This window comes from Lycorma delicatula, chromosome 9 (assembly GCF_047948215.1).
Source record: "Lycorma delicatula isolate Av1 chromosome 9, ASM4794821v1, whole genome shotgun sequence".
Classification (NCBI taxonomy): domain Eukaryota; kingdom Metazoa; phylum Arthropoda; class Insecta; order Hemiptera; family Fulgoridae; genus Lycorma; species Lycorma delicatula.
In genome coordinates, this window is record NC_134463.1 from 17858635 (window position 1) to 17989522 (window position 130888).

The 130888-nt window shown below is 31.9% G+C and overlaps 2 long non-coding RNA genes across 6 annotated transcripts; both read right to left on the bottom strand.

Annotated features, from left to right (window-relative positions):
• Positions 1-7910: 7910 nt before the first annotated feature.
• On the bottom strand, positions 7911-105574 carry LOC142329730 (uncharacterized). Of its 5 annotated transcripts, none has more exons than XR_012757576.1 (6): positions 105340-105574; positions 91210-91901; positions 67208-67318; positions 36861-37552; positions 12722-12832; positions 7912-8363 (listed from the first exon to the last, which is right to left on the bottom strand). It is a non-coding gene; the product is annotated as an uncharacterized LOC142329730 (long non-coding RNA). The 5 variants fall into 5 exon arrangements; XR_012757577.1 differs by having other exon boundaries at positions 7913-8363; positions 105426-105574; XR_012757579.1 differs by lacking the exons at positions 67208-67318; positions 91210-91901; positions 105340-105574 and adding an exon at positions 50468-50704 and having other exon boundaries at positions 7911-8363.
• A 12537-nt stretch (positions 105575-118111) lies between these two features.
• Positions 118112-125824, bottom strand: LOC142330344 (uncharacterized). Its single transcript, XR_012757767.1, has 3 exons — positions 125595-125824; positions 123180-123290; positions 118112-118595 (listed from the first exon to the last, which is right to left on the bottom strand). It is a non-coding gene; the product is annotated as an uncharacterized LOC142330344 (long non-coding RNA).
• Between the last annotated feature and the right edge of the window lie 5064 nt (positions 125825-130888).

Genomic DNA, 130888 nt, shown 5'->3' on the forward strand with positions numbered 1-130888 from the left:
TCCTTGACTAATTTACCTGGAACCAAATCTGGTCCTGGACTCTTGTTGGGGTGTAATGTCACCGCAGCATTCTTGAGCTCCCCGATCGTGAACCTCGCGTTGTATTAAATTGTCATCTCTCTCCATTCTGACTCAACTACTGGGAAGACTTCCTCTACAACTCGCAACGCCACCTCACTAGAAAGAGGGAGGCTGATCTTCCAAATCGGTCCATGACCAGTTTGTAATCATCCCTCAGGGGTTTACTTCAAGGTCTTCCAGCAGATCATGCCATGCTCTGACGTTGGCGTCCTTTATTGCCTTTGTTAATGCCTTCCTGACACGGCAGTAATCTTCTCTTAGCCCCTCGTCAACCCTACCGTTCCTTTTAGTATCTTGCTGCAGCCTCCTCCTCGAGGCAAGAATTGCAGCTCTGCTTTCGGCTATGACAGAGGACCACCAATAGACTCTACGCTTACTCGGACCTTCCCTTAGCCTAACATGTCTGCATACATTTTCTACGTATTTAGACAATCTTTCTGGCGTGATCAGAACATACTCGATACCTCGTCTACGACATCTGTTGTCACTGTCTGTAGGTTTCTAAAGTGAAACTAACTAGTCCAGGCCGGACGTGCCCAACGGTAAAGATGATGCGTGGTGGTCCGTGACAAATTCTTCTTGTCACACTAGTCAACCACACATCTCAGAAATGGTCGACCTGAGACTGTACTTCACTTAAAACTCGTATATATCATCCTCTGAAGTAATACCTGACGGTAATTCCCCGATGATAAACAGGAAAAAAGTGTTCAATATTGAAGCATACTCCAGCGCCGCGGAATGAGCTGCTGGGAAATAAATAAAACCATTGTAGGCATACGCGACTATAATAGTGATGGTAGGATGCGTACTTTACTTAAGTCAGATAACCAAAAGAACGGTCATTTTTGCAACACAAGCAGAAATTTACGGACAGTTATAGAAAATTTATATAGAGATCAGTGTTCAAAATACAAAATCAGAACACTTCTACTGCATCGGTTGAAAAGTGGTTTTATACGTATATTACATCTGCGCAAGCAACAATTCATTTTAGTTAGTTCTACCACTCATTTAGTGTTCAAATTTTACCAATTCCAATACACGAGATCCCCTATCCAATTTTATAGAGATCAGTGCGAGTGGTTTACAGTAGTGATCATATACGGGGGTTTGGCTGGGGAAGAATATCACCGGACCAAGAGAAGCCTCAGGGAGGAAATCCGGAAGGCCTGGGATCGCTTGATATAGGATCTGATTGACAAACCGTGGGGGAGGGCTTATCTAATCGTCATGAAAAGGTTTGGTAAGCGACTCCCTCTCCTTTCCAAGGATCAAACGACGAGAGCGGTATCAACCCTCTTCCCAGTCATGGATCTGGATTGGGTGAAGCGCGATTTTCAGACCTTCGGAAGAGGATCTGTGGACTGCGGCCCTGGTAATTACAGGACAGAAGAGCCCCGGGACCGGACGAAGTTCCTGGCATTACCGTTAACAACCTGGTGAGTCACCACGCCTGGGTAGTATTAGAGCTCATGAACAAGGCGTTGACGAATCGGACTTTCCCTCAAAATTTTAAGGAGGCTAGACTGGTTCTGCTCCCGAAACCGGTTACTGAACATCAGTAAGAAAGGTACAGACCAGTTTGTCTTCTAAACGAGCTGGCGAAGCTTTACGAGAGGCTGACTGTGAACCGAATATGGGAAGAAATTGGCTAGAGGAGGACTCTCAAAGGAAAGCGACCGTTGACTCTATTCGTTACGTTGTGGACTGGGCCAAGACTTTGGGGCAGGCACCTGGCGAAACGCATTTTATAGTGTTCCCTGGAAGGGATCAGGAGCAGGGGCCTGAGTGAATATCTGGTGGCGATAGCTAACAACTATCTCCACGATCGGAGTATCATCGCCTATACAGAAGAGGTGATGCGTTTCGTCACTAAGTGTGGGGTTCCACAAGGGTCGGTGCTAGGTCCACTCTTGTGTTATATGATATACGACGACCTCCTGAAGATGGAGCTTCAAGACTGGGCAGAGGTGGTCACGTATGCCAACGATCTGGCACTACTACTTGCTAGCCGCACGGAAAGGCAGGTGGAAAACACCGCCAATATTGCAATAACATGAATCAGTGTCTGGCTACGGAGGAAAGGAATGAAACTTGCTCCAAGGAAGACGGTAGCTATTGTGGGACGCGTGGACTTCAAACTATAGCAATCGAGGTTGACGGGGTTAGGGTGGTGGAGTGCAAGGTATCTAGGTAGATAGATCAGGGCTCTTCACCACCCATCTCCGGGAGATGAAAACTAAATGTGAAGCAGTTATTGCCACATTAGGTCGACTGATGGCAGTGCGGGCAGGCCCTTAGCCCAGCAAAACAAGACTGATTACGACAGCTGCGCGGTCAACACTTACGTATGCAGTTCCGGTCTGGGTGGACGCACAAGATTTTAAATGAAATGTGGACTGGGCAGCGATTAAGGTGACTGCTGCATATCGGGGGATGCGGTGCAAGTGATTGCGGGCATCCCTCCGATCTCGAGGTGCAGCAAGGTGGAAGACAGCGGCACGAATCGCAGGGTCTTTGGGATGCCTCGCGAAAAGGTGCTTGGACTCAACGGTTGATCCCCCTGGATTCAGAGGAAGCATGGAGAGGTTTCCCACTTACTCAGTTTCTTTCGTGGCACGGGAAGTATGAGACCTATCTTTTCAAGTTCAAGCGGCGAACTCTTCATATTGTGTTAACTTTGGATAGCTGGACACCCCAGAGCACAAGATTTACCGTTTTGAAAAGTGGGCGAGTAGCCGACTACAAGGACTGGATTGGCTGATGCCAGAGAACACGGTCGGCCATATGCTTTAGGAACAACACCATGGGAGGAAGAGGTGTCCAGACTGGTCACGTGCATCCTAAAGACCAAGCTGGAATGGGGCCGACTGAAAGAACAAGCGGACAATATTGGCGGTGAGGCTCCGGTGACGGAATCATTGTTACAGTTACTACCATTTCGTGTTTAATGTTTATTTTATGTTAGTTTAAGATATAATTGTGTGTTTTCAAGATATGTCAAGTGGCCGTTGTGGTTATGACTGTTGTTTTGTACAGTTAATTAAACCCATCGTGGTAACTTCGTGCTGGGCCAAACCACGGATATTTTTGTTCTTTTCTTTTTAAACGTACTACATTGCTGTAATTGTGTATTTTTTCATATGCGTTTCCTTATCAATCAATTTTTTTTTGTATCTATGTATCTCACCTTACCGTAGTTACCTTACCTTAGTTTTCATACACGGTTCTCCTTTTTTCTGCCTGGATCTAATGGATAGAAAGGCTGTTAGTGTTCTCCTTGTATATATTTTTCGTTGTCGTGTCCTCCATTCGAGATCGGTCTTTCTATGAACAATAGATTACCCAAGCAAGAGTCCTTTTGGGGTTCGCAATTAAGTAGTGATAGATTTTTGATTTTTTTTGTACATGATGATTTTTGTATATGTGTATTTTATTTTGTTCTATATGTCAGGTTAGATATGTATATAGAGGTGTTGAACACGGGCCGTGTTTTATTTACCTCCAAATTAATTAACGTTTTAGTATATAAACTGTTTATAAGGGACTTGTTGGCCTTTCTGTCTGTTTTTCATTTAGTATATCAATGACGCAAGTCGTTCTGATTCTTTGATATGTGAGCATTTGTTGCTCAGGGATCTTTATTAAAAAATATATCTAGTCGTAGGTCCTGTTACTTTTTTGTTCAATTTTTATATGCCTGTTCTTACCTTTTAGGATGTAAGGTCCATAATGACGAGTTAGCATTCCAGTAAGGTGACACCTAACAATACTGGGAGTACGTCACGGGGTTATTGCATAGAAAATAAGTATATTTTAAAAAAAAAGACTGGCGAAATAAACGAGATCGCCAGGCATCGAATCGTGGACTAGAGAGGTAGCCTCAATGCTGAGGCCGTTTTAGTCACCCACACGCAAGAGTGGTTGGATTGGGGCTCCGATGAAGCATTGAGGACCCTCAAGGTATGCGAGGTGGGCGCGTGATTCAGAGGGGGTATGCGTGGGGTGCATACCCGGACCCTGATTAGGATATAAGGACGGGAAAAGTAGCGTTCCTGGGGAGAGGTGTCGTGGCGACCAGACGTGGTGGTCATGATGTCTCAATGAACCAGGAGGGACCCCCACCTACAGTACAGCGTTTTTAGCTGCAAGCACAGGGTGGGTTATCTACAACCACATCACTCAGGGCTGACCGAGGCAGCGTCTTCTAGGCAATTACCGGTTGCCCCTGAGTATTTAAAAATGGCCTGAAAAATATAAAAAAAGGTACGATTCAGGACACCAAAATGAGAAAAAAGTTCATATCTGGGATCAAGTATTCAACCGTGATTTAAGATCTGATCAGTGCTAAAAAAACAACTGATTAGTAATGGTGGTGACATTTATTGTTATGTTAATCTACTAAACAATCTACTAAAAAGATTGTTGTGTATTTTAGATTACACTAATGGTTAAATCATTGATAGACATTGGCAATATAATTTGTAAAAATGTTTAAGCAAGGAGTTTATTATATTGTCACCACCATGCTAAAGTAACGAATGTGAAAAATTGCATTTTCTAGATTTGTCAGTTTATGACTAATCTAAACGTCCTGCATGTTGTGCTAAATTATCCATTCTCTTTTAGGAAGCCTAGTTTAAACCTTTTCACTTTTATGAATATGCATTCTTATTCAAAATTTAACATTGAAGTTGTTTAACTCTCCTGAAAAGTTAAGTTTTTCACATTTGTTACTTTAGCATGGTGGGGACAATATATTATTTGATAATGTATATTTATTGTGTTCTCACAGCTTTTTGCAAAACACAAATCAAATTTTGTCATCAAATATTAATATTTTGTCAGTGTTATGTTAATGTACCAAATCTAAACTAACATTTGTTGTGCGTTTGATATTACAATAATTGTTAAATCGTTTATAGACATTGCCAATAAAATTTGCAAAAATGTTTGACTTAACAAGCAGTGTAATATTATATATTATTTGATACTGTAAAATTATTTTATGTGCCCTCGTCGCTTTTTAAGTCCACAAATTAAATTTTGTCATCAAATATTAAATGTAAATTATTTGTCAGTGTTATGTTAATGTTCTAAATAATCTACCCTAATATTTGTTGTGTATTTGAGATTACAATTATGGTCGATAGACATTGGCAATATAATTTGTAAAAGTTTTTAAGCAAGCAGTATCAGTATATTACATATAATTTGATAATTTAAATTTATTTTGTGTGCTTTTGCCACGTTTTAGGTCAGAAATTCAAATTTTGTCTTCAAATATTAAATGTAATCTTATAGCAAGCCTTTCCCAAAACCAATTTGATATAGTAATGGATAATATGACCAGGAATTTGTGTGTATACTACATTGGTCATACTACATATTACATGAGGTGTACCCTAATTATTTTAACAAGATGTGTAACCCATTTTGATAACTGTTATATTATTGATGATGATGATTATGATCGCTGAACAATGACTCTGACCTGACCCAATCGGTACTCATTGAAACGTGATCTGTGATCTAATCGGTGTTCATTGAATGGGGATCAAGCATTCAATGAACGGTGATTTATGACCTGATATCGGTGCTCAATGAATAATGGTGATTGTGATCAGATCGTTGTCAATGACAGCTGATTAATGATGGTGGTGATTATTTGTCAGTGTTATGTTAATGTACTAAATAATCTACCCCAATATTTGAGATTACAATTACGGTTAAATCGTCGATAGACATTGGCAATATAATTTGTAAAAATTTTAAGCAACCAGTATATTACATATTATTTGATAATTTAAATTTATTTTGTGTGCTCTCGCTGCGTTTTAGGTCAGAAATTCTGTCTTCAAATATTAAATGTAATCTTATAGCAAGTCTTTCCCAAAACCAATTTGATATAGTAATGGATAATATGACCAGGAATTTGTGTGTGGACTACATTGGTCATACTACATATTACATGAGGTATACCTAATTACTTTAACAAGATATGTAACCCATTTTGATAACTGTTATATTATTGATGATGATGATTATGATCGCTGAACAATGAACTCTGACCTGACCCAATCGGTACCCATTGAAACGTGATCTTTGATCTAATCGGTGCTCATTGAATGGGGATCAAGCATTCAATGAACGGTGATTTATGACCTGATCGGTGCTCAATGAATAATGGTGATCGTGATCAGATCGTTGCTCAATGACAGCTGATAAGTGATGGTGGTGATTATTTGTCAGTGTTATGTACCCTAATACCCTATCCTGTGTTATGTACCCTAATACCCTATCCAGTGTTATCTACCCTAATATTTGTTGTGTATTTGAGATTACAATAATGGTTAAATTGTCGATAGATATTGCCAATAAAATTTGTAAAAGTAAGCAGTCAGTGTATTATATATTAGTTGATAATGTAAAATTATTTTGTGCTCTCGCCGCTTATTAGGTCTGCATATCAAATTTCGTCATCATATATTAAATGTAATATAGCAAGTCTTTCCCAAAACCAATTTGATATAGTAATGGATAATATGACCAGGAATTTGTGTGTATACTACATTGGTCATACTACATATTACATGAGGTGTACCCTAATTATTTTAACAAGATGTGTAACCCATTTTGATAACTGTTATATTATTGATGATGATGATTATGATCGCTGAACAATGACTCTGACCTGACCCAATCGGTACTCATTGAAACTTGATCTGTGATCTAATCGGTGCTCATTAAATGGGGATCAAGCATTCAATGAACGGTGATTTATGACCTGATATTAGTGCTCAATGAATAATGGTGATCGTGATCAGATCGTTGTCAATGACAGCTGATTAGTGATGGTGGTGATTATTTGTCAGTGTTATGTTAATGTACTAAATAATTTACCCCAATATTTGAGATTACAATTACGGTTAAATCGTCGATAGACATTGGCAATATAATTTGTAAAAAATTTTAAGCAAGCAGTATATTACATATTATTTGATAATTTAAATTTATTTTGTGTGCTCTCGCTGCGTTTTAGGTCAGAAATTCTGTCTTCAAATATTAAATGTAATCTTATAGCAAGTCTTTCCCAAAACCAATTTGATATAGTAATGGATAATATGACCAGGAATTTGTGTGTGGACTACATTGGTCATACTACATATTACATGAGGTATACCTAATTACTTTAACAAGATATGTAACCCATTTTGATAACTGTTATATTATTGATGATGATGATTATGATCGCTGAACAATGAACTCTGACCTGACCCAATCGGTACCCATTGAAACGTGATCTTTGATCTAATCGGTGCTCATTGAATGGGGATCAAGCATTCAATGAACGGTGATTTATGACCTGATCGGTGCTCAATGAATAATGGTGATCGTGATCCGATCGTTGTTCAATGACAGCTGATAAGTGATGGTGGTGATTATTTGTCAATGTTAAGTTAATGAACTAAATAATGTACCCTAATATTTGTTGTGTATTTGAGATTACAATAATGGTTAAATTGTCGATAGAAATTGCCAATAAAATTTGTAAATTAGTTGATGATAAAAAATTATTTTACATGCTCTCGTCGCTTTTTAGGTCTGCATATCAAATTTGTCATCCAATTTTAAATGTAATCTTATAGCAAGTCTTTCCCAAAACCCATTTGATATAATAATGGATAATTTGACCAGGAATTTGCATGTGGACTATATTGGTCATACTGCTATTTTAAATGAGGGGTACCTAATTATTTTAACAAAATTTGTTTCCGATTTAAATAACTGTTGTATAATGTTTGACTTTTTAGTAAGCGGTATGTTATATATTTGATAATTTAAATTAATTCTATGAATAAATTTACTTCAAACAACTGTTCAAATACACATACAATTGGGAGTGAACAGATGCTATAAGTATGCAAGATATATGACTAACACTGTAGTAGTGGTAAGAATAATATTCTGCTTTTTATAGATTTTCTTTAAACTTTAAGGGACTTTCAAATGTAAACTAAACAATATGACTTCGTGCCCAACTTTCTCATCTCGACTCTTAGTGAACCAAAAGTAATCAAAGAATTTTATTGAGAAAATCTATTAATTCTCTGTGAAATTTTAAAAAATCTTAGGGAATTTCACGTATGGAATTAATAATAACTGTTCTTAACTTTATCTTTTTCCAGATATTGATTTTTATAAAAATTTACTAATTAATTAAATTTTTTATGTACCTGGGCATTTTATTTTAATCTCTGTTGGTGCATCACTTCTGTCTGAAAAATATACAAATAAAAACTTACTATAATTAAAAAACAATAGAACAATGTTAAAGCCTGACTGAAAATTATGATGTTAATTGTATTTTAATCCTAGCAATTTTCAAGAAAATTAGAATTTATGACTAAAGTATATATTTTATAAAGAATAATAATCTGCCGATTGGTGTGTTCTCAATCCAATATTTATAGGCACCCAATATGGTACAAAGCTAAAATTGATGTTTACGTTGCCACTGATTGTAATAATTACAAAAATTAAAAAAATATTAAGTTTTTTCAATAGGAAAAGAGCAGTAAACATTTTTCCAAAATTCTTACTTTAAATTTATGACTAGTGAAACGATAATACCTTCAAATGTAAAGGGTATACCCACACTCAACAGGTAGAAATAAAGTGGGAGGAGAGGTTTCAATGAAGTGTTGCACCTAAAATATTCACAAACAAAAGTTTCCTCGGGTATCTTTACCCGCAGCAGTAGAGTAAAGCAGTTCAGACAATTTTGATGCAATAAATTAAATATTAATTTATTGCATAGATATTATATTTATTAATAATATAAAATATAGTATATTTCCTCCTCTATGAATCATGAGACCTTGCCGTTGGTGAGGGGGCTTGAGTGCTCAGGGATACAGAGTAGCTGGACCGAAGGTGCAACCATATCGGAGAGGTATCTGTTGAGAGCCAGACTAAGGAATGATTCCTGAAAGAAGGCAGCAGCTCTTTCAGTAGTTGTTAGGGACGTGAGTCAGGACGACTTAAACGGCCGTATATACATCACTCAGTCTTCTGAGTACTGCGCAGCTGAAAGCAATGGAAAACTACAGCTGCTTTTTTTCCAAGAAAATGTGGCTCTCTGCATTTTCACATAGCAATAATGGAGGCGCCTTCCTTGGTAAAATATTCCGGAGGTAAAATAGTCCCCCGTTCGGATCTCCGGGTGGGGACTACTAAGGAAGGGGTCATCAGAAAATTAAAAAATAACACTCTACGAGTCGGAGCGTGGAATGTTAGAAGCTTGAAAAAGGTTGGTAGGCTAGAAAATTTAAAAAGGGAAATGGGTAGGACAAATGTGGATATAGTAGGAATTAGTGAGGTTCGGTGGGAAGAGGAAGGCGACTTTTGGTCAGGTGATTTTAGAGTAATTAACTCAGCGTCAAATAATGGGCAGGCAGGAGTAGGTTTCGTGATGAACAAGAAGATAGGGAGGAGAGTGGAGTATTTCAAAACGCATAGCGATAGAATCATTGTAATAAGGATAAAATCAAAACCTAAACCGATAACGATTGTTAACGTCTATATGCCTACAAGCGCCCATGATGATGATGAGGTAGAGTGTGTATACGAAGAGATTGATGAAGCAATTAAACACGTAAAAGGAGATGAAAATTTAATAATAGTTGGAGATTGGAATGCAACCATTGGAAAAGGCAAGGAAGGAAATATAGTGGGTGAATACGGGCTGGGCAAAAGGAATGAAAGAGGGGACCGACTTATAGAATTTTGCACGAAGTATAAATTAGTGATTGCCAACACCCAATTTAAAAATCATAATAGAAGAATATATTCTTGGAAAAAGCCAGGCAATACTGGAAGGTATCAGATAGATTATATCATGGTTAAGCAAAGATTTAGAAATCAACTCGTTGACTGCAAAACTTACCCTGGAGCAGACATTGATAGCGACCATAATTTGGTAATAATGAAATGTAGATTGGGGTTTAAAAACCTGAAGAAAAGGTGTCAGATGAATCGGTGGAATTTAGAGAAGCTTGAGGAAGAGGAGGTAAAGAAGATTTTTGAGGAGGACATCGCAAGAGGTCTGAGTAAAAAAGATAAGGTAGAAAATGTAGAAGAAGAATGGGAAAATGTTAAAAAGGAAATTCTTAAATCAGCAGAAGCAAACTTAGGCGGAATAAAGAGAACCGGTAGAAAACCTTGGGTTTCTGACGATATATTGCAGCTGATGGATGAACGTAGAAAATATAAGAATGCTAGTGATGAAGAAAGTAAAATGAACTATTGGAAATTAAGAAATGCTATAAACAGGAAGTGCAAACTGGTGAAAGAAGAGTGGATTAAAGAAAAGTGTTCAGAAGTGGAAAGAGAAATGAACATTGGTAAAATAGACGGAGCATACAGGAAAGTTAAGGAAAATTTTGGGGTACATAAATTAAAATCTAATAATGTGTTAAACAAAGATGGTACACCTATATATAATACGAAAGGTAAAGTCGATAGATGGGTGGAATATATTGAAGAGTTATACGGAGGAAATGAATTAGAAAATGGTGTTATAGAGGAAGAAGAGAAAGTTGAGGAGGATGAAATGGGAGAAACAATACTGAGATCTGAATTTAAGAGAGCATTAAAAGATTTAAATGGCAGAAAGGCTCCTGGAATAGACGGAATACCTGTAGAATTACTGCGCAGTGCAGGTGAGGAAGCGATTGATAGATTATACAAACTGGTGTGTAATATTTATGATAATGGGGAATTTCCATCAGACTTCAAAAAAAGTGTTATAGTTATGATACCAAAGAAAGCAGGGGCAGATAAATGTGAAGAATACAGAACAATTAGTTTAACTAGTCATGCATCAAAAATCTTAACTAGAATTTTATACAGAAGAATTGAGAGGAGAGTGGAAGAAGTGTTAGGAGAAGACCAATTTGGAAGGACCAAGGGAGTCCGACAAGGATGTTCCCTATCTCCGTTACTTTTTAATCTTTACATGGAACTAGCAGTTAATGATGTTAAAGAACAATTTAGATTCGGAGTAACAGTACAAGGTGAAAAGATAAAGATGCTACGATTTGCTGATGATATAGTAATTCTAGCCGAGAGTAAAAAGGATTTAGAAGAAACAATGAACGGCATAGATGAAGTCCTACGCAAAAACTATCGCATGAAAATAAACAAGAACAAAACAAAAGTAATGAAATGTAGTAGAAATAACAAAGATGGACCGCTGAATGTGAAAATAGGAGGAAAAAAGATTATGGAGGTAGAAGAATTTTGTTATTTGGGAAGTAAAATTACTAAAGATGGACGAAGCAGGAGCGATATAAAATGCCGAATAGCACAAGCTAAACGAGCCTTCAGTAAGAAATATAATTTGTTTACATCAAAAATTAATTTAAATGTCAGGAAAAGATTTTTGAAAGTGTATGTTTGGAGTGTCGCTTTATATGGAAGTGAAACTTGGACGATCGGAGTATATGAGAAGAAAAGATTAGAAGCTTTTGAAATGTGGTGCTATAGGAGAATGTTAAAAATCAGATGGGTGGATAAAGTGACAAATGAAGAGGTATTGCGGCAAATAGATGAAGAAAGAAGCATTTGGAAAAATATAGTTAAAAGAAGAGGCAGACTTATAGGCCACATACTAAGGCATCCTGGAATAGTCGCTTTAATATTGGAAGGACAGGTAGAAGGGAAAAATTGTGTAGGCAGGCCACGTTTGGAGTATGTAAAACAAATTGTTGGGGATGTAGGATGTAGAGGGTATACTGAAATGAAACGACTAGCACTAGATAGGGAATCTTGGAGAGCTGCATCAAACCAGTCAAATGACTGAAGACAAAAAAAAAAAAAATAGTATATTTATTAATACGCCAATAAAAAATAATTCCACATCAGTAATAACAACTGGTCTTATCTATAAATAAAAAAAAAGCTGACTTTCCCAAGGGAGAAAAAATACCTTGAATTATTCTCAGCAGGGCCTTGTTGTGATCACTACAACCCAAAATTAAATTTAAATACAATTGGACCCCACAAAAATTCATAGTCTCACGCAACTGGTAATTTTACCCTTCCTAAAACTAATAAAATGATGGTGAAAATTATAATGAAACGGGAAATATTGGCAATGCTTTATCCTGATTATTTCTAAAATCAAATGAATGCATCTCCAACAATATTCATGCGCATACTCAATTAGTATAAATATTAAAACCATTATAAGTATGTCATCATTAAATCATGTAAAAAATTAGCAATTACAAAAGCAAAATTAATTTAACAAAATCTCAAGGATAAGCAAAATTGAAAAAAAATATATATATAACAAATAAATTGGACTAATATGTGTTTAAAGTGTATCAGTGGTGATTCATTCCACTGATAACTTAACAATTTTTTTTTGCCCACACACTCACACACACAATGCAGTCTATGAAACCATGCCTTAAGAAGGAAAAATCTTTTTCTGGTTTCCACCGTTGCTGACAGAACACAAAATTATATAATTGTTGACGGTAAAATCTACCTTCTATCATAAATATGGAATTGATTTTTCAAAGCTGTTATTCTGAAATGTTATTAAATAAATAATAAGAGTTCTTACCTTTAACGTTATTCCAGATGTTGATTCTTTTTTATGATCATTTACTAATTACTTAAATTCTTTATATACCTGGGCATGTTATTTTAATCTCTGTTGGTGCATCACTTCTGTCTGGAAAATATAAAAATAAAAATTTACTATAATTAAAAAACAATAGAACAATGTTAAAGCATGAAGGAAAATTATGATGTTAATTATATTTTAAACTTAACAATTTTCAATAAAATTAGAGTTTACAACTAAAGTATGTACTAATAAACAATAATAATCTGCCGATTGGTGTGTTCTCAATCCACTATTTATAGGCACCCAATATGATATAAAATATGAATATGATATAAAATTGATGTTTACATTCCACCTGATCGTAATGGTTACAAAAAAAAAAAAAAAAAATATTGAGTTTTTTCAATAGGAAAAGAGTTGTATACGTTTTTCCAAAACTCTTTATTTATCAATTAGTCTGAATAATTCAAAATTAATTTTTATTTATTTATTATAATTGAAATACTAATTGCAATATAGTTAATCAGAATGTATTTGCTTTAAAAAATTAGTCTAAAAAAAATTCTTGAAAATTACATAGCCATTTATTTACAAAAATGATTGTTTACATCAGATTGTAAAAATTTGAAAAACTTAATCTTTTCCTTGCATTTAAAAAAAAAAAAGTAATTCACTTGTTATTCAAGTTGAATTAATTTAAAAATATCAGCTGGTTTGAGAGAGTTGAGCTTAGAAAAGATTCACATATTTCCACCATAGATGGTTTGAAAATAATGATAATATAAAAATCACAAACAATTGGTATTGATAAAAAAAACAGTAATTATATAATTATAAAAGTACAAAAAGATTACAAATCTGGAATTAATAGTTTATTTTTGTAAACTTTCCTAAAGGCGATAAAACTTCCTAACTGTCAATAATAGACACTAAACATACTCAAAATTTTAATTTTTGAGAGGAATTTCCGAACCCTTTGAAACAAAATCTATAGTGAGGCAACGTGATGGTCTCTTCACTAATATTGTTCAACTGCACTCTGGAAAAGTTTACTGAGAAATAGAATAGGATAATACAAATACTTAATAAAAATGGGGCACAACATCTATATGTTTAAATGTAAACATTTTAGCATCTGCTGATGATTTGGTAACGTTGGCAATAGACATTAAAGAATTCAAGAATTAGAAAAATGTGCAAACAAAATCAAGCTGCAAATTTCATATAATTGATTCCAATAATAAAAGTAGAATCCAAACCATGAAAATTTCAGAATAAGAATCAATCAAATAGGTACAAAAATTTAAACATTTAGGTGAAATAATTACGCTGAATGTTTTTAAAAAGAAGAAGTAAAAGCCAGACACAAAAAATGAAAGTGGCTTTCAAAAAAATAAAAAATTCTTATTCAAAAACCCATAATTAAGACACTAAGAAACATAGTTTTAGAGAAGTATTGTGTGGTATGTAAGGTCTACAAAATTTTTAAGGAAAAATCTAGTACAGTTAAAAAAATAATTTTAAGAAAACTCTACGGTCTAAACTCAAGGATAATTCTTATAAATTAAGCAAATTAGAAGAAATTTACAGAAATTTTGAAATGTTATAATTTAGAAAAAGAACTCAAACTTTATAGTTACTTAAATTGAATGGATGATACTAAATTAACAATTTTTTTTATAAAAGGAAATCCTAAATAATTATGTTTAATGTTTTTAAACTAGTCTGTTTCAGATTAATAAAAATCTTTCTTCCAAATGTCTTATGCAGCTAATTAATTAATTTATTAACAGCACATAACAATTCACAAAAATACAATATATATATATTTTACCTCATTCCTACAAGAAGAAACAGATTTAAAATGGAGCTTCAAAAGTCTTTTGCAAGAAAAATTTTATCAATTTGAATATAATTTAATAACATATGTATTATTTCTTTTTTTTTTGTTATGCTGTTAAATGAATAAATATATACTGTACTATGCTTTTCACATTTGTATAACAAATTTGAGTTTATTAATAAAAAATTTTGAAGGTGTAATTTAAATCATTTGTCTCAGGTAGTAAATGTTTACGTGTTTCTTTATGTACAAATGTTAAACACTTTAAGCAAACCATTAAAATAGACAGCTAGAATGGAGAAATCATTAATTAGCTACTTAATATTCAGCAGGAATAACCAATATGCAACTGATCATTTTGAATAAAATCTTTAATTTTGTGATTAGAACTGATAACAAGAAAATAATGCAAAGTAACTTAGTTGATGAACACAAAAAAAATAATATTAAAACAGTAAAAAAAGTTTCCAAAAATTTAGGTCTAAATTACAGTTTGGTTCAAATTAACTATAAATGTTAACGTCATAATCACTTATATTTTTAATTTACCTAGTATACCTCTTTATTTATCACAATTTATCAAGTACACCTCTACAAATACTTAATGTGTAAAGCCGCCTTCAAAAACTCACTTTAATATTATATACAGTAATTCAACAAAATTAATTAAATGCCATTACTTACATTTTTCATCCACTTATTTAGAACAGATTAAATATGTATAAATCATTACACACTTTTAGTACGTGGAGCAAGGGTAAAAAATGTTATTTCACTATTCACAGAAACCAATCAGTAGATCTATAAAATAATTTGTCGTAGTAAGCATTGGCGACCTAAACCAACAGACAAACCGACGCCACTAAATTACTTAAATAACAGCTACTAACGTAACGTTTGAAAGGACGCTATCTTTGCATCAATATTAAACCAATCCTTTACTGCCGACATTTTGATTTTTAAAGTCTACGCGGGAAACAAGTCAATTGTAAATCTTTTGAATGTAACGTTAACTAAATGTATTAAAACCAATATTATTTTGTAACTTATAAAACACCAAATAAAAAATAAAAAATAAATTAAAATACTATCTATATTTATAATATATTATTAATTCACACGAATTCATAATTTTTTTTTTTAATACACTTCTTAATTTAAGTAAAGGAAGCAATGTGTTCGTGAAAAATTTCGGTTTTCAGATTTAAGCGGACATATCCATTTTAACCATCTTTGAATTCATTTTGACTACTTTCGGCGTGAAGTCAGTATGTACGTTTGTATCTCGCATAATTCAAAACTGATTAGCCGTATCATGATGAAAGTAACAAGGTGTAGCATTGCGCACAGTATTCGGCGCGCATGCGTATACGCTCGTCCCAAAATCTCATTTCTACCGGGTTATTTGAACATATAAGTAAGGGATTTTGGGACAAAAGTTTTTAGTTGTACAAAAATTTTGCAAAATTTTAAATACATGATAATGATTAAACGAGCTAACAATCGAATATTTATGAATGATTATTCACTTTCAATATGAATTAGTATTATTTGGTACTGATAAAGTTGTAATATTATTAAAAATAATAAAAAAATTTTTTTTTAATAATCCTTAATAAAAATAAATATTTTATACAAGTCTATTGATTCTTAAGAGTATTGAAATTGATTGTTAATTAAGATAAAATTCAAAATAATGAATGAAAAGTGCAACTGACACAGTGATCTTATGAAGTGCAACTGACACTTCGTGTCAGTGCAAACTGACATTCTTCGTGTAGCGTGTGTGGCTCTATGGTAACGACTCCTTTTTTTATTCGTGGGGTTCGGTATCGAATCACCGATAATTTTTTTTTATGCTCATAAAATATTTTTTTTACTAATATTATTTTTCATTTATTATGTGAAACTATTTAATGCTGTTAAAATGGAAAATCAACTAAATGGGAGATAACTTATTTCAAAATTTTATAACTAAAGATCTGATATTATTTATTTTGGTCAATCTTCGGAATTTATGATTTTTTATTTTAATTAAAAATATTATCGCAAAACAATTTTTAAAAGAAATTGCTTTTAATAATCTAATTTACACGGGAAAATGAGATATTACTTATTTTTTTTTACGGATACCAAAATGAATATTACTTTATAATACTGAAATAAAAATAAAATAAAAAGTTGTTGTTGAGTGAAAAATAATTTTATATTCAATAAACATATTTTTCTAATGAGTCAAATGAAATGCAAGGGATTTTCTAGGTAAACCATTTTAAACCACGTGCAATAAAGACAACAATTACAAAAGGGTCGGTTTTGGTTTTTATGTTAATAAAAACTATTTTATTTTCTGTTTCATATAAAATGTTTCCATTATATTTTCATTTTGAATTAAAATAATTAAAGTTAATTATTTTCTGAACCGCTTTGTATCTAATAGTACATTAATAATTAATTCAAGGTAAATTGTTTATTAAGAAAAATTATTAGAAATTATTATATTGTTAAGAAATAAACGAAATTAATCATTCAGATCATAATTCTCGACTCCAAATACAATCAATTAAATTTTATATAAAATAAACAAAAAAGCCTACACTCCACATTTATTTAGAAGTGCGTGCACACGCACACGTGAGTACGGCACTTCCTATTTATAAATATTAGAGTAAAAATCCACATTTCGACGCCAGTTTTCATATACGTCAATAAATTTTATTCTTTTATGTTTCAAAAGTTTGTTTATTTTTGATAATTCTGCCTTTAATCACATTGATGTCTTGCTTCTGTTAGTGCGCCAACCGCATAAACGAATTTAAACATCATGGCGGGAAAAGGATTTTGGGACGAGCCACTGCGCAACGCTGGATAGAATTTAAAATTCCTTAGTCTGGCTCTCAACAGATACCTCTCCAATATGGTTGCAGCTATTCTGTATCACTGAGCACTCAAGCCCCCTCACCAACGGCAAGGTCTCATAATTCAGAGAGTAGGAGGAGTAAACCAGTATCACAAAGTAAAAAATATTATTTGCTTACATCAGTAACCACTTAACAGCCATAATAAAAAAATAAATAAATGCATTGTCAGACGATCAGCTCTGTGAATCTGACAACGTTGATTTTGTTGTCCTTGGATGGGATTGCAAGAAAATAAACAGTAATATAAAATTCAACTAACATGTTTTCAAACACTTGCTGAAGATCACATATTGCTCGATGAAAACCGGCATACACACTACCTAAATTAGTTTCACGTACAAACTGCTGACACATCATAATTTGTAATAACAAATGATGTGATGTGAAATGGTATGCTGAAGATGGGTCATCTGAATGATGCTGAAGATGGCAGCTGAAGATGCTATGCTGATGGGTATGCGAGCACCTCTTACGAGGTGCTCGCATACCCATCTTCAGCATCAACTGGTAACAAACGAAGTGTCCCTGGGGCACTGTTTTTGGAGGTGCAATTGTGTGCTATTATATAATATCTCTCCAGACAATTTTATGATTTTTAAAATCCAAACTGGGTATTGTAACTATGTTGAAGGCTAACTTTTGCATACTACAGGTACAATCTCGATTTAAGAGCTCATGAATTTTTCGTCACCAATTGTGTATGCATCCACATTAGTTACTATTATTCTATCTTTTGTAATTTAGTTTCTTTTTCAGGATTCTGTAGAGCCTGAATACTATAATTTTTATTTACCGGTATTACTCTCACAACCATGAAGATAATGTACACTGTAGAATCCAGGGAGTGGAGCTCTCTGGGTAGATGGGAATAGCTACTGAAGCAAGCTTTGCGGCCACAGGGTAGGCCTCATAGCCCCAGGAAGCTCGAGGAGCCCCTGAGTTGGCTCTGGGATTTGCCTGGGCTGAACTGAGCCTCAAGGGTCCAGGTTCTGGCTAAATGGCTAGTTACTTTATACTTTACATACTCATATAATTAAATATAAGCTGTTTTTTCTTTTAATATGGACTCATTTTAAATTCTCTGGTTTTCTTTTTCAGTTGGATCGACTTATTTTTCCCTGAATTATAACTTCAAAAAGCTTTTTACTGTTCAGATATTATCTATTAAAGATTATGTTTATTAACAGAAATAACAGAAGAAGTAAAAGTAATACTGCTTATCAGTATTCTTTATGCCTGATTTAGTTAAAATGAATGAGTGTCAACTGCAGACCACAGTTATTTCAGCTGGAACTTGTCATTCGTACATTTTGAAAATCTATTCACAAAAAAAATGTCTCTAGAATAAACAAAATAACCTAGGAAAATGACTCTGAATATCCTAGGTAACATCCTAGGAAAATGGGCTGCAAAATTATGCAGTCTGACAATTTTGTGCTTGTTTTTTCTTCCTTTACTAATTGTGAATTTAAAATAATTAATTATTATTTCTATTTTTAGTAACACAAGTGCAAAATCTTAAGATTATATAATTTTACGATCCACTTACACAATTTCACCTGTTACAGATGAAATTGTTTAAGTGAATCTAAACAAATGTAAGTAAAAATGTTTGTCGATTAATCTGAACAAATAATTCTGTTCATAATAAGAGGCTTAATTTAAATTTAATAAAACAAATATCTATTATAGTATTAGGGGCTATTAATGATAAGAAGTTAGAAGGCTGTTCTTTTGGATTTTCAAAGTTAATTATTTAGTAGAAGGTGTTATTGAGTACACATATACCAAATTTTATTAAATTATTCCAATCATTCTTAAGATATAAATTTTTATTGAAAAAAAAAAAAAAATTGTAGAAAGAGGGAAAATTAAGTGATTTGGATTATTTTTCCACATGAACTTTTTTAAATTTTGATGTGAATCAGTCCCTTAAATTTTTCTGATACCACCCACAACACTCTTCATAAAAGAATAACTGTTTATACATGAAATAAAAGTAAGACAAATTTATGAAGATGCTAAATATATCAAATAAATACAGAATACCAATTTAGGTCCACAAAAATTCATCTGGTTTCAATAGTGAAGAACTAAAATGTTGGCTTGACTTTGCATATCAATCTAGGCAGATAATGTTTTAATTATATTATGACAATTTTATTATATTACATAGCAATATGATAATAATAATTAATAGTGTAATGATTACATATTTGAATAAATGCAACACAAAAAATATACTACTTTTCTTTTGCTTTTTACCATTCTGAATGGGAAGTTTTCTAAATAAAATAAGTGAAATTTGATTGCTTTCTTGTGCTGTGAGTAGATGTCAAAAATGTAAAGTTGAATGGGAGCATTTTTTTTGATTGGCCAACTTTACTTTTTTGACATCCACTCACAGAACAGTCAATCAAAAATTAACCAATCAATTCTCACTTTTTTTTCGGAAGCTGTTAGTTCGTGGAACTCATGGAAAATGTGGAACGTGGAAAAGGCAAGGAAGGAAATATAGTGGGTGAATACGGGCTGGGCAAAAGGAATGAAAGAGGAGATTAACTTATAGAGTCTATCAAAGACTCTATCTAAAATTATACTTTGTTGCCCCAAAATATAATTTAGTAATTGCAAACACCCAATTTAAAAATCATAATAGAAGAATATACACTTGGAAAAAGCCAGGCGATACTGCAAGGTATCAGAAAGATTATATCATGGTTAAGCAAAGATTAAGAAATCAACTCGTTAACTGCAAAACTTACCCTAGAGCAGACATTGATAGTGACCATAATTTGGTGATAATGAAATGTAGATTGGGGATTAAAAAACCTGTAGAAAAGGTGTCAGATGAATCGGTGGAATTTAGAGAAGCTTGAGGAAGAGGAGGTAAAGAAGATTTCAAGGATGACATCGCAAGAGGTCGTAGAGAAAAAAGTTAAAGTAGAAAATGTAGAAGAAGAATGGGAGAATGTTGAAAAGGAAATTCTTAAATCAGCAGAAGTGAACTTAGGCAGAACAAATAGAACTGGTAGAAAACCTTGGGTTTCAGACGATATATTGCAGCTGATGGATGAACATAGAAAATATAAGAATGCTAGTGATGAAGAAAGTAAAAGAAACTATCGGCAATTAAGAAATACTATAAACAGGAAGTGAAAACTAGCGAAAGAAGAGTGGATTAAAGAAAAGTGTTCAGAAGTGGAAAGAGAAATGAACATTGGTAAAATAGACAGAGCATACAGGAAATTTAAGGAAAATTTTGGGGTACATTAATTAAAATCTAATAATGTGTTAAACAAAAATGGTACACCGATTTATAATACGATAGGTAAGTCAATAGGTGGGTGGAATATATTGAAGAGTTATATGGAGGAAATGAATTAGAAAATGGTGTTATAGAGGAAGTTGATGATGAAATGGGAGAAACAATACTGAGACCTGAAGTTAAGAGAGCATCAAAAGATTTGAATGGCAGAAAGGCTCCTGGAATAGACGGAATAACTGTAGAATTACTGCGCAGTGCAGGTGAGGAAGTGACTAATAGATTATACAAACTGGTGTGTAATATTTATGAAAAAGGGGAAGTTGTGTCAGACTTCAAAAAAAGTGTTGTAGTCATGATACCAAAGAAAGCAGGGACAGATAAATGTGAATACAGAACAATTAATTTAACTAGTCATGCATAAAAAATCTTAACTAGAATTCTATACAGAAGAAGTGAGAGGAGAGTGGAAGAAGTATTAGGAGAACACCAATTTGGTTTTAGAAAAAGTATAGGGACAAGGGAAGCAATTTTAAGGCTCAGTTTAATAGTAGAAGGAAGATTAAAGAAAAACAAACCAACATACTTGGCATTTTAAAAAAATTAGGGTTCAAATACAGAGATAGAAGACAAATTGCTATCATTTACATGAACCAAACAGCAACAGTAATAACTGAAGAACATAAGAAAGAAGTCGTAATAAGAAAGGGAGTCCGACAAGGATGTTCCCTATCCCCATTACTTTTTAATCTTTACATGGAACTAGCAGTTAATGATGTTAAAGAACAATTTAGATTCGGAGTAACAGTAAAAGGTGAAAAGAAAAAGATGCTACGATTTGCTGTTTTTTAAACTATAACTTAAATTAAAACTTTTTTTTTAAACTATAACAGAAAGTGGCTTCTTCAAAACAAAAAAAAATATAGTACATTTAATAACTAATTCAGAGTTGTATCTTACTGTGACAATGTCTTATCTGTTCAAGCAGCGTCTTCACGAAAAGAATTCACATTAACTGAAGCCAATTAAGTAACAGAACCACCTATGACCTCACCCATTTATGTTCCATTTACTTCTGCTGGATTATGTAATTCTATGATAGTTTATGATAAAACCATCATGATGTATTATTTATAAATATTATATTCAATCAAAAAGCGAAATTAACACAATAAAAAACAGTAGTTTTGCCTGAAGTCTTATACTGTTCGAAAGGCCTACGGAATTTCTTAGGAAAAAATAATAAAAGTTGTAAATATACAAATATGTAAATAGAGCAAATAACACACTTTTAGGCAGTAAAATAAGATAAGAAATCCAGAAAGAAAAACAACAGAAAGTTTAGAAATTGAATTACAATGTTACAAATTAAAGTTGATGATTTTGTACCTAACTAAAAAAAATTGGTTTAAAATATTCGTTCTCAAAGTGGGTGATAATGCTCCCTTGTAAGCACTGGAGGCAATCTGGGGGCTTACAGAAAATTGGGGGTGTTCAGGCAGTCTACAAAGGCGATGACCGATTAAAAAAAAGGCAAAAATTATGTTTTCCTGATATTTCAAACTAAATACCTACCTACTACACTAGTAGAAAAATTTTTCAATTGAAGGCTTTGTTTAAATATTGTATTGTTATCACTATTTAATTATTGTTAATATGCTATCACTATTGTTATATAACTATACACAATTAAAATTTTTCTGAAAGCAATTTTAATAAAAATACTTCTAAATATGATTAAATATGTGTTTTCATTGCTCATTTAAAATGTTAAGTTTCAACTCAGAAATAAGATATGCCACATTTAAAAACTAATTGCAATTATTATTTTTAATAGATGGTAAGTTTAAAAATATTGGGGGCACTAGAAAAGTTTTGATTTTCAATATGGGCGGTGGGTGAAAATTTTGAGAATCAATGGTTTAAAAACACATTACTATAAGATTACTACACCATATAAAGGAAGAATCATGAATATTTTCACTGTACAAATGGGCTAGCCAGGGGTTTGTTAAGACCTTCATCATTTGGCCACTAGCATTTTACTTTATAATCTTCAATTTCCAGCATCTTACTCTGCACAATGTTGTGGAATAATCAAACTGTAAGGAGTTGTAGTAGGGTATCATCTTACCCAAACCTCCCACCCACTGCTGAGTTGGTTATAATTTAGTAACGAAAAGAATGATCTAGTATAAAAAATATGACAAGATATAATGTTAAGAATTAATTAACATGTAATACTAATTAAACACACTGAGATCAAAAGATAAGTAGAATTTTGGAGAAGTTTTTAAACATAACTTGAGCTTATTATCACAAATAAAAATACATTTTGAATTGTTTTGTAAAAGAGAAAAATTAAAATTTGTTTTAAATCAATTTAAGAAAATTATTTTCCTTGCAGAAAAACTGATTCATTAACTTCTTCCATTTTCCTTTAAAAATCTGAATTCTAGTTTTAATTCTCTAAATACATTTGTTTTTCATTTACTTTTAATTGAGTCCATGTTAGGTTTAAAGTTTGATTACCAGTATCAGATTAATGAAAGAAACTCTTTCTTCCAAAATGCCTTATGCAGCTAATTATTATGTCATTCCTATTTACTCCAGGAAGGTGCCAATAATTAGCTACACATGACTTGGGAGAAAAATTACATTAATCTGAAACTCAATTATTAATAATTTTAGTTTTATGTCATTTTTTGTCATGCTGTTCAATGAATAAATCCACTATGCATTTCGCAATAGCATTATTACAAATTTGAGTTTATAAACAAAAGTTTTTGAGGCTTACATTATCATTAGTGTGAGGAAGTAAATGTTTAATCAAACCATTGGAATAGATAGCTAGGATGGGTAAATCATTACTTTTTATTCAACAGCAATGTACCAGTATGCCTTAACAACATTGAAACTAATTAGCATGGAAATTAGAACTAACAAGCATGAATAATAAAATGTAACTTTGTTCACGAGCACAAAAAATATTATAACATTAAAAAAGTTTCAGATAAGATACACAAATGTTAGGTCTAAATTAACTATAACCATAACATCCTAAAAATTACTCATAGTTTTAAGACAATTAGTATAAAGTACAACTGTATATAATTAATGTAAAACGAGTTCAGAAACTCACATTCATATTATGTACAATTAAGAAAATTAACTATATGTCACTACTTACTTTTTTTAGTAGAGGACAAAGGTGCAAAATAGCATCATTTCATTATTCGCAGAAACCAATTGGTAGAACTATCAAAATAATTCTCTTAATAAGTATTCAAGTAAGATTATCTAGACTAAAAAATTAATCTACATCGTTAAATTGAATAATAATCGTTAAAGGTACCACTAGAAAAGACGCTACACAACCATGTCGGATGATGTATTAACGCGTTCTCACGTTGCTTACGAGATGTAAAAAACAACCTTAATCTGCCGACATTTTTGATGGGCATTTTAAAATCTACGCGGGAAACAGATCAGGTAAAAGTTATAAATGTATTATAAACAATATTATTCTGGAACTTATCAAAACCTAATAAAGAAGATAGATTAAATTAAAATACTATACTTACATTATTTATTCACACGAATATATTATTATTTTTTTTTTTTTATCCACTATCAGAGTTTAGATTACTATTACACTGATAAACATAATTTTTGTTTCCTAATGTTTGATACATGATTTTAAAAAGTTTTTTGATGCTGAAAACTAATATTAACTCAGAATCTATCAGCCACATTGTTTTTTAAATTTTAATTTTAATTAAAGGATTTTTTTTCATTTTTCAACAAATAGTTGTAAGCATATTACAACTAATACTGGACAAAGAATTAAATCATATCATAGTCACACATTACTACATATATATACCTATGGTTTGATGTGAACCAAAGGATCATGTAACCAACTATTACTTTTGTTTAACAAGTGTGGAATTTCTAAAAAATCTAAATATACTGTAAAATAAGCTTCATTGCAATCTGCAATCAGGCCTGTACCTCACAGTGAAATTATTCCAGTTACTGAGCCACCTGTGAATGTATGTTTCGAAAGCAGTGATGAAGAACCAGGTTACACTGCAGAAGACAACAATAATATTGATTTGAGTTATCTTCCAATAAGCCACATCTTGTATCACAAGGTAAATTAAATGATTTGATTAGGGATTTAAATTTATCAAAAGATCAAGCTGAACTGTTAGGGTCAAGACTGCAAGGTTGGAATTTACTTTAAAAAAATACAAAAATTTTAGGTTTTGACTTTAGGCTATACTAAAACTATACTACTAAAAAATTTTAGGCTATATTAAGTACATGTGTTTTCTTTGCGAATGGGATAACCGAGCTACAGATAAACAATATGTTACCAAAGAGTGGAAGAAATGAGACAACTAAACTCCAAATGGAAACAATATTATAACCTCCTCTTCATATCAAGCTAGGAGTCATGAAAAATTTTGTAAAAGCACTGAAGAAGGCTAGAACTGGATTTTTGTACATCAGGCAAAAATTTCCAAATGTAAGTGAAGGAAAATTTGTTGGTCCTCAAATAAGAGAGTCGGTTAAAGATGATGTATTTAAGTCTATATTAAATAATGTAGAAAGTGCAGCTTGGGCTTCATTTAAAGATATTTGCAAAAATTTTCTCGACAAACAAAAATTCAAGAATTACCACAATATTGTTAATCAACTTCTTACTTCATACAGAGCTATGGGATGTAATACGTCTTTGAAGATACATTTCCTCCATTCACATCTGGATTTTTCCTGGACAACCTCGGAGATGTAAGTGACGAACACAGTGAATGTTTTCACAAAGACATTTAGGTGAAGGAAAGTATAAAGGGAAATGGAATACTAACATGCTAGCTGATTACTATTGGACATTAATCCAGGATGTGTCTGAGGCTATTTATACAAGAAAAAGCATCAGCGAAATTATTCTAACACAGGTATGGCCATGCAAAATTATAAATTTTACACAGTTTAACAAAATGTATTTATAACAAAGGTATTCATTATGTAATTTCACAGCCGATGGTATCTAATGACATAATGCGCTAGCATTTCACATCTTTTTACGAAGTAAAGGAAGTAAAAAATTACGGTTTTCAGATTTCAACAGAAATATCCATTTCCACCATCCCTGAATTCATTTTGATTAGTTTCGGCATGACATCTGTATGTACATATGTATATATCTCGCATAACTCGAAAACAGACATAGAATGATGAAATTTTGGATTAAGGACTGTTGTAACATCTAGTTGTGCACCTTGCCTTTTGATTGCAATAGACTGAACCAAGTGTCCAAAAAAAATCCCAAATTCCAAAGAAATTTGGATTTTTTCTTAACTGCAGTAATAAGTCCTCATTGAGAGTTTTTCAATGATATATCATTGGTACTTATTTTCATTGGTTCCAGAGTTATACCTAAATAAAATTTTGATTAATGAAGTATGTGGATCTTATAGAGGAAGGCACATCGATCGGTTCAATCAGACTTCATCTCTCTTTTTTTTTTAACTTTTTTTTGTAATTTTTTTAAAATTAAAAAAAAATATATTAATAATCTGTTAACCTCTGAATATAAAAAAAAATTATGATAAATAATTATTCAATAATAATAATAAAAAATATGAAAAAATATCAGAATTTATTAATGAAATAAAATTTTATGTACTTTCTATTAAAAAGAAAATATGTATATGTAATTTAATACAAGGAAATCATGTGTTGTCCACATCAGATTTTTTATATTATAACAATACTTTTAAAAACTATTTTCAATATAATTTATTTAAAAATGTATTTTTAATGTAATTAATTTTTTTTCACAAAAAATGTTTTAATTTTGCTTTGATTAGAACTGCATTATCTTAAATGAATTTCAATGGTTTTCTGAGAAAAATAAATTACGACTATAAAAGGTAAACAGGTATACTACTATAACTGGCCTCTGTGGTAGCGTCTCTGCATTTCATCTGGAGGTCCCAGTTCGAATCCCGATCAGGCATGACATTTTCACACATGCTAAAATCATTCATCCATTCTTCTGAAGCAATACCTAACATGGTTAAAAAAAAAGTATGTTGCTTTCCAAGCTGTTAACTGCAACTTGTGAATGGAAATGATTTTACAGCCTAGGAACTCTTTATAACCGTATTTGAAAATATATAAAGTTTCATATCATAAGTAAATATCCTCAATGAATCGGGAGCTAAAAAAAAAATTAGATGTTCTGAAACTTTTTCAAAATTTCGTAATTCAAAAACAAATTTAAATTTCTCAGTGAACAAAACCTATCCATATTTAATTTATTTTTTAGTAAAAACATTACTTAAATGATGACAATCTCTCATCGTTTAAAACTGGTATATAATCGTGTATCTTAAACATACCTAATTCAAGGCGTTCTGAACGATTAAATAATACTTGGACAACCGCACATGGTTATTCATTCCAAAATTGCTATACCTATTTTGGAGAAACTATTTGAAAGTTATTTTGCACAAAATTTGTTTTTTTTTAACAATTTTTTTTTATAAATCTTATTGTGCGCAATATTTTATTAACCCTGCCCTTTGAAACTACTAAGTGCGATATTACACCCGAAAACAGTCTTTATTCTGTCATTGTATAGTCACTAAATTAGTGATTATTCAAATATTCCATTTTAACTAATACAATTGTTAAATTTTAAAACGATAACCAGATTGATAAATAAATTACAGTGTTGATTCTTGTGTTAAAAAAAAAAAAGTTTCAAAATAAAGGTATGTTGCAAAAGGGCTTTGAATCCCAATCAGGTTCAATATTTTTACATCTTAAAAATTTATTTCATAATTAAAGAGAAAAAGATAACTGGATATTAATATGTTGTCAATTCAAATAGATTATGAATATTTGTTTTAGTAATGCGTGATGACAATAAAAGTTCCTTGGTGCACTACCTGGCCAGCATCTCGTTGCTAGACATGGTTGTTATGTAACGCTTCCTCACTCCAACCAACTCTCTTTTTCTGTTTAGCCTCCATAACCACCATAGGCATTACTTCAGAGGATGATATGTATGAATGCAAGTGAAGTGTAGTCTTGTACAATCTCAGGTCGACCATTGCTGCGATGTGTGGTTAATTGAAATCCAACCACCAAAGAATACTACCGGCATCCATGATCTAGTATTCAAATCTGTATATATAAGTAACAAACTGCCTTTACTAAGATTTGAACCTTAGAACTCTTGACTTTGAAATCAGCTGACTTAAACCATCTACAAATGTTCAAGGTTAAGACAGTCTACCGCTGTAACATTGTTAGGTAACTTTAATGTGGCAGGTTTTGTACAGGAAAATCTAGGAAATGTTTCTTTTCTAAATGTTATCATACATATAAATGTTAAAAATGCTGCTGCTCACCTTACAAATTGTAAGGCGGTATTGTTTTCTACAGATTGTGATCTTTTACAATCAAGTAATTTGTTAAACTGTTGCGGTAATTCTCACAATTTAGGTTTTTCTAATCTTACAAATATTAGTATTAATATTGTTTATGGTGAAATTTTTCATAGTGATAAGTATAACTTACCTTCAGAGATAACGTTACCTAAAATTTTGAATTCTAATCTTATATCTGATCAATACATACCAGATTATAAAAAGATACATTTTTTAAGATTCAACATATAATAAATGTGGGTTTGATTGTAAATAATATTTATTTTTTACATCATCACATAAGTATGAAGCTTGTGTGTGGAACATGGAAATGGAATTTTATGGTGTATAAAAATGTCACGCCTGACTGGGATTTGATATTGATCATGATACAGAAATTTTTACTGAGGAATTGCGACTATGTATTAATAATATTGTTTACTGTCATGTACCAAAAGTACATATACAAAAAATATTTTCAAAGCGGTCCTCTAGTGAACATATTATAGCAATTATTAATAAAAAATAGTTCCTTAATCTTCAAAAACAATATAAATCTACTTTAAAATTAAATAAAAATAAAATTCTTTCAGTATGTGATAAGGTGGGTAAAATGAGGGTGTTGAAGTGGCAAGATAAACGAGATGTCTTGTGTTTGACAACAAAATTAGAATGCGTAAAAGTAGTACAGAAAGGAAAGAAGACAATGGTCCCAAACATTGTCAATGATTATATTTTTAGACAGAGTTGATAGGGTGTATGAAATGCTGAGCGTATACACACTTGAAAGAAAAAGATAAAAAGGGAGAATAAAAGCAGTTCTACCAACTTTTAAATTTATATAGACTATTTTCAACAACAATTGTATTAATTATACAAGGGCTTTTGGATTATTCCTCCATCATCAGGGATTATTAATTAATTATGAATTTTATAGTTGTGAATATAAATTTTTATAATTAATTAAATCAAAGATAAAAATTAAAGTGATTATGTTCATAACTGTTATGAAATACACATTGAATCACTTAGCCAATCCAATGGTTATTAATTATTGTATAATTTGCTTAAATAGTATATTGTTATAAAATCTGATTTGTTCCTTTATTAGTTTATTATTACTCAGATATATATATGAAATTTCGCTAATATACTAGTGTTATGAAAATTATTGGTGTATTCCAATATTTCAGTAAATACATTTGGGTTGTAATTTTGTCCATTGGGTTGTAATGCTCCAGTTTTTAAAATTTTTCTATTAGCCTCATATTGTGAGGAACAGCCTGTATTTTAATGGAGTTGAATATAATACTGTGTATCTATTTATTTTAATGTTATTATTTTACAGCATTAGGACCATCATGTGGTCAAAGGTTATGTGAATGCGATCGTAAATTAGCTGAATGTCTTAGAAGGCTTCCATGTCCACGTAGTAAATTTGTTTGTACTTCTTCACCACGGAGATTGTTACAGAATATATTAATTTTATAGCACTGGTATAATTCGGTGAGTTCTGCAATTTACTATTATCAGTATTTATTGATAAACTAATTAGTACTGTGCATTTTAAGAATAGTTTTTTAAAAATTTATTTTGGTAGATATCATTTTTAGATTTACATGGAAGACTTACATTTTTATTCATGATTTACTTTCAAATTTACTTGAACATTTTCGCATATCCATGTGTATATTCATGCATTTGGAGTTACATGCATGTAACCATGTATATTTACATGTACATATATGTATATTGTGAATTTTATCCATTTTTTATTTCTTTGTACAAAGTAAAGGAAAAATGTAATTGTGAAAAATTTTGGTTTTCAGATTTCAATGGAAATATCCATTTTGACCATCCCTAAATCCATTTTGGCTAATTTAGCGTGACGTCTGTATATATGTTTGTATCTCCCATAACTCCAGAACGATTAGCTGTAGAATGTTGAAATTTTGTATTTAGGACTTGCAACATCTAGTTGTGCACCTCCCCTTTTGATTGCAATCAACTGAATCAAAAGCAACAACCAAAAATGTTCAAAAAATCCTAAAATCAAAAATATTTGGATTTTGGACTTTTTCTTAACTGCAGTAATAAGCCCTCATTGAGAGGTTTTCAACAATACATCATAAGTAGTACATATTTTCATTGGTTCCAGAGTTTAGCCAAATAAAATTTTAATTAATGAAATATTTGGATCTTACAAGGGGAAAGCACATTGGTTCGAATCCAACTTAATATACAAATATTTTTTTAACTTTTTTTTCTTTTAATTTTATTGATTCGTTAATAATTATTAACTTCTGATTAAAAAAAAAATTTAACAATAAATAATAGTTCAATAATAACAATAAAAAAAAATATGAAAAAAAATCAGAAGTTATTAGCAAAATAAAAGTTTCTGTACTATTCATTTTAATTAAAAAATTTTTCAATAGACGTTAATAATTAGTAAATCAATATTTTTAATTTAAAAAAAATAAAAAATAAAAATAAACGTATACGAAGTCGGATTCGAACATTGTGCACATGGTTACGGATTCAACACGTTCTCACTTACACTACATATCTACTTGAGCGATGTGAAACAAAATTAATATATAAAATAACATAAAATGGTGATATGGATACCACAAAAAATGTGATGTAATGTGATATCCACCACAATGAAATTGTGTAACTATCCACTTTATTAAAGAATTGGAAGATCATATCTCACTTTCAAATGAAATAAGTTTAAACAAGGAGCAGAAAAAAATGTGTATATGTAATTTAAAAGGCGTACTAGGAAGTCAAGTTTCTTGTCCATATCAGATTTTTTTGTTTTGTAGGGCATAAGTTAGGATTTCAACCAAATGGTGTTGTGTACGGTATGTAAAATGGCCTGTTTTCCAAAAAAATGTTTATTCTCTCCTTTAATGTAATCTGTGCAATAGCAGTATTGTTTTTGGGAAGTTAGGCGATAACTTTTCAGATTGTTCATCATAACCCACCATGTTGGTCTGGTGGTGGATGCGTCTTCCCAAATCAGCTGATTTGGAAGTCGAGAGTTCCAGCGTTCAAGTTCTTGTAAAGGCAGTTACTTTTATACGGATTTGAATACTAGATTGTGGATACCGGTGTTCTTTGGTGATTGGATTTCAATTAAGCACACACCTCAGGAATGGTCAAACTGAGACTGTACAAGACTACACTTCATTTACACTCATACTTATTATCCTTATTCATCTTTTGAAGTAGTACCTGAACGGTAATTCCCGGAGGCTAACCAGAAAAAGAAAGGAAGTTGTTCATCATAAAAAAATAGTTGTGTGCATCTGGCATTATGTAACATAGTAGTACATAATACTCTAATAAAAAACTTCAATGGTATTAATTTTATTCTTTCTATTGATTTTATGCTGCTGTTTTAACTGCTTAATTTCCCCCATGTTTTCCATAACAATTGCTTGCATAAAAGAAGGAAAAAAATTGCTTTTGATAAAAAAAGTCTTCCTAATTTTTTTTGCATCTCAACATCTGAAATCTTAGTACAAGATTAATATCATTTTGATAATTTTTTATCTACTTTTTTGTATTATCACAAATAAATTGAAGTAATCAAATATAATGTTTAAACTCCTGGAAAATGTGATAGATTGTATTTCTTCAACCTGATGTTTCTGCCATACCTTCTACATCTTAGGGAGTAGGATGTTGAAAATGAGATGTGTGAAAGGTAAAATCTCACATTTAACAAACTGGTTTCTGTAGATCACCAAAGTTAAAGTATGGTAGTTACAGTACCGTAAAATTCCATAAACAATTATATGCATTTTTAAAAAAAATTGATTTTTATTTATTTGTGTAACCCTTGGCTATATATCATATTGATTTTTAATTTTTCTATTTCATTTGGTAAGGAGTAGTATATCACAAAAATCGTAAATCAAGAAAATGTTTCAATCTTATGAAACTTGAATATATTTTCTAAATGATGCATAGTTTTCAATCTTTATGTCTTTGAACCGTTTGATTTGTTCAAATTTGCCAGAAAGCAAATTTTATCAACTAATGATTTCCATTCTAATTGCTTGAAACACTCCAATAGCCAATCATTACCTAACATAAGGATGCTTACTATTACATGTTGCTTTTATCAACTCAAGTTTCTGGAGAATTTTTTTTGAAGATATATAGAAAATTTTATAAATTCTCTCTTTTCCAGCACAAAATTGGAACAAAATAAAAAATTCAAGTCAAAATTCTTACTTCTCAAGTACCACTCTTAGTGAGTGATCTAACTATTATGTAGTTCTGCCATTTGTTGATAGATAGTGTCACTTGTCTAAAACAAGAAACTTTTTAGATACACTGTGCCTATTTCAATTATTGTAATATTAAATTTGAGAATAGTGAGAAAATTTATTCAAAGTATTTTTCTTTATGGTATTACATCCTTCATAGCTCTGTCTATGTTTTATGCTTTTCTTTTTCTTTTCCTTTAAGTACTTGCTGTCTAAACTAGTGGTGGGAAATAAATATCATTGCTTACATATTATACGCTCTTCTGGTACAACTTGAGTTGATTTTACATCAGATACCTGATATAAAATCAGATCACCTATAAGATGGTGATTAATATTACTCAAAATTATTAAAATTATTACTTTGTTTTGTTTTTATTTTTAATGATAATTAGTCACTTTTATTTGTTTCAGATAACACTTTAAAATTATTAATAATAAAAAAAATATTGAATATGATATTATATAATAATACATTGTGTGTTACTGATTTAAAAAAAATAGTTTCGTAGTAAACATATCATCAATGATACCACCTATCAAGTCATTTTAATTTTTAATCAAATAAGTTTTAGAAAATAAAGAAAAAAATTTCAGCCAATGGATGGATGATTATAAGCTAAAATGAACAAGCTGATAAACAGTGTATGGTTATTTGAATGTTTTACGAACTTTGTTAATAATGTGATGAATGCTTGTCCAAAAGGTTAGTATTTAATTAGATTAAATTAATTAATTAATTTAGTATTTAGTTAGTGAAATTTTTAATTATTTCTATTAATGCAATAAGAATGAATTATTAATCTTTAAATTGAAAATTGTTTCAGAATTTTATGTTTATTTACTGAAAACTTAAAATTGCTTTTATTTTCGACCTGATTTCAGTTTTTATTTTAACTTCTAAGAAAATAAGGGAGTATTGCATGGATTTTGTTATTGAAATTATTATATTATTTTAGGAGGGTTAATCTATACATTCCTGTATTTTTATGAAGTGCAAAATTTTGATGATATGAGTTTAATTTTAAGCAGCAGTGTATTATTTAGGCAGAGTTCTTGGTTAAGTTTATTTAGTTTGATTTTTACTCAGTTGCCATCATTGTTTCATCATGTTGAATACTCATAAAAATGAATACATCGAAGTGGTTATTTTCATTAAATGTATATGTTAATTGGCATATCAACTTAGAACTTTGCAACACATACCGATTTTGATTATGTTTTCTAAGAAAGTCCTTAGATTAAACTATGTTACATAAACAGGGTAAAATGATAAAATTGGTATACTGAAATTTTATCTAGTTTTATCACCCTTCATAATTTTCCTCAGTAGTTATTTCTGGAGCTTGGTATTCTCAGTTAGCATCCTAAGACCACTAACTAATATCTCCTGATTTATTTTGGCAATCATTAATCAAGTTTTTAATCTGCTTAGAGCCATTCTAGTATTACGTATCTTAGGTGGAGAGAGGTTCATGCTTTGCTTACTTTTGCTGACAAGGTTCAGGGGCAGCGGTTACTCAAATTCTTATGTAGAATAAAAAAAGAAAGCAGAATCAACAAAATATTAATAATTTTTATTACATTTAGTGGAGGAAATTAAAACAGGCAAAAAATTATCAGCTTGCATTACAGTGCCCAAGCGTACTGCCGGGTTAATTGTCTGCAGTAATTCAATTGTATATCAATAGATTTTTATGAATAAGGTGTACTTTTGTTCAAAATAAAATTTTGTAAAAGTAAAAATTTGATCAAACAAATAATTACAAAGCTATTGAAGATTAAAGAATTAAGATGGCGGCCATTTTGAAATCTTTGAAGTTGACGTTTTCAAAATTTTTTATTTTGTAGAACAAGACACTATTCTTAGATTTGCCAAATTTAATTGAAGTAGATTTTTTGCTCATTTTGGTGCTCAGAATCACTTCCTGAAGTTTGGAAAATATGTCCCAGTACACTCCATATATAATTATATGTTGCTTATATATAAACAATCAAACAATTGAAAAGATCACATCAATGCTTAAATTATATTTTATTTTGTAGAAATAATTGGTATTGCATTATCAATTTGTATTTAAAAATACTAGTTTTGCTCCAGTCTATATTTCATTTTGTAGAAATAATTGGTATAGTCTGCTTTATCAATTTTTATTTAAAAATACCAGTTTTGCTCCAGTCTTTTGGGTAGAAATTATTTTAAGAAAAATATTGTACTTCATCATTTGATATCACCAGAGATATTCCAATAAAATATATAACTTATAACAATGATCAAAGATATTAAGATGCAATTAATAAAAGTAGTTGTTATTTAATTTATAATAATGATTCTTTGATTATATTGTTAGATAAAACATTAAATATTACAACCTAAAAATTTATGTTCCATTATATCAATTATGTTACAATATAAGTAACATAATATGAACAATAGAAAGATCAATATTTTGGGAGGACCACTTGATAAAAAAGATTTTTGTTAGGAATTAATTATAATTTTTATCTGTGCATAAGCTTTAAGGTTAATACAGATAAAATTATTTTTTTTAATCTGCTTGTTAAATATTTACTAATTCTTTTCTGTGTTAGATACGGTTTGTCATCGTAGTTAGAAACTGTAAACATTTCTGTTATCCATAGGGTTTGTGTGAAACTATTCACAATGTTAAATTAGTTAATATATATTTCCCAATTTTTATGATACCGATCTGTGCTAATCAACTGCAAAATATTTCATGAGTTACTTGATGTAAGCGTAGTGGTAATTCACAGATCTGACTTTTTATAAGTAGTTTATTTTTGAAAGTAGTTAATGCAATCTGTGAAATTGTATCAGATTTTAGTGTTAGTTTTGGTTGTAGTAAGTTGATCATTGTTAGTCTACAAAATATTTGTAAATGGTTTCTGCAAAATGTTATTTAGACTGTTGTGTTGTCTCCTATTATGTAGCCATAATTTGTAGCCTATTTTGTAGCCGTAACTGAATCTCAGAGGAACAATAATGAAGTGCTAAATCTTACTAATTTAAGTTTGTTTCTCAACTACTAATTGAAAATACAACTTTTCTACTAAAATTTTTATATAATTTTCTTCTTAATAAGAGAGGCTACAAGTATATATATTTGTTCTATATGGGTGGGAAGTCCCCCACCCATACTAAGACTAATAAATACAGCTTAATTGGGCTCTCTACTGCTGCCAATTCTCAATGTTGATATTGCTCAGTGCTGCTGGAAAAGGTGGGGAGGATAAGCCATGGTGGGGGTCATCCAATGTGTTCATTCATGGTGGGATGACCTTAGTAGTAGTTGATTGTGGAATGATGGCATATAATGAGTATGTGCACTGTTGAAGAGCATTTATTAGGTTGTGTGTGGGTTCATGAACGTCCACACACTTGGAGAATATTATGAATAACTTCTTTGTGCATTTTGGGAAATCATCACCATCACAGCAAATGTTACTGACATAGGAGAAGAAGGCTTTTGCATTGGAAAGTGTTCTTGATGCACCACGTAATGGGATGTCGAGTACTTGAGCTGAGACATGTTGCTGTGGAGACATCGATTCAACAATCTCCGATGAAATCAATGCCCAGACGTTCTGGAGAATTAAGCATTACAAGATGGACAGTGCGAGACTGTATGCAGAAGGACTTAAAAGTTAAATGTTTTCATCCAGTTACAGTTAATGAATTGAGGGGCAATGGCCTTGATCAATGTGTTTATGCATGTTAGTTATTGACTGAATGCTTTCTGAGAGCAAATATTAAAAAGAACGTCATGTTCTCTGACAAGTTTGCGATTTATTGAAGCTCCCGTAACTGAAATGTTTATTCTGTGCAAAAGACAGTATTTTTATTATCATTTTATAAAAATAAACATTTTTTCATATATTTGAATTAACATGCTGAGGTGAAAAAATATTTATTATTGGATTTTTTTTTTTTATTTCTGTGCTTCTTAAATAAGCAAATAAAAAATTCTATTAGTTATTTAGATAAAAATGAATTATTGGCATGTTTTGAAAGATGTGATAGAACGAATGTTACTATAACGTCACTGTAATACTAGACTGAAACATCCTAGGGGAAAAGAGAACATTTTCATAAAGTGGCTCTTAAAAAAAAAAAAAACAATATTTATGGCAACTAAACAAAGCTGTATTATTTAACCACTAGTCTTTAAATAAATTTATATTTGTAACTTTTACTTTGAATAATACAGAGTGAGCAACATAAAACTGTACCCATAACATAATCGCTGCAGAATCAGTAGGTTATGTTGGAATGAAATTTTATGATTGATACGCATAAATTAAATAAGAAAAACATAAAATATAATTTAAATGTTGCATTTATTTACCTTATTGTTACAAAAGATGTTCAAAATGACCACCCTGGACATCGATGCACTTTTGTCCTCAACTGATCATATTGAAAGTCGTCACACAAAATGTTGTCAATTGCATTGATTTCTCATTAATGTTCACCTTCAGTTCATTAATATTGTGAGGGATTAGATGCATAAACTTCCTTAGATTAGATGCAAAAATCACAAGTAGACCACTCTGGGGAACATAGAAGCTACCGTCCTCTGCTGACAGCTTGTTGTCTGTCTCCTTCAGTTGAAGCACAGTTGTAACACGATATGGTTTGAATCTTAATTCATGAAGAATATGACAAGATGTGTATTTAACACCAGGTTGTTGGGATAAATTGTGTAGAGTTTTTTTTGGCCTGGCAGTAATTCTCTTTTCAATATCAGCAATGGCCTGTGGAGTCCTAATGAAAGTTGCCCATTTCGTTTTGCATTTGAAACTGAACCTGTTGTACACCATTATTTAACTAAATCATGTATGCTATTCTTCGCTGGAATTCAGGCATTTGGAAATTTTTCTACATGTACTTGATGTGATTCTTCATACAACCCAGAACGAATGTAGGCCTCAACTGTAGCTATCCTCTCCTGGATTGAATAAGGTGTTTTACACAATCACAACTGCACTCACAATACTGCACCGCAACAAAATGTATACTACACTGACATGTAACCACCTGACAAACAGAAACAACAATTAGTAGTAACATATATGTACATCCACTAGTCATACTAGTTGTGTGAGAGTCTTTCATAAATAATGTTGGGTAGTGGTTTCACTATGCGTTCGGTTTTATGTTGCTCACTCTGTACAATTTAATATGTATATATCTTAAAAATATTATTCTTTTTTTATAGTTTATCAGCTCTATTTCAAGAAGCAGTATAACATATTTTGGACTAAATGTTGTTTATTTGATTAAACTTATTTAATGTGTTTAATGAGTAATGCACTGAAAATTAATTTTTAAATTTGATTCATATGTTGAAATTTACCATTTTAGTTTATTTTATTTTATATATAGTTTTAGAGAGAGGTTGTGAAGACTGATAGTTATATTAATTAATATAAGTTGATATCGATAGTAATATTATTAAATGTAAAGGATAGAATAACTGGATTCCTTATTCATTGATTGAAGAATTGAATATTTTTCAGATCTATTACAAATTTTAATGGGTCTGTGGTAAGAAGAAAACTGCTGGTCCTTTGTTAAGAAGGTTGACTATGCTCCATATGTTTAATGTTATAATTTAAATCTTGTCAGCTACTACATCAGTCATTACATCATTACATCAGTCAAGTTATGCCTGCTTATGAGGGGGAGTACTGTAGCCATGGTTCCTTTCTAATAATTTTTATCTAGGCTTCTTATAGCAGCTGATTTTAGCACTGGATAGGCTAAATTAGAATTAAGTCTGTTAGTGTTACATAATATTAAACCTTATTTATGACAGAATCCTAATCCATTATTCAGCTACAATGCATACTAATGTTCATTGGTCAGGAGTTGGAAAAAATCAATCTGCTGTCTGTATTGCAATATCTGTTAGTGAATGAAAAAACAACAAATTTATCTATCTGTTTTATATGTAATTGTAAGTGTAATATTTCAAGGATACTTGATAATAATACAAAATTTTTATAACATGATATCATGTCAGAAATTATTTGCTATATAAGAATTATTCTTTCTTTATGGTGCTATTACTGCTTGCTTAAACCAAATGAGTACTGTCAGCTTATATGATCTATTTAGTACAAGTAATAATAGATCTCTGTTACTTTTGTTTTGTCAGTTCATTTTAATTCATTTTTCTTTGCAAGGAAATGTTTTGTGTGGATAGGAGGGATTTAAATGCTGAAATTTTTCAAAGGTTCTGCATGTAATATAGTTTTAGTGTTTTACTTTATCATAATGAATATGATTGAATAGAACATTTAAAAAATGTTTCAGTTTCGCTGGGGAACAAAAAATAATTTTTTTTTTGTCTCTGGAAGAAAAATGTGTGATTTTGATATTATTCTTTCTTCTGAAATCAAATATGATATCGGTTTTTCCTCATCATGCAAGGTTTCCGAGAGCAGGTATTTATAATTTCAAACATTTTAATACTTTCTACATTCTTAACTACACAATATTCAAACATCTGACTCACTCAAAGTAAGAAGTTACGATTTTCTGCTATATTTTGCCTGTGGAGCAACCCTCTTGATAGTCCAACAATTATCGGCTAGCATATTAGGATTCCATTTGACCTGATACTTCAGGGCAAATACTTTTCCATAACTGAAATTTCCTAATGAAAGTGCTCCCCATACTAATTACTAACTGTACCAAGATTTTCCATGAAGAAATCTAGGTGCAAGTGCAGGAAGTGTACTTTTAAGGACATATTACAACCCAAATTTTTATAGATGTTATAAAATTGTTGACAATATCACGATAATTTTCCGCCTTTCAATTTCCCCAAAAACTCTGAGTAAAATTTTTGAATGCTTGCCAAGCTGGTTTCTCCAGTGGATTCAATAAATAGTTCCTCAAACTTTTCATCATGTATTAGTGATCGTATATGTGGACTCACAAATATTCCTTCTTTAATTTTTACATCACTAATTTTAGGAAACTTCTGTTTTAAGCATATGAAACCAGTAGTGTTGTCCATGGCCTTGACAAAATTCTTCATTAATCCTAATTTAATGTATAACAGAAGTAGATACACATTTTTAGGATTACACAATGGGTCATGTTTCACATTTTTCTGTTCAGCATTGAGCGATACACATTTAGACCATTCTTTTCTAATGAAATGGTTTTTTCTGTCCCTACTATCCCAATCACACAAAAAACAACAGTACTTTGTTTAACAAAGCTGCATACCAAGAATAAGTGCAATTACCTTCATATCACTACAAATATTCCATTCATACATTGCACATTGGCTTTTCCAATATAAATTAAAAGTTTTATATGTTTATTTTATACTAGCAGAGTGAGCCACAGGTACTGATAGGAATTTATTGCCATTATGCAGAAGCACAGCTTTTAAACTAACTTTCGAGGAATCAATGAACAAGTGCCATTCTGTTGGTTTATCTTCATTACAAAGTGTCTCCATAAGAGAAGAAATGTGTTGACAAAAAACAGATATGTGGGGCCCAGGTCCTTGTTTGGTCCCTGACTTTACACCCAAAATAAAATTCATAACATTTTTTACTAAAGGAGTAAGGTTTCACCTTTGGGACTTGAGCATCACTTCACCACGTACATAAGAAAAATTGTTAGAATGATTTGAACAAACTCTAGGCATTTTGTAACTAAAGACTAATTAAAAGAAATAAAGTTATAAATATGCAATATACAATAATTCAGACACACAAAGCAGTTACAATGACGTGTTTACTGGTTCACTAATACCTTACAACTGGCATCGTTCTGATGAGTGTGCAACACTAGGTCACATTGTACATGTCTATACACATCTGAACCTGCACAACAGTAGCAACACTACCCTTTGCGTTAGCTCATTTGGTCCCATCATAATTACAATGCTCTAATAGCTTTTACTTTACAGTGGACAAATGGATGAAAAAACTTTTTAAAATATTTAAAAGAATTAAAATAATAAAAAAACTGTGGGTGATGGAGAAATTCTGAATACATATTTGAAAAATATAAAAAACTGCATTAAATACACCTATTGGTACTCGTGTGACACAAATCATATTGATCAGTGTTATTATTAATTAATCAACTCTCAACTCTACACTGCCAGTTAGTCAGTGGATTTCATTATAGATAGAGACTTTATTATAGCTAATTCTATTGCAAATAGATTTTGCAAAGTCTGTTGCGAGTGGTTTTTTTTATTCAGATAAGTTTTATATAGCCGAAACTTTGGTTAACAGTAATTTTATCACCATTATCTTCTCTATCCTGCAAAATTACCTCATGAACACATTTAAAATTATGAACAGAAGTAGATATTTACCCAACTTCTTAATGCTTGGGGAGCCATTACTGAATTTTTCATTAAAATCATGCTTAATTTAATTTCAATTATGCCTTCATAATTTCTTTATTTTTAAAGTATTAATATTATATGAAATGAACAGCATATGAATTTCAGCGGAACTCCTTTTGTCTATAGAAAACACTTCATGATCATGTTCCCTCAGGTCGACCATTTCTGAGATGTGTGGTTAATTGAAACCCAACCACCAACCACCGGTATCCACGATCTAGTGTTCAAGTCCGTATAAAAGTAACTGCCTTTAATAGAATTTGAATGTTAGAACTCTCGACTTCGAAATCAGCTGATTTACAAAGACGCGTTCACCACTAGTCTTTTTAACTGTGATTGTAGTAATGTTTTTCTGTAGTTTCACCTGATTTACGAAGTCAGAGTAAGTACATCGTGTATAATGTTTGTTACTTTCAACATTTAAAAACTAGCTAGGTCAGTAATTTACTAAATTTATAACAGTTATTTAGAATTCTTAGTTTATTTTTTGAATAAGCCTATAAGAAATAAAGTTGATTAATGTTTTCTTATCGTAACTGCTTTCCAGGACGCTGGTTTATAGTTCACGCTATGAAAAAAATTACTTTTGTATCTTTTGCAATCCTACAGTATAATTATCCCTACAGTAGTATTTATCAATAACTTACATGGAATAATGTAGTACCACCAAAACTAAAAAAAAAGTTCATAATTAATTTAGTTCAGTAGAAAAATAAACATCAAAAATTATTATTGCAAGGATAAAAATAATAATGATTATTTTATTTAGATTAGATTATTTTATTCTAATATGCGTTCGTGTAAAATACACACATTTTAGCCTTTTCTTAATCCTTATAAGACTTTACAAGGACAATAATTAGTTTTGAAATGTGTGAATTTTGGGCTGATGAATGTTTCAGTTTCTCCTTTATTAGGAGCCCATATTGTAGAGGATTGGAGTTTTGTTTCACAATTTGGTCTTGTTAACAGCAACAGCAGAAAAGATACCTCCTGCTGCAGCAGAATAGGAATGTGGTAAGCAGATCATTGCCTTAAAAAATTTTGTAAAATTTGAGATGATGTATCACCAACAGTATTTTTCATTTCAAAAGTAGTGTTCCAAAATTTCATAAATTCTTGATTCCTTTTCAATAACTCTGTGGACTTGGCTAACTCTCATTCCCCGCCTGCATCAAAACACTTTTTGCAATTACATTAGGGAAATGTACAGTTAATAGCATGATACTAACACTTCTTTTGCAATTTTCTGGAATCAGCACAGACATATTTCTTAAAAGGGGATTGAAAAAATCCACCCTCTTCAAAACTTGTTTGCAGAATCCAAAATAAAAGGATAGACACTTGACTTAAAATTCCTTATGGTTTTTTCAATTTATTCCATGTTCTTCAGCTGCTGTATAAGAGCCTCTATAGGCAGTATAAGAATCTCTATTGTCTGCAAGATTTAAGAGCAAATGATGAAACCTATATGAAGTCTCCTGATACACTTTAAGTTTAGGTGTGTTACAAGTGGTAGGAAAATGGCCACAAATAAAAAAATACACCTTTATGACAGGGTCTTGAAGAGAATTTAAAATTGACTGGGCTTGCTCTATTCCATCTTCAACACAAAAATTAAAATAAGACAGTAAAACATTCCACTGTTCTACAATCCTTTGAACTACATAATTTATAAACAACCATCATATTTCACCTAATTTAAGTTATGAGCTTTAATGTTGAATCACCTTAAATTCTTCTAATCTTTCTGGTTTCTTTAGAATAAAATTGGATATGTCACTATAGAGCTCTTCAACAGCATGTGGAAGGTATTTGCAGTACAAGCTTGTGAAGTCTACACACTAACGCTGTGCCAAATGCATCTAGATATATATATAAATGTTCATTCAACTCTTTAAGCTTATTCCTGTTTGCTGCCCCATCATTATAGAGGCATTATTCTCTGTGGAGTGGTAAATCCTAACAAGTTTGTAAGTGGTACTTCTAATTCTTCAAGCAGCAAAATAATTGTTTTGAACAAAGATGAACTACTGACTTGTCAGTGATGCTTAAGAATGAGTCTTCATTTTTGACTCATAGCAACAGCTAATGATTTTGTAAAAGAAATGTTTACTGATTTATCAGCAATCAAAGAGAAAGAGTTTTCTGATAAGATATCTCTAGCATCAACCGCTAAAGCATTATTTATTAAATATAAAGCATCAGTGCAACCACATTTAATATTTTAATTATTGCACTATCAGGAGCGATTGCTTTTATTATATTAATGATGGTAATGTACCCATTAATTCTAAAGGAAGATTATTCTCTGCAATTTTGCTTCAGTAACTTTATTATGTAATGAGGAAAAGATGCTGTTAATAGACTGGTGGCTACACTAAAGATGGTGATTTGTATATTCTACATTTGCTTTATACTAAGGGGTATTTGCAAGTATATGCATAAGGCTCTTGCTACTGTTAATTTCAATATTACAGTATTTATAGTACGGCATTTGTTTTTTATCATCACTAACTGTATAGTTTTTTCTGTGTTTTTTCATCCTGATAATTATACTGTATATGAATTTTTTAGACTTACACAATACAACACTTACCACTAAAAATAATTATTAATACTATAGAAGTATAGTAGTAGTCCATCACACTACATATGCAACCCAAACACAGAACAAAATGAACTGAGTTTGTGATCGTGATCATAAAACATTTTAAGTACACTGATTTCTCTGGCAGGGCATTCACACAATGATGATTAAAATTTACATGTTAGTCAAGTTGAAAGGTAATACATTTGCTAATTAAAGGTCTTTGCACTGGCTGTCAAGGTCTCAGTGACCACAGGTAGAGGTAGAGCATCTGACTGGCATTCACATAACTCATCATCAAGTGAATGGGAAAAGAGATAAATAGTAAGTATGGGCAATCTACCAATAAAGAAAGTGGTAAGAGGGGCAGTAAAAGTTACTTCCAGGCAGCACGTGCTCATTCCACCCACAACTCATTGGTTTATAGTAATTTTGCCCAGGATGGAAACAGCAAAAGCATTTTTTGTTTTTTGTCATATTTAACTAAATTACTTCATAAAGTTAGAGGCCAAGAGGTCAAATAACTATATTTTTATCACTTTCCTTCTGCTTTGAAAGTTACTTAAGTAAAAGAGAGGGAGAAGTGATCTTTTTGTTCCAGCAAACACATATGCATACCAAAACTATTTTATCTGTGAAGACCTCTAGATGTAATAAATTATGTAATATTTACATTTCTATCAATAATGATTTTCTAACTTTAATCAGAATTCAAATAGATGTGATATCTTGATTACATGGTAGCTGAAGTGGAGGTTAGTTTGTACTTCTAAAATTCATTTTAACGAGATAATTTCTGCATATACTTTCTAAATATAATAATATTATAACAAATATTGTTATAACAATATTAAATTTCACACATAGCTTTTACTTTTTAAATAAGATTTTAATAAAATCAATGAGAAAGAAAAATAATAATATTGAAAAATATAGTACTATACAAAACTTTTTTATATTTGTAAAGTGTACATTGCAATATGTTCAACTTGTGAACAATAAGCAACCCCTATGGCCCAATTATATGAGGATGATATAAGTGACAAGCAAATGAAATGTAGTCTCGTACCAGACCCAGACCTACCAATCCTGAAATGTGTAGTTAATTGAACCCCAACCACCAAAGTACACCGGTTTTACTAAGATTAAATAGCTTTTACTAAGATTCTAATCGCAGAACCCTCCACTTCAAAAATCAGCTGTTGCAACAACTTAACCACAAGACCAGTCAGGTGTAATACAAATATATAATGATAAAATTAAATCTAAGTAATTTTAAATTATATTATTATATTTTTTAATTATTATATTACAGTATGCATCTAAGCTAATTTCTGGCTTATTATGCAACTACTAGTAAGGAAACAATGTTTCCATATACTACCGCAGGTAGAGGTTACGTCCCACTTAGTACCAATAAAGAAGCAGCTGGCTATTTAAGGATACTACCACCGTGGCACAATAAATGGGGATCTTGTTGGAAATTATATTGCCCACATAACTGTTTGTGAGTGATACAATTTTCATGGTTCCTATCTCTTCAAGGAAGTAGGCAGTGCAAGAGAAGAAGCAGATTGAAGTAGTTAAAAGTCTTACCCAAGACCAATTAATTAGATCAATGTCAAATATAATTTGCAAATAACAAAACATAATATACTTATAAAATTAAAACCTATAGTATTATATAATATGATTCATAACCCTTTTCACTACCCAATTTCACCCTTGGTATCCCTTCATTCTAATATCATTCATTACTAACTCGTAAGTACAAAAAAAAACCTGACTGTAAGAAAATATACCATTAAATTGGATATTTGATTCTATGAGATCAACCCATCACTAGAATTGAAAACTTTTTTAATTTTTTTAAGAGGAGGTAATATAGGCTATATCATTAATGTAAATTTTACATTTTTAGAAGTATTTACGATACCTTTTTGATTCAAAAACAAAGTTATTTACCTCATAATTTTCACTTTTTACTGACTTTTGTATAGTTAAATAACTTTAAACAAAACTTTTTTAATTTACCCAATTTTTCTATTTTTGCTATAAAAAAATAATGAACAAATTTTTCTGTTGTGTAATTAATAGCTACAAAGAGCACATTTAAAACATTCTAATAAGGTTCTAGCATAAATTTCATCATCCTAGCTCAACAAGTTTTTGAGAAAATTATACTTAAGAATTAAAGAATAAGAATTTTCAGAAATAGAACTGCATGAAGTAGTCCCTTACTAATTCTTGCTCTGTCAGTTTCTTCGAAGATATTTAGTGCACTATGACCAGGTTAAAATACTAAGTGTTTATTTAAACATAATTTCCTAAGCAACTTCATTGAAAGACAAGACAGCACCATATACTTCAACTTTGAATGCATAAAATCCAATGAAAACATTTTGGGAAGTCTGTTCCAGATGACTATAAAAAGATTCCATGGGATTTTGGGTAATTACATGTAAATATTTCCATAACAGGTTTCTATCTGATAGGCTTTCAAAGATTGATTTGATAACTTGAGCTACATCTGGTGGTAAAGAATGTTTATGAGTACACTGCTCACCTGTGATTTTGCATCTATTGAATTTGCACCAGAAATTTTTCCCCAACAGGAATTTTTGGGCGGTCTTTGATAAATGTATATTTTATGTAAAACATTTCTTCTCATTTTCTAAACTGTTTAGGTTTCATCAAATAGCAAGACAAGACCAAAATAATTCTGCAAGCTGTTTATTTCCCTATCAGTCAATCTTCCAGTACCAAATAGGAATTTACATCAAGTTTTTTCCTTTGTAATCTTCAAGTACCTAAACGAAGGCTTTGCAATCACTATCACCCAGGTACTTTGAATTATTATTACTATTACTCGTAGATCATCAAATACTTCCTCCAGAATAGTTCATCCTAAAGCAGTACTTTCCACTTTTTCTTGAGCATTTTTTAAATTTTCAATCATATGGCAGTATTTTCTAAGTATTTCAACATCTATAACCTTATCTGTGTCAACACTGGTAGTATTTATTGAAAATTAACTTTTTATTAAGTAAAATTTTTAACAGAATTAATAATTCATAAATTTCAAATGACATCAAGAACAAGTTCTGGTACAAAAGAGAAAAAGGTAAGGGGAAAGACAAATTAAAGAGAGTTTATCAGTTGAAGATAAATTGGATTTGATTTTAAGCAAATCTGATAACATTGAAAATGAAATTTTAATTGAAACACGAAAAAAAGATTATCAATTGATAATATTGAAATGATACTTCCATAAATTCAAAAATGGAATAACATGATTATAATATATTTCTCTAATAAACTGTTGAAAATAAATGATGAAAATTTGAAGTTAAATAAAATTTGTCAAAAATTTTAAATACTAAAAATAATAATATAAACCAGTAGTTGAGAAAATATAATTGAGATCCCTTTGAGGAAACCTGAGCATATTTTTAATATTTTGAATAGAATATCACCTGTAATTGGGTTTCAGTTAAATGAAGTAATGATTGACAGTTATCACACAATTTTTTAAAGAAATTCTGAAACTTGCAGACTACCTCTATTGAATTGTCAAATTTAATTGCTTTTGAACTAAAGTTGAGATCCTAAAGTAAAATTGTTAAACTTTCAATATTAGTTGGGAGAATTAATATGATATAACTTTGTTTACATGAATGAATCTATGTCTACTGAAAATTGGAGGCTTCAAGGTGGCCAGCTAAATCTATAGAGAAAAGTTTTGCTCCACAATGGGAAAATTTATGGTACTGTTAAATAAATAATATGTCTGCAGTTAAAGTTATAATCATCCTTATAATCATCTTCAGACTTAAATCCTTAAAGCCATGTACTGAAATACATATGTAATAATTAAATACATATTGTTAATGATAATTGGAATACAAGTTAAATCATAAATGTAGTGAAATAAGACTCTTAAAGGGGACTGCTGAGTTACTAAAATTACTTGTTTTTCAATTCCATTTCTGCTTGTGTATTATATAGAAACAGTCAATTACTTAATTATATAAATTAAATTACAGTACTTACTCAATTTTTTTTACTATATTTTAAGTTAAGCATTTTCACTTTGTATTCTATTGTATACCACCAGTAATTAATGAAGAGTTAACCTACGATTTGTTTAGGAGCTTCATACGAGTAGTGTCTTTCTCTGGATAGATAGATTGATGATTTTTTTCTTTTTAGTTATGGGAATGTGTGTGTGATAAGAGTGTATGAATGCGTGCGTGAGAGAGTTGTTTTGTCTGTACTTAATTGACAAGGAGATATTAGTGATATCTATGGGTGTGTGTGAAAAAATATGTTTGTTGTACATGTTATGCAAATTCATTTTTACTGGTTACTGGTTAGATGTGCATTTTTGAAGAATTTTGATACTTTTTTGTGTTTGGTAAGCAGCTGGAAGATTAAACAAGATATTGTCTTTCTATCTGAAACATGCATGAAATCAGTTGATGAGATGAGGCTTCTTTATATAGAATAATGGATTACATAATTTTTTGTGTGTAGTAATTTTTCTAAAGCTACTGGGCTTATTGTGTTTGCATCTGTTATGGAGGGTTTTATTTGTATGACAATAGATTGTATACTGGATACAGATGTTATTCTTTAGGAATATATTTAGTTTAGTTTTTACACTCTTAGTGTTTATGGCTGGAATAAGCAAAATTAGACTTGAAATTTGACCTTCACCTTCTTCTTCCTACAATTCCAACACGCGATACCTTATTAATAGTTAATATTAACATAAATATTAATGAAAGAATGGATAATAATGATTAACAATATCTACAAATACTCACTATGAATGAGTACAGCTCCTTAGTTAATTTTTATACTAGTTTTTTTTCTGGCGAAAAATGTTTTACCATTATCATCGCTCGGATACTAGAGTTACTGATAATAAGCTAACCTGTATTTATCACATTTTTTATAAATCAAGTTTATATAAACAAAATATTTATAATGTTGTTATTCTGACATTTTAATGGTCATAGGGCTGTTGCCATGCTATTTCTAAGGACAGAACTCAAAATAATTTTGTTAAGGATTTTAAAGAGGTTCTGGATTATGATAAATTAAGGTCATATTTATATGAACATGATTGCAGTAAAATTCTTGATAATGATGTTGATTTTCAGTTTTAATAACTTTTTTATATTTTATTACAGTATATTAATTAATCAAAATCTGTTATTTTAATTTATGCCATGGACAACAGTTGGGCTGTTGTCCATGGCATACAATTTCTCAGATGGACTGTATAAGAAAGGGTGTAAAAATCCTCACAGCCACAAAATTATACTGAACACATTAAATTTAAAAAAAGATAGATGTGTGGATTATGGCAGCTAAAATTTAATATTTTAAAAATATTTATTACCTACTAAGAATCAGTGAAAAATTATAAACCCCTATACTGGTATGCCTACTATTAAAAATAAAATTTGTAAATGGTAATGTTGATTCTGATGAGAATGAAATTGTGAATATTTTTAATGGATATGGTTCTTGGAGCTAAGCTATTTATAATATTTATTAATGACCTATTTTTACATAAATGTTATGGTAAAGCTATATGTTTTGCAGATGATACTGCTCTAGTATATTCATCTAAAAAACATTTTAGATTTCTGACTTATCTGGAAAATTCAGGCTTATGGTTTTATGTCAATATATTAGCTCTTAATGCTTTAAAATCCCAATATCTAATTTTTATGTTTGCTTCCAGCTTATTAGCTCCATTAATATACGGTAATGGTAATTGTGCTCATACTCAATTACAATGCAACTGAGTCATCTCAGGTGAATTTTATTAAATACTTAAGGTTGATGGTAGATGACAAATTTTCATGGAATTTGCATATACAAAGTGAAAAGATATTAGTTTATATGCATTAAAAAATGTTATCATATAAAAAATATTTTTCCAATAGTGTCCTTCAACAAATCTACTTTTACTACTTTATTCAAAATTAAATTACGGATAGCACTGCTGGGTATCAACTGAAGAAAAAGAGAGATGAGATTACGACAGCTAAAAAACAATATTTTAAAAATATGAAGGAATTACCTGCCAAGAATCTGTGGAGAATTATAAATCAGTGAACTGGTATGTCTGCTATCAAAAATAAACTATCTGTAATATGTGTATATGGTAAAGTTGTTTCTGATGAAAGTGAAATTGCTAATAATTTTATGGTTTCTGACTTTTATGGTTAAAAGATTTCTGGCTTATTTCTTGATATTCATAAATCAACAGATACAGTTAAACATTTGCTTGTATTAGATAAAATGTATAGTGCAGACATTAAAGGTTTAGCTTTAAAATGTTTTGCATATTATCTGGAGGGCCGAAGTAACTGCATATTTGTGCGCGATTGTTAGCAATATCCTGTAGGTGAACTGTGGAGTCTCCTCAGGAATCAGTTCTTAAGCATATTCTATTCATAATGTTTATTAATGATTTGTTTTCGCATATATTTTATGGTAAAGCTTATTAGATTCATTAATAACCAAAATGTTGATTGCAATCATATTAAATTTTAATTGTATTAAATGGTATCTTTATTGACACCAACCTGATACAAATGTAAAGATATTTACATTTTTCTCTCACTATATATCTACTAACAGTGTTGTCTTAAGTGAGAGAAAAATGACTGAAGAAAATAGTGCATATGTGTTGTTAAGTGTATTAAGGGTTTTTTATTTTAATTTTTTATTTATTAAATTGTTGATCTGATACTCTTACCTATATGGTCAAGCTTTAGCTTTGTGGGTAGTAAACTACTAGACCTACTCACTGGGTTATACTTCATGGGTTTCTTGTGTTTTTCATGTATGTATTATGAATTGATGCAGTTGAAAATAAATAAATTTATTGTTATTACTATTGTCTATTTTATTCGCGAGGTACTAATGAAATCAGTTATGAAACTGTACTTACATTCTTTAAGTTTGACATAACCTACAAATATCACCTCAACTTATATTTAAACAAGCACAGTGTCATATAACACTTCACATACTAACTTTCTCTTTTTCATTTATTCCTCGATCACCTGCAGGTTTTTTAAATATATAATTGGATTTTCGGTGTCTTTTTTTGTAGTTAGCCATAAAAACAAAATAAACAAATAACTCATAATTTATAGACAACCACAGCCAGTGTTTACTGGATATTGCCGTAATAATTCTAGCAAGAGTATGAAATACTATTTTAGTATAGTTTATTATTCAAAAAGAATTTTTACTAAAATACTAGGCAAGTAAATGCTCGCGCAAGGTAATATTTCGGGAACAAAGATTCAGAAAATTTAGTGTCTAAGTTATTACATCTATTTTATGTGGTACCTGAATATTTATAATTGAATTAGGAAAAAATGAAAATCAAAACAAATTACCAAACTTTGAGTACGACTTCCTCTTTGAAGTAAAAGATAAATTTGAACCGATAGATATTGGTAATCGAAGCTGCAAAAGACTTAAAAATTTTATCGTATAAAAACTATTTTTCCAATAGTGTCCTTCAACAAACTACTTTCTTCAAAATTAAATTATGGGTAGGAATGCTATCCATAATCTTAAGTCTGTTTTAAGCTGCTAAAGCTGTAGACTTCTTACTGAGCAGTATTTTTTGTTTTTAATGTAAACCTCTATTCACAGGATAAACTTACTCTCGTTTTTTTGAGATGCGTTTTACTCTCAGAAAAATAAAAGTACCACATCGACGAGGGAGATTCAGAGCCGTCTTGCCCCAACAAGTCTCTCCCTCCTGCTTCCTTAATTTGCAAAAATCAGATTGCATTAATAAAACTTTTTTTTCCAAAATATTATCTGCCTTAAAATAACTAAAAATTATGTAGTGGGAAGTTCATATGTTAATCTTAGTGGATATTATCCTCTAAAGAGAATCAACTTCATTTAAAGAAGGCAAAGTCCTGTAAGGACATCAGACAGGATTTCTGAGATCTGTAGCAAAAGAAACAAACCTGAAAATCTCTTCTAATTAATATTTTACATCCAGTGATCATTTCTAATTTGATACTTACCGCTTAACACCATAAACCTGAAGAATACACGTGCACTAGCTGCTTTAAGAAAACTTTAATTACAGTCAAATTTGTTTATTAAATAGATATAAAATGTATATGTCATTTCTTAAACAAAATTGGACCGTGTGGTCACTGATCTCTATATAACTGGATAGGGGATCCTTATGGCGTAAAATACAATAAAATGTTCAATATTGACCCCACAAGTTTAGTTGGTCTATGATGAACGCTTCTTCGAAAATCAGCTGATTTCGAAGTCGAGAGTTCCAACGTTCTAGTAAAGGTAGTAGTTACTTTTATACGGAGTTGAATACTAGATCGTGGGTACCAGTGTGCTTTGGTGGTTTTTATTCCCCAAGACCACCGATGATGGTTCACCAGTTACGCATTGCGATTCTCAATGGTTGCATGGCCTCTAACCTCCCGGGACCCCACAGGATCCGGTGAATCCGTGCCCTATGGGGGTCGCTCACCCAGTAGGCCGGGACTCGATCTTTCCTTTGCGCCATATCTCAAACCAGATCCCCTCCAAGAAGCAAGGAGGGAATCTGGCCGGGTCTCCGGTCTTTTCAATTTTCCCCTAACTCAACGGTCAATCATCGAGAGCGGCCCACCTCAGCGAACCGCCCTCTCATAAGCAGGGCTGCCTTGTATTTCCCTACCTCCAGTAACTGTCCCCATACCACTCCCCTTGATTTGTATTATTCTGGTTACCATACAGGCTACGTTATCCCATTCATGTTTTCCTTTTAGCATGTACTGCAGCGTGTTTTCCGGATGCAATTGACTTATTCCAAATCAGTGTCTAATCTCGTCCCATCTATTACATCAGTATATCGATATAGTCACATATGCGGACACAATTCATATTGCAGCTCTCCTCTGCAGAGCAGATATCTTATTTAAGTTCTTCTTATCAAAGGCCTCGCCCCACGTATAAAATAACTGTCATTGCAATTGACAAAATCAGTCTCCTTTTCGATGAACATGGACCTGCTTAGTATGTGGTAATGAGCCTGCTTAGCTTACCAATCACAGCCTCGGGACGCTGCGTTACCTTGCTCAAGTGCTCCGTATGTAGCCTACGATCTGCAACGATACGCATAGATATTTAATACATCTAGATATGAGGATTATCATGCCACCTACTCTGACTCCTATTTCTCCGATTCTTCTCCTGCCTGTTAAGGCGACTGCCGGTGACTTATTAGGCGCTAATGTCAGTCCTTTTTCTTCAAGCCACATTTGTATACTATCGACCGCGACTGCTGCACAATCCTCCACTTCTTGTTCGTCGGCATAAGCTATCTGTTCGGCGTCCCCTTCAAACTCCAGTCTCAATACTCCGTCAAAGGTCCAAGAATAGACCCTTGTGGAACCCCCCGAATATCTCTACCGGAATTTCGCCCTCCTCGGTAAATACATGTATTTTACTCTGGAGTAGATAAGAGTAAAATAATTCTTATGCCCCTCAAATAATTACTAATATTCCTTTCTCGTAATTCTTCGTTGATTACAGAGAGAGCCGAAAGCTTTCCTGACGTCTAGCAGGACCACTAAGGAATCCTCCTTTGACGCCAGGTGCTCAGTATGCAGACCAGTTAGAATTAAAACGCATCAAACGTGGACCTCCCCTTCACAAAACCGTATTGTCTAGGGAACAATCCCCCGTCATTTCTAACTCCGCCAATTCACGATCAACAATGTCTTTTAAATAGTTTACTGATCGTGTTTAATAGACAGATAGGTCGATACGTGACTCCTTCCATCTCTGTATCCCTCTTCTTCAGTACCAGAAACAGTCGTGCCAATTCTCAACACACCGGAAACGAGAGCCCTCTAGGGCCTGATTAAAGGCGTCTAACACAATCCAGGGGTATCTGGCCACCATTTCCTTGACTAATTTACCTGGAACCAAATCTGGTCCTGGACTCTTGTTGGGGTGTAATGTCACCGCAGCATTCTTGAGCTCCCCGATCGTGAACCTCGCGTTGTATTAAATTGTCATCTCTCTCCATTCTGACTCAACTACTGGGAAGACTTCCTCTACAACTCGCAACGCCACCTCAGAAATGGTCGACCTGAGACTGTACTTCACTTAAAACTCGTATATATCATCCTCTGAAGTAATACCTGACGGTAATTCCCCGATGATAAACAGGAAAAAAGTGTTCAATATTGAAGCATACTCCAGCGCCGCGGAATGAGCTGCTGGGAAATAAATAAAACCATTGTAGGCATACGCGACTATAATAGTGATGGTAGGATGCGTACTTTACTTAAGTCAGATAACCAAAAGAACGGTCATTTTTGCAACACAAGCAGAAATTTACGGACAGTTATAGAAAATTTATATAGAGATCAGTGTTCAAAATACAAAATCAGAACACTTCTACTGCATCGGTTGAAAAGTGGTTTTATACGTATATTACATCTGCGCAAGCAACAATTCATTTTAGTTAGTTCTACCACTCATTTAGTGTTCAAATTTTACCAATTCCAATACACGAGATCCCCTATCCAATTTTATAGAGATCAGTGCGAGTGGTTTACAGTAGTGATCATATACGGGGGTTTGGCTGGGGAAGAATATCACCGGACCAAGAGAAGCCTCAGGGAGAAAATCCGGAAGGCCTGGGATCGCTTGATATAGGATCTGATTGACAAACCGTGGGGGAGGGCTTATCTAATCGTCATGAAAAGGTTTGGTAAGCGACTCCCTCTCCTTTCCAAGGATCAAACGACGAGAGCGGTATCAACCCTCTTCCCAGTCATGGATCTGGATTGGGTGAAGCGCGATTTTCAGACCTTCGGAAGAGGATCTGTGGACTGCGGCCCTGGTAATTACAGGACAGAAGAGCCCCGGGACCGGACGAAGTTCCTGGCATTACCGTTAACAACCTGGTGAGTCACCACGCCTGGGTAGTATTAGAGCTCATGAACAAGGCGTTGACGAATCGGACTTTCCCTCAAAATTAGAAGGAGGCTAGACTGGTTCTGCTCCCGAAACCGGTTACTGAACATCAGTAAGAAAGGTACAGACCAGTCTGTCTTCTAAACGAGCTGGCGAAGCTTTACGAGAGGCTGACTGTGAACCGAATATGGGAAGAAATTGGCTAGAGGAGGACTCTCAAAGGAAAGCGACCGTTGACTCTATTCGTTACGTTGTGGACTGGGCCAAGACTTTGGGGCAGGCACCTGGCGAAACGCATTTTATAGTGTTCCCTGGAAGGGATCAGGAGCAGGGGCCTGAGTGAATATCTGGTGGCGATAGCTAACAACTATCTCCACGATCGGAGTATCATCGCCTATACAGAAGAGGTGATGCGTTTCGTCACTAAGTGTGGGGTTCGACAAGGGTCGGTGCTAGGTCCATTCTTGTGTTATATGATATACGACGACCTCCTGAAGATGGAGCTTCAAGACTGGGCAGAGGTGGTCACGTATGCCAACGATCTGGCACTACTACTTGCTAGCCGCACGGAAAGGCAGGTGGAAAACACCGCCAATATTGCAATAACATGAATCAGTGTCTGGCTACGGAGGAAAGGAATGAAACTTGCTCCAAGGAAGACGGTAGCTATTGTGGGACGCGTGGACTTCAAACTATAGCAATCGAGGTTGACGGGGTTAGGGTGGTGGAGTGCAAGGTATCTAGGTAGATAGATCAGGGCTCTTCACCACCCATCTCCGGGAGATGAAAACTAAATGTGAAGCAGTTATTGCCACATTAGGTCGACTGATGGCAGTGCGGGCAGGCCCTTAGCCCAGCAAAACAAGACTGATTACGACAGCTGCGCGGTCAACACTTACGTATGCAGTTCCGGTCTGGGTGGACGCACAAGATTTTAAATGAAATGTGGACTGGGCAGCGATTAAGGTGACTGCTGCATATCGGGGGATGCGGTGCAAGTGATTGCGGGCATCCCTCCGATCTCGAGGTGCAGCAAGGTGGAAGACAGCGGCACGAATCGCAGGGTCTTTGGGATGCCTCGCGAAAAGGTGCTTGGACTCAACGGTTGATCCCCCTGGATTCAGAGGAAGCATGGAGAGGTTTCCCACTTACTCAGTTTCTTTCGTGGCACGGGAAGTATGGGACCTATCTTTTCAAGTTCAAGCGGCGAACTCTTCATATTGTGTTAACTTTGGATAGCTGGACACCCCAGAGCACAAGATTTACCGTTTTGAAAAGTGGGAGAGTAGCCGACTACAAAGACTGGATTGGCTGATGCCAGAGAACACGGTCGGCCATATGCTTTAGGAACAACACCATGGGAGGAAGAGGTGTCCAGACTGGTCACGTGCATCCTAAAGACCAAGCTGGAATGGGGCCGACTGAACGAACAAGCGGACAATATTGGCGGTGAGGCTCCGGTGACGGAATCATTGTTACAGTTACTACCATTTCGTGTTTAATGTTTATTTTATGTTAGTTTAAGATATAATTGTGTGTTTTCAAGATATGTCAAGTGGCCGTTGTGGTTATGACTGTTGTTTTGTACAGTTAATTAAACCCATCGTGGTAACTTCGTGCTGGGCCAAACCACGGATATTTTTGTTCTTTTCTTTTTAAACGTACTACATTGCTGTAATTGTGTATTTTTTCATATGCGTTTCCTTATCAATCAATTTTTTTTTGTATCTATGTATCTCACCTTACCGTAGTTACCTTACCTTAGTTTTCATACACGGTTCTCCTTTTTTCTGCCTGGATCTAATGGATAGAAAGGCTTAGGCTTAGTGTTCTCCTTGTATATATTTTTCGTTGTCGTGTCCTCCATTCGAGATCGGTCTTTCTATGAACAATAGATTACCCAAGCAAGAGTCCTTTTGGGGTTCGCAATTAAGTAGTGATAGATTTTTGATTTTTTTTGTACATGATGATTTTTGTATATGTGTATTTTATTTTGTTCTATATGTCAGGTTAGATATGTATATAGAGGTGTTGAACACGGGCCGTGTTTTATTTACCTCCAAATTAATTAACGTTTTAGTATATAAACTGTTTATAAGGGACTTGTTGGCCTTTCTGTCTGTTTTTCATTTAGTATATCAATGACGCAAGTCGTTCTGATTCTTTGATATGTGAGCATTTGTTGCTCAGGGATCTTTATTAAAAAATATATCTAGTCGTAGGTCCTGTTACTTTTTTGTTCAATTTTTATATGTCTGTTCTTACCTTTTAGGATGTAAGGTCCATAATGACGAGTTAGCATTCCAGTAAGGTGACACCTAACAATACTGGGAGTACGTCACGGGGTTATTGCATAGAAAATAAGTATATTTAAAAAAAAAAGACTGGCGAAATAAACGAGATCGCCAGGCATCGAATCGTGGACTAGAGAGGTAGCCTCAATGCTGAGGCCGTTTTAGTCACCCACACGCAAGAGTGGTTGGATTGGGGCTCCGATTAAGCATTGAGGACCCTCAAGGTATGCGAGGTGGGCGCGTGATTCAGAGGGGGTATGCGTGGGGTGCATACCCGGACCCTGATTAGGATATAAGGACGGGAAAAGTAGCGTTCCTGGGGAGAGGTGTCGTGGCGACCAGACGTGGTGGTCATGATGTCTCAATGAACCAGGAGAGACCCCCACCTACAGTACAGCGTTTTTAGCTGCAAGCACAGGGTGGGTTATCTACAACCACATCACTTAGGGCTGACCGAGGCAGCGTCTTCTAGGCAATTACCGGTTGCCCCTGAGTATTTAAAAATGGCCTGAAAAATATAAAAAAAGGTACGATTCAGGACACCAAAATGAGAAAAAAGTTCATATCTGGGATCAAGTATTCAACCGTGATTTAAGATCTGATCAGTGCTAAAAAAACAACTGATTAGTAATGGTGGTGACATTTATTGTTATGTTAATCTACTAAACAATCTACTAAAAAGATTGTTGTGTATTTTAGATTACACTAATGGTTAAATCATTGATAGACATTGGCAATATAATTTGTAAAAATGTTTAAGCAAGGAGTTTATTATATTGTCACCACCATGCTAAAGTAACGAATGTGAAAAATTGCATTTTCTAGATTTGTCAGTTTATGACTAATCTAAACGTCCTGCATGTTGTGCTAAATTATCCATTCTCTTTTAGGAAGCCTAGTTTAAACCTTTTCACTTTTATGAATATGCATTCTTATTCAAAATTTAACATTGAAGTTGTTTAACTCTCCTGAAAAGTTAAGTTTTTCACATTTGTTACTTTAGCATGGTGGGGACAATATATTATTTGATAATGTATATTTATTGTGTTCTCACAGCTTTTTGCAAAACACAAATCAAATTTTGTCATCAAATATTAATATTTTGTCAGTGTTATGTTAATGTACCAAATCTAAACTAACATTTGTTGTGCGTTTGATATTACAATAATTGTTAAATCATTTATAGACATTGCCAATAAAATTTGCAAAAATGTTTGACTTAACAAGCAGTGTAATATTATATATTATTTGATACTGTAAAATTATTTTATGTGCCCTCGTCGCTTTTTAAGTCCACAAATTAAATTTTGTCATCAAATATTAAATGTAAATTATTTGTCAGTGTTATGTGAATGTTCTAAATAATCTACCCTAATATTTGTTGTGTATTTGAGATTACAATTATGGTCGATAGACATTGGCAATATAATTTGTAAAAGTTTTTAAGCAAGCAGTATCAGTATATTACATATAATTTGATAATTTAAATTTATTTTGTGTGCTTTTGCCACGTTTTAGGTCAGAAATTCAAATTTTGTCTTCAAATATTAAATGTAATCTTATAGCAAGCCTTTCCCAAAACCAATTTGATATAGTAATGGATAATATGACCAGGAATTTGTGTGTATACTACATTGGTCATACTACATATTACATGAGGTGTACCCTAATTATTTTAACAAGATGTGTAACCCATTTTGATAACTGTTATATTATTGATGATGATGATTATGATCGCTGAACAATGAACTCTGACCTGACCCAATCGGTACCCATTGAAACGTGATCTTTGATCTAATCGGTGCTCATTGAATGGGGATCAAGCATTCAATGAACGGTGATTTATGACCTGATCGGTGCTCAATGAATAATGGTGATCGTGATCAGATCGTTGCTCAATGACAGCTGATAAGTGATGGTGGTGATTATTTGTCAGTGTTATGTACCCTAATACCCTAAACTGTGTTATGTACCCTAATACCCTATCCAGTGTTATGTACCCTAATACCCTATCCAGTGTTATGTACCCAGTGTTATCTACCCTAATATTTGTTATGTATTTGAGATTACAATAATGGTTAAATTGTCGATAGATATTGCCAATAAAATTTGTAAAAGTAAGCAGTCAGTGTATTATATATTAGTTGATAATGTAAAATTATTTTATGTGCTCTCGCCGCTTATTAGGTCTGCATATCAAATTTCGTCATCATATATTAAATGTAATATAGCAAGTCTTTCCCAAAACCAATTTGATATAGTAATGGATAATATGACCAGGAATTTGTGTGTGTACTACATTGGTCATACTACATATTACATGAGGTGTACCCTAATTATTTTAACAAGATGTGTAACCCATTTTGATAACTGTTATATTATTGATGATGATGATTATGATCGCTGAACAATGACTCTGACCTGACCCAATCGGTACTCATTGAAACGTGATCTGTGATCTAATCGGTGTTCATTGAATGGGGATCAAGCATTCAATGAACGGTGATTTATGACCTGATATCGGTGCTCAATGAATAATGGTGATCGTGATCAGATCGTTGTCAATGACAGCTGATTAATGATGGTGGTGATTATTTGTCAGTGTTATGTTAATGTACTAAATAATCTACCCCAATATTTGAGATTACAATTACGGTTAAATCGTCGATAGACATTGGCAATATAATTTGTAAAAATTTTAAGCAACCAGTATATTACATATTATTTGATAATTTAAATTTATTTTGTGTGCTCTCGCTGCGTTTTAGGTCAGAAATTCTGTCTTCAAATATTAAATGTAATCTTATAGCAAGTCTTTCCCAAAACCAATTTGATATAGTAATGGATAATATGACCAGGAATTTGTGTGTGGACTACATTGGTCATACTACATATTACATGAGGTATACCTAATTACTTTAACAAGATATGTAACCCATTTTGATAACTGTTATATTATTGATGATGATGATTATGATCGCTGAACAATGAACTCTGACCTGACCCAATCGGTACCCATTGAAACGTGATCTTTGATCTAATCGGTGCTCATTGAATGGGGATCAAGCATTCAATGAACGGTGATTTATGACCTGATCGGTGCTCAATGAATAATGGTGATCGTGATCAGATCGTTGCTCAATGACAGCTGATAAGTGATGGTGGTGATTATTTGTCAGTGTTATGTACCCTAATACCCTATCCTGTGTTATGTACCCTAATACCCTATCCTGTGTTATGTACCCTAATACCCTATCCAGTGTTATCTACCCTAATATTTGTTGTGTATTTGAGATTACAATAATGGTTAAATTGTCGATAGATATTGCCAATAAAATTTGTAAAAGTAAGCAGTCAGTGTATTATATATTAGTTGATAATGTAAAATTATTTTGTGCTCTCGCCGCTTATTAGGTCTGCATATCAAATTTCGTCATCATATATTAAATGTAATATAGCAAGTCTTTCCCAAAACCAATTTGATATAGTAATGGATAATATGACCAGGAATTTGTGTGTATACTACATTGGTCATACTACATATTACATGAGGTGTACCCTAATTATTTTAACAAGATGTGTAACCCATTTTGATAACTGTTATATTATTGATGATGATGATTATGATCGCTGAACAATGACTCTGACCTGACCCAATCGGTACTCATTGAAACTTGATCTGTGATCTAATCGGTGCTCATTAAATGGGGATCAAGCATTCAATGAACGGTGATTTATGACCTGATATCAGTGCTCAATGAATAATGGTGATCGTGATCAGATCGTTGTCAATGACAGCTGATTAGTGATGGTGGTGATTATTTGTCAGTGTTATGTTAATGTACTAAATAATTTACCCCAATATTTGAGATTACAATTACGGTTAAATCGTCGATAGACATTGGCAATATAATTTGTAAAAAATTTTAAGCAAGCAGTATATTACATATTATTTGATAATTTAAATTTATTTTGTGTGCTCTCGCTGCGTTTTAGGTCAGAAATTCTGTCTTCAAATATTAAATGTAATCTTATAGCAAGTCTTTCCCAAAACCAATTTGATATAGTAATGGATAATATGACCAGGAATTTGTGTGTGGACTACATTGGTCATACTACATGTTACATGAGGTATACCTAATTACTTTAACAAGATATGTAACCCATTTTGATAACTGTTATATTATTGATGATGATGATTATGATCGCTGAACAATGAACTCTGACCTGACCCAATCGGTACCCATTGAAACGTGATCTTTGATCTAATCGGTGCTCATTGAATGGGGATCAAGCATTCAATGAACGGTGATTTATGACCTGATCGGTGCTCAATGAATAATGGTGATCGTGATCAGATCGTTGCTCAATGACAGCTGATAAGTGATGGTGGTGATTATTTGTCAGTGTTATGTAGCCTAATACCCTAACCAGTGTTATGCACCCAGTGTTATCTACCCTAATATTTGTTGTGTATTTGAGATTACAATAATGGTTAAATTGTCGATAGATATTGCCAATAAATTTTGTAAAAGTAAGCAGTGTATTATATATTAGTTGATAATGTAAAATTATTTTATGTACTCTCGCCGCTTATTAGGTCTGCATATCAAATTTCGTCATCATATATTAAATGTAATATAGCAAGTCTTTCCCAAAACCAATTTGATATAATAATGGATAATATGACCACGAATTTGTGTGTGGAATACATTGGTCATACTACATGTTACATGAGGTGTACCCTAATTATTTTAACAAGATGTGTAACCCATTTTGATAACTGTTATATTATTAATGATGATGATTATGATCGCTGAACAATGAACTCTGACCTGACCCAATTGGTACTCATTGAAACGTGATCTGTGATCTAATCGGTGCTCATTGAATGGGGATCAAGCATTCAATGAACGGTGATTTATGACCTGACCGGTGCTCAATGAATAATGGTGATCGTGATCCGATCGTTGTTCAATGACAGCTGATAAGTGATGGTGGTGATTATTTGTCAATGTTAAGTTAATGTACTAAATAATGTACCCTAATATTTGTTGTGTATTTGAGATTACAATAATGGTTAAATTGTCGATAGAAATTGCCAATAAAATTTGTAAATTAGTTGATGATAAAAAATTATTTTACATGCTCTCGTCGCTTTTTAGGTCTGCATATCAAATTTGTCATCCAATTTTAAATGTAATCTTATAACAAGTCTTTCCCAAAACCCATTTGATATAATAATGGATAATTTGACCAGGAATTTGCATGTGGACTATATTGGTCATACTGCTATTTTAAATGAGGGGTACCTAATTATTTTAACAAAATTTGTTTCCGATTTAAATAACTGTTGTATAATGTTTGACTTTTTAGTAAGCGGTATGTTATATATTTGATAATTTAAATTAATTCTATGAATAAATTTACTTCAAACAACTGTTCAAATACACATACAATTGGGAGTGAACAGATGCTATAAGTATGCAAGATATATGACTAACACTGTAGTAGTGGTAAGAATAATATTCTGCTTTTTATAGATTTTCTTTAAACTTTAAGGGACTTTCAAATGTAAACTAAACAATATGACTTCGTGCCCAACTTTCTCATCTCGACTCTTAGTGAACCAAAAGTAATCAAAGAATTTTATTGAGAAAATCTATTAATTCTCTGTGAAATTTTAAAAAATCTTAGGGAATTTCACGTATGGAATTAATAATAACTGTTCTTAACTTTATCTTTTTCCAGATATTGATTTTTATAAAAATTTACTAATTAATTAAATTTTTTATGTACCTGGGCATTTTATTTTAATCTCTGTTGGTGCATCACTTCTGTCTGAAAAATATACAAATAAAAACTTACTATAATTAAAAAACAATAGAACAATGTTAAAGCCTGACTGAAAATTATGATGTTAATTGTATTTTAATCCTAGCAATTTTCAAGAAAATTAGAATTTATGACTAAAGTATATATTTTATAAAGAATAATAATCTGCCGATTGGTGTGTTCTCAATCCAATATTTATAGGCACCCAATATGGTACAAAGCTAAAATTGATGTTTACGTTGCCACTGATTGTAATAATTACAAAAATTAAAAAAATATTAAGTTTTTTCAATAGGAAAAGAGCAGTAAACATTTTTCCAAAATTCTTACTTTAAATTTATGACTAGTGAAACGATAATACCTTCAAATGTAAAGGGTATACCCACACTCAACAGGTAGAAATAAAGTGGGAGGAGAGGTTTCAATGAAGTGTTGCACCTAAAATATTCACAAACAAAAGTTTCCTCGGGTATCTTTAGCCGCAGTAGTAGAGTAAAGCAGTTCAGACAATTTTTCATAGATATTATATTTATTAATAATATAAAATATAGTATATTTCCTCCTCTATGAATCATGAGACCTTGCCGTTGGTGAGGGGGCTTGAGTGCTCAGGGATACAGAGTAGCTGGACCGAAGGTGCAACCATATCGGAGAGGTATCTGTTGAGAGCCAGACTAAGGAATGATTCCTGAAAGAAGGCAGCAGCTCTTTCAGTAGTTGTTAGGGACGTGAGTCAGGACGACTTAAACGGCCGTATATACATCACTCAGTCTTCTGAGTACTGCGCAGCTGAAAGCAATGGAAAACTACAGCTGCTTTTTTTCCAAGAAAATGTGGCTCTCTGCATTTTCACATAGCAATAATGGAGGCGCCTTCCTTGGTAAAATATTCCGGAGGTAAAATAGTCCCCCGTTCGGATCTCCGGGTGGGGACTACTAAGGAAGGGGTCATCAGAAAATTAAAAAATAACACTCTACGAGTCGGAGCGTGGAATGTTAGAAGCTTGAAAAAGGTTGGTAGGCTAGAAAATTTAAAAAGGGAAATGGGTAGGACAAATGTGGATATAGTAGGAATTAGTGAGGTTCGGTGGGAAGAGGAAGGCGACTTTTGGTCAGGTGATTTTAGAGTAATTAACTCAGCGTCAAATAATGGGCAGGCAGGAGTAGGTTTCGTGATGAACAAGAAGATAGGGAGGAGAGTGGAGTATTTCAAAACGCATAGCGATAGAATCATTGTAATAAGGATAAAATCAAAACCTAAACCGATAACGATTGTTAACGTCTATATGCCTACAAGCGCCCATGATGATGATGAGGTAGAGTGTGTATACGAAGAGATTGATGAAGCAATTAAACACGTAAAAGGAGATGAAAATTTAATAATAGTTGGAGATTGGAATGCAACCATTGGAAAAGGCAAGGAAGGAAATATAGTGGGTGAATACGGGCTGGGCAAAAGGAATGAAAGAGGGGACCGACTTATAGAATTTTGCACGAAGTATAAATTAGTGATTGCCAACACCCAATTTAAAAATCATAATAGAAGAATATATTCTTGGAAAAAGCCAGGCAATACTGGAAGGTATCAGATAGATTATATCATGGTTAAGCAAAGATTTAGAAATCAACTCGTTGACTGCAAAACTTACCCTGGAGCAGACATTGATAGCGACCATAATTTGGTGATAATGAAATGTAGATTGGGGTTTAAAAACCTGAAGAAAAGTTGTCAGATGAATCGGTGGAATTTAGAGAAGCTTGAGGAAGAGGAGGTAAAGAAGATTTTTGAGGAGGACATCGCAAGAGGTCTGAGTAAAAAAGATAAGGTAGAAAATGTAGAAGAAGAATGGGAGAATGTTAAAAAGGAAATTCTTAAATCAGCAGAAGCAAACTTAGGCGGAATAAAGAGAACCGGTAGAAAACCTTGGGTTTCTGACGATATATTGCAGCTGATGGATGAACGTAGAAAATATAAGAATGCTAGTGATGAAGAAAGTAAAATGAACTATTGGAAATTAAGAAATGCTATAAACAGGAAGTGCAAACTGGTGAAAGAAGAGTGGATTAAAGAAAAGTGTTCAGAAGTGGAAAGAGAAATGAACATTGGTAAAATAGACGGAGCATACAGGAAAGTTAAGGAAAATTTTGGGGTACATAAATTAAAATCTAATAATGTGTTAAACAAAGATGGTACACCAATATATAATACGAAAGGTAAAGTCGATAGATGGGTGGAATATATTGAAGAGTTATACGGAGGAAATGAATTAGAAAATGGTGTTATAGAGGAAGAAGAGAAAGTTGAGGAGGATGAAATGGGAGAAACAATACTGAGATCTGAATTTAAGAGAGCATTAAAAGATTTAAATGGCAGAAAGGCTCCTGGAATAGACGGAATACCTGTAGAATTACTGCGCAGTGCAGGTGAGGAAGCGATTGATAGATTATACAAACTGGTGTGTAATATTTATGAAAAAGGGGAATTTCCGTCAGACTTCAAAAAAGTGTTATAGTTATGATACCAAAGAAAGCAGGGCAGATAAATGTGAAGAATATAGAACAATTAGTTTAACTAGTCATGCATCAAAAATCTTAACTAGAATTTTACACAGAAGAATTGAGAGGAGAGTGGAGGAAGTGTTAGGAGAAGACCAATTTGGTTTCAGGAAAAGTATAGGGACAAGGGAAGCAATTTTAGGCCTCAGATTAATAGTAGAAGGAAGATTAAAGAAAAACAAACCAACATACTTGGCGTTTATAGACCTAGAAAAGGCTTTCGATAACGTAGATTGGAATAAAATGTTCAGCATTTTAAAAAAATTAGGGTTCAAATACAGAGATAGAAGAACAATTGCTAACATGTACAGGAACCAAACAGCAACAATAACAATTGAAGAACATAAGAAAGAGGCCCTAATAAGAAAGGGAGTCCGACAAGGATGTTCCCTATCTCCGTTACTTTTTAATCTTTACATGGAACTAGCAGTTAATGATGTTAAAGAACAATTTAGATTCGGAGTAACAGTACAAGGTGAAAAGATAAAGATGCTACGATTTGCTGATGATATAGTAATTCTAGCCGAGAGTAAAAAGGATTTAGAAGAAACAATGAACGGCATAGATGAAGTCCTACGCAAAAACTATCGCATGAAAATAAACAAGAACAAAACAAAAGTAATGAAATGTAGTAGAAATAACAAAGATGGACCGCTGAATGTGAAAATAGGAGGAAAAAAGATTATGGAGGTAGAAGAATTTTGTTATTTGGGAAGTAAAATTACTAAAGATGGACGAAGCAGGAGCGATATAAAATGCCGAATAGCACAAGCTAAACGAGCCTTCAGTAAGAAATATAATTTGTTTACATCAAAAATTAATTTAAATGTCAGGAAAAGATTTTTGAAAGTGTATGTTTGGAGTGTCGCTTTATATGGAAGTGAAACTTGGACGATCGGAGTATATGAGAAGAAAAGATTAGAAGCTTTTGAAATGTGGTGCTATAGGAGAATGTTAAAAATCAGATGGGTGGATAAAGTGACAAATGAAGAGGTATTGCGGCAAATAGATGAAGAAAGAAGCATTTGGAAAAATATAGTTAAAAGAAGAGGCAGACTTATAGGCCACATACTAAGGCATCCTGGAATAGTCGCTTTAATATTGGAAGGACAGGTAGAAGGGAAAAATTGTGTAGGCAGGCCACGTTTGGAGTATGTAAAACAAATTGTTGGGGAAGTAGGATGTAGAGGGTATACTGAAATGAAACGACTAGCACTAGATAGGGAATCTTGGAGAGCTGCATGAAACCAGTCAAATGACTGAAGACAAAAAAAAAAAAAATAGTATATTTATTAATACGCCAATAAAAAATAATTCCACATCAGTAATAACAACTGGTCTTATCTATAAATAAAAAAAAAGCTGACTTTCCCAAGGGAGAAAAAATACCTTGAATTATTCTCAGCAGGGCCTTGTTGTGATCACTACAACCCAAAATTAAATTTAAATACAATTGGACCCCACAAAAATTCATAGTCTCACGCAACTGGTAATTTTACCCTTCCTAAAACTAATAAAATGATGGTGAAAATTATAATGAAACGGGAAATATTGGCAATGCTTTATCCTGATTATTTCTAAAATCAAATGAATGCATCTCCAACAATATTCATGCGCATACTCAATTAGTATAAATATTAAAACCATTATAAGTATGTCATCATTAAATCATGTAAAAAATTAGCAATTACAAAAGCAAAATTAATTTAACAAAATCTCAAGGATAAGCAAAATTGAAAAAAAATATATATATAACAAATAAATTGGACTAATATGTGTTTAAAGTGTATCAGTGGTGATTCATTCCACTGATAACTTAACAATTTTTTTTTGCCCACACACTCACACACACAATGCAGTCTATGAAACCATGCCTTAAGAAGGAAAAATCTTTTTCTGGTTTCCACCGTTGCTGACAGAACACAAAATTATATAATTGTTGACGGTAAAATCTACCTTCTATTTTAAATATGGAATTGATTTTTCAAAGCTGTTATTCTGAAATGTTATTAAATAAATAATAAGAGTTCTTACCTTTAACGTTATTCCAGATGTTGATTCTTTTTTATGATCATTTACTAATTACTTAAATTCTTTATATACCTGGGCATGTTATTTTAATCTCTGTTGGTGCATCACTTCTGTCTGGAAAATATAAAAATAAAAATTTACTATAATTAAAAAACAATAGAACAATGTTAAAGCATGAAGGAAAATTATGATGTTAATTATATTTTAAACTTAACAATTTTCAATAAAATTAGAGTTTACAACTAAAGTATGTACTAATAAACAATAATAATCTGCCGATTGGTGTGTTCTCAATCCACTATTTATAGGCACCCAATATGATATAAAATATGAATATGATATAAAATTGATGTTTACATTCCACCTGATCGTAATGGTTACAAAAATAAAAAAAAAAAATATTGAGTTTTTTCAATAGGAAAAGAGTTGTATACGTTTTTCCAAAACTCTTTATTTATCAATTAGTCTGAATAATTCAAAATTAATTTTTATTTATTTATTATAATTGAAATACTAATTGCAATATAGTTAATCAGAATGTATTTGCTTTAAAAAATTAGTCTAAAAAAAATTCTTGAAAATTACATAGCCATTTATTTACAAAAATGATTGTTTACATCAGATTGTAAAAATTTGAAAAACTTAATCTTTTCCTTACATTTAAAAAAAAAAAAGTAATTCACTTGTTATTCAAGTTGAATTAATTTAAAAATATCAGCTGGTTTGAGAGAGTTGAGCTTAGAAAAGATTCACATATTTCCACCATAGATGGTTTGAAAATAATGATAATATAAAAATCACAGACAATTGGTATTGATAAAAAAAAACAGTAATTATATAATTATAAAAGTACAAAAAGATTACAAATCTGGAATTAATAGTTTATTTTTGTAAACTTTCCTAAAGGCGATAAAACTTCCTAACTGTCAATAATAGACACTAAACATACTCAAAATTTTAATTTTTGAGAGGAATTTCCGAACCCTTTGAAACAAAATCTATAGTGAGGCAACGTGATGGTCTCTTCACTAATATTGTTCAACTGCACTCTGGAAAAGTTTACTGAGAAATAGAATAGGATAATACAAATACTTAATAAAAATGGGGCACAACATCTATATGTTTAAATGTAAACATTTTAGCATCTGCTGATGATTTGGTAACTTTGGCAATAGACATTAAAGAATTCAAGAATTAGAAAAATGTGCAAACAAAATCAAGCTGCAAATTTCATATAATTGATTCCAATAATAAAAGTAGAATCCAAACCATGAAAATTTCAGAATAAGAATCAATCAAATAGGTACAAAAATTTAAACATTTAGGTGAAATAATTACGCTGAATGTTTTTAAAAAGAAGAAGTAAAAGCCAGACACAAAAAATGAAAGTGGCTTTCAAAAAAATAAAAAATTCTTATTCAAAAACCCATAATTAAGACACTAAGAAACATAGTTTTAGAGAAGTATTGTGTGGTATGTAAGGTCTACAAAATTTTTAAGGAAAAATCTAGTACAGTTAAAAAAATAATTTTAAGAAAACTCTACGGTCTAAACTCAAGGATAATTCTTATAAATTAAGCAAATTAGAAGAAATTTACAGAAATTTTGAAATGTTATAATTTAGAAAAAGAACTCAAACTTTATAGTTACTTAAATTGAATGGATGATACTAAATTAACAATTTTTTTTATAAAAGGAAATCCTAAATAATTATGTTTAATGTTTTTAAACTAGTCTGTTTCAGATTAATAAAAATCTTTCTTCCAAATGTCTTATGCAGCTAATTAATTAATTTATTAACAGCACATAACAATTCACAAAAATACAATATATATATATTTTACCTCATTCCTACAAGAAGAAGCAGATTTAAAATGGAGCTTCAAAAGTCTTTTGCAAGAAAAATTTTATCAATTTGAATATAATTTAATAACATATGTATTATTTCTTTTTTTTTGTTATGCTGTTAAATGAATAAATATATACTGTACTATGCTTTTCACATTTGTATAACAAATTTGAGTTTATTAATAAAAAATTTTGAAGGTGTAATTTAAATCATTTGTCTCAGGTAGTAAATGTTTACGTGTTTCTTTATGTACAAATGTTAAACACTTTAAACAAACCATTAAAATAGACAGCTAGAATGGAGAAATCATTAATTAGCTACTTAATATTCAGCAGGAATAACCAATATGCAACTGATAATTTTGAATAAAATCTTTACTATAAAGATAACGTCATAAATGTTAACGTTATAATCACTTATATTTTTAATTTACCTAGTATACCTCTTTATTTATCACAATTTATCAAGTACACCTGTACAAATACTTAATGTGTAAAGCCGCCTTCAAAAACTCACTTTAATATTATATACAGTAATTCAACAAAATTAATTAAATGCAATTACTTACATTTTTCATCCACTTATTTAGAACAGATTAAATATGTATAAATCATTACACACTTTTAGTACGTGGAGCAAGGGTAAAAAATGTTATTTCACTATTCACAGAAACCAATCAGTAGATCTATAAAATAATTTTTCGTAGTAAGCATTGGCGACCTAAACCAACAGACAAACCGACGCCACTAAATTACTTAAATAACAGCTACTAACGTAACGTTTGAAAGGACGCTATCTTTGCATCAATATTAAACCAATCCTTTACTGCCGACATTTTGATTTTTAAAGTCTACGCGGGAAACAAGTCAATTGTAAATCTTTTGAATGTAACGTTAACTAAATGTATTAAAACCAATATTATTTTGTAACTTATAAAACACCAAATAAAAAATAAAAAATAAATTAAAATACTATCTATATTTATAATATATTATTAATTCACACGAATTCATAATTTTTTTTTTTAATACACTTCTTAATTTAAGTAAAGGAAGCAATGTGTTCGTGAAAAATTTCGGTTTTCAGATTTAAGCGGAAATATCCATTTTAACCATCTTTGAATTCATTTTGACTACTTTCGGCGTGAAGTCAGTATGTACGTTTGTATCTCGCATAATTCAAAACTGATTAGCCGTATCATGATGAAAGTAACAAGGTGTAGCATTGCGCACAGTATTCGGCGCGCATGCGTATACGCTCGTCCCAAAATCTCATTTCTACCGGGTTATTTGAACATATAAGTAAGGGATTTTGGGACAAAAGTTTTTAGTTGTACAAAAATTTTGCAAAATTTTAAATACATGATAATGATTAAACGAGCTAACAATCGAATATTTATGAATGATTATTCACTTTCAATATGAATTAGTATTATTTGGTACTGATAAAGTTGTAATATTATTAAAAATAATAAAAAAATTTTTTTTTAATAATCCTTAATAAAAATAAATATTTTATACAAGTCTATTGATTCTTAAGAGTATTGAAATTGATTGTTAATTAAGATAAAATTCAAAATAATGAATGAAAAGTGCAACTGACACAGTGATCTTATGAAGTGCAACTGACACTTCGTGTCAGTGCAAACTGACATTCTTCGTGTAGCGTGTGTGGCTCTATGGTAACGACTCCTTTTTTTATTCGTGGGGTTCGGTATCGAATCACCGATAATTTTTTTTTATGCTCATAAAATATTTTTTTTACTAATATTATTTTTCATTTATTATGTGAAACTATTTAATGCTGTTAAAATGGAAAATCAACTAAATGGGAGATAACTTATTTCAAAATTTTATAACTAAAGATCTGATATTATTTATTTTGGTCAATCTTCGGAATTGATGATTTTTTATTTTAATTAAAAATATTATCGCAAAACAATTTTTAAAAGAAATTGCTTTTAATAATCTAATTTACACGGGAAAATGAGATATTACTTATTTTTTTTACGGATACCAAAATGAATATTACTTTATAATACTGAAATAAAAATAAAATAAAAAGTTGTTGTTTAGTGAAAAATAATTTTATATTCAATAAACATATTTTTCTAATGAGTCAAATGAAATGCAAGGGATTTTCTAGGTAAACCATTTTAAACCACATGCAATAAAGACAACAATTACAAAAGGGTCGGTTTTGGTTTTTATGTTAATAAAAACTATTTTATTTTCTGTTTCATATAAAATGTTTCCATTATATTTTCATTTTGAATTAAAATAATTAAAGTTAATTATTTTCTGAACCGCTTTGTATCTAATAGTACATTAATAATTAATTCAAGGTAAATTGTTTATTAAGAAAAATTATTAGAAATTATTATATTGTTAAGAAATAAACGAAATTAATCATTCAGATCATAATTCTCGACTCCAAATACAATCAATTAAATTTTATATAAAATAAACAAAAAAGCCTACACTCCACATTTATTTAGAAGTGCGTGCACACGCACACGTGAGTACGGCACTTCCTATTTATAAATATTAGAGTAAAAATCCACATTTCGACGCCAGTTTTCATATACGTCAATAAATTTTATTCTTTTATGTTTCAAAAGTTTGTTTATTTTTGATAATTCTGCCTTTAATCACATTGATGTCTTGCTTCTGTTAGTGCGCCAACCGCATAAACGAATTTAAACATCATGGCGGGAAAAGGATTTTGGGACGAGCCACTGCGCAACGCTGGATAGAATTTAAAATTCCTTAGTCTGGCTCTCAACAGATACCTCTCCAATATGGTTGCAGCTATTCTGTATCACTGAGCACTCAAGCCCCCTCACCAACGGCAAGGTCTCATAATTCAGAGAGTAGGAGGAGTAAACCAGTATCACAAAGTAAAAAATATTATTTGCTTACATCAGTAACCACTTAACAGCCATAATAAAAAAATAAATAAATGCATTGTCAGACGATCAGCTCTGTGAATCTGACAACGTTGATTTTGTTGTCCTTGGATGGGATTGCAAGAAAATAAACAGTAATATAAAATTCAACTAACATGTTTTCAAACACTTGCTGAAGATCACATATTGCTCGATGAAAACCGGCATACACACTACCTAAATTAGTTTCACGTACAAACTGCTGACACATCATAATTTGTAATAACAAATGATGTGATGTGAAATGGTATGCTGAAGATGGGTCATCTGAATGATGCTGAAGATGGCAGCTGAAGATGCTATGCTGATGGGTATGCGAGCACCTCTTACGAGGTGCTCGCATACCCATCTTCAGCATCAACTGGTAACAAACGAAGTGTCCCTGGGGCACTGTTTTTGGAGGTGCAATTGTGTGCTATTATATAATATCTCTCCAGACAATTTTATGATTTTTAAAATCCAAACTGGGTATTGTAACTATGTTGAAGGCTAACTTTTGCATACTACAGGTACAATCTCGATTTAAGAGCTCATGAATTTTTCGTCACCAATTGTGTATGCATCCACATTAGTTACTATTATTCTATCTTTTGTAATTTAGTTTCTTTTTCAGGATTCTGTAGAGCCTGAATACTATAATTTTTATTTACCGGTATTACTCTCACAACCATGAAGATAATGTACACTGTAGAATCCAGGGAGTGGAGCTCTCTGGGTAGATGGGAATAGCTACTGAAGCAAGCTTTGCGGCCACAGGGTAGGCCTCATAGCCCCAGGAAGCTCGAGGAGCCCCTGAGTTGGCTCTGGGATTTGCCTGGGCTGAACTGAGCCTCAAGGGTCCAGGTTCTGGCTAAATGGCTAGTTACTTTATACTTTACATACTCATATAATTAAATATAAGCTGTTTTTTCTTTTAATATGGACTCATTTTAAATTCTCTGGTTTTCTTTTTCAGTTGGATCGACTTATTTTTCCCTGAATTATAACTTCAAAAAGCTTTTTACTGTTCAGATATTATCTATTAAAGATTATGTTTATTAACAGAAATAACAGAAGAAGTAAAAGTAATACTGCTTATCAGTATTCTTTATGCCTGATTTAGTTAAAATGAATGAGTGTCAACTGCAGACCACAGTTATTTCAGCTGGAACTTGTCATTCGTACATTTTGAAAATCTATTCACAAAAAAAATGTCTCTAGAATAAACAAAATAACCTAGGAAAATGACTCTGAATATCCTAGGTAACATCCTAGGAAAATGGGCTGCAAAATTATGCAGTCTGACAATTTTGTGCTTGTTTTTTCTTCCTTTACTAATTGTGAATTTAAAATAATTAATTATTATTTCTATTTTTAGTAACACAAGTGCAAAATCTTAAGATTATATAATTTTACGATCCACTTACACAATTTCACCTGTTACAGATGAAATTGTTTAAGTGAATCTAAACAAATGTAAGTAAAAATGTTTGTCGATTAATCTGAACAAATAATTCTGTTCATAATAAGAGGCTTAATTTAAATTTAATAAAACAAATATCTATTATAGTATTAGGGGCTATTAATGATAAGAAGTTAGAAGGCTGTTCTTTTGGATTTTCAAAGTTAATTATTTAGTAGAAGGTGTTATTGAGTACACATATACCAAATTTTATTAAATTATTCCAATCATTCTTAAGATATAAATTTTTATTGAAAAAAAAAAAAATTGTAGAAAGAGGGAAAATTAAGTGATTTGGATTATTTTTCCACATGAACTTTTTTAAATTTTGATGTGAATCAGTCCCTTAAATTTTTCTGATACCACCCACAACACTCTTCATAAAAGAATAACTGTTTATACATGAAATAAAAGTAAGACAAATTTATGAAGATGCTAAATATATCAAATAAATACAGAATACCAATTTAGGTCCACAAAAATTCATCTGGTTTCAATAGTGAAGAACTAAAATGTTGGCTTGACTTTGCATATCAATCTAGGCAGATAATGTTTTAATTATATTATGACAATTTTATTATATTACATAGCAATATGATAATAATAATTAATAGTGTAATGATTACATATTTGAATAAATGCAACACAAAAAATATACTACTTTTCTTTTGCTTTTTACCATTCTGAATGGGAAGTTTTCTAAATAAAATAAGTGAAATTTGATTGCTTTCTTGTGCTGTGAGTAGATGTCAAAAATGTAAAGTTGAATGGGAGCATTTTTTTTGATTGGCCAACTTTACTTTTTTGACATCCACTCACAGAACAGTCAATCAAAAATTAACCAATCAATTCTCACTTTTTTTTCGGAAGCTGTTAGTTCGTGGAACTCATGGAAAATGTGGAACGTGGAAAAGGCAAGGAAGGAAATATAGTGGGTGAATACGGGCTGGGCAAAAGGAATGAAAGAGGAGATTAACTTATAGAGTCTATCAAAGACTCTATCTAAAATTATACTTTGTTGCCCCAAAATATAATTTAGTAATTGCAAACACCCAATTTAAAAATCATAATAGAAGAATATACACTTGGAAAAAGCCAGGCGATACTGCAAGGTATCAGAAAGATTATATCATGGTTAAGCAAAGATTAAGAAATCAACTCGTTAACTGCAAAACTTACCCTACAGCAGACATTGATAGTGACCATAATTTGGTGTTAATGAAATGTAGATTGGGGGTTAAAAAACCTGTAGAAAAGGTGTCAGATGAATCGGTGGAATTTAGAGAAGCTTGAGGAAGAGGAGGTAAAGAAGATTTCAAGGATGACATCGCAAGAGGTCGTAGAGAAAAAAGTTAAAGTAGAAAATGTAGAAGAAGAATGGGAGAATGTTGAAAAGGAAATTCTTAAATCAGCAGAAGTGAACTTAGGCAGAACAAATAGAACTGGTAGAAAACCTTGGGTTTCAGACGATATATTGCAGCTGATGGATGAACATAGAAAATATAAGAATGCTAGTGATGAAGAAAGTAAAAGAAACTATCGGCAATTAAGAAATACTATAAACAGGAAGTGAAAACTAGCGAAAGAAGAGTGGATTAAAGAAAAGTGTTCAGAAGTGGAAAGAGAAATGAACATTGGTAAAATAGACAGAGCATACAGGAAATTTAAGGAAAATTTTGGGGTACATTAATTAAAATCTAATAATGTGTTAAACAAAAATGGTACACCGATTTATAATACGATAGGTAAGTCAATAGGTGGGTGGAATATATTGAAGAGTTATATGGAGGAAATGAATTAGAAAATGGTGTTATAGAGGAAGTTGATGATGAAATGGGAGAAACAATACTGAGACCTGAAGTTAAGAGAGCATCAAAAGATTTGAATGGCAGAAAGGCTCCTGGAATAGACGGAATAACTGTAGAATTACTGCGCAGTGCAGGTGAGGAAGTGACTAATAGATTATACAAACTGGTGTGTAATATTTATGAAAAAGGGGAAGTTGTGTCAGACTTCAAAAAAAGTGTTGTAGTCATGATACCAAAGAAAGCAGGGACAGATAAATGTGAATACAGAACAATTAATTTAACTAGTCATGCATAAAAAATCTTAACTAGAATTCTATACAGAAGAAGTGAGAGGAGAGTGGAAGAAGTATTAGGAGAACACCAATTTGGTTTTAGAAAAAGTATAGGGACAAGGGAAGCAATTTTAAGGCTCAGTTTAATAGTAGAAGGAAGATTAAAGAAAAACAAACCAACATACTTGGCATTTTAAAAAAATTAGGGTTCAAATACAGAGATAGAAGACAAATTGCTATCATTTACATGAACCAAACAGCAACAGTAATAACTGAAGAACATAAGAAAGAAGTCGTAATAAGAAAGGGAGTCCGACAAGGATGTTCCCTATCCCCATTACTTTTTAATCTTTACATGGAACTAGCAGTTAATGATGTTAAAGAACAATTTAGATTCGGAGTAACAGTAAAAGGTGAAAAGAAAAAGATGCTACGATTTGCTGTTTTTTAAACTATAACTTAAATTAAAACTTTTTTTTTAAACTATAACAGAAAGTGGCTTCTTCAAAACAAAAAAAAATATAGTACATTTAATAACTAATTCAGAGTTGTATCTTACTGTGACAATGTCTTATCTGTTCAAGCAGCGTCTTCACGAAAAGAATTCACATTAACTGAAGCCAATTAAGTAACAGAACCACCTATGACCTCACCCATTTATGTTCCATTTACTTCTGCTGGATTATGTAATTCTATGATAGTTTATGATAAAACCATCATGATGTATTATTTATAAATATTATATTCAATCAAAAAGCGAAATTAACACAATAAAAAACAGTAGTTTTGCCTGAAGTCTTATACTGTTCGAAAGGCCTACGGAATTTCTTAGGAAAAAATAATAAAAGTTGTAAATATACAAATATGTAAATAGAGCAAATAACACACTTTTAGGCAGTAAAATAAGATAAGAAATCCAGAAAGAAAAACAACAGAAAGTTTAGAAATTGAATTACAATGTTACAAATTAAAGTTGATGATTTTGTACCTAACTAAAAAAAATTGGTTTAAAATATTCGTTCTCAAAGTGGGTGATAATGCTCCCTTGTAAGCACTGGAGGCAATCTGGGGGCTTACAGAAAATTGGGGGTGTTCAGGCAGTCTACAAAGGCGATGACCGATTAAAAAAAAAGGCAAAAATTATGTTTTCCTGATATTTCAAACTAAATACCTACCTACTACACTAGTAGAAAAATTTTTCAATTGAAGGCTTTGTTTAAATATTGTATTGTTATCACTATTTAATTATTGTTAATATGCTATCACTATTGTTATATAACTATACACAATTAAAATTTTTCTGAAAGCAATTTTAATAAAAATACTTCTAAATATGATTAAATATGTGTTTTCATTGCTCATTTAAAATGTTAAGTTTCAACTCAGAAATAAGATATGCCACATTTAAAAACTAATTGCAATTATTATTTTTAATAGATGGTAAGTTTAAAAATATTGGGGGCACTAGAAAAGTTTTGATTTTCAATATGGGCGGTGGGTGAAAATTTTGAGAATCAATGGTTTAAAAACACATTACTATAAGATTACTACACCATATAAAGGAAGAATCATGAATATTTTCACTGTACAAATGGGCTAGCCAGGGGTTTGTTAAGACCTTCATCATTTGGCCACTAGCATTTTACTTTATAATCTTCAATTTCCAGCATCTTACTCTGCACAATGTTGTGGAATAATCAAACTGTAAGGAGTTGTAGTAGGGTATCATCTTACCCAAACCTCCCACCCACTGCTGAGTTGGTTATAATTTAGTAACGAAAAGAATGATCTAGTATAAAAAATATGACAAGATATAATGTTAAGAATTAATTAACATGTAATACTAATTAAACACACTGAGATCAAAAGATAAGTAGAATTTTGGAGAAGTTTTTAAACATAACTTGAGCTTATTATCACAAATAAAAATACATTTTGAATTGTTTTGTAAAAGAGAAAAATTAAAATTTGTTTTAAATCAATTTAAGAAAATTATTTTCCTTGCAGAAAAACTGATTCATTAACTTCTTCCATTTTCCTTTAAAAATCTGAATTCTAGTTTTAATTCTCTAAATACATTTGTTTTTCATTTACTTTTAATTGAGTCCATGTTAGGTTTAAAGTTTGATTACCAGTATCAGATTAATGAAAGAAACTCTTTCTTCCAAAATGCCTTATGCAGCTAATTATTATGTCATTCCTATTTACTCCAGGAAGGTGCCAATAATTAGCTACACATGACTTGGGAGAAAAATTACATTAATCTGAAACTCAATTATTAATAATTTTAGTTTTATGTCATTTTTTGTCATGCTGTTCAATGAATAAATCCACTATGCATTTCGCAATAGCATTATTACAAATTTGAGTTTATAAACAAAAGTTTTTGAGGCTTACATTATCATTAGTGTGAGGAAGTAAATGTTTAATCAAACCATTGGAATAGATAGCTAGGATGGGTAAATCATTACTTTTTATTCAACAGCAATGTACCAGTATGCCTTAACAACATTGAAACTAATTAGCATGGAAATTAGAACTAACAAGCATGAATAATAAAATGTAACTTTGTTCACGAGCACAAAAAATATTATAACATTAAAAAAGTTTCAGATAAGATACACAAATGTTAGGTCTAAATTAACTATAACCATAACATCCTAAAAATTACTCATAGTTTTAACACAATTAGTATAAAGTACAACTGTATATAATTAATGTAAAACGAGTTCAGAAACTCACATTCATATTATGTACAATTAAGAAAATTAACTATATGTCACTACTTACTTTTTTTAGTAGAGGACAAAGGTGCAAAATAGCATCATTTCATTATTCGCAGAAACCAATTGGTAGAACTATCAAAATAATTCTCTTAATAAGTATTCAAGTAAGATTATCTAGACTAAAAAATTAATCTACATCGTTAAATTGAATAATAATCGTTAAAGGTACCACTAGAAAAGACGCTACACAACCATGTCGGATGATGTATTAACGCGTTCTCACGTTGCTTACGAGATGTAAAAAACAACCTTAATCTGCCGACATTTTTGATGGGCATTTTAAAATCTACGCGGGAAACAGATCAGGTAAAAGTTATAAATGTATTATAAACAATATTATTCTGGAACTTATCAAAACCTAATAAAGAAGATAGATTAAATTAAAATACTATACTTACATTATTTATTCACACGAATATATTATTATTTTTTTTTTTTTATCCACTATCAGAGTTTAGATTACTATTACACTGATAAACATAATTTTTGTTTCCTAATGTTTGATACATGATTTTAAAAAGTTTTTTGATGCTGAAAACTAATATTAACTCAGAATCTATCAGCCACATTGTTTTTTAAATTTTAATTTTAATTAAAGGATTTTTTTTCATTTTTCAACAAATAGTTGTAAGCATATTACAACTAATACTGGACAAAGAATTAAATCATATCATAGTCACACATTACTACATATATATACCTATGGTTTGATGTGAACCAAAGGATCATGTAACCAACTATTACTTTTGTTTAACAAGTGTGGAATTTCTAAAAAATCTAAATATACTGTAAAATAAGCTTCATTGCAATCTGCAATCAGGCCTGTACCTCACAGTGAAATTATTCCAGTTACTGAGCCACCTGTGAATGTATGTTTCGAAAGCAGTGATGAAGAACCAGGTTACACTGCAGAAGACAACAATAATATTGATTTGAGTTATCTTCCAATAAGCCACATCTTGTATCACAAGGTAAATTAAATGATTTGATTAGGGATTTAAATTTATCAAAAGATCAAGCTGAACTGTTAGGGTCAAGACTGCAAGGTTGGAATTTACTTTAAAAAAATACAAAAATTTTAGGTTTTGACTTTAGGCTATACTAAAACTATACTACTAAAAAATTTTAGGCTATATTAAGTACATGTGTTTTCTTTGCGAATGGGATAACCGAGCTACAGATAAACAATATGTTACCAAAGAGTGGAAGAAATGAGACAACTAAACTCCAAATGGAAACAATATTATAACCTCCTCTTCATATCAAGCTAGGAGTCATGAAAAATTTTGTAAAAGCACTGAAGAAGGCTAGAACTGGATTTTTGTACATCAGGCAAAAATTTCCAAATGTAAGTGAAGGAAAATTTGTTGGTCCTCAAATAAGAGAGTCGGTTAAAGATGATGTATTTAAGTCTATATTAAATAATGTAGAAAGTGCAGCTTGGGCTTCATTTAAAGATATTTGCAAAAATTTTCTCGACAAACAAAAATTCAAGAATTACCACAATATTGTTAATCAACTTCTTACTTCATACAGAGCTATGGGATGTAATACGTCTTTGAAGATACATTTCCTCCATTCACATCTGGATTTTTCCTGGACAACCTCGGAGATGTAAGTGACGAACACAGTGAATGTTTTCACAAAGACATTTAGGTGAAGGAAAGTATAAAGGGAAATGGAATACTAACATGCTAGCTGATTACTATTGGACATTAATCCAGGATGTGTCTGAGGCTATTTATACAAGAAAAAGCATCAGCGAAATTATTCTAACACAGGTATGGCCATGCAAAATTATAAATTTTACACAGTTTAACAAAATGTATTTATAACAAAGGTATTCATTATGTAATTTCACAGCCGATGGTATCTAATGACATAATGCGCTAGCATTTCACATCTTTTTACGAAGTAAAGGAAGTAAAAAATTACGGTTTTCAGATTTCAACAGAAATATCCATTTCCACCATCCCTGAATTCATTTTGATTAGTTTCGGCATGACATCTGTATGTACATATGTATATATCTCGCATAACTCGAAAACAGACATAGAATGATGAAATTTTGGATTAAGGACTGTTGTAACATCTAGTTGTGCACCTTGCCTTTTGATTGCAATAGACTGAACCAAGTGTCCAAAAAAAATCCCAAATTCCAAAGAAATTTGGATTTTTTCTTAACTGCAGTAATAAGTCCTCATTGAGAGTTTTTCAATGATATATCATTGGTACTTATTTTCATTGGTTCCAGAGTTATACCTAAATAAAATTTTGATTAATGAAGTATGTGGATCTTATAGAGGAAGGCACATCGATCGGTTCAATCAGACTTCATCTCTCTTTTTTTTTTAACTTTTTTTTGTAATTTTTTTAAAATTAAAAAAAAATATATTAATAATCTGTTAACCTCTGAATATAAAAAAAAATTATGATAAATAATTATTCAATAATAATAATAAAAAATATGAAAAAATATCAGAATTTATTAATGAAATAAAATTTTATGTACTTTCTATTAAAAAGAAAATATGTATATGTAATTTAATACAAGGAAATCATGTGTTGTCCACATCAGATTTTTTATATTATAACAATACTTTTAAAAACTATTTTCAATATAATTTATTTAAAAATGTATTTTTAATGTAATTAATTTTTTTTCACAAAAAATGTTTTAATTTTGCTTTGATTAGAACTGCATTATCTTAAATGAATTTCAATGGTTTTCTGAGAAAAATAAATTACGACTATAAAAGGTAAACAGGTATACTACTATAACTGGCCTCTGTGGTAGCGTCTCTGCATTTCATCTGGAGGTCCCAGTTCGAATCCCGATCAGGCATGACATTTTCACACATGCTAAAATCATTCATCCATTCTTCTGAAGCAATACCTAACATGGTTAAAAAAAAAGTATGTTGCTTTCCAAGCTGTTAACTGCAACTTGTGAATGGAAATGATTTTACAGCCTAGGAACTCTTTATAACCGTATTTGAAAATATATAAAGTTTCATATCATAAGTAAATATCCTCAATGAATCGGGAGCTAAAAAAAAAATTAGATGTTCTGAAACTTTTTCAAAATTTCGTAATTCAAAAACAAATTTAAATTTCTCAGTGAACAAAACCTATCCATATTTAATTTATTTTTTAGTAAAAACATTACTTAAATGATGACAATCTCTCATCGTTTAAAACTGGTATATAATCGTGTATCTTAAACATACCTAATTCAAGGCGTTCTGAACGATTAAATAATACTTGGACAACCGCACATGGTTATTCATTCCAAAATTGCTATACCTATTTTGGAGAAACTATTTGAAAGTTATTTTGCACAAAATTTGTTTTTTTTTAACAATTTTTTTTTATAAATCTTATTGTGCGCAATATTTTATTAACCCTGCCCTTTGAAACTACTAAGTGCGATATTACACCCGAAAACAGTCTTTATTCTGTCATTGTATAGTCACTAAATTAGTGATTATTCAAATATTCCATTTTAACTAATACAATTGTTAAATTTTAAAACGATAACCAGATTGATAAATAAATTACAGTGTTGATTCTTGTGTTAAAAAAAAAAAAGTTTCAAAATAAAGGTATGTTGCAAAAGGGCTTTGAATCCCAATCAGGTTCAATATTTTTACATCTTAAAAATTTATTTCATAATTAAAGAGAAAAAGATAACTGGATATTAATATGTTGTCAATTCAAATAGATTATGAATATTTGTTTTAGTAATGCGTGATGACAATAAAAGTTCCTTGGTGCACTACCTGGCCAGCATCTCGTTGCTAGACATGGTTGTTATGTAACGCTTCCTCACTCCAACCAACTCTCTTTTTCTGTTTAGCCTCCATAACCACCATAGGCATTACTTCAGAGGATGATATGTATGAATGCAAGTGAAGTGTAGTCTTGTACAATCTCAGGTCGACCATTGCTGCGATGTGTGGTTAATTGAATCCAACCACCAAAGAATACTACCGGCATCCATGATCTAGTATTCAAATCTGTATATATAAGTAACAAACTGCCTTTACTAGGATTTGAACCTTAGAACTCTTGACTTTGAAATCAGCTGACTTAAACCATCTACAAATGTTCAAGGTTAAGACAGTCTACCGCTGTAACATTGTTAGGTAACTTTAATGTGGCAGGTTTTGTACAGGAAAATCTAGGAAATGTTTCTTTTCTAAATGTTATCATACATATAAATGTTAAAAATGCTGCTGCTCACCTTACAAATTGTAAGGCGGTATTGTTTTCTACAGATTGTGATCTTTTACAATCAAGTAATTTGTTAAACTGTTGCGGTAATTCTCACAATTTAGGTTTTTCTAATCTTACAAATATTAGTATTAATATTGTTTATGGTGAAATTTTTCATAGTGATAAGTATAACTTACCTTCAGAGATAACGTTACCTAAAATTTTGAATTCTAATCTTATATCTGATCAATACATACCAGATTATAAAAAGATACATTTTTTAAGATTCAACATATAATAAATGTGGGTTTGATTGTAAATAATATTTATTTTTTACATCATCACATAAGTATGAAGCTTGTGTGTGGAACATGGAAATGGAATTTTATGGTGTATAAAAATGTCACGCCTGACTGGGATTTGATATTGATCATGATACAGAAATTTTTACTGAGGAATTGCGACTATGTATTAATAATATTGTTTACTGTCATGTACCAAAAGTACATATACAAAAAATATTTTCAAAGCGGTCCTCTAGTGAACATATTATAGCAATTATTAATAAAAAATAGTTCCTTAATCTTCAAAACAATATAAATCTACTTTAAAATTAAATAAAAATAAAATTCTTTCAGTATGTGATAAGGTGGGTAAAATGAGGGTGTTGAAGTGGCAAGATAAACGAGATGTCTTGTGTTTGACAACAAAATTAGAATGCGTAAAAGTAGTACAGAAAGGAAAGAAGACAATGGTCCCAAACATTGTCAATGATTATATTTTTAGACAGAGTTGATAGGGTGTATGAAATGCTGAGCGTATACACACTTGAAAGAAAAAGATAAAAAGGGAGAATAAAAGCAGTTCTACCAACTTTTAAATTTATATAGACTATTTTCAACAACAATTGTATTAATTATACAAGGGCTTTTGGATTATTCCTCCATCATCAGGGATTATTGATTAATTATGAATTTTATAGTTGTGAATATAAATTTTTATAATTAATTAAATCAAAGATAAAAATTAAAGTGATTATGTTCATAACTGTTATGAAATACACATTGAATCACTTAGCCAATCCAATGGTTATTAATTATTGTATAATTTGCTTAAATAGTATATTGTTATAAAATCTGATTTGTTCCTTTATTAGTTTATTATTACTCAGATATATATATGAAATTTCGCTAATATACTAGTGTTATGAAAATTATTGGTGTATTCCAATATTTCAGTAAATACATTTGGGTTGTAATTTTGTCCATTGGGTTGTAATGCTCCAGTTTTTAAAATTTTTCTATTAGCCTCATATTGTGAGGAACAGCCTGTATTTTAATGGAGTTGAATATAATACTGTGTATCTATTTATTTTAATGTTATTATTTTACAGCATTAGGACCATCATGTGGTCAAAGGTTATGTGAATGCGATCGTAAATTAGCTGAATGTCTTAGAAGGCTTCCATGTCCACGTAGTAAATTTGTTTGTACTTCTTCACCACGGAGATTGTTACAGAATATATTAATTTTATAGCACTGGTATAATTCGGTGAGTTCTGCAATTTACTATTATCAGTATTTATTGATAAACTAATTAGTACTGTGCATTTTAAGAATAGTTTTTTAAAAATTTATTTTGGTAGATATCATTTTTAGATTTACATGGAAGACTTACATTTTTATTCATGATTTACTTTCAAATTTACTTGAACATTTTCGCATATCCATGTGTATATTCATGCATTTGGAGTTACATGCATGTAACCATGTATATTTACATGTACATATATGTATATTGTGAATTTTATCCATTTTTTATTTCTTTGTACAAAGTAAAGGAAAAATGTAATTGTGAAAAATTTTGGTTTTCAGATTTCAATGGAAATATCCATTTTGACCATCCCTAAATCCATTTTGGCTAATTTAGCGTGACGTCTGTATATATGTTTGTATCTCCCATAACTCCAGAACGATTAGCTGTAGAATGTTGAAATTTTGTATTTAGGACTTGCAACATCTAGTTGTGCACCTCCCCTTTTGATTGCAATCAACTGAATCAAAAGCAACAACCAAAAATGTTCAAAAAATCCTAAAATCAAAAATATTTGGATTTTGGACTTTTTCTTAACTGCAGTAATAAGCCCTCATTGAGAGGTTTTCAACAATACATCATAAGTAGTACATATTTTCATTGGTTCCAGAGTTTAGCCAAATAAAATTTTAATTAATGAAATATTTGGATCTTACAAGGGGAAGGCACATTGGTTCGAATCCAACTTAATATACAAATATTTTTTTAACTTTTTTTTCTTTTAATTTTATTGATTCGTTAATAATTATTAACTTCTGATTAAAAAAAAATTTAACAATAAATAATAGTTCAATAATAACAATAAAAAAAAATATGAAAAAAAATCAGAAGTTATTAGCAAAATAAAAGTTTCTGTACTATTCATTTTAATTAAAAAATTTTTCAATAGACGTTAATAATTAGTAAATCAATATTTTTAATTTAAAAAAAAAAAAAAATAAAAATAAACGTATACGAAGTCGGATTCGAACATTGTGCACATGGTTACGGATTCAACACGTTCTCACTTACACTACATATCTACTTGAGCGATGTGAAACAAAATTAATATATAAAATAACATAAAATGGTGATATGGATACCACAAAAAATGTGATGTAATGTGATATCCACCACAATGAAATTGTGTAACTATCCACTTTATTAAAGAATTGGAAGATCATATCTCACTTTCAAATGAAATAAGTTTAAACAAGGAGCAGAAAAAAATGTGTATATGTAATTTAAAAGGCGTACTAGGAAGTCAAGTTTCTTGTCCATATCAGATTTTTTTGTTTTGTAGGGCATAAGTTAGGATTTCAACCAAATGGTGTTGTGTACGGTATGTAAAATGGCCTGTTTTCCAAAAAAATGTTTATTCTCTCCTTTAATGTAATCTGTGCAATAGCAGTGTTGTTTTTGGGAAGTTAGGCGATAACTTTTCAGATTGTTCATCATAACCCACCATGTTGGTCTGGTGGTGGATGCGTCTTCCCAAATCAGCTGATTTGGAAGTCGAGAGTTCCAGCGTTCAAGTTCTTGTAAAGGCAGTTACTTTTATACGGATTTGAATACTAGATTGTGGATACCGGTGTTCTTTGGTGATTGGATTTCAATTAAGCACACACCTCAGGAATGGTCAAACTGAGACTGTACAAGACTACACTTCATTTACACTCATACTTATTATCCTTATTCATCTTTTGAAGTAGTACCTGAACGGTAATTCCCGGAGGCTAACCAGAAAAAGAAAGGAAGTTGTTCATCATAAAAAAATAGTTGTGTGCATCTGGCATTATGTAACATAGTAGTACATAATACTCTAATAAAAAACTTCAATGGTATTAATTTTATTCTTTCTATTGATTTTATGCTGCTGTTTTAACTGCTTAATTTTCCCCATGTTTTCCATAACAATTGCTTGCATAAAAGAAGGAAAAAAATTGCTTTTGATAAAAAAAGTCTTCCTAATTTTTTTTGCATCTCAACATCTGAAATCTTAGTACAAGATTAATATCATTTTGATAATTTTTTATCTACTTTTTTGTATTATCACAAATAAATTGAAGTAATCAAATATAATGTTTAAACTCCTGGAAAATGTGATAGATTGTATTTCTTCAACCTGATGTTTCTGCCATACCTTCTACATCTTAGGGAGTAGGATGTTGAAAATGAGATGTGTGAAAGGTAAAATCTCACATTTAACAAACTGGTTTCTGTAGATCACCAAAGTTAAAGTATGGTAGTTACAGTACCGTAAAATTCCATAAACAATTATATGCATTTTTAAAAAAAATTGATTTTTATTTATTTGTATAACCCTTGGCTATATATCATATTGATTTTTAATTTTTCTATTTCATTTGGTAAGGAGTAGTATATCACAAAAATCGTAAATCAAGAAAATGTTTCAATCTTATGAAACTTGAATATATTTTCTAAATGATGCATAGTTTTCAATCTTTATGTCTTTGAACCGTTTGATTTGTTCAAATTTGCCAGAAAGCAAATTTTATCAACTAATGATTTCCATTCTAATTGCTTGAAACACTCCAATAGCCAATCATTACCTAACATAAGGATGCTTACTATTACATGTTGCTTTTATCAACTCAAGTTTCTGGAGAATTTTTTTTGAAGATATATAGAAAATTTTATAAATTCTCTCTTTTCCAGCACAAAATTGGAACAAAATAAAAAATTCAAGTCAAAATTCTTACTTCTCAAGTACCACTCTTAGTGAGTGATCTAACTATTATGTAGTTCTGCCATTTGTTGATAGATAGTGTCACTTGTCTAAAACAAGAAACTTTTTAGATACACTGTGCCTATTTCAATTATTGTAATATTAAATTTGAGAATAGTGAGAAAATTTATTCAAAGTATTTTTCTTTATGGTATTACATCCTTCATAGCTCTGTCTATGTTTTATGCTTTTCTTTTTCTTTTCCTTTAAGTACTTGCTGTCTAAACTAGTGGTGGGAAATAAATATCATTGCTTACATATTATACGCTCTTCTGGTACAACTTGAGTTGATTTTACATCAGATACCTGATATAAAATCAGATCACCTATAAGATGGTGATTAATATTACTCAAAATTATTAAAATTATTACTTTGTTTTGTTTTTATTTTTAATGATAATTAGTCACTTTTATTTGTTTCAGATAACACTTTAAAATTATTAATAATAAAAAAAATATTGACTATGATATTATATAATAATACATTGTGTGTTACTGATTTAAAAAAAATAGTTTTGTAGTAAACATATCATCAATGATACCACCTATCAAGTCATTTTAATTTTTAATCAAATAAGTTTTAGAAAATAAAGAAAAAAATTTCAGCCAATGGATGGATGATTATAAGCTAAAATGAACAAGCTGATAAACAGTGTATGGTTATTTGAATGTTTTACGAACTTTGTTAATAATGTGATGAATGCTTGTCCAAAAGGTTAGTATTTAATTAGATTAAATTAATTAATTAATTTAGTATTTAGTTAGTGAATTTTTTAATTATTTATATTAATGCAATAAGAATGAATTATTAATCTTTAAATTGAAAATTGTTTCAGAATTTTATGTTTATTTACTGAAAACTTAAAATTGCTTTTATTTTCGACCTGATTTCAGTTTTTATTTTAACTTCTAAGAAAATAAGGGAGTATTGCATGGATTTTGTTATTGAAATTATTATATTATTTTAGGAGGGTTAATCTATACATTCCTGTATTTTTATGAAGTGCAAAATTTTGATGATATGAGTTTAATTTTAAGCAGCAGTGTATTATTTAGGCAGAGTTCTTGGTTAAGTTTATTTAGTTTGATTTTTACTCAGTTGCCATCATTGTTTCATCATGTTGAATACTCATAAAAATGAATACATCGAAGTGGTTATTTTCATTAAATGTATATGTTAATTGGCATATCAACTTAGAACTTTGCAACACATACCGATTTTGATTATGTTTTCTAAGAAAGTCCTTAGATTAAACTATGTTACATAAACAGGGTAAAATGATAAAATTGGTATACTGAAATTTTATCTAGTTTTATCACCCTTCATAATTTTCCTCAGTAGTTATTTCTGGAGCTTGGTATTCTCAGTTAGCATCCTAAGACCACTAACTAATATCTCCTGATTTATTTTGGCAATCATTAATCAAGTTTTTAATCTGCTTAGACCCATTCTAGTATTACGTATCTTAGGTGGAGAGAGGTTCATGCTTTGCTTACTTTTGCTGACAAGGTTCAGGGGCAGCGGTTACTCAAATTCTTATGTAGAATAAAAAAAGAAAGCAGAATCAACAAAATATTAATAATTTTTATTACATTTAGTGGAGGAAATTAAAACAGGCAAAAAATTATCAGCTTGCATTACAGTGCCCAAGCGTACTGCCGGGTTAATTGTCTGCAGTAACTCAATTGTATATCAATAGATTTTTATGAATAAGGTGTACTTTTGTTCAAAATAAAATTTTGTAAAAGTAAAAATTTGATCAAACAAATAATTACAAAGCTATTGAAGATTAAAGAATTAAGATGGCGGCCATTTTGAAATCTTTGAACTTGACGTTTTCAAAATTTTTTATTTTGTAGAACAAGACACTATTCTTAGATTTGCCAAATTTAATTGAAGTAGATTTTTTGCTCATTTTGGTGCTCAGAATCACTTCCTGAAGTTTGGAAAATATGTCCCAGTACACTCCATATATAATTATATGTTGCTTATATATAAACAATCAAACAATTGAAAAGATCACATCAATGCTTAAATTATATTTTATTTTGTAGAAATAATTGGTATTGCATTATCAATTTGTATTTAAAAATACCAGTTTTGCTCCAGTCTATATTTCATTTTGTAGAAATAATTGGTATAGTCTGCTTTATCAATTTTTATTTAAAAATACCAGTTTTGCTCCAGTCTTTTGGGTAGAAATTATTTTAAGAAAAATATTGTACTTCATCATTTGATATCACCAGAGATATTCCAATAAAATATATAACTTATAACAATGATCAAAGATATTAAGATGCAATTAATAAAAGTAGTTGTTATTTAATTTATAATAATGATTCTTTGATTATATTGTTAGATAAAACATTAAATATTACAACCTAAAAATTTATGTTCCATTATATCAATTATGTTACAATATAAGTAACATAATATGAACAATAGAAAGATCAATATTTTGGGAGGACCACTTGATAAAAAAGATTTTTGTTAGGAATTAATTATAATTTTTATCTGTGCATAAGCTTTAAGGTTAATACAGATAAAATTATTTTTTTTAATCTGCTTGTTAAATATTTACTAATTCTTTTCTGTGTTAGATATGGTTTGTCATCGTAGTTAGAAACTGTAAACATTTCTGTTATCCATAGGGTTTGTGTGAAACTATTCACAATGTTAAATTAGTTAATATATATTTCCCAATTTTTATGATACCGATCTGTGCTAATCAACTGCAAAATATTTCATGAGTTACTTGATGTAAGCGTAGTGGTAATTCACAGATCTGACTTTTTATAAGTAGTTTATTTTTGAAAGTAGTTAATGCAATCTGTGAAATTGTATCAGATTTTAGTGTTAGTTTTGGTTGTAGTAAGTTGATCATTGTTAGTCTACAAAATATTTGTAAATGGTTTCTGCAAAATGTTATTTAGACTGTTGTGTTGTCTCCTATTATGTAGCCATAATTTGTAGCCGTAACTGAATCTCAGAGGAACAATAATGAAGTGCTAAATCTTACTAATTTAAGTTTGTTTCTCAACTACTAATTGAAAATACAACTTTTCTACTAAAATTTTTATATAATTTTCTTCTTAATAAGAGAGGCTACAAGTATATATATTTGTTCTATATGGGTGGGAAGTCCCCCACCCATACTAAGACTAATAAATACAGCTTAATTGGGCTCTCTACTGCTGCCAATTCTCAATGTTGATATTGCTCAGTGCTGCTGGAAAAGGTGGGGAGGATAAGCCATGGTGGGGGTCATCCAATGTGTTCATTCATGGTGGGATGACCTTAGTAGTAGTTGATTGTGGAATGATGGCATATAATGAGTATGTGCACTGTTGAAGAGCATTTATTAGGTTGTGTGTGGGTTCATGAACGTCCACACACTTGGAGAATATTATGAATAACTTCTTTGTGCATTTTGGGAAATCATCACCATCACAGCAAATGTTACTGACATAGGAGAAGAAGGCTTTTGCATTGGAAAGTGTTCTTGATGCACCACGTAATGGGATGTCGAGTACTTGAGCTGAGACATGTTGCTGTGGAGACATCGATTCAACAATCTCCGATGAAATCAATGCCCAGACGTTCTGGAGAATTAAGCATTACAAGATGGACAGTGCGAGACTGTATGCAGAAGGACTTAAAAGTTAAATGTTTTCATCCAGTTACAGTTAATGAATTGAGGGGCAATGGCCTTGATCAATGTGTTTATGCATGTTAGTTATTGACTGAATGCTTTCTGAGAGCAAATATTAAAAAGAACGTCATGTTCTCTGACAAGTTTGCGATTTATTGAAGCTCCCGTAACTGAAATGTTTATTCTGTGCAAAAGACAGTATTTTTATTATCATTTTATAAAAATAAACATTTTTTCATATATTTGAATTAACATGCTGAGGTGAAAAAATATTTATTATTGGATTTTTTTTTTTATTTCTGTGCTTCTTAAATAAGCAAATAAAAAATTCTATTAGTTATTTAGATAAAAATGAATTATTGGCATGTTTTGAAAGATGTGATAGAACGAATGTTACTATAACGTCACTGTAATACTAGACTGAAACATCCTAGGGGAAAAGAGAACATTTTCATAAAGTGGCTCTTAAAAAAAAAAAAAACAATATTTATGGCAACTAAACAAAGCTGTATTATTTAACCACTAGTCTTTAAATAAATTTATATTTGTAACTTTTACTTTGAATAATACAGAGTGAGCAACATAAAACTGAACCCATAACATAATCGCTGCAGAATCAGTAGGTTATGTTGGAATGAAATTTTATGATTGATACGCATAAATTAAATAAGAAAAACATAAAATATAATTTAAATGTTGCATTTATTTACCTTATTGTTACAAAAGATGTTCAAAATGACCACCCTGGACATCGATGCACTTTTGTCCTCAACTGATCATATTGAAAGTCGTCACACAAAATGTTGTCAATTGCATTGATTTCTCATTAATGTTCACCTTCAGTTCATTAATATTGTGAGGGATTAGATGCATAAACTTCCTTAGATTAGATGCAAAAATCACAAGTAGACCACTCTGGGGAACATAGAAGCTACCGTCCTCTGCTGACAGCTTGTTGTCTGTCTCCTTCAGTTGAAGCACAGTTGTAACACGATATGGTTTGAATCTTAATTCATGAAGAATATGACAAGATGTGTATTTAACACCAGGTTGTTGGGATAAATTGTGTAGAGTTTTTTTTGGCCTGGCAGTAATTCTCTTTTCAATATCAGCAATGGCCTGTGGAGTCCTAATGAAAGTTGCCCATTTCATTTTGCATTTGAAACTGAACCTGTTGTACACCATTATTTAACTAAATCATGTATGCTATTCTTCGCTGGAATTCAGGCATTTGGAAATTTTTCTACATGTACTTGATGTGATTCTTCATACAACCCAGAACGAATGTAGGCCTCAACTGTAGCTATCCTCTCCTGGATTGAATAAGGTGTTTTACACAAACACAACTGCACTCACAATACTGCACCGCAACAAAATGTATACTACACTGACATGTAACCACCTGACAAACAGAAACAACAATTAGTAGTAACATATATGTACATCCACTAGTCATACTAGTTGTGTGAGAGTCTTTCATAAATAATGTTGGGTAGTGGTTTCACTATGCGTTCGGTTTTATGTTGCTCACTCTGTACAATTTAATATGTATATATCTTAAAAATATTATTCTTTTTTTACAGTTTATCAGCTCTATTTCAAGAAGCAGTATAACATATTTTGGACTGAATGTTGTTTATTTGATTAAACTTATTTAATGTTTTTAATGAGTAATGCACTGAAAATTAATTTTTAAATTTGATTCATATGTTGAAATTTACCATTTTAGTTTATTTTATTTTATATATAGTTTTATAGAGAGGTTGTGAAGACTGATAGTTATATTAATTAATATAAGTTGATATCGATAGTAATATTATTAAATGTAAAGGATAGAATAACTGGATTCCTTATTCATTGATTGAAGAATTGAATATTTTTCAGATCTATTACAAATTTTAATGGATCTGTGGTAAGAAGAAAACTGCTGGTCCTTTGTTAAGAAGGTTGACTATGCTCCATATGTTTAATGTTATAATTTAAATCTTGTCAGCTACTACATCAGTCATTACATCATTACATCAGTCAAGTTATGCCTGCTTATGAGGGGGAGTACTGTAGCCATGGTTCCTTTCTAATAATTTTTATCTAGGCTTCTTATAGCAGCTGATTTTAGCACTGGATAGGCTAAATTAGAATTAAGTCTGTTAGTGTTACATAATATTAAACCTTATTTATGACAGAATCCTAATCCATTATTCAGCTACAATGCATACTAATGTTCATTGGTCAGGAGTTGGAAAAAATCAATCTGCTGTCTGTATTGCAATATCTGTTAGTGAATGAAAAAACAACAAATTTATCTATCTGTTTTATATGTAATTGTAAGTGTAATATTTCAAGGATACTTGATAATAATACAAAATTTTTATAACATGATATCATGTCAGAAATTATTTGCTATATAAGAATTATTCTTTCTTTATGGTGCTATTACTGCTTGCTTAAACCAAATGAGTACTGTCAGCTTATATGATCTATTTAGTACAAGTAATAATAGATCTCTGTTACTTTTGTTTTGTCAGTTCATTTTAATTCATTTTTCTTTGCAAGGAAATGTTTTGTGTGGATAGGAGGGATTTAAATGCTGAAATTTTTCAAAGGTTCTGCATGTAATATAGTTTTAGTGTTTTACTTTATCATAATGAATATGATTGAATAGAACATTTAAAAAATGTTTCAGTTTCGCTGGGGAACAAAAAATAATTTTTTTTTTGTCTCTGGAAGAAAAATGTGTGATTTTGATATTATTCTTTCTTCTGAAATCAAATATGATATCGGTTTTTCCTCATCATGCAAGGTTTCCGAGAGCAGGTATTTATAATTTCAAACATTTTAATACTTTCTACATTCTTAACTACACAATATTCAAACATCTGACTCACTCAAAGTAAGAAGTTACGATTTTCTGCTATATTTTGCCTGTGGAGCAACCCTCTTGATAGTCCAACAATTATCGGCTAGCATATTAGGATTCCATTTGACCTGATACTTCAGGGCAAATACTTTTCCATAACTGAAATTTCCTAATGAAAGTGCTCCCCATACTAATTACTAACTGTACCAAGATTTTCCATGAAGAAATCTAGGTGCAAGTGCAGGAAGTGTACTTTTAAGGACATATTACAACCCAAATTTTTATAGATGTTATAAAATTGTTGACAATATCACGATAATTTTCCGCCTTTCAATTTCCCCAAAAACTCTGAGTAAAATTTTTGAATGCTTGCCAAGCTGGTTTCTCCAGTGGATTCAATAAATAGTTCCTCAAACTTTTCATCGTGTATTAGTGATCGTATATGTGGACTCACAAATATTCCTTCTTTAATTTTTACATCACTAATTTTAGGAAACTTCTGTTTTAAGCATATGAAACCAGTAGTGTTGTCCATGGCCTTGACAAAATTCTTCATTAATCCTAATTTAATGTATAACAGAAGTAGATACACATTTTTAGGATTACACAATGGGTCATGTTTCACATTTTTCTGTTCAGCATTGAGCGATACACATTTAGACCATTCTTTTCTAATGAAATGGTTTTTTCTGTCCCTACTATCCCAATCACACAAAAAACAACAGTACTTTGTTTAACAAAGCTGCATACCAAGAATAAGTGCAATTACCTTCATATCACTACAAATATTCCATTCATACATTGCACATTGGCTTTTCCAATATAAATTAAAAGTTTTATATGTTTATTTTATACTAGCAGAGTGAGCCACAGGTACTGATAGGAATTTATTGCCATTATGCAGAAGCACAGCTTTTAAACTAACTTTCGAGGAATCAATGAACAAGTGCCATTCTGTTGGTTTATCTTCATTACAAAGTGTCTCCATAAGAGAAGAAATGTCGTTACAAAACACGAAGCCATTTTCTTCAAAAAACAGTCTTTAAATTCAAAATGATGATTACAATACATACATATCTTTGTACTCTTTTGAAGAAGATTCCATCCTTTTAGCCGGGAAGCAAGCATTTCAGACTGTTTTTTGGATAAATTTAAATCTTGTATGAGATTAAGATTTTCTTGAGTCAGTAAATGAGGCTCAGATAAACTGTCCTTTGTTCAAAAGTTGTGTTAACAGAATCTGTTTCTTTTTCTTCCTTGCTTCCATTAGACTCTGAGCTCTCTTTATTTATTGTCACACGTTCTGGAGGCAGCTCTTGGTACGGGCAGCTCTTCACAGTGTGGAACTGGTCTCATTACAGATTGCAAGTTAGGGTACACCACTGTATGTGTTAATTTTGAGTAACCTTTTTAATGTTTGTTAAACAGAAATAACAGTCAGAAGAGTGATCTTTGGGTTCCCTCCAAATCACAGAGATAGAAAATGGTGTGTGGCGTGTGCCATTTTTCCATGCAGTGAGAAGCCTAGAACATGACAAAAAACAGATATGTGGGGCCCAGGTCCTTGTTTGGTCCCTGACTTTACACCCAAAATAAAATTCATAACATTTTTTACTAAAGGAGTAAGGTTTCACCTTTGGGACTTGAGCATCACTTCACCACGTACATAAGAAAAATTGTTAGAATGATTTGAAAAAACTCTAGGCATTTTGTAACTAAAGACTAATTAAAAGAAATAAAGTTATAAATATGCAATATACAATAATTCAGACACACAAAGCAGTTACAATGACGTGTTTACTGGTTCACTAATACCTTACAACTGGCATCGTTCTGATGAGTGTGCAACACTAGGTCACATTGTACATGTCTATACACATCTGAACCTGCACAACAGTAGCAACACTACCCTTTGCGTTAGCTCATTTGGTCCCATCATAATTACAATGCTCTAATAGCTTTTACTTTACAGTGGACAAATGGATGAAAAAACTTTTTAAAATATTTAAAAGAATTAAAATAATAAAAAAACTGTGGGTGATGGAGAAATTCTGAATACATATTTGAAAAATATAAAAAACTGCATTAAATACACCTATTGGTACTCGTGTGACACAAATCATATTGATCAGTGTTATTATTAATTAATCAACTCTCAACTCTACACTGCCAGTTAGTCAGTGGATTTCATTATAGATAGAGACTTTATTATAGCTAATTCTATTGCAAATAGATTTTGCAAAGTCTGTTGCGAGTGGTTTTTTTTATGCAGATAAGTTTTATATAGCCGAAACTTTGGTTAACAGTAATTTTATCACCATTATCTTCTCTATCCTGCAAAATTACCTCATGAACACATTTAAAATTATGAACAGAAGTAGATATTTACCCAACTTCTTAATGCTTGGGGAGCCATTACTGAATTTTTCATTAAAATCATGCTTAATTTAATTTCAATTATGCCTTCATAATTTCTTTATTTTTAAAGTATTAATATTATATGAAATGAACAGCATATGAATTTCAGCGGAACTCCTTTTGTCTATAGAAAACACTTCATGATCATGTTCCCTCAGGTCGACCATTTCTGAGATGTGTGGTTAATTGAAACCCAACCACCAACCACCGGTATCCACGATCTAGTGTTCAAGTCCGTATAAAAGTAACTGCCTTTAATAGAATTTGAATGTTAGAACTCTCGACTTCGAAATCAGCTGATTTACAAAGACGCGTTCACCACTAGTCTTTTTAACTGTGATTGTAGTAATGTTTTTCTGTAGTTTCACCTGATTTACGAAGTCAGAGTAAGTACATCGTGTATAATGTTTGTTACTTTCAACATTTAAAAACTAGCTAGGTCAGTAATTTACTAAATTTATAACAGTTATTTAGAATTCTTAGTTTATTTTTTGAATAAGCCTATAAGAAATAAAGTTGATTAATGTTTTCTTATCGTAACTGCTTTCCAGGACGCTGGTTTATAGTTCACGCTATGAAAAAAATTACTTTTGTATCTTTTGCAATCCTACAGTATAATTATCCCTACAGTAGTATTTATCAATAACTTACATGGAATAATGTAGTACCACCAAAACTAAAAAAAAAGTTCATAATTAATTTAGTTCAGTAGAAAAATAAACATCAAAAATTATTATTGCAAGGATAAAAATAATAATGATTATTTTATTTAGATTAGATTATTTTATTCTAATATGCGTTCGTGTAAAATACACACATTTTAGCCTTTTCTTAATCCTTATAAGACTTTACAAGGACAATAATTAGTTTTGAAATGTGTGAATTTTGGGCTGATGAATGTTTCAGTTTCTCCTTTATTAGGAGCCCATATTGTAGAGGATTGGAGTTTTGTTTCACAATTTGGTCTTGTTAACAGCAACAGCAGAAAAGATACCTCCTGCTGCAGCAGAATAGGAATGTGGTAAGCAGATCATTGCCTTAAAAAATTTTGTAAAATTTGAGATGATGTATCACCAACAGTATTTTTCATTTCAAAAGTAGTGTTCCAAAATTTCATAAATTCTTGATTCCTTTTCAATAACTCTGTGGACTTGGCTAACTCTCATTCCCCGCCTGCATCAAAACACTTTTTGCAATTACATTAGGGAAATGTACAGTTAATAGCATGATACTAACACTTCTTTTGCAATTTTCTGGAATCAGCACAGACATATTTCTTAAAAGGGGATTGAAAAAATCCACCCTCTTCAAAACTTGTTTGCAGAATCCAAAATAAAAGGATAGACACTTGACTTAAAATTCCTTATGGTTTTTTCAATTTATTCCATGTTCTTCAGCTGCTGTATAAGAGCCTCTATAGGCAGTATAAGAATCTCTATTGTCTGCAAGATTTAAGAGCAAATGATGAAACCTATATGAAGTCTCCTGATACACTTTAAGTTTAGGTGTGTTACAAGTGGTAGGAAAATGGCCACAAATAAAAAAATACACCTTTATGACAGGGTCTTGAAGAGAATTTAAAATTGACTGGGCTTGCTCTATTCCATCTTCAACACAAAAATTAAAATAAGACAGTAAAACATTCCACTGTTCTACAATCCTTTGAACTACATAATTTATAAACAACCATCATATTTCACCTAATTTAAGTTATGAGCTTTAATGTTGAATCACCTTAAATTCTTCTAATCTTTCTGGTTTCTTTAGAATAAAATTGGATATGTCACTATAGAGCTCTTCAACAGCATGTGGAAGGTATTTGCAGTACAAGCTTGTGAAGTCTACACACTAACGCTGTGCCAAATGCATCTAGATATATATATAAATGTTCATTCAACTCTTTAAGCTTATTCCTGTTTGCTGCCCCATCATTATAGAGGCATTATTCTCTGTGGAGTGGTAAATCCTAACAAGTTTGTAAGTGGTACTTCTAATTCTTCAAGCAGCAAAATAATTGTTTTGAACAAAGATGAACTACTGACTTGTCAGTGATGCTTAAGAATGAGTCTTCATTTTTGACTCATAGCAACAGCTAATGATTTTGTAAAAGAAATGTTTACTGATTTATCAGCAATCAAAGAGAAAGAGTTTTCTGATAAGATATCTCTAGCATCAACCGCTAAAGCATTATTTATTAAATATAAAGCATCAGTGCAACCACATTTAATATTTTAATTATTGCACTATCAGGAGCGATTGCTTTTATTATATTAATGATGGTAATGTACCCATTAATTCTAAAGGAAGATTATTCTCTGCAATTTTGCTTCAGTAACTTTATTATGTAATGAGGAAAAGATGCTGTTAATAGACTGGTGGCTACACTAAAGATGGTGATTTGTATATTCTACATTTGCTTTATACTAAGGGGTATTTGCAAGTATATGCATAAGGCTCTTGCTACTGTTAATTTCAATATTACAGTATTTATAGTACGGCATTTGTTTTTTATCATCACTAACTGTATAGTTTTTTCTGTGTTTTTTCATCCTGATAATTATACTGTATATGAATTTTTTAGACTTACACAATACAACACTTACCACTAAAAATAATTATTAATACTATAGAAGTATAGTAGTAGTCCATCACACTACATATGCAACCCAAACACAGAACAAAATGAACTGAGTTTGTGATCGTGATCATAAAACATTTTAAGTACACTGATTTCTCTGGCAGGGCATTCACACAATGATGATTAAAATTTACATGTTAGTCAAGTTGAAAGGTAATACATTTGCTAATTAAAGGTCTTTGCACTGGCTGTCAAGGTCTCAGTGACCACAGGTAGAGGTAGAGCATCTGACTGGCATTCACATAACTCATCATCAAGTGAATGGGAAAAGAGATAAATAGTAAGTATGGGCAATCTACCAATAAAGAAAGTGGTAAGAGGGGCAGTAAAAGTTACTTCCAGGCAGCACGTGCTCATTCCACCCACAACTCATTGGTTTATAGTAATTTTGCCCAGGATGGAAACAGCAAAAGCATTTTTTGTTTTTTGTCATATTTAACTAAATTACTTCATAAAGTTAGAGGCCAAGAGGTCAAATAACTATATTTTTATCACTTTCCTTCTGCTTTGAAAGTTACTTAAGTAAAAGAGAGGGAGAAGTGATCTTTTTGTTCCAGCAAACACATATGCATACCAAAACTATTTTATCTGTGAAGACCTCTAGATGTAATAAATTATGTAATATTTACATTTCTATCAATAATGATTTTCTAACTTTAATCAGAATTCAAATAGATGTGATATCTTGATTACATGGTAGCTGAAGTGGAGGTTAGTTTGTACTTCTAAAATTCATTTTAACGAGATAATTTCTGCATATACTTTCTAAATATAATAATATTATAACAAATATTGTTATAACAATATTAAATTTCACACATAGCTTTTACTTTTTAAATAAGATTTTAATAAAATCAATGAGAAAGAAAAATAATAATATTGAAAAATATAGTACTATACAAAACTTTTTTATATTTGTAAAGTGTACATTGCAATATGTTCAACTTGTGAACAATAAGCAACCCCTATGGCCCAATTATATGAGGATGATATAAGTGACAAGCAAATGAAATGTAGTCTCGTACCAGACCCAGACCTACCAATCCTGAAATGTGTAGTTAATTGAACCCCAACCACCAAAGTACACCGGTTTTACTAAGATTAAATAGCTTTTACTAAGATTCTAATCGCAGAACCCTCCACTTCAAAAATCAGCTGTTGCAACAACTTAACCACAAGACCAGTCAGGTGTAATACAAATATATAATGATAAAATTAAATCTAAGTAATTTTAAATTATATTATTATATTTTTTAATTATTATATTACAGTATGCATCTAAGCTAATTTCTGGCTTATTATGCAACTACTAGTAAGGAAACAATGTTTCCATATACTACCGCAGGTAGAGGTTACGTCCCACTTAGTACCAATAAAGAAGCAGCTGGCTATTTAAGGATACTACCACCGTGGCACAATAAATGGGGATCTTGTTGGAAATTATATTGCCCACATAACTGTTTGTGAGTGATACAATTTTCATGGTTCCTATCTCTTCAAGGAAGTAGGCAGTGCAAGAGAAGAAGCAGATTGAAGTAGTTAAAAGTCTTACCCAAGACCAATTAATTAGATCAATGTCAAATATAATTTGCAAATAACAAAACATAATATACTTATAAAATTAAAACCTATAGTATTATATAATATGATTCATAACCCTTTTCACTACCCAATTTCACCCTTGGTATCCCTTCATTCTAATATCATTCATTACTAACTCGTAAGTACAAAAAAAAACCTGACTGTAAGAAAATATACCATTAAATTGGATATTTGATTCTATGAGATCAACCCATCACTAGAATTGAAAACTTTTTTAATTTTTTTAAGAGGAGGTAATATAGGCTATATCATTAATGTAAATTTTACATTTTTAGAAGTATTTACGATACCTTTTTGATTCAAAAACAAAGTTATTTACCTCATAATTTTCACTTTTTACTGACTTTTGTATAGTTAAATAACTTTAAACTTTTTTAATTTACCCAATTTTTCTGTTTTTGCTATAAAAAAATAATGAACAAATTTTTCTGTTGTGTAATTAATAGCTACAAAGAGCACATTTAAAACATTCTAATAAGGTTCTAGCATAAATTTCATCATCCTAGCTCAACAAGTTTTTGAGAAAATTATACTTAAGAATTAAAGAATAAGAATTTTCAGAAATAGAACTGCATGAAGTAGTCCCTTACTAATTCTTGCTCTGTCAGTTTCTTCGAAGATATTTAGTGCACTATGACCAGGTTAAAATACTAAGTGTTTATTTAAACATAATTTCCTAAGCAACTTCATTGAAAGACAAGACAGCACCATATACTTCAACTTTGAATGCATAAAATCCAATGAAAACATTTTGGGAAGTCTGTTCCAGATGACTATAAAAAGATTCCATGGGATTTTGGGTAATTACATGTAAATATTTCCATAACAGGTTTCTATCTGATAGGCTTTCAAAGATTGATTTGATAACTTGAGCTACATCTGGTGGTAAAGAATGTTTATGAGTACACTGCTCACCTGTGATTTTGCATCTATTGAATTTGCACCAGAAATTTTTCCCCAACAGGAATTTTTGGGCGGTCTTTGATAAATGTATATTTTATGTAAAACATTTCTTCTCATTTTCTAAACTGTTTAGGTTTCATCAAATAGCAAGACAAGACCAAAATAATTCTGCAAGCTGTTTATTTCCCTATCAGTCAATCTTCCAGTACCAAATAGGAATTTACATCAAGTTTTTTCCTTTGTAATCTTCAAGTACCTAAACGAAGGCTTTGCAATCACTATCACCCAGGTACTTTGAATTATTATTACTATTACTCGCAGATCATCAAATACTTCCTCCAGAATAGTTCATCCTAAAGCAGTACTTTCCACTTTTTCTTGAGCATTTTTTAAATTTTCAATCATATGGCAGTATTTTCTAAGTATTTCAACATCTATAACCTTATCTGTGTCAACACTGGTAGTATTTATTGAAAATTAACTTTTTATTAAGTAAAATTTTTAACAGAATTAATAATTCATAAATTTCAAATGACATCAAGAACAAGTTCTGGTACAAAAGAGAAAAAGGTAAGGGGAAAGACAAATTAAAGAGAGTTTATCAGTTGAAGATAAATTGGATTTGATTTTAAGCAAATCTGATAACATTGAAAATGAAATTTTAATTGAAACACGAAAAAAAGATTATCAATTGATAATATTGAAATGATACTTCCATAAATTCAAAAATGGAATAACATGATTATAATATATTTCTCTAATAAACTGTTGAAAATAAATGATGAAAATTTGAAGTTAAATAAAATTTGTCAAAAATTTTAAATACTAAAAATAATAATATAAACCAGTAGTTGAGAAAATATAATTGGGATCCCTTTGAGGAAACCTGAGCATATTTTTGATATTTTGAATAGAATATCACCTGTAATTGGGTTTCAGTTAAATGAAGTAATGATTGACAATTATCACACAATTTTTTAAAGAAATTCTGAAACTTGCAGACTACCTCTATTGAATTGTCAAATTTAATTGCTTTTGAACTAAAGTTGAGATCCTAAAGTAAAATTGTTAAACTTTCAATATTAGTTGGGAGAATTAATATGATATAACTTTGTTTACATGAATGAATCTATGTCTACTGAAAATTGGAGGCTTCAAGGTGGCCAGCTAAATCTATAGAGAAAAGTTTTGCTCCACAATGGGAAAATTTATGGTACTGTTAAATAAATAATATGTCTGCAGTTAAAGTTATAATCATCCTTATAATCATCTTCAGACTTAAATCCTTAAAGCCATGTACTGAAATACATATGTAATAATTAAATACATATTGTTAATGATAATTGGAATACAAGTTAAATCATAAATGTAGTGAAATAAGACTCTTAAAGGGGACTGCTGAGTTACTAAAATTACTTGTTTTTCAATTCCATTTCTGCTTGTGTATTATATAGAAACAGTCAATTACTTAATTATATAAATTAAATTACAGTACTTACTCAATTTTTTTTACTATATTTTAAGTTAAGCATTTTCACTTTGTATTCTATTGTATACCACCAGTAATTAATGAAGAGTTAACCTACGATTTGTTTAGGAGCTTCATTCGAGTAGTGTCTTTCTCTGGATAGATAGATTGATGATTTTTTTCTTTTTAGTTATGGGAATGTGTGTGTGATAAGAGTGTATGAATGCGTGCGTGAGAGAGTTGTTTTGTCTGTACTTAATTGACAAGGAGATATTAGTGATATCTATGGGTGTGTGTGAAAAAATATGTTTGTTGTACATGTTATGCAAATTCATTTTTACTGGTTACTGGTTAGATGTGCATTTTTGAAGAATTTTGATACTTTTTTGTGTTTGGTAAGCAGCTGGAAGATTAAACAAGATATTGTCTTTCTATCTGAAACATGCATGAAATCAGTTGATGAGATGAGGCTTCTTTATATAGAATAATGGATTACATAATTTTTTGTGTGTAGTAATTTTTCTAAAGCTACTGGGCTTATTGTGTTTGCATCTGTTATGGAGGGTTTTATTTGTATGACAATAGATTGTATACTGGGTACAGATGTTATTCTTTAGGAATATATTTAGTTTAGTTTTTACACTCTTAGTGTTTATGGCTGGAATAAGCAAAATTAGACTTGAAATTTGACCTTCACCTTCTTCTTCCTACAATTCCAACACGCGATACCTTATTAATGGTTAATATTAACATAAATATTAATGAAAGAATGGATAATAATGATTAACAATATCTACAAATACTCACTATGAATGAGTACAGCTCCTTAGTTAATTTTTATACTAGTTTTTTTTCTGGCGAAAAATGTTTTACCATTATCATCGCTCGGATACTAGAGTTACTGATAATAAGCTAACCTGTATTTATCACATTTTTTATAAATCAAGTTTATATAAACAAAATATTTATAATGTTGTTATTCTGACATTTTAATGGTCATAGGGCTGTTGCCATGCTATTTCTAAGGACAGAACTCAAAATAATTTTGTTAAGGATTTTAAAGAGGTTCTGGATTATGATAAATTAAGGTCATATTTATATGAACATGATTGCAGTAAAATTCTTGATAATGATGTTGATTTTCAGTTTTAATAACTTTTTTATATTTTATTACAGTATATTAATTAATCAAAATCTGTTATTTTAATTTATGCCATGGACAACAGTTGGGCTGTTGTCCATGGCATACAATTTCTCAGATGGACTGTATAAGAAAGGGTGTAAAAATCCTCACAGCCACAAAATTATACTGAACACATTAAATTTAAAAAAAGATAGATGTGTGGATTATGGCAGCTAAAATTTAATATTTTAAAAATATTTATTACCTACTAAGAATCAGTGAAAAATTATAAACCCCTATACTGGTATGCCTACTATTAAAAATAAAATTTGCAAATGGTAATGTTGATTCTGATGAGAATGAAATTGTGAATATTTTTAATGGATATGGTTCTTGGAGCTATTCTATTTATAATATTTATTAATGACCTATTTTTACATAAATGTTATGGTAAAGCTATATGTTTTGCAGATGATACTGCTCTAGTATATTCATCTAAAAAACATTTTAGATTTCTGACTTATCTGGAAAATTCAGGCTTATGGTTTTATGTCAATATATTAGCTCTTAATGCTTTAAAATCCCAATATCTAATTTTTATGTTTGCTTCCAGCTTATTAGCTCCATTAATATACGGTAATGGTAATTGTGCTCATACTCAATTACAATGCAACTGAGTCATCTCAGGTGAATTTTATTAAATACTTAAGGTTGATGGTAGATGACAAATTTTCATGGAATTTGCATATACAAAGTGAAAAGATATTAGTTTATATGCATTAAAAAATGTTATCATATAAAAAATATTTTTCCAATAGTGTCCTTCAACAAATCTACTTTTACTACTTTATTCAAAATTAAATTACGGATAGCACTGCTGGGTATCAACTGAAGAAAAAGAGAGATGAGATTACGACAGCTAAAAAACAATATTTTAAAAATATGAAGGAATTACCTGCCAAGAATCTGTGGAGAATTATAAATCAGTGAACTGGTATGTCTGCTATCAAAAATAAACTATCTGTAATATGTGTATATGGTAAAGTTGTTTCTGATGAAAGTGAAATTGCTAATAATTTTATGGTTTCTGACTTTTATGGTTAAAAGATTTCTGGCTTATTTCTTGATATTCATAAATCAACAGATACAGTTAAACATTTGCTTGTATTAGATAAAATGTATAGTGCAGACATTAAAGGTTTAGCTTTAAAATGTTTTGCATATTATCTGGAGGGCCGAAGTAACTGCATATTTGTGCGCGATTGTTAGCAATATCCTGTAGGTGAACTGTGGAGTCTCCTCAGGAATCAGTTCTTAAGCATATTCTATTCATAATGTTTATTAATGATTTGTTTTCGCATATATTTTATGGTAAAGCTTATTAGATTCATTAATAACCAAAATGTTGATTGCAATCATATTAAATTTTAATTGTATTAAATGGTATCTTTATTGACACCAACCTGATACAAATGTAAAGATATTTACATTTTTCTCTCACTATATATCTACTAACAGTGTTGTCTTAAGTGAGAGAAAAATGACTGAAGAAAATAGTGCATATGTGTTGTTAAGTGTATTAAGGGTTTTTTATTTTAATTTTTTATTTATTAAATTGTTGATCTGATACTCTTACCTATATGGTCAAGCTTTAGCTTTGTGGGTAGTAAACTACTAGACCTACTCACTGGGTTATACTTCATGGGTTTCTTGTGTTTTTCATGTATGTATTATGAATTGATGCAGTTGAAAATAAATAAATTTATTGTTATTACTATTGTCTATTTTATTCGCGAGGTACTAATGAAATCAGTTATGAAACTGTACTTACATTCTTTAAGTTTGACATAACCTACAAATATCACCTCAACTTATATTTAAACAAGCACAGTGTCATATAACACTTCACATACTAACTTTCTCTTTTTCATTTATTCCTCGATCACCTGCAGGTTTTTTAAATATATAATTGGATTTTCGGTGTCTTTTTTTGTAGTTAGCCATAAAAACAAAATAAACAAATAACTCATAATTTATAGACAACCACAGCCAGTGTTTACTGGATATTGCCGTAATAATTCTAGCAAGAGTATGAAATACTATTTTAGTATAGTTTATTATTCAAAAAGAATTTTTACTAAAATACTAGGCAAGTAAATGCTCGCGCAAGGTAATATTTCGGGAACAAAGATTCAGAAAATTTAGTGTCTAAGTTATTACATCTATTTTATGTGGTACCTGAATATTTATAATTGAATTAGGAAAAAATGAGTACGACTTCCTCTTTGAAGTAAAAGATAAATTTGAACCGATAGATATTGGTAATCGAAGCTGCAAAAGACTTAAAAATTTTATCGTATAAAAACTATTTTTCCAATAGTGTCCTTCAACAAACTACTTTCTTCAAAATTAAATTATGGGTAGGAATGCTATCCATAATCTTAAGTCTGTTTTAAGCTGCTAAAGCTGTAGACTTCTTACTGAGCAGTATTTTTTGTTTTTAATGTAAACCTCTATTCACAGGATAAACTTACTCTCGTTTTTTTGAGATGCGTTTTACTCTCAGAAAAATAAAAGTACCACATCGACGAGGGAGATTCAGAGCCGTCTTGCCCCAACAAGTCTCTCCCTCCTGCTTCCTTAATTTGCAAAAATCAGATTGCATTAATAAAACTTTTTTTTCCAAAATATTATCTGCCTTAAAATAACTAAAAATTATGTAGTGGGAAGTTCATATGTTAATCTTAGTGGATATTATCCTCTAAAGAGAATCAACTTCATTTAAAGAAGGCAAAGTCCTGTAAGGACATCAGACAGGATTTCTGAGATCTGTAGCAAAAGAAACAAACCTGAAAATCTCTTCTAATTAATATTTTACATCCAGTGATCATTTCTAATTTGATACTTACCGCTTAACACCATAAACCTGAAGAATACACGTGCACTAGCTGCTTTAAGAAAACTTTAATTACAGTCAAATTTGTTTATTAAATAGATATAAAATGTATATGTCATTTCTTAAACAAAATTGGACCGTGTGGTCACTGATCTCTATATAACTGGATAGGGGATCCTTATGGCGTAAAATACAATAAAATGTTCAATATTGACCCCACAAGTTTAGTTGGTCTATGATGAACGCTTCTTCGAAAATCAGCTGATTTCGAAGTCGAGAGTTCCAACGTTCTAGTAAAGGTAGTAGTTACTTTTATACGGAGTTGAATACTAGATCGTGGGTACCAGTGTGCTTTGGTGGTTTTTATTCCCCAAGACCACCGATGATGGTTCACCAGTTACGCATTGCGATTCTCAATGGTTGCATGGCCTCTAACCTCCCGGGACCCCACAGGATCCGGTGAATCCGTGCCCTATGGGGGTCGCTCACCCAGTAGGCCGGGACTCGATCTTTCCTTTGCGCCATATCTCAAACCAGATCCCCTCCAAGAAGCAAGGAGGGAATCTGGCCGGGTCTCCGGTCTTTTCAATTTTCCCCTAACTCAACGGTCAATCATCGAGAGCGGCCCACCTCAGCGAACCGCCCTCTCATAAGCAGGGCTGCCTTGTATTTCCCTACCTCCAGTAACTGTCCCCATACCACTCCCCTTGATTTGTATTATTCTGGTTACCATACAGGCTACGTTATCCCATTCATGTTTTCCTTTTAGCATGTACTGCAGCGTGTTTTCCGGATGCAATTGACTTATTCCAAATCAGTGTCTAATCTCGTCCCATCTATTACATCAGTATATCGATATAGTCACATATGCGGACACAATTCATATTGCAGCTCTCCTCTGCAGAGCAGATATCTTATTTAAGTTCTTCTTATCAAAGGCCTCGCCCCACGTATAAAATAACTGTCATTGCAATTGACAAAATCAGTCTCCTTTTCGATGAACATGGACCTGCTTAGTATGTGGTAATGAGCCTGCTTAGCTTACCAATCACAGCCTCGGGACGCTGCGTTACCTTGCTCAAGTGCTCCGTATGTAGCCTACGATCTGCAACGATACGCATAGATATTTAATACATCTAGATATGAGGATTATCATGCCACCTACTCTGACTCCTATTTCTCCGATTCTTCTCCTGCCTGTTAAGGCGACTGCCGGTGACTTATTAGGCGCTAATGTCAGTCCTTTTTCTTCAAGCCACATTTGTATACTATCGACCGCGACTGCTGCACAATCCTCCACTTCTTGTTCGTCGGCATAAGCTATCTGTTCGGCGTCCCCTTCAAACTCCAGTCTCAATACTCCGTCAAAGGTCCAAGAATAGACCCTTGTGGAACCCCCCGAATATCTCTACCGGAATTTCGCCCTCCTCGGTAAATACATGTATTTTACTCTGGAGTAGATAAGAGTAAAATAATTCTTATGCCCCTCAAATAATTACTAATATTCCTTTCTCGTAATTCTTCGTTGATTACAGAGAGAGCCGAAAGCTTTCCTGACGTCTAGCAGGACCACTAAGGAATCCTCCTTTGACGCCAGGTGCTCAGTATGCAGACCAGTTAGAATTAAAACGCATCAAACGTGGACCTCCCCTTCACAAAACCGTATTGTCTAGGGAACAATCCCCCGTCATTTCTAACTCCGCCAATTCACGATCAACAATGTCTTTTAAATAGTTTACTGATCGTGTTTAATAGACAGATAGGTCGATACGTGACTCCTTCCATCTCTGTATCCCTCTTCTTCAGTACCAGAAACAGTCGTGCCAATTCTCAACACACCGGAAACGAGAGCCCTCTAGGGCCTGATTAAAGGCGTCTAACACAATCCAGGGGTATCTGGCCACCATTTCCTTGACTAATTTACCTGGAACCAAATCTGGTCCTGGACTCTTGTTGGGGTGTAATGTCACCGCAGCATTCTTGAGCTCCCCGATCGTGAACCTCGCGTTGTATTAAATTGTCATCTCTCTCCATTCTGACTCAACTACTGGGAAGACTTCCTCTACAACTCGCAACGCCACCTCACTAGAAAGAGGGAGGCTGATCTTCCAAATCGGTCCATGACCAGTTTGTAAGCATCCCTCAGGGGTTTACTTCAAGGTCTTCCAGCAGTTCATGCCATGCTCTGACGTTGGCGTCCTTTATTGCCTTTGTTAATGCCTTCCTGACACGGCAGTAATCTTCTCTTAGCCCCTCGTCAACCCTACCGTTCCTTTTAGTATCTTGCTGCAGCCTCCTCCTCGAGGCAAGAATTGCAGCTCTGCTTTCGGCTATGACAGAGGACCACCAATAGACTCTACGCTTACTCGGACCTTCCCTTAGCCTAACATGTCTGCATACATTTTCTACGTATTCAGACAATCTTTCTGGCGTGATCAGAACATACTCGATACCTCGTCTACGACATCTGTTGTCACTGTCTGTAGGTTTCTAAAGTGAAACTAACTAGTCCAGGCCGGACGTGCCCAACGGTAAAGATGATGCGTGGTGGTCCGTGACAAATTCTTCTTGTCACACTAGTCAACCACACATCTCAGAAATGGTCGACCTGAGACTGTACTTCACTTAAAACTCGTATATATCATCCTTTGAAGTAATACCTGACGGTAATTCCCCGATGATAAACAGGAAAAAAGTGTTCAATATTGAAGCATACTCCAGCGCCGCGGAATGAGCTGCTGGGAAATAAATAAAACCATTGTAGGCATACGCGACTATAATAGTGATGGTAGGATGCGTACTTTACTTAAGTCAGATAACCAAAAGAACGGTCATTTTTGCAACACAAGCAGAAATTTACGGACAGTTATAGAAAATTTATATAGAGATCAGTGTTCAAAATACAAAATCAGAACACTTCTACTGCATCGGTTGAAAAGTGGTTTTATACGTATATTACATCTGCGCAAGCAACAATTCATTTTAGTTAGTTCTACCACTCATTTAGTGTTCAAATTTTACCAATTCCAATACACGAGATCCCCTATCCAATTTTATAGAGATCAGTGCGAGTGGTTTACAGTAGTGATCATATACGGGGGTTTGGCTGGGGAAGAATATCACCGGACCAAGAGAAGTCTCAGGGAGGAAATCCGGAAGGCCTGGGATCGCTTGATATAGGATCTGATTGACAAACCGTGGGGGAGGGCTTATCTAATCGTCATGAAAAGGTTTGGTAAGCGACTCCCTCTCCTTTCCAAGGATCAAACGACGAGAGCGGTATCAACCCTCTTCCCAGTCATGGATCTGGATTGGGTGAAGCGCGATTTTCAGACCTTCGGAAGAGGATCTGTGGACTGCGGCCCTGGTAATTACAGGACAGAAGAGCCCCGGGACCGGACGAAGTTCCTGGCATTACCGTTAACAACCTGGTGAGTCACCACGCCTGGGTAGTATTAGAGCTCATGAACAAGGCGTTGACGAATCGGACTTTCCCTCAAAATTAGAAGGAGGCTAGACTGGTTCTGCTCCCGAAACCGGTTACTGAACATCAGTAAGAAAGGTACAGACCAGTCTGTCTTCTAAACGAGCTGGCGAAGCTTTACGAGAGGCTGAGTGTGAACCGAATATGGGAAGAAATTGGCTAGAGGAGGACTCTCAAAGGAAAGCGACCGTTGACTCTATTCGTTACGTTGTGGACTGGGCCAAGACTTTGGGGCAGGCACCTGGCGAAACGCATTTTATAGTGTTCCCTGGAAGGGATCAGGAGCAGGGGCCTGAGTGAATATCTGGTGGCGATAGCTAACAACTATCTCCACGATCGGAGTATCATCGCCTATACAGAAGAGGTGATGCGTTTCGTCACTAAGTGTGGGGTTCCACAAGGGTCGGTGCTAGGTCCACTCTTGTGTTATATGATATACGACGACCTCCTGAAGATGGAGCTTCAAGACTGGGCAGAGGTGGTCACGTATGCCAACGATCTGGCACTACTACTTGCTAGCCGCACGGAAAGGCAGGTGGAAAACACCGCCAATATTGCAATAACATGAATCAGTGTCTGGCTACGGAGGAAAGGAATGAAACTTGCTCCAAGGAAGACGGTAGCTATTGTGGGACGCGTGGACTTCAAACTATAGCAATCGAGGTTGACGGGGTTAGGGTGGTGGAGTGCAAGGTATCTAGGTAGATAGATCAGGGCTCTTCACCACCCATCTCCGGGAGATGAAAACTAAATGTGAAGCAGTTATTGCCACATTAGGTCGACTGATGGCAGTGCGGGCAGGCCCTTAGCCCAGCAAAACAAGACTGATTACGACAGCTGCGCGGTCAACACTTACGTATGCAGTTCCGGTCTGGGTGGACGCACAAGATTTTAAATGAAATGTGGACTGGGCAGCGATTAAGGTGACTGCTGCATATCGGGGGATGCGGTGCAAGTGATTGCGGGCATCCCTCCGATCTCGAGGTGCAGCAAGGTGGAAGACAGCGGCACGAATCGCAGGGTCTTTGGGATGCCTCGCGAAAAGGTGCTTGGACTCAACGGTTGATCCCCCTGGATTCAGAGGAAGCATGGAGAGGTTTCCCACTTACTCAGTTTCTTTCGTGGCACGGGAAGTATGGGACCTATCTTTTCAAGTTCAAGCGGCGAACTCTTCATATTGTGTTAACTTTGGATAGCTGGACACCCCAGAGCACAAGATTTACCGTTTTGAAAAGTGGGCGAGTAGCCGACTACAAGGACTGGATTGGCTGATGCCAGAGAACACGGTCGGCCATATGCTTTAGGAACAACACCATGGGAGGAAGAGGTGTCCAGACTGGTCACGTGCATCCTAAAGACCAAGCTGGAATGGGGCCGACTGAAAGAACAAGCGGACAATATTGGCGGTGAGGCTCCGGTGACGGAATCATTGTTACAGTTACTACCATTTCGTGTTTAATGTTTATTTTATGTTAGTTTAAGATATAATTGTGTGTTTTCAAGATATGTCAAGTGGCCGTTGTGGTTATGACTGTTGTTTTGTACAGTTAATTAAACCCATCGTGGTAACTTCGTGCTGGGCCAAACCACGGATATTTTTGTTCTTTTCTTTTTAAACGTACTACATTGCTGTAATTGTGTATTTTTTCATATGCGTTTCCTTATCAATCAATTTTTTTTTGTATCTATGTATCTCACCTTACCGTAGTTACCTTACCTTAGTTTTCATACACGGTTCTCCTTTTTTCTGCCTGGATCTAATGGATAGAAAGGCTTAGGCTTAGTGTTCTCCTTGTATATATTTTTCGTTGTCGTGTCCTCCATTCGAGATCGGTCTTTCTATGAACAATAGATTACCCAAGCAAGAGTCCTTTTGGGGTTCGCAATTAAGTAGTGATAGATTTTTGATTTTTTTTGTACATGATGATTTTTGTATATGTGTATTTTATTTTGTTCTATATGTCAGGTTAGATATGTATATAGAGGTGTTGAACACGGGCCGTGTTTTATTTACCTCCAAATTAATTAACGTTTTAGTATATAAACTGTTTATAAGGGACTTGTTGGCCTTTCTGTCTGTTTTTCATTTAGTATATCAATGACGCAAGTCGTTCTGATTCTTTGATATGTGAGCATTTGTTGCTCAGGGATCTTTATTAAAAAATATATCTAGTCGTAGGTCCTGTTACTTTTTTGTTCAATTTTTATATGTCTGTTCTTACCTTTTAGGATGTAAGGTCCATAATGACGAGTTAGCATTCCAGTAAGGTGACACCTAACAATACTGGGAGTACGTCACGGGGTTATTGCATAGAAAATAAGTATATTTTAAAAAAAAAGACTGGCGAAAAAAACGAGATCGCCAGGCATCGAATCGTGGACTAGAGAGGTAGCCTCAATGCTGAGGCCGTTTTAGTCACCCACACGCAAGAGTGGTTGGATTGGGGCTCCGATGAAGCATTGAGGACCCTCAAGGTATGCGAGGTGGGCGCGTGATTCAGAGGGGGTATGCGTGGGGTGCATACCCGGACCCTGATTAGGATATAAGGACGGGAAAAGTAGCGTTCCTGGGGAGAGGTGTCGTGGCGACCAGACGTGGTGGTCATGATGTCTCAATGAACCAGGAGGGACCCCCACCTACAGTACAGCGATTTTAGCTGCAAGCACAGGGTGGGTTATCTACAACCACATCACTCAGGGCTGACCGAGGCAGCGTCTTCTAGGCAATTACCGGTTGCCCCTGAGTATTTAAAAATGGCCTGAAAAATATAAAAAAAGGTACGATTCAGGACACCAAAATGAGAAAAAAGTTCATATCTGGGATCAAGTATTCAACCGTGATTTAAGATCTGATCAGTGCTAAAAAAACAACTGATTAGTAATGGTGGTGACATTTATTGTTATGTTAATCTACTAAACAATCTACTAAAAAGATTGTTGTGTATTTTAGATTACACTAATGGTTAAATCATTGATAGACATTGGCAATATAATTTGTAAAAATGTTTAAGCAAGGAGTTTATTATATTGTCACCACCATGCTAAAGTAACGAATGTGAAAAATTGCATTTTCTAGATTTGTCAGTTTATGACTAATCTAAACGTCCTGCATGTTGTGCTAAATTATCCATTCTCTTTTAGGAAGCCTAGTTTAAACCTTTTCACTTTTATGAATATGCATTCTTATTCAAAATTTAACATTGAAGTTGTTTAACTCTCCTGAAAAGTTAAGTTTTTCACATTTGTTACTTTAGCATGGTGGGGACAATATATTATTTGATAATGTATATTTATTGTGTTCTCACAGCTTTTTGCAAAACACAAATCAAATTTTGTCATCAAATATTAATATTTTGTCAGTGTTATGTTAATGTACCAAATCTAAACTAACATTTGTTGTGCGTTTGATATTACAATAATTGTTAAATCATTTATAGACATTGCCAATAAAATTTGCAAAAATGTTTGACTTAACAAGCAGTGTAATATTATATATTATTTGATACTGTAAAATTATTTTATGTGCCCTCGTCGCTTTTTAAGTCCACAAATTAAATTTTGTCATCAAATATTAAATGTAAATTATTTGTCAGTGTTATGTTAATGTTCTAAATAATCTACCCTAATATTTGTTGTGTATTTGAGATTACAATTATGGTCGATAGACATTGGCAATATAATTTGTAAAAGTTTTTAAGCAAGCAGTATCAGTATATTACATATAATTTGATAATTTAAATTTATTTTGTGTGCTTTTGCCACGTTTTAGATCAGAAATTCAAATTTTGTCTTCAAATATTAAATGTAATCTTATAGCAAGCCTTTCCCAAAACCAATTTGATATAGTAATGGATAATATGACCAGGAATTTGTGTGTATACTACATTGGTCATACTACATATTACATGAGGTGTACCCTAATTATTTTAACAAGATGTGTAACCCATTTTGATAACTGTTATATTATTGATGATGATGATTATGATCGCTGAACAATGAACTCTGACCTGACCCAATCGGTACCCATTGAAACGTGATCTTTGATCTAATCGGTGCTCATTGAATGGGGATCAAGCATTCAATGAACGGTGATTTATGACCTGATCGGTGCTCAATGAATAATGGTGATCGTGATCAGATCGTTGCTCAATGACAGCTGATAAGTGATGGTGGTGATTATTTGTCAGTGTTATGTACCCTAATACCCTAAACTGTGTTATGTACCCTAATACCCTATCCAGTGTTATGTACCCAGTGTTATCTACCCTAATATTTGTTATGTATTTGAGATTACAATAATGGTTAAATTGTCGATAGATATTGCCAATAAAATTTGTAAAAGTAAGCAGTCAGTGTATTATATATTAGTTGATAATGTAAAATTATTTTATGTGCTCTCGCCGCTTATTAGGTCTGCATATCAAATTTCGTCATCATATATTAAATGTAATATAGCAAGTCTTTCCCAAAACCAATTTGATATAGTAATGGATAATATGACCAGGAATTTGTGTGTATACTACATTGGTCATACTACATATTACATGAGGTGTACCCTAATTATTTTAACAAGATGTGTAACCCATTTTGATAACTGTTATATTATTGATGATGATGATTATGATCGCTGAACAATGACTCTGACCTGACCCAATCGGTACTCATTGAAACTTGATCTGTGATCTAATCGGTGCTCATTAAATGGGGATCAAGCATTCAATGAACGGTGATTTATGACCTGATATCAGTGCTCAATGAATAATGGTGATCGTGATCAGATCGTTGTCAATGACAGCTGATTAGTGATGGTGGTGATTATTTGTCAGTGTTATGTTAATGTACTAAATAATTTACCCCAATATTTGAGATTACAATTACGGTTAAATCGTCGATAGACATTGGCAATATAATTTGTAAAAAATTTTAAGCAAGCAGTATATTACATATTATTTGATAATTTAAATTTATTTTGTGTGCTCTCGCTGCGTTTTAGGTCAGAAATTCTGTCTTCAAATATTAAATGTAATCTTATAGCAAGTCTTTCCCAAAACCAATTTGATATAGTAATGGATAATATGACCAGGAATTTGTGTGTGGACTACATTGGTCATACTACATGTTACATGAGGTATACCTAATTACTTTAACAAGATATGTAACCCATTTTGATAACTGTTATATTATTGATGATGATGATTATGATCGCTGAACAATGAACTCTGACCTGACCCAATCGGTACCCATTGAAACGTGATCTTTGATCTAATCGGTGCTCATTGAATGGGGATCAAGCATTCAATGAACGGTGATTTATGACCTGATCGGTGCTCAATGAATAATGGTGATCGTGATCAGATCGTTGCTCAATGACAGCTGATAAGTGATGGTGGTGATTATTTGTCAGTGTTATGTACCCTAATACCCTAAACTGTGTTATGTACCCTAATACCCTATCCAGTGTTATGTACCCTAATACCCTATCCAGTGTTATCTACCCTAATATTTGTTATGTATTTGAGATTACAATAATGGTTAAATTGTCGATAGATATTGCCAATAAAATTTGTAAAAGTAAGCAGTCAGTGTATTATATATTAGTTGATAATGTAAAATTATTTTATGTGCTCTCGCCGCTTATTAGGTCTGCATATCAAATTTCGTCATCATATATTAAATGTAATATAGCAAGTCTTTCCCAAAACCAATTTGATATAGTAATGGATAATATGACCAGGAATTTGTGTGTGTACTACATTGGTCATACTACATATTACATGAGGTGTACCCTAATTATTTTAACAAGATGTGTAACCCATTTTGATAACTGTTATATTATTGATGATGATGATTATGATCGCTGAACAATGAACTCTGACCTGACCCAATCGGTACCCATTGAAACGTGATCTTTGATCTAATCGGTGCTCATTGAATGGGGATCAAGCATTCAATGAACGGTGATTTATGACCTGATCGGTGCTCAATGAATAATGGTGATCGTGATCATATCGTTGCTCAATGACAGCTGATAAGTGATGGTGGTGATTATTTGTCAGTGTTATGTACCCTAATACCCTATCCAGTGTTATGTACCCTAATACCCTATCCAGTGTTATGTACCCAGTGTTATCTACCCTAATATTTGTTATGTATTTGAGATTACAATAATGGTTAAATTGTCGATAGATATTGCCAATAAAATTTGTAAAAGTAAGCAGTCAGTGTATTATATATTAGTTGATAATGTAAAATTATTTTATGTGCTCTCGCCGCTTATTAGGTCTGCATATCAAATTTCGTCATCATATATTAAATGTAATATAGCAAGTCTTTCCCAAAACCAATTTGATATAGTAATGGATAATATGACCAGGAATTTGTGTGTATACTACATTGGTCATACTACATATTACATGAGGTGTACCCTAATTATTTTAACAAGATGTGTAACCCATTTTGATAACTGTTATATTATTGATGATGATGATTATGATCGCTGAACAATGACTCTGACCTGACCCAATCGGTACTCATTGAAACTTGATCTGTGATCTAATCGGTGCTCATTAAATGGGGATCAAGCATTCAATGAACGGTGATTTATGACCTGATATCAGTGCTCAATGAATAATGGTGATCGTGATCAGATCGTTGTCAATGACAGCTGATTAGTGATGGTGGTGATTATTTGTCAGTGTTATGTTAATGTACTAAATAATTTACCCCAATATTTGAGATTACAATTACGGTTAAATCGTCGATAGACATTGGCAATATAATTTGTAAAAAATTTTAAGCAAGCAGTATATTACATATTATTTGATAATTTAAATTTATTTTGTGTGCTCTCGCTGCGTTTTAGGTCAGAAATTCTGTCTTCAAATATTAAATGTAATCTTATAGCAAGTCTTTCCCAAAACCAATTTGATATAGTAATGGATAATATGACCAGGAATTTGTGTGTGGACTACATTGGTCATACTACATGTTACATGAGGTATACCTAATTACTTTAACAAGATATGTAACCCATTTTGATAACTGTTATATTATTGATGATGATGATTATGATCGCTGAACAATGAACTCTGACCTGACCCAATCGGTACCCATTGAAACGTGATCTTTGATCTAATCGGTGCTCATTGAATGGGGATCAAGCATTCAATGAACGGTGATTTATGACCTGATCGGTGCTCAATGAATAATGGTGATCGTGATCAGATCGTTGCTCAATGACAGCTGATAAGTGATGGTGGTGATTATTTGTCAGTGTTATGTAGCCTAATACCCTAACCAGTGTTATGCACCCAGTGTTATCTACCCTAATATTTGTTGTGTATTTGAGATTACAATAATGGTTAAATTGTCGATAGATATTGCCAATAAATTTTGTAAAAGTAAGCAGTGTATTATATATTAGTTGATAATGTAAAATTATTTTATGTACTCTCGCCGCTTATTAGGTCTGCATATCAAATTTCGTCATCATATATTAAATGTAATATAGCAAGTCTTTCCCAAAACCAATTTGATATAATAATGGATAATATGACCACGAATTTGTGTGTGGAATACATTGGTCATACTACATGTTACATGAGGTGTACCCTAATTATTTTAACAAGATGTGTAACCCATTTTGATAACTGTTATATTATTAATGATGATGATTATGATCGCTGAACAATGAACTCTGACCTGACCCAATTGGTACTCATTGAAACGTGATCTGTGATCTAATCGGTGCTCATTGAATGGGGATCAAGCATTCAATGAACGGTGATTTATGACCTGACCGGTGCTCAATGAATAATGGTGATCGTGATCCGATCGTTGTTCAATGACAGCTGATAAGTGATGGTGGTGATTATTTGTCAATGTTAAGTTAATGTACTAAATAATGTACTCTAATATTTGTTGTGTATTTGAGATTACAATAATGGTTAAATTGTCGATAGAAATTGCCAATAAAATTTGTAAATTAGTTGATGATAAAAAATTATTTTACATGCTCTCGTCGCTTTTTAGGTCTGCATATCAAATTTGTCATCCAATTTTAAATGTAATCTTATAACAAGTCTTTCCCAAAACCCATTTGATATAATAATGGATAATTTGACCAGGAATTTGCATGTGGACTATATTGGTCATACTGCTATTTTAAATGAGGGGTACCTAATTATTTTAACAAAATTTGTTTCCGATTTAAATAACTGTTGTATAATGTTTGACTTTTTAGTAAGCGGTATGTTATATATTTGATAATTTAAATTAATTCTATGAATAAATTTACTTCAAACAACTGTTCAAATACACATACAATTGGGAGTGAACAGATGCTATAAGTATGCAAGATATATGACTAACACTGTAGTAGTGGTAAGAATAATATTCTGCTTTTTATAGATTTTCTTTAAACTTTAAGGGACTTTCAAATGTAAACTAAACAATATGACTTCGTGCCCAACTTTCTCATCTCGACTCTTAGTGAACCAAAAGTAATCAAAGAATTTTATTGAGAAAATCTATTAATTCTCTGTGAAATTTTAAAAAATCTTAGGGAATTTCACGTATGGAATTAATAATAACTGTTCTTAACTTTATCTTTTTCCAGATATTGATTTTTATAAAAATTTACTAATTAATTAAATTTTTTATGTACCTGGGCATTTTATTTTAATCTCTGTTGGTGCATCACTTCTGTCTGAAAAATATACAAATAAAAACTTACTATAATTAAAAAACAATAGAACAATGTTAAAGCCTGACTGAAAATTATGATGTTAATTGTATTTTAATCCTAGCAATTTTCAAGAAAATTAGAATTTATGACTAAAGTATATATTTTATAAAGAATAATAATCTGCCGATTGGTGTGTTCTCAATCCAATATTTATAGGCACCCAATATGGTACAAAGCTAAAATTGATGTTTACGTTGCCACTGATTGTAATAATTACAAAAATTAAAAAAATATTAAGTTTTTTCAATAGGAAAAGAGCAGTAAACATTTTTCCAAAATTCTTACTTTAAATTTATGACTAGTGAAACGATAATACCTTCAAATGTAAAGGGTATACCCACACTCAACAGGTAGAAATAAAGTGGGAGGAGAGGTTTCAATGAAGTGTTGCACCTAAAATATTCACAAACAAAAGTTTCCTCGGGTATCTTTAGCCGCAGTAGTAGAGTAAAGCAGTTCAGACAATTTTTCATAGATATTATATTTATTAATAATATAAAATATAGTATATTTCCTCCTCTATGAATCATGAGACCTTGCCGTTGGTGAGGGGGCTTGAGTGCTCAGGGATACAGAGTAGCTGGACCGAAGGTGCAACCATATCGGAGAGGTATCTGTTGAGAGCCAGACTAAGGAATGATTCCTGAAAGAAGGCAGCAGCTCTTTCAGTAGTTGTTAGGGACGTGAGTCAGGACGACTTAAACGGCCGTATATACATCACTCAGTCTTCTGAGTACTGCGCAGCTGAAAGCAATGGAAAACTACAGCTGCTTTTTTTCCAAGAAAATGTGGCTCTCTGCATTTTCACATAGCAATAATGGAGGCGCCTTCCTTGGTAAAATATTCCGGAGGTAAAATAGTCCCCCGTTCGGATCTCCGGGTGGGGACTACTAAGGAAGGGGTCATCAGAAAATTAAAAAATAACACTCTACGAGTCGGAGCGTGGAATGTTAGAAGCTTGAAAAAGGTTGGTAGGCTAGAAAATTTAAAAAGGGAAATGGGTAGGACAAATGTGGATATAGTAGGAATTAGTGAGGTTCGGTGGGAAGAGGAAGGCGACTTTTGGTCAGGTGATTTTAGAGTAATTAACTCAGCGTCAAATAATGGGCAGGCAGGAGTAGGTTTCGTGATGAACAAGAAGATAGGGAGGAGAGTGGAGTATTTCAAAACGCATAGCGATAGAATCATTGTAATAAGGATAAAATCAAAACCTAAACCGATAACGATTGTTAACGTCTATATGCCTACAAGCGCCCATGATGATGATGAGGTAGAGTGTGTATACGAAGAGATTGATGAAGCAATTAAACACGTAAAAGGAGATGAAAATTTAATAATAGTTGGAGATTGGAATGCAACCATTGGAAAAGGCAAGGAAGGAAATATAGTGGGTGAATACGGGCTGGGCAAAAGGAATGAAAGAGGGGACCGACTTATAGAATTTTGCACGAAGTATAAATTAGTGATTGCCAACACCCAATTTAAAAATCATAATAGAAGAATATATTCTTGGAAAAAGCCAGGCAATACTGGAAGGTATCAGATAGATTATATCATGGTTAAGCAAAGATTTAGAAATCAACTCGTTGACTGCAAAACTTACCCTGGAGCAGACATTGATAGCGACCATAATTTGGTGATAATGAAATGTAGATTGGGGTTTAAAAACCTGAAGAAAAGTTGTCAGATGAATCGGTGGAATTTAGAGAAGCTTGAGGAAGAGGAGGTAAAGAAGATTTTTGAGGAGGACATCGCAAGAGGTCTGAGTAAAAAAGATAAGGTAGAAAATGTAGAAGAAGAATGGGAGAATGTTAAAAAGGAAATTCTTAAATCAGCAGAAGCAAACTTAGGCGGAATAAAGAGAACCGGTAGAAAACCTTGGGTTTCTGACGATATATTGCAGCTGATGGATGAACGTAGAAAATATAAGAATGCTAGTGATGAAGAAAGTAAAATGAACTATTGGAAATTAAGAAATGCTATAAACAGGAAGTGCAAACTGGTGAAAGAAGAGTGGATTAAAGAAAAGTGTTCAGAAGTGGAAAGAGAAATGAACATTGGTAAAATAGACGGAGCATACAGGAAAGTTAAGGAAAATTTTGGGGTACATAAATTAAAATCTAATAATGTGTTAAACAAAGATGGTACACCAATATATAATACGAAAGGTAAAGTCGATAGATGGGTGGAATATATTGAAGAGTTATACGGAGGAAATGAATTAGAAAATGGTGTTATAGAGGAAGAAGAGAAAGTTGAGGAGGATGAAATGGGAGAAACAATACTGAGATCTGAATTTAAGAGAGCATTAAAAGATTTAAATGGCAGAAAGGCTCCTGGAATAGACGGAATACCTGTAGAATTACTGCGCAGTGCAGGTGAGGAAGCGATTGATAGATTATACAAACTGGTGTGTAATATTTATGAAAAAGGGGAATTTCCGTCAGACTTCAAAAAAAGTGTTATAGTTATGATACCAAAGAAAGCAGGGCAGATAAATGTGAAGAATATAGAACAATTAGTTTAACTAGTCATGCATCAAAAATCTTAACTAGAATTTTACACAGAAGAATTGAGAGGAGAGTGGAGGAAGTGTTAGGAGAAGACCAATTTGGTTTCAGGAAAAGTATAGGGACAAGGGAAGCAATTTTAGGCCTCAGATTAATAGTAGAAGGAAGATTAAAGAAAAACAAACCAACATACTTGGCGTTTATAGACCTAGAAAAGGCTTTCGATAACGTAGATTGGAATAAAATGTTCAGCATTTTAAAAAAATTAGGGTTCAAATACAGAGATAGAAGAACAATTGCTAACATGTACAGGAACCAAACAGCAACAATAACAATTGAAGAACATAAGAAAGAGGCCCTAATAAGAAAGGGAGTCCGACAAGGATGTTCCCTATCTCCGTTACTTTTTAATCTTTACATGGAACTAGCAGTTAATGATGTTAAAGAACAATTTAGATTCGGAGTAACAGTACAAGGTGAAAAGATAAAGATGCTACGATTTGCTGATGATATAGTAATTCTAGCCGAGAGTAAAAAGGATTTAGAAGAAACAATGAACGGCATAGATGAAGTCCTACGCAAAAACTATCGCATGAAAATAAACAAGAACAAAACAAAAGTAATGAAATGTAGTAGAAATAACAAAGATGGACCGCTGAATGTGAAAATAGGAGGAAAAAAGATTATGGAGGTAGAAGAATTTTGTTATTTGGGAAGTAAAATTACTAAAGATGGACGAAGCAGGAGCGATATAAAATGCCGAATAGCACAAGCTAAACGAGCCTTCAGTAAGAAATATAATTTGTTTACATCAAAAATTAATTTAAATGTCAGGAAAAGATTTTTGAAAGTGTATGTTTGGAGTGTCGCTTTATATGGAAGTGAAACTTGGACGATCGGAGTATATGAGAAGAAAAGATTAGAAGCTTTTGAAATGTGGTGCTATAGGAGAATGTTAAAAATCAGATGGGTGGATAAAGTGACAAATGAAGAGGTATTGCGGCAAATAGATGAAGAAAGAAGCATTTGGAAAAATATAGTTAAAAGAAGAGGCAGACTTATAGGCCACATACTAAGGCATCCTGGAATAGTCGCTTTAATATTGGAAGGACAGGTAGAAGGGAAAAATTGTGTAGGCAGGCCACGTTTGGAGTATGTAAAACAAATTGTTGGGGATGTAGGATGTAGAGGGTATACTGAAATGAAACGACTAGCACTAGATAGGGAATCTTGGAGAGCTGCATCAAACCAGTCAAATGACTGAAGACAAAAAAAAAAAAAATAGTATATTTATTAATACGCCAATAAAAAATAATTCCACATCAGTAATAACAACTGGTCTTATCTATAAATAAAAAAAAAGCTGACTTTCCCAAGGGAGAAAAAATACCTTGAATTATTCTCAGCAGGGCCTTGTTGTGATCACTACAACCCAAAATTAAATTTAAATACAATTGGACCCCACAAAAATTCATAGTCTCACGCAACTGGTAATTTTACCCTTCCTAAAACTAATAAAATGATGGTGAAAATTATAATGAAACTGGAAATATTGGCAATCCTTTATCCTGATTATTTCTAAAATCAAATGAATGCATCTCCAACAATATTCATGCGCATACTCAATTAGTATAAATATTAAAACCATTATAAGTATGTCATCATTAAATCATGTAAAAAATTAGCAATTACAAAAGCAAAATTAATTTAACAAAATCTCAAGGATAAGCAAAATTGAAAAAAAATATATATATAACAAATAAATTGGACTAATATGTGTTTAAAGTGTATCAGTGGTGATTCATTCCACTGATAACTTAACAATTTTTTTTTGCCCACACACTCACACACACAATGCAGTCTATGAAACCATGCCTTAAGAAGGAAAAATCTTTTTCTGGTTTCCACCGTTGCTGACAGAACACAAAATTATATAATTGTTGACGGTAAAATCTACCTTCTATCATAAATATGGAATTGATTTTTCAAAGCTGTTATTCTGAAATGTTATTAAATAAATAATAAGAGTTCTTACCTTTAACGTTATTCCAGATGTTGATTCTTTTTTATGATCATTTACTAATTACTTAAATTCTTTATATACCTGGGCATGTTATTTTAATCTCTGTTGGTGCATCACTTCTGTCTGGAAAATATAAAAATAAAAATTTACTATAATTAAAAAACAATAGAACAATGTTAAAGCATGAAGGAAAATTATGATGTTAATTATATTTTAAACTTAACAATTTTCAATAAAATTAGAGTTTACAACTAAAGTATGTACTAATAAACAATAATAATCTGCCGATTGGTGTGTTCTCAATCCACTATTTATAGGCACCCAATATGATATAAAATATGAATATGATATAAAATTGATGTTTACATTCCACCTGATCGTAATGGTTACAAAAATAAAAAAAAAAAAATATTGAGTTTTTTCAATAGGAAAAGAGTTGTATACGTTTTTCCAAAACTCTTTATTTATCAATTAGTCTGAATAATTCAAAATTAATTTTTATTTATTTATTATAATTGAAATACTAATTGCAATATAGTTAATCAGAATGTATTTGCTTTAAAAAATTAGTCTAAAAAAAATTCTTGAAAATTACATAGCCATTTATTTACAAAAATGATTGTTTACATCAGATTGTAAAAATTTGAAAAACTTAATCTTTTCCTTACATTTAAAAAAAAAAAAGTAATTCACTTGTTATTCAAGTTGAATTAATTTAAAAATATCAGCTGGTTTGAGAGAGTTGAGCTTAGAAAAGATTCACATATTTCCACCATAGATGGTTTGAAAATAATGATAATATAAAAATCACAGACAATTGGTATTGATAAAAAAAAACAGTAATTATATAATTATAAAAGTACAAAAAGATTACAAATCTGGAATTAATAGTTTATTTTTGTAAACTTTCCTAAAGGCGATAAAACTTCCTAACTGTCAATAATAGACACTAAACATACTCAAAATTTTAATTTTTGAGAGGAATTTCCGAACCCTTTGAAACAAAATCTATAGTGAGGCAACGTGATGGTCTCTTCACTAATATTGTTCAACTGCACTCTGGAAAAGTTTACTGAGAAATAGAATAGGATAATACAAATACTTAATAAAAATGGGGCACAACATCTATATGTTTAAATGTAAACATTTTAGCATCTGCTGATGATTTGGTAACGTTGGCAATAGACATTAAAGAATTCAAGAATTAGAAAAATGTGCAAACAAAATCAAGCTGCAAATTTCATATAATTGATTCCAATAATAAAAGTAGAATCCAAACCATGAAAATTTCAGAATAAGAATCAATCAAATAGGTACAAAAATTTAAACATTTAGGTGAAATAATTACGCTGAATGTTTTTAAAAAGAAGAAGTAAAAGCCAGACACAAAAAATGAAAGTGGCTTTCAAAAAAATAAAAAATTCTTATTCAAAAACCCATAATTAAGACACTAAGAAACATAGTTTTAGAGAAGTGTTGTGTGGTATGTAAGGTCTACAAAATTTTTAAGGAAAAATCTAGTACAGTTAAAAAAATAATTTTAAGAAAACTCTACGGTCTAAACTCAAGGATAATTCTTATAAATTAAGCAAATTAGAAGAAATTTACAGAAATTTTGAAATGCTATAATTTAGAAAAAGAACTCAAACTTTATAGTTACTTAAATTGAATGGATGATACTAAATTAACAATTTTTTTTATAAAAGGAAATCCTAAATAATTATGTTTAATGTTTTTAAACTAATCTGTTTCAGATTAATAAAAATCTTTCTTCCAAATGTCTTATGCAGCTAATTAATTAATTTATTAACAGCACATAACAATTCACAAAAATACAATATATATATATTTTACCTCATTCCTACAAGAAGAAGCAGATTTAAAATGGAGCTTCAAAAGTCTTTTGCAAGAAAAATTTTATCAATTTGAATATAATTTAATAACATATGTATTATTTCTTTTTTTTTGTTATGCTGTTAAATGAATAAATATATACTGTACTATGCTTTTCACATTTGTATAACAAATTTGAGTTTATTTATATAAAATTTTGAAGGTGTAATTTAAATCATTTGTCTCAGGTAGTAAATGTTTACGTGTTTCTTTATGTACAAATGTTAAACACTTTAAGCAAACCATTAAAATAGACAGCTAGAATGGAGAAATCATTAATTAGCTACTTAATATTCAGCAGGAATAACCAATATGCAACTGATAATTTTGAATAAAATCTTTACTATAAAGATAACGTCATAAATGTTAACGTTATAATCACTTATATTTTTAATTTACCTAGTATACCTCTTTATTTATCACAATTTATCAAGTACACCTGTACAAATACTTAATGTGTAAAGCCGCCTTCAAAAACTCACTTTAATATTATATACAGTAATTCAACAAAATTAATTAAATGCAATTACTTACATTTTTCATCCACTTATTTAGAACAGATTAAATATGTATAAATCATTACACACTTTTAGTACGTGGAGCAAGGGTAAAAAATGTTATTTCACTATTCACAGAAACCAATCAGTAGATCTATAAAATAATTTTTCGTAGTAAGCATTGGCGACCTAAACCAACAGACAAACCGACGCCACTAAATTACTTAAATAACAGCTACTAACGTAACGTTTGAAAGGACGCTATCTTTGCATCAATATTAAACCAATCCTTTACTGCCGACATTTTGATTTTTAAAGTCTACGCGGGAAACAAGTCAATTGTAAATCTTTTGAATGTAACGTTAACTAAATGTATTAAAACCAATATTATTTTGTAACTTATAAAACACCAAATAAAAAATAAAAAATAAATTAAAATACTATCTATATTTATAATATATTATTAATTCACACGAATTCATAATTTTTTTTTTTAATACACTTCTTAATTTAAGTAAAGGAAGCAATGTGTTCGTGAAAAATTTCGGTTTTCAGATTTAAGCGGAAATATCCATTTTAACCATCTTTGAATTCATTTTGACTACTTTCGGCGTGAAGTCAGTATGTACGTTTGTATCTCGCATAATTCAAAACTGATTAGCCGTATCATGATGAAAGTAACAAGGTGTAGCATTGCGCACAGTATTCGGCGCGCATGCGTATACGCTCGTCCCAAAATCTCATTTCTACCGGGTTATTTGAACATATAAGTAAGGGATTTTGGGACAAAAGTTTTTAGTTGTACAAAAATTTTGCAAAATTTTAAATACATGATAATGATTAAACGAGCTAACAATCGAATATTTATGAATGATTATTCACTTTCAATATGAATTAGTATTATTTGGTACTGATAAAGTTGTAATATTATTAAAAATAATAAAAAAATTTTTTTTTAATAATCCTTAATAAAAATAAATATTTTATACAAGTCTATTGATTCTTAAGAGTATTGAAATTGATTGTTAATTAAGATAAAATTCAAAATAATGAATGAAAAGTGCAACTGACACAGTGATCTTATGAAGTGCAACTGACACTTCGTGTCAGTGCAAACTGACATGAAACGAGATATTTTTGCAAAACATGGATCTGCTAAATGGTAGTGCGATCATGATATATAAAAAAAATTATTTATGGTCCGGTATGGCTCATATTCAAAATAATAATTATTACATGAAACAAGATATTTTTGCAAGACATGGACCTACTAGGTGGTGTTAAAGTCATGATATTTCAAAAAAAATTTATTTATGATCCAATTTGGTTCATATTCAGAATATATATTACTTACGTGAAAGGAGATATTTTTGGGAAACATAGATTTGCTAGGTGATTGTGGGGTCGTGATATTTAAAAAAAAAAAATGTGTTTATGGTCTGATTTGTTACATATTCAGAATATATATTAGTGAAGTGAAATGAAATATTTTTGGAAAACATGGATCTCCTAGGTAGTTGTGAGATTGTGATATTTCCCAAAAAAATTATTTATACTACGATTTGGCTGATATTCAGAATAAATTTTAGTTACGTTAAAGGAGATATTCTTGCAAGACATGAACCTGCTAAAGACGGTGGAGTCGAGATATTTCAAAAAAATATTATTTATGTTCAGATTTGGTACAGAATATATTAGTTACGTGAATGAGATATTTTTGCAAAACATGGACCTCCTAGGTGTTGGTGTGGCCGTGATATTAAAAAAAAAAAAAACATATTTATGGTCTGATTTCGTTCATATTCAGAATATAGTTCCGTGAAACGCGATAATCTGGAAACGCATCTGGGGATGGATGAAAAATATTGTATACAAAACAAAAATGCATTCTCTTGAGGAATTAATTGTCCGCATTATGGATGCGGCTGACCAACAAAGGACAGCCCTTAGAACTAAAAAGCGCAACAAAAGCAGTACAGAGGTGTGCCAAGAATGTGTTGAAAATGCCGGGCTCGTTTTTGAACATCTATTATAAACCTCTACATATACACTTTGGTCTAGTGTTAAAGATTCTAATTTTTCTAAATTCTGTTTATTTTATTCAACTTATGTTAAGCTAATTTGTTCATAATTAATTAAGTTGTCAACAAGTTCTGCTTAAAATTTTTATGTGTTCATAACCCACTTAACAAAATTATTGTACATCAAACGTAAAAAATAGAGTTTTTTCCTCCAATTTATTGGTTTTCACCGCAGATTTCTCAAAACCTACTGAAGTTCTGAGTCCTACTGGTTCTGAGACCTGTTTTATTCTATTTTTTTAGGGCAACAACCATAACCCACCGGATTGGTCTAGTGGTGAATGCGTCTTCACAAATCAGCTGATTTGTAAGTCGAGAGTTCCAGCATTCAAGTCCTAGTAAGTCAGTTATTTTTACTCGGATTTGAATACTAGATCGTGGATACCGGTGTTCTTTGGTGTTTGGGTTTCAATTAACCACACATCTCAGGAATGGTCGAACTGAGACTGTACAAGAGTTGTGACTTCATATACACTCATACGTATCATCCTCATTCATCCTATGAAGTATTATCTGAAAGGTAATTACCGGAGGCTAAACAGGAAAAAAGAAAGCTCAACAACCATAACAAATCACTAATTCTGCCGCTTAATTAACATCCTATAAAATTCAGTTCGACCTCATTTCACAGAGGTAGCTGAAATCTGAGCCACATCTTCCATTAGCCATAACTCGCAAACGAGGCAATTTTGGATGTATTCCCTCCTCACTCTATCTCTGTCTGTGTCTGAATATCTGTCTCTGTCTGACTGGCTGTCTGTCTGTCTGTGTCTTTGTGTCTCTCTCAGTCTCTGTCTGTCTGTGTGTGTGTGTGTGTGTGTGTGCGTGTCTCTCTCTCTCTCTCTGTCTGTCTTTCTCTCCTTCTGTGACTCTGTTGCTGTCTCTGTCTTTCTCTTTCCTTCTCTCTCTCTCCCGCTGTCTCTGTCTCACGCCCTCTCTCTCTGTTTCTCTCACTATCCCTCTCTTTCTCACTCTCCTTCTCTCTCTTTTTCACTGTCTCTCTGTCTTTCTCTCTCACTGTCTCTATCCCTCTTTGTCACTCTCTCTCACTGTCTCTCTCTCTCTCTCGTTGTCTCATGCTCTCCCCCTCTCTCGCTGTCTCACTGTCTCTCTCTCGTTGTCTCATGCTCTCCCCCTCTATCTTTCACTCTGTCTCTCTCTCTCTCTGTCTTTCTCCCTGTCGCTCTGTCTCTCTCGCTCTCTCTCTCTTTCTCTATCTCTCTCTCTGTGTAGGTCTCTCTCTCTCTCTGTCTTTCTCCCTGTCGCTCTGTCTCTCTCTCTCTCTCTCTTTCTCTATCTCTCTCTTTCACTTTCTATCTGTCTCTCTTCTCTCTCTCTGTTTTTATCTGTCTCTCTGTCCCTCTCTTTCTCTCTGTTTCTCACTCTCTCTCTTTCTATTTCTCTCTCTGTGTTTTTCTCTATCTCGTTCTCTCTCTCTCTCTCTCTGTCTTTTCGCCTCTCTTTGTTTCTCTCTCTGTCTTGCACTCTCTACCACTCCCCTCTCTCTCTCTATCACACTGTCTCTCTCTCTTTCTGTCTCACCCCCTCTCACTATCTCTCTGTCTCTTTGCCTCCCTCTGTCTCTATGTCGCTGTCTCTGTCTCTCTTTGTGTGTGTCTGTCTCTTTTTGTCTGTTTCTCTCTCTCTTTCTCTTTCTCTCTCCCTCTGTCGCTCTTTCTCCGTCAGTATCTCTCTCTCTATCACTGTCTCTCTCTGTCACTGTTGTCTCTTTCTCTATCACTCTCTCTCACTCTGTTTCTATCCCTCTTTGTCTCTATCTCTCTCTGCCGCTCTCTCTCTTTCTCTCTCACTATCACTCTCTCTTTCTCACTCATTGTCTCTCTCTCTCTCTGTCTCTGACGCTCCCTCTATCTATCTCTTTCTCACTGTCTCTTTTTCTATCTCTGTTTCACTCTCTCATTCTCTCTCTCACTGTATCACTCTCTCTCTTTGCCTCTCTCTTTCACTATGTTTTTCTCTCTCTCTGTCGCTGTCTCTCTCTGTGTCGGTGTCGCTGTCTCTGTCTCACGCTCTCTCTGTCGCTTTCTATCTCTCTCTCTCTCTGTCTCTTACTCTTTCTCTCTGTCTGTCACTTTCTATCTGTCTCTCAACAAAATAAATCATATCCAGAGGTATTTTGCCTCTATTCCACAATTGTTCCTCAGTGTTACAATGTGTTTCCTGGATTGTGACCAGATTAATATTGTCGTTCTTCAGTAGTTTTATATAAATACTGGCTCTTAGAATAACTTATGCTTTCCATATTTATGTGGCAAATTTGGATCGAAGGCACAAGATTTCTTGTTGGCAAGTCCTGAAAAGGACTGTTGGGTATATCTAGTGATATGGTCTGCAATTAATAATACTGTAGGCTTGTGTCTGCGTGGTCAAGAGAACCAATCTTCTTGGTTTGTCTGATTACCAGTATCTGCTAGCTCATTTAGGGTGCCCCGCATGAAGGCGAACTAGCTTTACACCCCTTAAATTGTTCATTATGAACACTACACAATTGGTACTTATTGTTTCCAATTTAATAAAAACATTATTTTAGAGTGCTACTAAACTTTTTTCTTATTTTAAGAATCTTATTTTTAAAATGAAAATGTTTTTAAAAAAGTATGAGCAAGTGTTTTCACCTGCAGGTATGACTATAAAACAAAGTCTTGATGCTGTTCTTGTTAATATTAACTGGTTAAAGAAAAATTATCCCATTGAAAATATTATATGCCACGCTTAAATGAAAATTAATCAAGATGAAGTAAGAATGGATGTATTTGTACATTATTAGGAAAGGAACTACTTGGGTAACAGCCAAAAAATTGTATTCACATAATATTATTAGCATACTGCACTAAATTTATATGTATCTGATTTTTAGTGTAACCTGTTTATTTTTGTATTAATTTAAAATTAAATTCCTTTTTCTATTTGATTTGAGTCTTATTTTTTTTTACACCTACATGTATTAGTTAAAGTGTGAGTAAAATACCTTTAAACAAGTTTACAGGTTAGATATTAAACAGATGTGCAATCTTTCAACAAGGGAACTGAGTATATTGGTTAGTTTTAAAATTTTACATATTGAAAGGCTTAAATTAGTAAGGAATTCCAAGAAACTACGATTAAAAATAGAACCTGGTATTTTATCATAGTTAAGAATTCACTCAATTAATTAGTAATGAACCATTGCAAATAGTCATCACATTCCTTTTTATAATCCGAACCATTTAAAAAAAACTAATGAAAACTG